Source organism: Momordica charantia, assembly GCF_013281855.1.
Source record: "Momordica charantia cultivar OHB3-1 chromosome 4 unlocalized genomic scaffold, Mcharantia_2.0 BLBB01000004.1, whole genome shotgun sequence".
Lineage (NCBI taxonomy): Eukaryota > Viridiplantae > Streptophyta > Magnoliopsida > Cucurbitales > Cucurbitaceae > Momordica > Momordica charantia.
Genome location: NW_028275162.1, coordinates 2,268,584 through 2,390,479, shown reverse-complemented (window position 1 = coordinate 2,390,479; position 121,896 = coordinate 2,268,584). Strand labels below are relative to the sequence as shown.

The 121,896-nt window shown below is 33.8% G+C and overlaps 16 protein-coding genes across 49 annotated transcripts in view; 11 read left to right on the top strand and 5 right to left on the bottom strand.

The window, feature by feature from the left end:
• Positions 1-15,499: 15,499 nt before the first annotated feature.
• LOC111007941 (3-hydroxy-3-methylglutaryl coenzyme A reductase) lies at positions 15,500-18,647 on the top strand. The gene is made up of 3 exons (XM_022280493.2): positions 15,500-16,812; positions 16,921-17,267; positions 18,006-18,647. The coding sequence occupies exons 1-3, from the start codon at positions 15,654-15,656 to the stop codon at positions 18,252-18,254; spliced, it is 1,755 nt and encodes a 584-aa protein (XP_022136185.1). The 5' UTR covers positions 15,500-15,653; the 3' UTR covers positions 18,255-18,647.
• A 1,616-nt stretch (positions 18,648-20,263) lies between these two features.
• On the top strand, positions 20,264-25,662 carry CSLD4 (cellulose synthase like D4). Its single transcript, XM_022279995.2, has 6 exons — positions 20,264-20,951; positions 21,860-22,252; positions 22,359-23,163; positions 23,237-23,985; positions 24,481-24,989; positions 25,108-25,662. The coding sequence occupies exons 1-6, from the start codon at positions 20,491-20,493 to the stop codon at positions 25,566-25,568; spliced, it is 3,378 nt and encodes a 1,125-aa protein (XP_022135687.1). The 5' UTR covers positions 20,264-20,490; the 3' UTR covers positions 25,569-25,662.
• Positions 25,663-27,108: 1,446 nt separating this feature from the next.
• Positions 27,109-32,168, top strand: FRS5 (FAR1-related sequence 5). Of its 6 annotated transcripts, none has more exons than XR_015790328.1 (4): positions 27,109-30,028; positions 30,710-30,907; positions 31,369-31,483; positions 31,850-32,168. XR_015790328.1 is itself a non-coding variant. In XM_022280167.2 (3 exons), exons 1-2 carry the CDS (start codon positions 27,830-27,832, stop codon positions 30,881-30,883), a joined length of 2,373 nt encoding a protein of 790 aa, XP_022135859.1. In that variant the 5' UTR covers positions 27,109-27,829; the 3' UTR covers positions 30,884-30,907; positions 31,369-31,766. The 6 variants fall into 6 exon arrangements, 1 of the variants encoding a protein (XP_022135859.1); XR_015790327.1 differs by having other exon boundaries at positions 30,710-31,239; XR_015790326.1 differs by lacking the exon at positions 31,850-32,168 and having other exon boundaries at positions 27,109-27,350; positions 27,471-30,028; positions 30,710-31,239; positions 31,369-31,766.
• Positions 31,214-34,408, top strand: LOC111007744 (protein VACUOLELESS GAMETOPHYTES-like). Its single transcript, XM_088123029.1, has 3 exons — positions 31,214-31,239; positions 31,369-31,483; positions 33,540-34,408. The coding sequence occupies exon 3, from the start codon at positions 33,551-33,553 to the stop codon at positions 34,268-34,270; it is 720 nt and encodes a 239-aa protein (XP_087979155.1). The 5' UTR covers positions 31,214-31,239; positions 31,369-31,483; positions 33,540-33,550; the 3' UTR covers positions 34,271-34,408.
• Positions 34,409-39,939: 5,531 nt separating this feature from the next.
• LOC111007658 (transcription termination factor MTERF6, chloroplastic/mitochondrial) lies at positions 39,940-45,658 on the bottom strand. 5 transcript variants are annotated; one of them, XM_088122760.1, is made up of 5 exons: positions 45,428-45,658; positions 43,740-45,226; positions 43,072-43,142; positions 41,401-42,998; positions 39,940-41,317 (listed from the first exon to the last, which is right to left on the bottom strand). In XM_088122760.1, the coding sequence occupies exons 1-2, from the start codon at positions 45,435-45,437 to the stop codon at positions 44,235-44,237; spliced, it is 1,002 nt and encodes a 333-aa protein (XP_087978886.1). In that variant the 5' UTR covers positions 45,438-45,658; the 3' UTR covers positions 39,940-41,317; positions 41,401-42,998; positions 43,072-43,142; positions 43,740-44,234. The 5 variants fall into 5 exon arrangements, with proteins under 5 accessions (XP_087978886.1, XP_087978887.1, XP_087978888.1 ...); XM_088122761.1 differs by having other exon boundaries at positions 39,940-42,998; positions 43,740-43,885; positions 43,961-45,226; XM_088122762.1 differs by having other exon boundaries at positions 39,940-42,998; positions 43,760-43,885; positions 43,961-45,226.
• Positions 40,639-43,327, top strand: LOC111007657 (putative L-type lectin-domain containing receptor kinase S.5). Its single transcript, XM_022280086.2, has 2 exons — positions 40,639-41,923; positions 42,185-43,327. The coding sequence occupies exons 1-2, from the start codon at positions 40,639-40,641 to the stop codon at positions 42,952-42,954; spliced, it is 2,055 nt and encodes a 684-aa protein (XP_022135778.1). The 3' UTR covers positions 42,955-43,327.
• Positions 45,659-46,786: 1,128 nt separating the features above from the next.
• Positions 46,787-52,034, top strand: LOC111007869 (Pentatricopeptide repeat (PPR) superfamily protein). 3 transcript variants are annotated; one of them, XR_015790494.1, is made up of 5 exons: positions 46,787-48,050; positions 49,040-49,346; positions 49,446-49,557; positions 50,128-50,213; positions 51,397-52,034. XR_015790494.1 is itself a non-coding variant. In XM_022280400.2 (2 exons), the coding sequence occupies exon 1, from the start codon at positions 46,930-46,932 to the stop codon at positions 48,022-48,024; it is 1,095 nt and encodes a 364-aa protein (XP_022136092.1). In that variant the 5' UTR covers positions 46,787-46,929; the 3' UTR covers positions 48,025-48,050; positions 49,049-49,462. The 3 variants fall into 3 exon arrangements, 2 of the variants coding, with proteins under 2 accessions (XP_022136092.1, XP_022136091.1); XM_022280400.2 differs by lacking the exons at positions 50,128-50,213; positions 51,397-52,034 and having other exon boundaries at positions 49,049-49,462; XM_022280399.2 differs by lacking the exons at positions 50,128-50,213; positions 51,397-52,034 and having other exon boundaries at positions 49,040-49,462.
• A 1,353-nt stretch (positions 52,035-53,387) lies between these two features.
• Positions 53,388-56,449, top strand: LOC111007622 (AP-1 complex subunit sigma-2). 2 transcript variants are annotated; one of them, XM_022280039.2, is made up of 8 exons: positions 53,388-53,534; positions 54,077-54,163; positions 54,381-54,472; positions 54,575-54,683; positions 54,911-54,946; positions 55,161-55,247; positions 55,326-55,409; positions 56,120-56,449. In XM_022280039.2, the coding sequence occupies exons 1-7, from the start codon at positions 53,532-53,534 to the stop codon at positions 55,395-55,397; spliced, it is 486 nt and encodes a 161-aa protein (XP_022135731.1). In that variant the 5' UTR covers positions 53,388-53,531; the 3' UTR covers positions 55,398-55,409; positions 56,120-56,449. The 2 variants fall into 2 exon arrangements, with proteins under 2 accessions (XP_022135731.1, XP_022135730.1); XM_022280038.2 differs by lacking the exon at positions 56,120-56,449 and having other exon boundaries at positions 55,326-55,548.
• On the bottom strand, positions 55,941-67,910 carry LOC111007620 (phototropin-2). Of its 4 annotated transcripts, none has more exons than XM_088122872.1 (23): positions 67,672-67,910; positions 66,273-66,794; positions 65,848-66,030; positions 65,525-65,556; positions 65,093-65,411; positions 64,704-64,902; positions 63,913-63,983; positions 62,736-62,842; positions 62,556-62,605; positions 62,363-62,452; positions 62,191-62,250; positions 61,851-61,940; positions 61,675-61,751; positions 61,131-61,215; positions 60,628-60,708; positions 59,370-59,473; positions 58,885-58,934; positions 58,205-58,308; positions 57,993-58,112; positions 57,860-57,911; positions 56,839-56,951; positions 56,537-56,677; positions 55,941-56,385 (listed from the first exon to the last, which is right to left on the bottom strand). In XM_088122872.1, exons 2-23 carry the CDS (start codon positions 66,524-66,526, stop codon positions 56,293-56,295), a joined length of 2,475 nt encoding a protein of 824 aa, XP_087978998.1. In that variant the 5' UTR covers positions 66,527-66,794; positions 67,672-67,910; the 3' UTR covers positions 55,941-56,292. The 4 variants fall into 4 exon arrangements, with proteins under 4 accessions (XP_087978998.1, XP_022135729.1, XP_087978999.1 ...); XM_022280037.2 differs by lacking the exon at positions 67,672-67,910 and adding an exon at positions 67,301-67,650; XM_088122873.1 differs by lacking the exon at positions 67,672-67,910 and adding an exon at positions 67,483-67,642.
• Positions 67,911-70,536: 2,626 nt separating this feature from the next.
• LOC111007915 (histone deacetylase 19) lies at positions 70,537-74,853 on the top strand. Of its 14 annotated transcripts, none has more exons than XM_088122880.1 (8): positions 70,537-70,668; positions 70,924-70,987; positions 71,073-71,144; positions 71,419-71,963; positions 72,464-72,904; positions 73,221-73,451; positions 73,706-73,800; positions 73,878-74,315. In XM_088122880.1, the coding sequence occupies exons 4-8, from the start codon at positions 71,436-71,438 to the stop codon at positions 74,044-74,046; spliced, it is 1,464 nt and encodes a 487-aa protein (XP_087979006.1). In that variant the 5' UTR covers positions 70,537-70,668; positions 70,924-70,987; positions 71,073-71,144; positions 71,419-71,435; the 3' UTR covers positions 74,047-74,315. The 14 variants fall into 14 exon arrangements, 13 of the variants coding, with proteins under 13 accessions (XP_087979006.1, XP_087979004.1, XP_087979002.1 ...); XM_088122878.1 differs by having other exon boundaries at positions 71,064-71,144; XM_088122879.1 differs by lacking the exon at positions 70,537-70,668 and adding an exon at positions 70,726-70,839.
• Positions 74,854-76,212: 1,359 nt separating this feature from the next.
• Positions 76,213-80,369, bottom strand: LOC111007791 (ankyrin repeat domain-containing protein 2B). 2 transcript variants are annotated; one of them, XM_022280274.2, is made up of 9 exons: positions 80,224-80,367; positions 79,968-80,009; positions 79,432-79,571; positions 79,057-79,263; positions 78,779-78,927; positions 78,519-78,687; positions 77,591-77,683; positions 76,682-76,821; positions 76,213-76,587 (listed from the first exon to the last, which is right to left on the bottom strand). In XM_022280274.2, exons 2-9 carry the CDS (start codon positions 79,999-80,001, stop codon positions 76,488-76,490), a joined length of 1,032 nt encoding a protein of 343 aa, XP_022135966.1. In that variant the 5' UTR covers positions 80,002-80,009; positions 80,224-80,367; the 3' UTR covers positions 76,213-76,487. The 2 variants fall into 2 exon arrangements, with proteins under 2 accessions (XP_022135966.1, XP_087979012.1); XM_088122886.1 differs by lacking the exon at positions 76,213-76,587 and adding an exon at positions 76,907-76,994 and having other exon boundaries at positions 80,224-80,369.
• Positions 80,370-82,471: 2,102 nt separating this feature from the next.
• On the top strand, positions 82,472-86,530 carry LOC111007617 (uncharacterized). Of its 2 annotated transcripts, XM_022280034.2 has the most exons (5): positions 82,472-82,752; positions 83,025-84,154; positions 84,277-84,349; positions 85,551-85,711; positions 86,373-86,530. In XM_022280034.2, exons 1-4 carry the CDS (start codon positions 82,651-82,653, stop codon positions 85,689-85,691), a joined length of 1,446 nt encoding a protein of 481 aa, XP_022135726.1. In that variant the 5' UTR covers positions 82,472-82,650; the 3' UTR covers positions 85,692-85,711; positions 86,373-86,530. The 2 variants fall into 2 exon arrangements, with proteins under 2 accessions (XP_022135726.1, XP_022135725.1); XM_022280033.2 differs by having other exon boundaries at positions 85,551-86,530.
• Positions 86,531-87,254: 724 nt separating this feature from the next.
• On the bottom strand, positions 87,255-91,868 carry ADG1 (ADP glucose pyrophosphorylase 1). Its single transcript, XM_022280032.2, has 9 exons — positions 91,477-91,868; positions 90,962-91,258; positions 90,528-90,797; positions 90,238-90,417; positions 89,666-89,769; positions 89,460-89,571; positions 89,254-89,352; positions 88,591-88,710; positions 87,255-87,644 (listed from the first exon to the last, which is right to left on the bottom strand). Exons 1-9 carry the CDS (start codon positions 91,750-91,752, stop codon positions 87,528-87,530), a joined length of 1,575 nt encoding a protein of 524 aa, XP_022135724.1. The 5' UTR covers positions 91,753-91,868; the 3' UTR covers positions 87,255-87,527.
• A 4,098-nt stretch (positions 91,869-95,966) lies between these two features.
• On the bottom strand, positions 95,967-104,800 carry AIR3 (Subtilisin-like serine endopeptidase family protein). The gene is made up of 11 exons (XM_088123143.1): positions 104,613-104,800; positions 104,405-104,505; positions 104,005-104,102; positions 103,745-103,909; positions 101,858-101,966; positions 98,599-99,133; positions 97,979-98,076; positions 97,605-97,850; positions 97,337-97,451; positions 97,044-97,257; positions 95,967-96,760 (listed from the first exon to the last, which is right to left on the bottom strand). Exons 1-11 carry the CDS (start codon positions 104,757-104,759, stop codon positions 96,225-96,227), a joined length of 2,364 nt encoding a protein of 787 aa, XP_087979269.1. The 5' UTR covers positions 104,760-104,800; the 3' UTR covers positions 95,967-96,224.
• A 4,424-nt stretch (positions 104,801-109,224) lies between these two features.
• LOC111008014 (period circadian protein) lies at positions 109,225-112,763 on the top strand. Its single transcript, XM_022280593.2, has 4 exons — positions 109,225-109,490; positions 109,571-109,670; positions 111,457-111,855; positions 112,335-112,763. Exons 1-4 carry the CDS (start codon positions 109,384-109,386, stop codon positions 112,461-112,463), a joined length of 735 nt encoding a protein of 244 aa, XP_022136285.1. The 5' UTR covers positions 109,225-109,383; the 3' UTR covers positions 112,464-112,763.
• A 1,503-nt stretch (positions 112,764-114,266) lies between these two features.
• The window catches only part of LOC111007691 (uncharacterized), a 10,171-nt gene continuing 2,541 nt past the window's right edge, over positions 114,267-121,896 (top strand). For 2 of the 4 annotated variants that reach the window (XR_002601014.2, XR_002601015.2), the window contains exons 1-17: positions 114,268-114,796; positions 114,896-115,422; positions 115,899-117,257; positions 117,545-118,069; positions 118,195-118,266; positions 118,402-118,482; positions 118,600-118,634; positions 118,747-118,834; positions 118,908-119,045; positions 119,628-119,819; positions 119,909-119,988; positions 120,052-120,124; positions 120,207-120,308; positions 120,525-120,630; positions 120,879-120,966; positions 121,285-121,540; positions 121,792-121,870. Coding sequence is in view for 1 of the 4 variants with exons in the window: in XM_022280144.2 (XP_022135836.2) it covers positions 114,439-114,796; positions 114,896-115,422; positions 115,899-117,257; positions 117,545-118,069; positions 118,195-118,266; positions 118,402-118,482; positions 118,600-118,634; positions 118,747-118,834; positions 118,908-119,045; positions 119,628-119,819; positions 119,909-119,988; positions 120,052-120,124; positions 120,207-120,308; positions 120,525-120,630; positions 120,879-120,966; positions 121,285-121,471 (4,011 nt within the window). In the remaining 3 variants the exon portion in view is untranslated. Of the gene's footprint in view, positions 114,797-114,895; positions 115,423-115,898; positions 117,258-117,544; positions 118,070-118,194; positions 118,267-118,401; positions 118,483-118,599; positions 118,635-118,746; positions 118,835-118,907; positions 119,046-119,627; positions 119,820-119,908; positions 119,989-120,051; positions 120,125-120,206; positions 120,309-120,524; positions 120,631-120,878; positions 120,967-121,284; positions 121,738-121,791; positions 121,871-121,896 lie in introns of those variants that run through there. The other 2 variants (XM_022280144.2, XR_015790477.1) reach the window with 2 other exon arrangements.

The following is a 121,896-nucleotide window of genomic DNA, read 5'->3' as shown; positions in this document are numbered from 1 at the left end:
GATAGAAAGTTTGAAATTTGATAAAAATAGTATAATTCTAATCAAAATCATACTCATGTAATATGCAACAAATTAAGAAAGTTACACGTGTGGTATGTTGGAAAAAAAAGAAAGGAAAAATTTTGTGATATTTTTTAAAATACATATTAATTTTATGTTATGGAGTAAAATTTCTCTACAAATGATATTTATGATGGCTGAGTATTCTTTGGGACATTTACCTAAAAGGCATATGATAAATATGTGTTTGGGGAAGAGAATACCCTGGACACGTGGAGGACCCCTATTGGGGCTCCAAGATGACTCATGAGTCATGCCCAGCTCGGACGGCCGAGATAACCACTACTAGCGTTGACAGATGCCAAGTATGAGGGCCGAGGTGAACCTGGCCGAGGTCCGACCTACCGGGAAGCTCGGTGGGGGCCGATGCGAACTACTGTCAGCGGCGTGATTATCGGGCATAATTGTCGGTCCCGAGATTACCGGGTGTAACCGACGATCCCGAGATTACCGGGTGTAACCGTTGCGAGATTAGCGGGACCACCACCCATAAGTAGAGGACTTCACTCCACGATCAGGTACGATGATTTCTGGCCTCGAACTAAACTGGGAATCCGACCTATACTGACTTGATCGTCGGAGTGCTCACCTTTTTGTGCACGTCCGCCCAAGTGCTCAGATCGGTCCGGAGGCCGAGTTCGAGCTGCAATCTGAAATACACTGTTGTGCATATCCTTGCATAAACAATATGTATTTTCAATGACTGTAGAGTGTTTAACATTTTAAAAAATCACATAATTCAAATCAATATCAAAATTAACCAGCCAAGAAAAATCACATTTATACCATGTTTTTAGAAAACATTATGACATTTTTTAATTTCATATTAAATTTATTTTAAATAAAATTTCTCTTCAGATATCATTATTAATTTTTTTCAAAGGTAAAAAGAATTATTAACAATGTGTAGTTTTTTTAGTACAATACGTGGAGGTAGTGGTAGTGGATGTAGAGTAGAGGATTGAACTCATAACCTCTCGAAACATATGTCAGTTACTGTTTGAGCTATGCTCGCTTCAGCTTAGTCATGCGTAGTTGATCTTTCTTTTATCGTCATAAACATATTATTTTTAATTAATTATAATACAAAGTGTTATTAAATTACTTCATTTTTCAAATTTAACTTTCATTTTTATTATTAAGGGGGTGTTGATGGTCTGGACTGAGTTTAAGTACTTTTTAGATCTAACTCAATTGTTTGGACAGTAAATTTATTTAACTTAAATAACCCTTATTAAATAGTAAAGTCAACTCAATTTACCATGAAATATTTGGATTGGATTGATTCGAGTTATTCAAGCCACTAATTAAAAGTATTGAGTGGATAAAAACAGTAAATGATAATATGTTAAACATTTATTTATATATTGTCTAACATTAAATCAAGATCTGTAAGTCGATATTTATTTATATGGCGAAAAAAAACACTTCAAAAACTTTAAAAAGTTGTTTATAAAAGACATTGCTATGGTAAATAACAAAAATAGTTTTAAAATTAATAATAGGTTAAAGTTGGTTCAGTTCAACCCAATCTTATTTTAGGTGAATCCTCGAACCAACTTAACGGTATAATTTTCATTTATTTGAACCTAATCCAACTCAAATATGATTATAATCCAGTACATTTACTGTTTGAATTGGGTTTATCGATTTTTTAAGTTATCAGATTTTTTGAACACCGTCCATTTTTTAATATAATTAATTATAATAATTCTATTGTACTAATCCATTACAATGAATTTACGCAAAGGTTGACTTTAATTTTCAAGAGCATGACAATAAAATAAAAAAAAATGGAAAAAAAAATTCTCCTCATTTTATCGCTCCTATGGAACCTACCATATCATTAAATAGATTATAAACTTAATTATAGCTATTTAATGAGAATCATTAATGCATCACGTAGTTGTAAGGTAAATGATTCCTTTCCAATTATATATTTAAAAATGAATCCATTCCATTTAAATAAGGTTTATAGATTACTCTACACATTAATCATCTCCGAGTTGTAAATTAGATTTTTTTTTAATCAACAGTTGTAAATTAGAATCTCTTCCATTATTTGAATTATAATATATTTTTTTGAAGAGAAGAGAGGAAAAAAAAGAAGTGGGTCCATGATCATAATTTTCTAAAAAATGAGGGCATCAAACAAATGGTAAAAATATTACCACAAGTGTCAATACCCATAATATATAATATTTTAATGTTTGTTTTTATTTTCCAAAAAAAAATTAAACACAATACTAATAGAACGCTACGTCCCATGATTGTCTCTTGGAAAAGACGACCATGTATTAACAAAGTATTACTTTCGAAATAAATTTCAAACAGGCATTATTTCAAAAATAAATTAAGAAAAAACATTATTGAAAAAAAGGGTCTCATAGTTTATGAAATTATCTTTATCCAATCTAATAAAATACTTACATCTTAGTTACATAAATTTTAAAAAATGTGAAAGTTTTTCCCCTCTTTTTCAGTTCAACAAAATGTCGGGGACGATTCGAACCTTCACTATTTTTATTGAGAATGTATGCATTAACCAATTGAGATTAAGGTTGATACCGAAAAAAAAAAAATTTGGACGCATTTGTTTTACTAGATTAAGGTTGAATTTAATGAAACTGAAAATTCTATATCAAATTAGATTGATTGACTAAGCCTAGTACAAGTATTAGAAAGAAATTGCCAAACAAGATATTAAAATGAAATGTAACGGCAAACTAAAAACAACTTAGCATTAGATTAGAGTTTGATCCTTTAGTTAACAAAAGTATTAAATGTATTAGAGAAAATTAAACTAACAAACAAACAAAAGTATTAAACAATTTTTGACTTTATTGAGATTACTTAATGAGATTGGTGCATTTCCATTCCAATGTGTAGTTGTAACATAAGTTTCTTTATCATAATCTTCAACTACATGGATGAGAAGGTTTTGAATTCGATTATCAAACCATTGATTAGTTTAAACTCGTCTATATGTTTTGATTAAATTCATCTACATGTTTACTTTTCGAAAAGAAGCGGATTGTCATCGAATTTAAAAGATTAGGACTACGATTTTTTGATAAATCTCTAATAGTTCTTGAAAAGCCTAATGCGATGATCAAGTCATTAGAGCTCGATTTCTTCAAAGTACCATTTTGGACTTTCTTTTACCTACTTTTAGCGTGTTTCAACAAAACAATGGCCATGAGGCTCGGTCAGGATGTTGATTGTGATATCGATGATTACTGTTGGGGTGCTAGCTTACGTGTTCAATTAACCTTTTTTTTTCTCTATTATCAAATCATCAATTTTATTTTTTTTAGTTCAACAATTGTAGAGGTAGATTACCAAATCATCAATCTTTTACCAAAAGCTTTTAGGATGGTAATAAGTGTCTTATTTACTAAATTACTATACTTGGATCGATTCATCCGTAAGATGTAGGAATGAGATCAACTATATGACTTGTTTTTTTAGTTAATTTTAAGAAAGATGAGGCTGTTTTCTGTGATCTTTGACCCTAATGTCGATCTAGAAGCTTAATTATTATTATTATTACTTTTATTCTAAAATATGCAAAAGATTTACCTCAATATGTATTTTTAAATATAAAAGACAATTTAGTGTCTAATATATATATATATATAAAAGATAATTTAAAATAAAAAAATTGTATAATCCAAAGCAAACTCAAGTTTAAATATAATATAAAATAAAACATACGAAAATTCACACTTACGCTGTATTAGAAAAAAAGTTGTGATATTTTTTAAAATACATATCAAACCTATGCTATGCAGTGTGATTTCTCCTATATATTTATGAAATAATAACTTAATATAATCCATGAGTTCAATTTTGTATATATTTTTTAAAATTTTGATCAGTTTTTTTCTATTAAAATATTTTCAATTTAAAAAACATGGAGAAAATTTTCTATTAGGAAAAAAAAAATAAATAAAACCAACGTGGAATCCTCAAACCACCCTTGATGGTATATATGGAGGACCTTCTTTATCTTTTTTTTCTTCTCAAATATTTGTTGAGAATTAAAGTTGGGCCACGTTCTATTTTTTGTTTTCAGATAAATTTCTGTTTTCAGATAAATATCTATTTGAGAATTTTTTTTGTTTTTTTGAAAATTCGAAAAATAATATTTTCACATTTTCATTGTTTTCATATTTTGAATTTTAAACTCTAAAAATGAAAAATTAGGTTAAAAAAGATAATTTTTTTTTATAAATATACTATTTTATCATTTCAATTTTATTAAAATTAAACATGTAAAACGTAGTTAATAATATTTTAGATAGAACTAAATATTTAGTTCATAACTATATTCGTTTACAAATATATCATTAAACACATGTTGAATAATTTTTAAAATTGTGATTCAATTTTCAAATCTTTTACCAATAACATATTCGGAAACACTAAAAACATGAAACAATACATTTTCATTGAATTCATTGTTCTAAAATTTGTGTTTTCAAATCACTAACTAAACGTACCATAAACTTCTAATCTCAATAAAATGGTATAGTTTTATGGAAACACTTTAAACATTTCGCCAAAACGCAATCGTTTCAACCATAAAGAAAAAAAGTATAGTTTCATGGCAACCTAAAAAATGACATCATAATGACATTGTTTTCGTAAAACCATAAACATTTATATTTGTCATTGCAAGTATTTTGCAACATTACCCCTTTTCGTCGCTACTTTTTGAGACGAATGGTATTTTTGTCACATTTCAGCAACGTTTTTTTTACGTCACTAGATTTTTGTCGCAGAAAGTGATTTTTTCTTGTAATGTTGAGTCGTGAGCTGTGCTCATGTGCCGCCCTTTATGTTATGCTTTAGTATAACAATTTTTTTAGTACTATGCTTTATAGCATTTAATATCTCTTGCAATATCATTAGGACACATATGCCAAATTATGTAATTTTTTATTTTTCCCAAAGGCAAGTATGCAATATTCCAAATTCAAATATTATTTACATTTTCGTTGAAATTTTTTACTTAATATGAAGAATATTATAAATTTTAATTTTTGGGAGTGTTTGTTGCTTGAGAACAATCGTGGATGCAATTAAATACGGTCATATCATTTTATTATTAATATTTTATTAAAACGGAGAAAGAACAAGAAATTCAAAATCTCTAGGATTATATGAAATAAATATTTTACTAATTTCAAGAATATTTATTTTTTAATCCATTCCTTTAACGACTAAAAATGGCGGGAAAATAAAAAAGAGAGAGATTTCCTAAATCTTCATGACAGCCAATGCCTTTGAGAAATGGAAGATTAAAAAACTAATCTTATATTATCCTATTTGTTTTAATTATTGCTCCCTTTTCCACGTTTATTATTTTTTATAAAAGAAGAATATATAATAGAAATTAAAAAAAAAAAACTTGAAATCTACGATTGAAAAACCCGTTTAGAATAAAAAAATATTAAATTCAGTTTAAACTTTATAATCTACGAGGATAGTTGACTCGTTGGTTAGAACTTACATGACGTTTGGACTATGTCCCAAGTTATGAATTTGTCAATCTCTCACGAACTATGTAAATTCAAGTGTATGACATCTCACCTTATTTCTTTGTACAAAATCGACACATTTATATCAAAATCAAAATAAAGAAGGAAGGAAAACAAAAACCACACACGATAAAATTATCACACATATATGAAGTAATAAATATGTATGTTACTAATATATCTAAGTAGTTTACGAGAATTTTTATTATTACTTTTGTCATAAAAATAGTATATTAATCCTTCTGGGTTGCCCATTTGTCTTAATTCTAAAGAATTTCAAGGAAGTATGTTTAAATATAGTAGAGTCAACCAATTGTTCGATGAGATTAGTCGAGTGTGTAAGTTGGACGTTGACGAATAAAAAAACAGCTATATATTATACATATATAGACATTTATTTTAATATTAACAAAAAAAAGTTTTTAAATAAGCATACGGCAATATAATATAAATACTTAAATACTCCAATATTGTCAATATTTAAATATTTTAAAAATTAATTCCACGTGATAATGGAGTTAACAGTCACGGGTAGAAGTGCCATTTTTTTGGGAGGCAAAATTAACCAATTAACTAATTATATTTTTAATTTATTAATTTTTTATTTGATAGGAATTATAACCTCCAACTTGATATATCTAAAAAAAAATCCAAATTAAAATCTCCACCTACATGTTAAATTAGAAAAGAAAAAAGGAAAATTTTTTTGTCTGAACCAGAAAGACAATAGGAAATTAATTCTCACGGTCTGAAGTAATTTCCTGCTTAAATATTTTTTATTTATCTTGATCGATCTCGAACAATAAACCATCTGTGATGGTAGTTTTTTCTTTATTTTTTTATCGTCAAATTATGAAACCAAACACATACACAAACTCACAAATTTTTAATAAAGGATAAACCTCGTAGTTCTCCTTCTGTTTCTTCTTTTATGAGGGTTCCAAAACAATATTTGGTTAGTTTAAATATCATTTTGGTATTTGAAATTTTTTTTTCTTGTTTTAGTATCCAAACAACCAAAAGACGATAATTTATTAAACAAACATATATGACAACATGGTCACATGATCACGTGGCCACATCGTCAGTACATTAACATACATATTCACAATTTACCTTTATCTATATATTAAATGTAAGATAAAGTTAAAATTAAAATGGTTGTTCTTTTAAACTATAAATTGGCCATATGAAAGATAACTCCGAGCAACTAAATAAATAAGGCATTTATTCAATTATTGAATTAAAATAAAATTGAGTTTATGAAAGAAAAAAATTTTATTTTTAAACATGAATATAAAGGTTATGAAAGCATATGGGGTTTTTTATTTTTATTTTTAACGAGAGAAATGTGATGTAAGGGTATACCTATCACTATTAAATCCATAATGCTGACCAAACCTGTCAACTTTTACTTTAAAAAAATAGAAAACCAACCAGAAACTCTTTTTTAAAATTTTCTTTAAATTAGAAGTTAATATGTTTGTATTTTTTTCGTCTTTAAATTTTAAAAGATCTCATGTAAGTCTCTAAGTTCTTGATTTTTATTTTATTAAATTTATGTTTGCGAATATTTTTACTTAAATATTAAAAACGTGACAATCTATAATATGTTTCAAGACTCTCAGCCAATTTTTTTCTATAAATCTAATTAAAATTTTGATAGTGACAAGAAAAAGTAGGAAATAATCTTAGAATTGTCATTTTTAAGTCAATCTTGATGTATTATTAAGTTTTTTTTTTTTAACTACAATATATCCGAGATAAAGCAGTTAAACTAAGGTTATTAATAAAAATTTCTTAAAAAAATTGTTAATGTAATACCAAAATATATATATATAAAAATAAAAACACGCACGCCCACCCCTATTCTATTTTACCTATATCTAGGGATGGGGCGAGGACCCCGTCCCATCCCCACCACCCATTTAATTTCCCGTCTCTGTGAAATTCTCCACCGATCCTCGTAAGGAAAATTTTCCCATTTATTTTTTATTTTTAAAATTATTTGTCAATAAATATTCTTTTCTTAAAGATTTTTTTTAATTACTTAATTTCTAAGGTCTAATTCTCTCAGATATGTATATTAGGTGGGTGGATAGGGAAGAATACATTATTTTTTTCAATACATGTATATATATAAAGAAGAAAATATAATTATTTTAGTGTGTATATATATAGATATTAAAAAAATGACGTGGAGTAGGGAATGAAGAATTTAAACGGAGATTGCTCGCTCCATTTTTAGGCAGGTCTCCACGCGAACAGACCCATGAAAAAAATGAACCTCCCTACCTATATTGCTAATTATCGATAGAAAATACTAATTTTATAGTTTACCTTTATCAATGTAAAATAGAGAATTTACTAAAAAAAAAAAAGTAAAATAGAGAAAAATTGATGCAATGTGAAATGAGAAAATAATTGCAACTACTTTGAGACAACACATGAGAAAAATTCATGCGCAAGGGGAAAATTGAAAAGTTTTAAATTTAAAATTTGAAAACCCATTAATTAAGGCATTTTTTTTTAATCATATTTCCACATGCATGTGCATGTGTGTATATATATTTCATAGATTTTGGGTACATATAATTGAACCATGCTAAACCATGATAATTTGGCTAGATAGGACACAGAATAAATAAATAAATTTCAACCGACCAAAAAATTAATGAAATTAGACAAATTAGTTAAAGACATTATACATCTGGTATTATTGAACTTAAAAAAAGAAGTTAATCTATTATTAGCCCAATAAACACTTTAGGTCAATTTGAGTCAATTCAAATCTAAATTCAACTAGAAAAGATATCTATTTATTTCGAAAACTAATCAAATTTTCTATTTTTTTTAGGACAAATGTGAAGATTGTGGATTGAAGTTCCGACCTCTAGATAAGAAGAAAAGTACCTTAACTAGGATGGCAACGGGGCGGGACGGGATCGGGGGCCATCCCATCCTATCCCCGATCCAATCGAATCGGGTCTTGTGGATTTTTTTGTCATCCCTAACTTTAAACTCATATTTGTAATTTTCTAGTCTTATTATTGATGAAGTAAAAAAGAAAATCTAAATCTAAAATTAAAATAAATTAATTTTTTTAATACAATACAAAAGTATAGATATTCAAAATCACGATATTTTAATTCTGAAATTAGTAAAAAAAAAATTGTTAAATGGTCGTCTAATTTAACCAAATGGGCCAAGTGAGATGCTTTAGTTGGCGTTCCCCACATGCGCGGGCCCCACCGTAGCACGAAAAATAGCAGACAGCTTCCACGTTTTTCATGCCATTCTCTTACTCTCTCTCCCATTATTATCGTCGGATCCGTCTCTCTCTCATATGTTTTTTTTAGGTTTTTAAAAATCGATAAATTTCAATTTTATAAATATATCGATAAAAATATCCAAAAATTTTGACGTAGATATATATATTTAGAAATATTATAAAAATAAAAAATCCGTAATAAATATTTAAATTAATAAATCAATATTTAAAGTTAAAATTAATTAATATGATAGTAAATTTTTTTTGAATTTTTTACCATGTTACGAAAGTGTCGATTTATCTCGATGTCGAATTTATCTAGGATATAAATTTAATGCTCTGTTTTTTAGCACAATTATTTTATTTTATGTACTTATTTTAGTTATTTTAGACATGTGAAGCACATTTCCGCAAATCCCCAGGACTACGACCGAACACGTCTGTGAGTGTGGACTCTGAATAAGTACTTATTGTTTTAATTTCACTTTGGTCCCATTTTTTAATTTATTATATTTTGTGATCTACACTTTCAAATTTTTAATTCAATCTTTAAATTTGAAAATGGAAGGGCTATATTGATCCTTGCAAAGAAAGGTATTTACAAGTTTACCGTTGATTTAAAATTTTCTTAAAGAAAATAAGAAAATAAAAACTTGTAGTTGTTCTCTCTATGATGCTTAAGGTGTAACGAATAATTATTTCTCGTAATAGGACGAATTACAAATGCAACACTTTAACTATAAGAATTTGAGAGAAGATTTTTCTTATGAACGGCCTATTTATAGACTATTTGTAATCATTTAAAAAGTCATATTTCGTTCGTATAAAGCTGTGATAAATGACATGTGATTTTTTGCCATTTGAAAAAGATACATCACCTCATGAAAAAGTTGTGTGGTTCTTTATTTATTATTATTTATATTAAAGAAATTTATCCGTGAATTCCAACCATATTTATGTTAGAATCAAACTTCGTTTCGCTTCATACTCGCTTCAATCGATTTATGTAGCTTTACTGTATGTCCATGTCAACATATGTTAATGCCCATATTTGAAAAAGTCTCAGTATCTTTCATCTATAAACATTGATGATAAAATAAAGAAAATAATAAAATATCTACTTTTTAAATTCAAATACTACAATAGATATTCTTAGAAATTTAGAGATAAAAATGAGATTTAAACGATTTCTTTCTTTTAAACACTTTAAATTAAACTAGAAATGTGAAATTTGAATCTTTAATCTTTAATTTTAGAAGAAAATAATATCACTAATGTATTTAGTTGAGATGAAACATATCTACATTTATATAGACTTGATATATAGGTGATAGGATTAGCGAATTTATAACATGAAATAAGTAAATTCACTTCCTAAACATATACTCAACTATCCAATTTTAGTATATGTATACTTCCTAACGTACGAATTACACGTCCCTCGAGAAATTTTAACGTACTTTTTAACTTTTCAATTATTTTCAAATTAGTCCTCACACCAACTTCATTAAACAGAAATATGTAATCTAGGGATCAAAAAGAAAAACTATTATTGGAATCTCATGTATCATTCAAAGGTAAAAATGGTCCATTTTTTTAACAGCACTACTACAAAAGATTAATTTTCATCAAATCTTATGGTTAAATGACAAAATTTATATTTTAATGAAATAAATTAAGCATATGATATGAAAATATATTAGAAAAGTTTCCTCAATATATATATATATATATATTAGAAAAGGACAAAGCATATGCTCCCAAAAGACATTTCTCAAGTTTGCCGTGGGGGAATCTCCCAATGAGATTCTTTTACTATTCTCTTATTTGATTTCTACTTTTTTTTTTCTAATAATTTTTTAACTTAAAAAAGTGTCCGACAAATTTATAATCAAATTAATTTTCCACAGGTTCATTATTAATAATAGATCTATTCATAAATCCGTAAATTTTTTAAAATGTCAAATATATCCATTACCTATTAAATGTAAAATTGAAAGTTAATAAATTTATTATACACAAAATTAAAAGTTTAAAGATTTATTAGATCATTTTTAAAGTTTAAGAACATATTCAACATTTTTTTAAAAGTACGTGTATCTATTAAACTTGATCGGAGAAAATTAAATGCTATTGTACTTTTTAATTATTAACCATTCATTTACCAACATTTAATATCTCTTCTAACTCCAAATAACTCAATTAATAAATACTAATTATCATCCCTAGGGCGGGGCAGTTTACCTTAGAATAAAAATTTATATGAAAAAATAAAGATGCTAACTACAAGATTTTTAGAATCCAAATACTATATATAAGAATAAGATTGGTTAGGAGGTAAAATTTTATACTTAAAAATCTCTGTTTCCACTCTAATTATCCTCTGTATATTCTTTTTTTTTTTTTCAAATTCACTCTCTCTATATATATATTTTAAAATAATTATATCAAAAGGCTGAATTGATCGTACCTCTTGACATAACAAGGAAAAAAAATTAGAGATTTGTTTGGCAATATTTTTTGTCCTTTTTTGTATTGTAAAGAAACAATGTGTTTATTCGTTAATAAAAAAAAGAATTATATAGTTTTTGTGGAAAAATAATTAATTTGTTATTTTTATTGTTTTTGTTTTTTTTACCCAATTGCACATGCAAAATATAAAAAATTAAAATGAATTTTGACTGTTTTTTAAAGTTAATTTTCAAAGATCAACTTCCATTTTTAATTTTTTTAAATGCAATAATCAAACAAACATGTTCATTGTTTTTAAACTAAAAAATAACATAAAATAACTGCTAAACATATTTTTATTTTTTACTTTTAGAAAAACGATGAAATGAAGAGAAAAAAGTCTTAATTCGTTCAAATTTAAATTATTTAGTTTTGATATCAATGTTTATTTCGTTCTTGAAGTTATAAAAAAATTCTTTGAGTCTCAGTAATTTACAGAAAAATAGTTCTGATATGGTCTTTTTATTATTATTATTATTTTTATTTTTGTGATTGAACATGTGAGTTTGGCAATATTCTCTTTTTTTCTCTTTTTCCTTCTCTTGTCCTCTTCTTTCTTCTCCTTCTCCTCGACCTCGGATGATTTTATTGGTATCATTCTTCCCTTCCTCCCTTGTCAATATTCGTTGCATTTGCATCTTCGTTACCGCTCACAGTTGCCTCCGTCACCATTAAACATCCAAATCTAACAGAAAAAAGGGAGTTCACCTTCATTTTGTTTTAGATCTGAAATGAAGGGGAAAAGCTCCACCTTCGTTCTAGATCTAAGGTGGTTTCGTTCTCATTTCTTCGTCACCAATGAACGTTGATGAGAGATGAGGGAGACGACAACATTGTCAAAGGTTACTATAGGAGGATAAGAAGTAAGGAAGGAGAAGAGAGAGGAGAGAAAGCGGAAGAAGAGAGAAAGCGGAAGAAAATTGCCAACTCAAAGATCCAATCACAAAAAAAAAGAAAAACAATAATATAAACGTAATTCAACAAATAAACAAGCCCTATTAGATAATAAATACCACGTAATTTTTTCTGATAGTAAAGTAACGGTCAAATGAACTCAATGACTATTTAAAACAATATTTCATATCTCAAAGAATAAAAGTGTCGAAATAAATACCAAACTTAAATTTTGAGGCAGCAACCTATTTTATTTTTCTTTTTTGGGTCCAAGAATTGTATTCCTTTTTCTCACATGTTTGTCAGTAATACAATAAAGATACATTAATATCTACAATATCATAAATTAATTTAAATTATTATTTGTACAAAAATTACAACAAAAAACACATATAAACCTCTCCCCCTCTCTCCCTATATATATATATATATATATTCTTTTTTTTTATTTTAATTAAACATCTGACATAATCTCGTTTGGCAAGATTCACATGGTTCATACATTATTGATATATAATATTACGGTTGCTTCATGATTGATTCACATTTACAATTTTTTTTTAATTATTTTTAAACACTAATCTTATATATAGATTTTTTAATACATCTTCAGTTCTCTTTATATATAGTAATGTTGATTTCATACATTATACCAATATGGTGGTAGGTTTGTTTAAAATTAAAAACAGCTATAAGCAATACATTTACCAATAATTTGTGAAATTTTAATATATTTGTTTCCAATACCTACGAAGGTAGTTCTAAAACAATAATAAATTTTTAAAAAACTATTTACAAATTGTAGTGCGTAGTTTTTAAGTTGTTTTTTTTTTTGGGGTTAGATTTGAAAGTTTAAATTCAAAATTAAATCTTAATTTTAAGTCATGAAGATAAATGTGTTATATATGTATTTTTTTTCTATAGATTACAATTTAAATAAGGGAGTTTTTATCCAATAGAATTATGCAAACTTCATAATATATAAATATTATTAATATATGCCAAAATATGTTATTATTTATATTTTATTTTATAATTTATAAAAGAATACGAAATTATTAATTACATCACACATTATCTCCACCTAAGTTATTCCCCTATTTATAATGTTAATAGTTGATATTAAATACAAAGCGTGTGTTAATTTTATTTTTATTTTTTTGAACAAAAAGCTTGTGTTAAAACATCAAAGTCCAAACATAAATTAAAAATAATTAATCAACTATATTTTTTCCTTTTTTAAGAAAAACTTTGTTGTCATTTAAGTAAAAATACGGTAGTAAATACCTATAATTATACTCATTCAAGGTCCAAACCAAAATTAAAAATAGTCAATAAATTTTTTTCTTATAGAAAAACGTAGTGATTGTACGTTGAATAGATATAGATTAGTTGGTACGAATATGTATATAGGTACGTGTGTATATATAAATTTTCATTTTTATTTTGTATAATAATTACATTTTTATCGATCTAACACCTATTTTTATACCGACCATCAATAAAAATTTGACAGTTTGTAATTTTTCTGAAAAATAGAAAAATAATCTCCCTTTTTATGTATTTTTTTTTCTTAATCGTCAAAATTTTAGTGGCAGTAAACAAAATATTGTTACTAAATGCATCTAAATATTTTTCTTTTAAGTTGGCTTGGGCCTTTTAGGTAACTTTTGGATTTTTTTTTTCATCATTCATTTTATGTCTATAATTTATTTTGTTATTAACAAGTGCATGTCGTTTGTTGTTATTTTTAAGAAATGTTATCAATTTTTTATGTAACTTTTTGAAACAAAAGGTTCTATTTTTTAAATTGTTTTACAATTTTCATTTATAAAAATACAATAATTTTGGACAGTTTACTTCTTAAAAAAGTACGTTCCAAATTAATTTTCTTCCCTTTTTTTTTGAATAAATACTTCTTAAAAGTTTTTTCAAACAAACAAACAAAAGAAAAACCCCTTTTCTTTAATTCATTTTTCCAAAAAGAAAAAGGGGGAAAATCTCCTTTTTCACTCTACACAATTTTTACTATTTCTTATTTTAAAAAGATGCTTGTATTTTTATTCGATGACTGTGTTGGTTACTCTATAACTAGATAACACAATTATTACCATTCTTAACGTTGATTTCAACTTTGCAATAGTTGAACTATATATATTTATATATTAAAAGAGATTATTATTACTTCATTTCTTCTTCACTCTACCTTTGGATGATATGTTAATTAGATAAATAAATGATAATTTGTTGCGATGTGACACGAAGAAGTAGATCGATTTAATAAAAATAATACAGGATGAGTCAAATAATTCAATATTTTAAATAAATTTTTTCTCTTCGTCTATTATTATTTTATATGTATCCTGATACTTCGTTATTGTTAGATCATATTTAAATATCGACATTAATGTAAAGGCTGGTTATAAACCAATTAAAAAAAATTAAAAGCATAATAAAAATTTGAGAAAATTGAATTAGCAAAAGCTTAGGAGTTGGGACAAAATTTCCAAACATATATGTATAAAAAAATAGTTAATGGTGATGAAGTATCTAAAAAAAGATAAGAACGAAAGCGACAGGTGGAAAGGCCAAAATTACACGTGTTACACGTGTGTTCCCTACAGAGAAAAATTTCTTGATCCTTTTAAAGAATTTTTACTTTAATTATAATTATATATAGAAGTAAATTTGACAATTATGTTTATTTTACCATCACGCATAATTAAATCACTAATGATCCCCTGTTTTATTCTGATTATTTTTTACTAAATAAATTAATATATTTTTAAATGCATTATCACTTTTACTGTTTTTATTATATAATTTAGAAATTACGTGACTACTAATGGTTTGATCAATTTAACTAAAATAAAATATCTCTTAATATAAAACTCAAATTCTAAACAAATAACATTTACCGCTATTTAAAAAAAAAGAAAAAGAAAAATGGAGTTTCATTATATAAAACATTAAAAAAAAATTCCATTTGTTTTAGAAAGAAAGGTAAGAAAAGTTTATAAATTTAAATTAAATATATTTTTTTCTCTAAAATACCGCAATTTTTTTTTAGTATATTTTATATATCGTAAAGTTTTCTTTTTAAAAATACAAATTTACTTTACACAACTTTTGGGAAATTTTTATTAGAAATGGTGGGACCCAGCTTGAAAGGAATTCACACGAAAAAAGAACCCTATAAATACAGCTTAACAATAGCTCCTCCGTTCAAGCTCAGACCGGCCAGTAGTTCCCCTGATCTGGAATCGCGGCGGCCACTGCTCTGCAACTAGCGGCCCATTTCCACTTCCGACCACCGCCGTCTTCCGTCCGATCCGGCGCCGGCGTTTGAACCTTGAACTGCAATATCATAAATGGACGCCCGCCGCCGATCGACGAAGTCGACGACCACGACCAAGGTGAAGGTGAAGGCCGTGGACGGCGATTCTCCCAAGGCGTCGGACGCTCTGGCGCTCCCTCTGTACATCACGAATGCCGTTTTCTTCACGCTCTTCTTCTCCGTTGTGTACTATCTGCTCAGCCGCTGGAGGGAGAAGATCCGCAACTCTACTCCTCTGCATTTCGTTACTCCCTCCGAGATCGTTGCGCTGGTCGCCTTAGTTGCGTCGTTTGTTTACCTCATCGGATTCTTCGGCATCGATTTCGTTCAGTCCTTGTTTCTCCGTCCTTCGGCGGACGTGTGGACGTCGGAGGACGACGATGAGCGTGCCATTGTTAAGGATGACTCACGCAAGCTTCCGTGTGGTGCAGCGCTTGATTGTTCTGTTCCTGCACAAGTTCCGCCTCCCGTCGCCGCAGTACCGAAGGTGGTTGATCCGTTGACGTTGCCAGCTCCGATCAAGTTGAACGAAGAGGATGAGGAGATCGTTAAATCCGTTGTGGCCGGGACGACTCCGTCGTACTCCCTCGAATCGAAGCTCGGGGACTGCGCGAGGGCGGCTGCAATCCGCCGCGAGGCGCTACAGAGGATTACCGGTAAGTCTCTCTCTGGTCTGCCTTTGGACGGCTTCGATTACGATTCGATTCTAGGGCAATGCTGTGAGATGCCGATCGGGTACGTCCAGATTCCGGTGGGGATTGCTGGACCGCTTCTGCTCGATGGGAGAGAATTTTCAGTTCCGATGGCTACGACCGAAGGATGCTTGGTGGCGAGCACCAATAGAGGATGCAAGGCCATCCACCTATCTGGAGGAGCCAACAGCGTGTTGTTGAGGGATGGAATGACCAGAGCTCCGGTGGTGAGATTCGCCACCGCCAAGAGAGCTGCTGAGTTGAAGATGTTCTTGGAGGAACCCGAAAATTTCGACACTCTGTCTATGGTCTTCAACAAATCTAGCCGATTCGCCAGATTACAGAACATCAAGTGCGCCATTGCCGGCAAAAACCTCTATATGAGATTCTTGTGCAGCACCGGCGACGCCATGGGTATGAACATGGTCTCGAAAGGCGTGCAGAACGTACTGGACTTCTTGCAGGAGGATTTCCCCGACATGGATGTAATCGGCATCTCTGGTAACTACAACATTTGATCTGATTTTCTTCCCCCTATACTCGGAATCTCGTTTCAAACTTCAGATTCATAGAACTCATATGAAATTCGTTTGGTTATTAATAATTTAGGAAATTACTGTTCGGACAAAAAGCCCGCCGCTGTGAACTGGATCGAAGGAAGGGGCAAATCGGTGGTTTGTGAAGCCATTATTAGAGGTGACGTGGTGAGGAAGGTGTTGAAAACAAACGTGGGGGCTTTGGTGGAGCTTAACATGCTTAAAAACCTTACTGGGTCCGCCATGGCTGGAGCTCTAGGAGGATTTAACGCCCACGCCAGTAACATTGTTTCTGCCGTTTACATAGCCACTGGCCAAGACCCTGCACAGAACGTGGAGAGTTCTCACTGCATTACAATGATGGAAGCTGTGAATGATGGCCGTGATCTTCACGTATCCGTCACCATGCCTTCCATTGAGGTAATTCTTTTGCTTTTCCCACCTTCTCAATACTGATTCACGTTAAATCAAAGACTCTTCTATATGTGATTTGGTTCTTGCTATGATTTGCTAACCATTTAAACCTTAGAAGTTCTAAAAGAGCTCCATTATAACTTATGCAGAGTCAAGTGTAGATGTGTGTATAGATCCCTATTTGAATCTATAGGTCGGTGGCTCAACGATGGGCTTCAAAATAAGTATAGATCTTTCCAAAAATGATCCATCAAAAACAGTTTCTAATGTTAGAATGGTTTGTTATATGCAAATTTTATAGTCTAAAAGAAAATATTTAATTGAAAGTTCACTCCCATTCTTAAATTATAAGATGAGTCCTCTTTCTGGAAGGTCCAACTTTAAAAAGTGTCCGAATCTTCGAGATCATTCTAAGATCTATTAACACAATGCTGAAACTTTGAGGATGATAGGTAACAAAGGTTCAAGGCTTACTAGAACAATTTTTTACCATTCATTGATCAAACATGTAATTTACCCAGAAATAATTGGTGGGGAGGAACCAAACCGATGAAATCTAATAGTTCAAGGACAAAAGAAACTTTATTTTGTCGTTTTGAGAAGAATAAGTAAAGAACAAGAATGATGGTTATAGAGTCTGTACAAAGACTGAAAAAAAGGGGTCATCTGGCTTGGCCTCGCTGTTCCTGCCCACATGTGGCATATAAAGTGCATTGAAATTTGTTTGTCCTTTGTGCCGTGCAGGTGGGCACCGTTGGTGGGGGCACCCAATTGGCTTCCCAATCCGCTTGTCTGAATCTGCTGGGAGTGAAGGGCGCCAACAGAGACGCACCAGGCTCCAATGCCAGGCAACTGGCCGCCATTGTTGCTGGTTCTGTGCTTGCAGGAGAGCTCTCTCTCATGGCTGCCCTTGCCGCAGGCCAGCTAGTGAAGAGCCACATGAAATACAACAGATCTAGCAGAGACATGGCCAGCGTTGTTCCCTCCTCCTAGTCCCCACCGCCACCGAGCTCGCCGGAGCCAGCCACGCCGGAGGTAGGAAGAATTAAGAAATAATAATGTATAAAGCAGAAAAAGGAGAAGGAAAAAATAACTAGTAAAAACAGTGCTTCTTTTTTTTTTCCCCTTCTAGAAAACACAGTATTGTTCTGTTCTTTTTGGTTCTGTAACTTGTGTACGTTTGTAATTCTTTGTTGTTTTGTGTTTGGTTCTGTGTTTAGAGTTTGTTGGGATTAAAAGTGTGTAGGAATTTGTTGTTCATCCTTGGTGGCTGGAAACAAGTTTTAAGTTTAGTGGTCTGTTTGTTTTGGGGGTCTCTTTTCCGTGGTGGGGATCCTCAAAACTTGTATAATGTTTAAAACAAATATGCAAGCTCTTCTTCACAAATGCTCTCATACTTTTTTTCTTCTTTTTTCTGAATAAATTTTACTGGAAGATTTATTCAATAAAAATACTACCAGATCTGATCATTATTGAAAAATTGACAATTCAGTATTTATTTTTTATTTTTTATGTCAACATGTAATGGTTGGAATAAGATTGACAGGACAAGAGGGCCCTTGACCTCACTTGTACTAAAAGAAATTCATCAATTACCTTTGTAGGGTCAGTGTTCAAGTCAAAAAAAGAGAAAAAAGCTAGAATTATGTTTGGTTAAATAAGTGTCAATTTCTAATTTTTAAAACTGTTTTTTTTTATATTAATAGATATTAAAAGATTGAAGTAGGACAAATTTTCAAATAGTAGTTTATGGATTAGGTCATACAAATTGGATGAGTTTCCAATTCTATGGATGCCCATTTAATTCCTTAATTCGAAATATGAGTTATTTTCAACTAAACTAATGATATGTAATTTAACATCTAATATTATATTTCTACTCTGCTTAATAGACATGTACTTATTTTCTTAACGTCGTTGAACTCGAACATTACAAAAAACTAATATCATATCAAATATCTTACCCCTTTTTTCAACACACCAGCTTGGAATCCATCTAGAGAGGTGGGGTAGAGAAATAAGCGAGGCTTTTTCCAAGGACTTTATTGTGACGGACCTTGAATCCAATAAGGAGTGGGAACACACAATTGATACCTTACCCTTACCTCTAAATTACATATATATAAATATTAATAAAATTGTAAGGTATATATTCAAAATTTTGGTTTTTTTTTAAATTATTGTAATACAACATTTATTTTCAACTTTATTTTTTTTCTATAATAATATTATAATTAAAACAAATGTGATAAGAAATCCCTAGTAAATTGGTAGGCATGCAACTTAGAAAAGAGAATTGAAAAGACGAGTGAGACTTCTAATATACATGGCCTAGACATAAAAACCGTATTAAGGCCCACAATTGGCCAAAACTAAAGACAAAGTATGGCCTAATTCGGCCAACAATGCTATAGACCCAAGTAACCCTACTAAATAAGTGTCGATTTTAGAAGTTGTCGATTTTTTTTAAAGAATTAAATTTTGTTGATACGAAGCGAGTGAAAGAAAGTAGTATAGAAAAATTTTTCCCTTTATAACTGCTAAGCTATATTCTAAAAGTATTGAAAGAAAAAGAAAATTGTTAGAAAAACATTTGGTGTCAGATTCAATCCCTATAATTTAATTTAAGATACGTACTACCAAATATGTTTTTTTTTTCTTTAACAAAGCTAAAAAAATATGTTTTTTCTTCCCTTAATTTTGTTGAAAAATGTCATATTTATGAAAACCCAATCTGATTGGAGGACTTGCTGACCAAAATTAACCGAATTAACCGTCCATTGAAGAGCCCTCAAAACTGTGTAAAATGTTTTCCTCCACGAACACAAGAATCCTTAAAATCCGCAAACGGAAACATCCTAAACTTAGGATTCGATCAATTTGGTCTTTCTCCGACGACACACCCACCGTCCGATCAACCTCTCTGCCTCTCCCTCAATCCTATGCCCCTGTTTCCACCATATGATCTCCTAACTTCTTGGAACATTGCCCCACCAAATCCCCTCCCCATTCTCTCACCAAACTTGTAATTTCAACCACATTTCCCGTCCACTGTTCCCGTCGGAGCTGAAAGCAACTCTTTTTTTCTTTTTTGTTCGTGAAATTTGAGGTTGATTGTGGAGTTTTCTTCTTCTCATCTGATCATGGGTTTTTACGAAGGATGTTTTGATTGAAACCAGAGGAAAATCTTTCGAGGAAATTAAGGGAAGAAGAACATCTAACAATAACAATGGCATCTTTAACCAATCAACCATCAAAGAAGGCCATTCGCAGCCCCGGCGGGTCTAATAATTCTACGAGCAATCGGGGTTCGGTTGGACAAACGGTTAAGTTTGCGCGAAGAACCTCGAGTGGCCGTTATGTTAGTTTGTCGAGAGAAGATCTCGACATGTCAGGAGAGGTTTCAGGAGATTATATTAACTACACTGTGCATATTCCTCCGACACCAGATAATCAACCGATGGACTCGTCAATAGCCACCAAAGCGGAGGAGCAATATGTCTCAAACTCGCTGTTTACTGGCGGATTCAATAGCGTGACGCGAGCGCATCTCATGGATAAGGTGATAGATTCAGAAGTGAGCCATCCCCAGATGGCTGGAGCTAAGGGCTCTTCGTGTGCCATGCCGGCTTGTGATGGCAAGGTCATGAAGGATGAGCGTGGCATCGATATCACCCCTTGTGAATGCAGGTTCAAATTGTCATTTTCAAATTAACTTACATTTTTAAAAGTTACTTAATTCTGAAAAAATTAGGTTAACGCTGATTTTCGTTCCAGTTAAAATGGAAATTTACTTTAGAAATAAAAACTTTAACCAGTTGAAGAAATGGTGATTTGAAATTGAGAAATGATTTTAAATTCTTTATCTTGTTTGGAGCGAGAATGATTTGAAACGAATTAAATTAAATTTCAAATTTGTTTGGATGTTCGCTGGAATTGAAAATAAAATAAAAATGTTTCTGGACTTTTAGTTTAAATTTATTAATTATAATTTAAAATATGACGAGGTTAAATAGGTAATTTATTTCGAAATTCTATGAAATCTTGCAAAATCCGATCATTTTGATCCGGAAATTTTCTTAAGCAAAAATAGTAAGATTTCGAATCATTCAAAATCATGTGGTACCAAACAGTGGAATTCATTTGAAATCCATCACGATTTTGAATTCCTTCAAAATCCAAGGTACTAAACTGAGCATAAAACAAGATCTAGACATAGAACCTCTCGTCCATTTATAAAGGCTGTAATAGACATATATAATAGTTAGTCTAATCTCTGAACATCTAGAAATAAGTTACAATAGGAGTTAAATCTAGTTGCTTGGTACGCAATTGAAGCACCCGGTGCACCTCAAAATTGTGTTTCATTTCATTTTAGGCTGGGAAGAAGTAGAATAGCTGGATCTTTTTATCTTCAAGTTTAATTATATTTTTAAACTAATCACTATTATTTTTATCACCATAAAACCCAATTGCTTCATCCAAACAAGTTATGATTTATTTTAAAAGAAACTAGCTTCGACGAACTTGGAATGTCTTTTACGTACTACTTATGATAGTGTATGCTTGTACTGAGGTGCAACATTATGTGTATCCAGGTTTCGAATATGTCGGGATTGTTATCTTGACGCCCAAAAGGACACAGGGCTATGTCCAGGATGTAAAGAGTTATACAAATCAGCCGATTATGATGATGATCCTAATGAATATTCAGGAGGAGCATTACAATTACAAGGGCCAGACGGGTCTAAAGGCGGGCAAAATATGTCAATGATGAAACTAAACCAAAGCGGAGAATTTGATCACAATAAGTGGTTGTTTGAGACAAAAGGAACTTATGGGGTTGGTAATGCATATTGGACACCAGAAGATGGCTATGCAGATGGTGGAGATGACAAGTTTCGTGATGGGGTGATGGAGTCAATGGATGCTTCTTGGAAACCGTTGAGTCGAACGTTTCCAATCCCAGCAAGCATCATCAGTCCTTATAGGTACTTTAGAACATGAAATGACAATATAGGAGTTCGAACATAGAGCCTCCTGATTTGATACAATCGTAGACAGGATTAAATCAACAATTATGTTATTGTTTTGCAGGTTGTTGATTTTGATTAGACTTGTGGTGTTGGGTTTCTTTTTGCATTGGAGAGTGAAACATCCAAATGAAGATGCAATATGGTTGTGGTTGATGTCAATTGTTTGTGAAATATGGTTCGCTTTTTCTTGGATTCTTGATCAGGTTCCGAAGTTGTGTCCCGTCAATCGTGCAACTGATCTTCAAGTGCTTCACGATAAGTTCGATGCACCGTGCCCATCGAATCCAACAGGTCGTTCCGACCTGCCTGGAGTTGACTTGTTTGTGTCGACTGCTGATCCTGAAAAGGAACCTGTTCTTGTCACTGCCAATACGATCTTATCTATTCTTGCCGTTGATTATCCGGTGGAAAAACTTGCTTGCTACATCTCTGATGATGGAGGTGCCCTGTTGACATTCGAGGCCATGGCAGAGGCAGCGAGCTTTGCAGATTTGTGGGTACCGTTTTGTCGTAAGCACGATATTGAGCCGAGAAATCCAGAGAGTTATTTTAGTTTAAAAGTGGATCCAACTAAGAACAAGAGTAGGTCAGATTTTGTGAAGGATAGAAGGAAGATCAAGCGAGAGTACGATGAGTTTAAGGTACGAACGAATGGGCTTCCTGACTCGATTAGGAGGCGATCAGATGCTTTCAATGCGAGAGAGGAGATGAAGATGTGGAAGCACATGAGAGAAACAGGGGCCGATGCCATGGAGCCGATTAAGGTTCAAAAAGCGACATGGATGGCTGATGGCACCCATTGGCCTGGAACTTGGGGTGTCTCTGCTAGTGACCATTCTAAGGGTGATCATGCTGGAATTCTTCAGGTATAAACAAATCTCTATTTGATTTAAGTATGACCAAAATTACTTTTGTCGTTATCAATATCTTTTTCAATAGGTGATGTTGAAGCCTCCGAGCCCCGATCCATTAATAGGGAGCACGGACGAGAAGATCATAGACTTCAGTGATGTAGACACTCGTCTTCCGATGTTCGTGTATGTGTCTCGAGAGAAACGACCCGGATATGATCATAACAAGAAGGCAGGTGCCATGAATGCACTTGTACGAGCTTCAGCCGTTTTGTCAAATGGTCCTTTCATTCTCAACCTTGATTGTGACCATTACATCTACAATTGCAAAGCCATTCGCGAAGGAATGTGCTTCATGATGGACCGTGGGGGAGAAGATATATGTTACATTCAATTCCCTCAAAGATTTGAAGGTATTGATCCTTCTGATCGATATGCCAATCATAATACTGTCTTCTTTGATGGCAACATGCGAGCACTTGATGGCATACAAGGTCCGGTTTACGTTGGGACTGGTTGTATGTTTAGGCGGTTCGCGCTCTATGGTTTCGACCCGCCGCAACCCGATAAGATTAAGCATAAAAATAATGATCAAGCAGAAACACAACCTTTGCAAGCCACTGATTTTGATCCTGATCTTGATGTGAATCTACTTCCCAAACGTTTTGGCAATTCTAACATGTTGGCTGAGTCAATACTGGTTGCAGAATTCCAAGGTCGCCCTCTTGCTGATCATTCTGCAGTCAAGTATGGACGACCGCCTGGCGCCCTTCGAGTTCCACGTGAACCGCTCGATGCTGCAACGGTTGCTGAAGCCGTCTCGGTCATTTCCTGCTGGTATCATCAACTCGACTCAACTAAAAAATATAACTTAATCATACATTTTAGTATATTATGTTTAAAAATTTTCTATTTAGTCCCTTATTTTAACCTACTTCAATTATACCCTTTCTATTATGTTTCAATTATCATATTTGAGTTTGATATAAATTTAGAGAAACAAATATGCCACCTAGGTGATAAAGTAATTTTCTAATTCAGGCTTAAAATTTCTAAAAAGTTAGTAGACATTTGGATTTTTTTCTTTCTTAGGTGGCTTAATTGTTCTTTCAAATTTCTAAAACTTGCCTAGTATCATGTCACATAAGTTTAACATAGAGTCACATTTGACATCTACGAATGAAAATAGTACAATTTAAAAATAGGTTAAGATAAAATTATGTAAACTTTTTAAACACTATGGACTAAATTTAAAAAGAAAAAAAAAAATACACATGCATGCATACACAAATTAACACGCTGCTTATTGTCGTCTTTGACTTTATTTAATAGGTATGAGGATAAAACCGAATGGGGGGAACGAGTGGGATGGATTTATGGCTCGGTGACAGAAGATGTCGTTACCGGATACCGTATGCACAACCGTGGATGGCACTCAGTGTACTGCATTACCAAACGTGATGCTTTCCGTGGATCAGCTCCAATCAATCTCACTGATCGACTCCATCAAGTGCTCCGATGGGCGACAGGTTCGGTCGAGATTTTCTTCTCAAGAAACAATGCATTGCTCGCTTCTCGACGCCTTAAGCTTCTACAACGTCTCGCATATCTCAACGTTGGCATTTATCCCTTCACTTCGATCTTCCTCATCGTATATTGCTTCCTCCCCGCACTCTCCCTCTTCTCTGGCAACTTCATCGTTCAAACACTCAACGTCACATTCTTGGTCTACTTGTTGATCATAACAATCTGTCTAATCTCCCTAGCCATCCTGGAGGTGAAATGGTCAGGCATTGGGTTGGAAGAGTGGTGGAGAAACGAACAATTCTGGCTCATCTCAGGTAAGAAATAAAACATCCATCAACACATCCTAATATTCATAACATATTTTAAAGTCTTTTCATAAATTTGAGAACTTAACATTTCTATTGACATGAACCTTCTCATCTTTAATTCCAGGCACGTCTGCTCACTTAGCAGCTGTGGTACAGGGCCTGTTGAAGGTCATAGCCGGGATTGAAATCTCATTCACGCTTACATCAAAGTCTGCCGGGGACGAGAACGAGGACATATACGCGGATTTGTACTTGGTGAAATGGACTTCCTTGATGGTTCCTCCCATAGTGATTGCCATGATGAACATAATAGCCATGGGAGTGGCATTCTCAAGGACAATTTACAGCACAGTGCCCCAATGGAGCAAGTTCATAGGAGGGGCCTTCTTTAGCTTTTGGGTTCTGGCCCATTTGTACCCTTTTGCAAAAGGGTTGATGGGGAGGAGAGGGAAGACACCAACAATTGTCATAGTTTGGTCAGGTTTGATAGCCATTACACTTTCTTTGCTTTGGATAGCCATTAGCCCACCAAAATCAACTACTCCTGAAGCAGCTGTGGGAGGAGGAGGGTTTGAATTCCCATGAACACACACAAAAATTCAAAAATAATAAAACAAAAAAAAATACATATAATTGTGGAGGGTATTTTAGGGATTTGGAGCTTGGTGTGAATTATGGTTTTTTTAGTCTTTTTTTTTTTGGGGGGGGGGGGGGGGGGGGGGGGGGAAGATTTGTGTGTAAAATGAAGAATATAAATGTAATTGTTTTCATGTAATTGCAGCTTCACCAAAGGATAATTAACCCTAGGCTTTATGAATAAGCTTTACTGCTACTGATTTTCTTTCTTGTATTTTTTTTGTTCATTGTAATTTTTGTTTCAATATCCTATGGAATAATAAGGTAAATAATGAAAAGGTTGTGAGTTTGGTAATGGGTTTTGTTTTTGCTTTCTATGTTCTTATAATCATGTTTATGTTAAGGGTAAAGACTTCTTTTTAAGTGGAATGAGAATATAAAACTTAAAAAATAGTACTCTATTATCATTGGAAGTGAAAAAATCCGATATTGATCATAGAATTCATTCAAAATTTCACACATACGTTATGCTGGTTATGTTGTTGAGGTTCAGTCACTTGTTAGGAGACGTTCTCTATTTATATTTTAAAAATAGTATGGTATTGTCAATTTTATGTCTAACAACCGTATGTTTCTTCCACGGATAAAGATTTGGTCTTTATGTAGGTACTATATTCATGTCTCCTTTCAAGAAAAAAAAACCTAATAAATATTTTCCAAACCATTAAGTAGGCTAAGCTTTTCAAGGAAGGAAGAAAGAAATTTGTTTGACTCCGCCCATGATTACGGTCTATATAAAGTTAAATCAACAGTAACAAGACGTGGGTGAGAATGAACGGTAGTAATGTCGTTGAGATGCAAGCATAGTTATATAGGTGGTCTACATAATTTAAACTCATCCCTTATAAATTTTGATTCTTTTGGACCAATGGACCAATCCATGATGGTTGAAGATTCACATTCATTTTATTTTTATTCAACTCCCAACTTTTAAAACATCTACTCTAATCTCTAAATTTTAAGAACAATCTTTATAATTAAAGTTTGAACGTCGATGTTGATGAAAATGTGAAGATATCACTTTTATAGAAATGTCAATGTTTTGTCATGAATATTTATTTAAAAAAAATTAATAATAAATATTTAATATTAATATTAATGTTATTTTTGTGCAATACTATGAAAATATTGATTTGTCTCTCATGTTAGAAATTCACGAGAATATCTACATGGATGAAAATTTGAACCACATGAATTATATAATTTCAACTTTCATGAATTCAAGTACGATAAAACAATCTTTTTATTTATACTTTGGGAATTGAAATACATTGAAAATGGAACAAAAATGAAAATCTTATTTCGATCCCTAAAAAAAAAAAAAGATAAATAAGAAACATGAAATACCAAATCCCTCGTGAAAATGATTATTCTTGAAACAATTCAAAAAATGAGTTTTAAATGAAAATAAAACAAATTTGAAAAATCAAATAATAATCGCAAGAGAAATAAACAGAAACTGAAATTAAAATTGATGGAATATCAATTCTCAATGTAATCCTATTGCGTCCACTAATTCGGAATTTCAATCTCGCGTTTTCTGATGGCATGCGAGCATTTGAGAAACTAAATCGGCGAACCAGTGGAACAAAACCTCGCAATTTTTGATTTTTGATTTTTGATATTTTTTGGAGCCTTCGGAGCTGCGCTTCCATGCGAAGAATCCATCGCCAACCTCTGAACTCTCACCGTTTCTTCGCGATCATCGTCCAATCTTCCACTTCATCCACGGTATTCCAATCTTTTCCCTCTTTTTTCATTTTTGCAACCCTCTTCCCTCTCCGCTCCTAATCAAACCCCCAATCCCCCCGCCTCTTCTGAATTCCCGGCAAAATTCAATTTCATTGTTAGGGTTTTTCTCCCCCCAAACCCCACCAGCCGGAGCCCCGCACTGGGTTACCCTTCGTTTTCGCTTTTCGTGGTTGTTGATTGGGTCATTTCTGTGAATACTTGGAGTGTTGATGGTCTGAATTGATTTTTGGTTTGTGGGTTTTGGTTGTTCTTGCGGTTGATTTAATGGGTACTGTGGCTCGCTCTCGGATATGAGATGAGATGGCTGGGTTCAGTTGCGAGGTGTTTCTATAACACAATGCAATAATGGTTTTGAGAAGGTAGTTGTCGATGCTGAGTGACTGAGTTTGTGAAATAAGTTCTAATTGGACGGTGCAGAGTTTGTGAAATAAGTTCTAATTGGACATTTTCTGCTTCACATGGATAATGAGGTGATTGAATTTGATATTGGATTGGGAGGAGGCAGTGGGAGAGAGGGGGATGACTATTCTATAGCTATTGTACACCATTCCATGGAGGATGAGGAAATGGTTGACAGTCCACCTTTGAGCAGTCTTGGTGGTGGCGCTGGCAGTGGTGAGATATATCTTCCTGAGGGTGATCTTTTGGATCTAGAACCTTATGAAGGAATGGAATTTGAGTCTGAAGAGGCTGCCAAGGCCTTCTATAATTCTTATGCCCGTCGTGTTGGGTTTAGTACTCGTGTCAGTTCCTCCCGTCGGTCTAGGCGTGATGGAGCAATTATACAAAGGCAGTTTGTTTGTGCCAAAGAGGGCTTTAGGAATATGAATGAGAAGCGAACTAAAGACAGAGAAATCAAGCGTCCTCGAACCATCACCAGAGTGGGTTGCAAAGCATCCTTGTCTGTAAAGATGCATGATTCTGGGAAATGGGTTGTCTCTGGATTTGTTAGAGAGCATAATCATGAGTTAGTTCCTCCTGACCAGGTGCACTGCTTGCGGTCACATAGGCAAATATCAGGTCCAGCAAAGACCTTGATTGATACTTTACAGGCTGCTGGGATGGGTCCTCGTAGGATTATGTCAGCACTAATAAAAGAGTATGGTGGAATCAGTAAAGTTGGATTTACAGAGGTGGATTGTCGAAATTATATGAGGAATAATCGCCAAAGGAGCTTGGAAGGGGACATTCAACTGCTTCTGGATTATTTAAGGCAAATGCTATCTGAAAATCCTAACTTCTTCTATGCTGTTCAGGGAGAGGAGGATCAGTATGTGGGCAATGTCTTTTGGGCTGATCCAAAGTCTCGGATGAACTATACTTACTTTGGTGATACTGTTACATTTGACACTACCTACAGATCAAACAGATATCGTCTGCCCTTTGCTCCCTTCACTGGGGTGAATCATCATGGGCAGCCTGTGTTGTTTGGTTGTGCTTTTCTAATAAATGAATCTGAAGCATCATTTAATTGGCTGTTTAGAACGTGGCTTTTGGCAATGTCTGGTCGCCCACCTGTGTCAATTACTACGGATCATGATGCAGTAATACAGTCAGCCATTACACAAGTTTTCCCTGAGACCCGTCACCGTTTCTGCAAATGGCATATTTTCAAAAAATGCCAGGAGATGTTGTCTCATGTGTTCCTCAAACATCCAAGCTTTGAAGCTGACTTCCATAAATGTGTAAACTTGACTGACTCCATTGAGGAATTTGAGTCCTGCTGGCTGTCACTTGTTGACAGATATGATCTCAGGGATCATGAGTGGCTTCAGACAATTTACTCTGCTCGGAGGCAATGGGTTCCGGTGTATTTGCGGGACACTTTTTTTGCTGAAATGTCTATCACCCAACGAAGTGATAGCATGAATTCATATTTTGATGGATATGTGAATGCTTCAACCAATTTGAGTCAGTTCTTCAAACTATATGAAAAAGCTCTGGAGAGTCGGAATGAGAAAGAAGTGAAAGCAGATTACGATACAATGAACACCTCTCCTTTTCTGAAGACTCCATCTCCAATGGAAAAACAGGTTTCTGAGCTCTACACCAGGAAGCTGTTCTCAAGGTTTCAAGAGGAGTTAGTTGGCACGTTAACTTTTATGGCATCGAAGGCTGATGATGATGGGGAAATTATAACTTACCAAGTCGCTAAATTTGGAGAGGATCATAAAGCTCACTATGTGAAATTTAATGTTTTGGAGATGAGAGCAAGTTGTAGTTGCCAAATGTTTGAGTTCTCAGGTCTTCTGTGCAGACATATCTTGGCTGTCTTCAGAGTGACCAATGTGCTTACGCTCCCCTCTCATTATATATTGAAACGATGGACAAGAAATGCCAAGAGTAATGTGATACTAGAGGACCATGTTAATGACATCTATAATAACTATCTTGAATCTCATACTGTGAGATACAATACCCTACGCCATGAGGTTTTTAGATTCATAGAGGAAGGAGCAAAGACTGTCGATACATATACTGTGGCAAAGGATACCCTTCAGGAGGCTGCAAAAAGGGTTGCTCATACAACACGGAATGATGGCAAAATTTCTACAATAAATGGGCGAATTAAAGTGGACCCTGTAAATGATAGAAGCTATACAAATCATATTAGTAGCAGGGATCACGACGGGAGCTTGGGTAAAAACATGTCTGAGGTAGGAGCTTGCTTTCTATTGTATCTCCTGGTTCTATTCTTTTATTTGATTGGAATTTGTTATTAGTGATTTCTAGTATCGAAGAAAAGAGGAATTTCTAGTCCCTTTAAAATCTTAAAAATTTAGTATTGGAGTTTGTGACCGCGTTCTTTTCAATCTCGGTTTTTACACTTATTGCAACCTATCAATTTTTTTTAACAATATTGTTGGTTGGATTTTACGATACACATAAAAGCTTGATATGATAGAATCTGCATCTTTTAAGTTCCAGCTCTCTCTGCATTTCAGTAGATTTTGAGTTTCAGATTACTTCACAGTCCTCTGTATGATTTCTTTTTTTAAATCTTGGGACTATGTTAACCATGTTTGGTTATTGTTTTCTCTTAATCTTGGATTTATCTTCCTGTAATGAACTTGCAGATAACTCCAATATTATTTCATTAATTTTGTTAAGGTTGATCGCACGTGTGCCCATAAAACAATGCATCTGTGTGGTTTTCTTTTCCAACTTTTTGTTTTTCCTCCTTTCACCTCTCCTTCAGATTATTTTACTTCATATTTCTAATTTCTGGATGCATTTCTATAATGGACCTTTATTTAAAATTTCATGGTGAACAATGGGGACATGCATGATTGTATTCTACGATCTTTTTTTGTTCATCTCTTGAAATTTTCTGGCAGGATGACTTGGACAAGAAAATCAATGAACTTACCAATGAGTTGGAGTGTACAAATCGGAAGTGTGAAGTTTATCGGTCTAACCTTTTTTCGGTGCTGAAAGATATTGAGGACCATAAGTTGCAATTATCTATCAAAGTGCAGAACATAAAAATTAGTATGAAAGACAGCATTTGAAGGTGTGACAGAAGTACATATATAGTGAGTCTTTGCCTCATCTGAATACCAAATGTTGTGTATTTTTAACCTTGGTCTCATTGAGAAGTATGTTAGTTCTGGAAATGTAAATTTGCTTCGCATCGAGTAATCGGTGCTCCTACATCTGTATGTTACGATTAAGAGGTGATAGTTTCTTGGTTTACTGTCTCTGGAGATGGATGACCACATTTTCATTTTCATTGCAAGATTTTTCTGGCCATCCAATGGATCTTCTTAGAAGTATGATACTCTCTCAGTGATGCCAGAAACATGCAGATCTTGTTAATCTTCTTGTTCACCGATTTGAGTCTCCAAAGTGTAATCGGAAACTACACGTAATTGTTGCTTCCCGATTTCATTCATATCCTTACTTTAGTTTGTTATGATTCTAATTTTATCTCATTCAAGTTTTTCTCCGTTTCTAAATAAACGTTGATCTTGGATTCCTAATTTTGATCTTGTAGGGGGAGAAAATAACTGGTTTTGAAGATAGTGGCAATGTTCACCTTATTGATGGCTAACCTTTTCAGATCAGAATCCATGTTCAGACCAGCATCTTTTTCCACATCAATTTTTGAGGTGAAAAATACTGAGGTGTATATTTTTTCCCTCCCCCCCACCAAGGAAAAAGAAAATTATAAAAATAAAAAAAAAGAACTCTTATTTCTGTCATGATTTGGCTAGAAAATAAGGAATGCCAATTGCTGCCCTTCATCTGAATGTACAGGAAATTCTTTGTAGATTTGGTGGTATTTTTACCATTTTTAGTTTGTTTAGAAGATGTAATTGGCCAGCTGCTTAGTGGTAGCAAACAAAGTAGTTGTAGTTTTATACCATGCCCTTGATCTTCTTTTACATTTCACTTGGATTCTTCTCTTGGGTTTTTTTTTTTTCTTTTTTTTTTTTTTCGGTTAGAGACCCAATTATGAGTTGAAATTGAAACAGGGAACTGAACTGCCAAGTAAAAGGAAACAGAAGAGTTAGTTCTTGGTAGGGACAAGATTGTTGATTTGATTGGAGAGAAGTGGACTGTGTCTTGTTTCACTGGGCCACTGTCCTTAAAACCATCAGACAAATTCTGGTTTTCATTGAATCTTGAAATAGGGACATCCTTATATTCCCCAAAATTTTCCCAAGTCCAAAGTGTTTTACACTATAGTTGTATCCAGATATGTCATTTTTGGTATTGATACATTTTATATTGTGTGTTGATTTTTGTAAATCAGACATGGTTAGCCACATTAACTCGATCTCTCTTATTCTAGTCGTGTAGTGCATCCAGCTTTAGTCGGTTAAAAATAGGTGCGTGGCTAGACTATTTTCTTCGTTGTGCTGCCTGCTTAGGCCCGATTAGGAATATGTGGAAACTTAGCTCTTTCTTATTAGTAGGGGAAGAGAATCCAATCTTTGAAATAAAGCTTAATCTCTCGATAGTATTAGTATTAGATTTCTATAATCTTTTTTTTTATTCGAATTTAAGCTATATATTCTCAAACTTATGCTTTTCGGTCTCAAGTTTATTAAAATTGTGAGGTAAGGTGAGATTCAGTGAATTAAACAATAATGATATGGTCAAAATAATCAAACTAAGGAATTATTTTGTTTTGATGATTATTTTGTATACTACAAAGTCTATTGTAAGCCATGGAATTCTTTTTCTTGCAAATTATTAGTTCTTATCGATTCTAATGTTTCCAAAGAAGGCAATTTCTTCATCTATTCTAAGGAAAAACCATGTTGTGGTCAAAAGAGAAAGTGAAAACAAGAAAGAGAGGAAGATTCTTTTTCAGGGAATCAGTTATGGTCAAAAGAAAAAGAAATAAACAAGAGAAAGTAGTAGACACCATAAAAAATATTTATTACAAATTATTGACTAAAAATATTTATTACAAATTATTGACTATATTTAAGAAATTTAGTGAGTGAAGTGTTATGCTAAAAATTTTATCGAAATAAATAAAAATGAGGGGATCAAAATGGTCACTTTTTAAAATATAAAGACTAAAATGAACGTTTTAAAAGTACATGGATCAAAATGAACCAAAGTCGAAGGCAGAGAACCAACCAAAACAATGAACTTGATCCAAAGCTAGCCAACTTCTTCTGAAGGAAGCTTCTGTTTTCCCTTTTGTCCATTTCAGGTACAGGATAAGCCAAACTTATGCTTTCTCTAAGATGAGAATAAAATCCAAACAAACTTGAAAAAAAAAAGTTCCTCACAAAGAAACCACTACAAATCTCTACAAACAATCACAAGAAACCAAAAAGATCACCAAAATTTCTGATCTGCTGCCCTTTGATTGAGCACAGAAGGGCATATCAGTCCATTTTTAGCCAACTTTAATTAACCAAAATCATTTGGTCAAAAGTTACAGTTTTAGGAGTAATCAGTATCATCATTTCAAAGTAATGAAGTAAACCAACACATTCTTCCATGGAATCAGATTCTAACCAATTTTATCTTCTTAATTTCATCTACTTGTAAATTCTAAGCAAAGTATCTACTTGTGAAGATCAGTGCAAAGAAAAAAACCATTCTTTTTGGTATTCAAAAACAAATTAAACTGAGCTTCTACCTTCCATTCAGCCCTTTATAAATCTATAATTCTTCTTGTTCTTCCCCATTTTCAAACAGATCAAAAAGAGATGAAGATTGAAAAAGAGATCTCTCACCCAATCCATCCATGGCACAGGCTGAAGCTCAACCACAGTGATATCCCTTTTAACTGTGGTGGATGCAATGAAGCTGGGATTGGCTTCAACTACCAATGCCTAAAATGTGATTTCACTTTGCACAAGCTCTGTGCCATGGCATCTCCAAGGATCACTCACCCTTTCTACCCAAAATGCGCTTTCGAGTTCTTCATTTCCCCGCCTAGTGCGGCCGCGAGGTTCTGCGACGCCTGCCGAAACGACGTCTCAGGGTTCGTTTACCATTGTAGAGGTTGCGGTTTCGATCTCCACCCGTGTTGCGGGAACCTTCCCCAAGTGCTTGATGACGGCGAGCGCAACCTCTACCTTAGTATGAAGCTCTCCGGGCCGTGCCACCGGTGCGGAGGTAGGGGACCGGGGTGGTCCTATAAGTCTCAATGCAGGACTTATAACCTTCACTTGTCATGTGTGAAGGAGCTGCTGGTAGAGAGCTGGCAAGCCATGTACCTAAATGTGGACAAGAACAAGGTCAATGAGGCTCAGACAAGGATTCCAAGTCTCAAGGGGACACTGCAGAGCCATAACAGGGGAAGAGGGAAGGTTGAGCAGGGCTTTCAGATGGCCGGGCGTGCTGTTCGGTGTATCGTCTCCGCTATGCTCGGCGACCCGACAGCGATTATAGCTACAGTTGTTGGTAGCCTCCTACCCAAGTAGAAAGGAGGTAGAAAAACAAAACAAAACAAGCAATCATTGTTGTTGCTTGTCTGTGTATTGTAATAAGAATGTCACTAACAAGAGTTGTGGCTTGTTTGATGAAAGTGTTTGATATGTTTCAGCTGAAAAGTTCTTTTCTCCTCTTTTGGCTAATTAGATTATACAAAGTCATTAAGAAGAGGGTGTTTTTTCTGCTTGGTGTAGTTGATGAACTTGAGATTTTATTCAAAATTTTGGAAGATTGGGAGTCACATGAGGCTATAGGCAATGAACACAAGATTTGGCAAACTTGTACTTTTAACTTGGCAAAGAAGAGTTTACAAATCTCAAGGTGATGGGTAGTGTAGACAAGTTAGCTTCGGCTCCAAGGATTTACTAGTCACGAGCAACTGTTTAGAACGATCAACTCGCATCTCGTAGGCAACATGCAGTGTAACAAGAAATTAGTTATTTACGTTACTTAAAGTGATATCGGATTACAAACTTGGAGTTGCTATTCGCTTGTCGATTAATTGGTTGTCAACCAACGTTGTCTATCCCTTAATCAACGGGGGCAAGACAAGACATATCTTCTTTTTCGCAAGCTAGAAAAAGTTAGCTCTCTTGCACATCGTGAGAAAAGTTGAAACTCAAATCCTTGACTTTATCTCCAAGAAGGTCGTAGATATGGATTATAGATTCCATTTATCAAAGGATAATTGCATCAAGGTAAGCCCTGATACGTAAATTATTGAATAAGTCATCTTACTATCAAAGCCACAAAAATCTATATCCAAAGTAAGAAGTAACGAAGAAAAATGTTAGACCCATTCAAACATATCGTTCCTACAAAAGATCAAGTGATAAATATGTGAAAAGAACCTTCTCGCATAGTTCGAAGAGCACTTAATTCAAATAAGAGATGAAATTTCAAGAGTTGCAATATTTTTCGAAACCAATGAAAGATCCAATTTTGAAATTGTAAAAGAATTTGAACATTACACTAGGTAGCATAAATTCAATATGCAAAAACAACTTTTTATTATTTTTTTTAAATATAGCATGAATGAGATTTTTACTTGTGTATTTTATATTGCATTTGAGTTTGAGTTACATGATGTTTAAAAAAAAAAAAAACGAACTGTATTTATTTGTTTTTTTATTTCAATAATTATAAAAGTTGAAAAACCAAATCATCTATCTTTAAAATAGTAATAAATATTTTATTTTAGGTTATTTATATATCTGCAAATACATTTTAAAGACGTGGACGGGTGGCGTTAGCGTAAATATCATGAGCTGCGCTGATTTATTTAGTTTGTCGTGTTGTGGTGGATTAGATGGATTTTCTAAACAAAAATATATTACGTATATGTTTGTTATCTTTTAAGGTTTAAGTTTAATTACTGTACTAAAAAAAGTTTAATTACTATTATTTGTTTTCTTTTAAGGTTTAAGTTTAATTACTGTACTAAAAGAAGTTTAATTACTATTTTTATATTTTTAATTTTTGTCTATTTTAACCTTTATTATTTCAAAACGTCTATTTTAGTTTCTTTACTTTAAAATAAACTATTTTGATTCATTCATTTTCATTTTTAGAAACCAAAATGATCACAAAGTATATAAATCAAAATAGATATTTTAAAAATATAATAATTAAAATGAATAAAAGGTAAAAGTAAAACAAAAGTCGAAAATAGGGACCAATATAATATTTAAACATAAATTTTATTATATGGCTTTAACAACTACATACATTTATTTGTTTTTTTTTTTAATTTTAGATCTTAGGTATAAGAAAATAAAATCCTTCAAGATACTTAATGTCTCCCAACATGTCTGAAGTTTTACAGATAAAAAAATGGAAAGAAATTAACACTACACTTCATAATCACATGCACAAAATATAAATGTTGAATTTTGTTCATACCTGGTGCACGTGTGAGATAGACACTAGGCCGATTCGGAACGTGCTAGGTAAGGAAATATCTACAAATAAAGAGTAGATCCTCGGATACTCAAGTTAGTAAGAATTTGATAGATGCTCTCCAGATAGAATAACGAGGTAAGTATACATTGGCACATAAATGAATCCCTATTTATAGAAGTATGTTGGTGGATCCCACATAGTCGATATTAGACTGTCTGTTCCAAAAGTTAGTTACACAGCTACAGACTGTTGTGAAGGAAACCTCAGCTTCTAACCTTTTCAAGACCATTAATGATTTAACCGAACTATTTAAAGGAAAGGTCACCGAGATGATCTTTTCTCATGCTCCATATGTAGGTCCTATTTTGCTCTCCAATAATTTTAAATTTTTCTTCCAAAATATTTAAAAATTTTAATTCTCTCTTCAATCTTCAAACTTTTGTTAAACATTTTAATTGGAATTGAATGAATAATATCTTTAAAACAAATTAGAAGTTTATAATAAAATGGAAATTTTTAAGATTTTAAGAGCAAATTGAAATCAAAACATTTGGTATAATTTAGCACATATAAGGAGTTTTTTTCTTTTCTTTTTTTTTCTTGGTTTCTACATTAAATTCTAATATTTTCATATTCTCAATTTCCTCTTCTCAAATGCTTCTTTTTAATCAATTTATGTTCTTTTAATCAATTTATGTTCGATTAATTTTCTTAAATTGTTCTTTTTCTTTTATTTTTGGGAAAAATTAAAGTAAATGCATCTTATAAATGTTGCTTTTTTCCTTCTTTTTTTCTCTCTTTTTGGCTACCCTTTGTGTTTCTTCATCTCAATTATTTCAAAGCAAATTCCTTTTAGTTAAGAGATATAAAATTGTTTAATATTATTAGGTAATTTACAACTTAGGATATTTAATATAAAATTATGAACCAAATGTGGAAATAAATAACAATTTTCTTATGATCTTATAAAATAAGATGTAAAATTATAATTAAAAAAAATAGAAGAGAAAAAGGGAGAGTATTACAAAATCAAGTCTAAAGTACAAATTAAATAATAAAGTAACATGAAGAAGAATTTAAAGTAATCAAAAGTTTCCTTCCTTTTTTTTCTTTTTATAACTTTATTTTCTATATTACTTAGATTATTTATAGTTGTATTATTAATTATAAACTTTACACTTTTGAGTTGGCTAAGTGAGCAAAAAGCCAAAAGTAAAAGAAAATTAAAATCATAAAGAAGCTCTATTAATCATTCATGCTTCAACTTTAAGCAATGTATTGGTTGGTCCCAAAAGATTCTTTTCCTAAAAAAATTTAAAAATTGTTTTCTTTCATATATTTTTATATCCATTTTATTTTAGTATTTATATTTTGAATTTTTTTGGTTTAGCTCATAAATATTGCATAGAAATCTATTTTTATGATTGTCGCTAAACTTTTGTATTACATTTAATATAAATCTTTCGTGATATCCCATAAATTTTTAATTCAAGTACATATATCATCTGTTCGTTTTAAGTTTATAGTCAAGTTTGATCCATCTACTTTCAACTTTAGTTTATTTGTGTCTCTATACTTTGAAAACGTTAATTTTGGTCCCTATAGGAGATTGTTGTGATCACTTTTCTGGTGTGAATCTTTCTTTCATACCACCAGGAAGCCTAGCTTTCACAAATAAACAAAGGGAAGAAAGCAAAAAAGACGAAGACATATGAATCCACCAATTACGACAAAGTTGACTTGCGTCAACCTCGAGCAACAACATTGGGATAGGATTGGGTTCCCCACTCTCTGAAGCCGAATTAGGAGCGGGCAAGTTCAATGGGACGGGCACTTCCGCACTAGGAGATCTCCGTCTTATATCGTCGGCCTCCCAGAATGGACGAAGCAGATTCGGGAGACTTTGGATAACGTTGGCATTTATGGTACTGTCCGAGTCGCGCAAACTTTGGTTTATTTGTTTTGGTCCCTGTACTTTTAAAAAGGGGTCATTTTGATCCCTATTTTCAAAACTTTAACATAAATTATACCCATAATGAGAACTTTTTAATATAAAGTCGTGGTTATATTTCAATAAATAGATTGAATGAAGTGTCATGTTAAAATTGTGATAAAAAAATAGATTAAAAATGAAATTAAGGGACCAAAATAATTACTTTAGGACTAAAACAATATTTTGAAAATACATGAACCAAAATGAACATTTTAAAAGTAGAAGACCAAAATGAAGCAAAAGTGAAAGTATATGACAAAACTAATATTTTAACTGTGAATAAAATTTCAAAAACATCCTTCAAAGCAAAAAGGGGAATGAAACAAAAATTTACGGAGCATTCCTATTTTTTGAAAGCAAAAAAACTATAATAAAAAAATTTATTATCAACTAAAGACTTTAATGAAAAATATTTGTATCCTTACACAATCACAAAGTAAGAAGATTTTCGCCAAAAACAATAATTGGCATATACCTCCAACTAAGAGGCTGTGAGTTCGAGTCTCCTCTCCAATCTATTATACTACTTTTAATGTACTAAAAAAAAGATTTTATTTTATTAATATTTATAAAAAAATTAGTTTTCACTAACGGACAATATAAGTTGTTTATGAGTGAGAATCTTCTCTTTTTTCTTCCCAACTCGTGGTATAAAAACTCAAATTTGAACTTTTCGTTGAAAATAAATTGGCTAGAACCTTACAATTAAACTATATATAGATATAAATATCATTGTAGAACACATCGAGATTAATTAAATAAAACCACGGTTTCACACATGAAAAGAAACTACTACCAATTTTTACAAAGGCTTCAAAATTATCATTTTCATTATTAATAGTTTCAAAATTATTATATTTTTACAAATTTTTTTTTATAACTACAATATTTCTATCCTTTCCACCAAAATAATAAGAAACCAATTCCTAGAAATGTTCTTTGAAATATCAAACTTCCCATTTTGTCACCATCCATGAAAATGACTTTGATATATTCAAGTAATAAAGTCCACAATTTCACAATTGATAATATAATCTATGTTATGTTTTTGTTTACTTTTTTTCCCTTTATAACTTAAAAAGGAAGACTATAATTCTATTGGGTTGAAAACTTTTTCTTTTAACCTTTTTTTACCCTTGCTTTTGTTTTTTGAATTCTTACTTTATTAGGATATTGTACTTTTTAATGTTCTATATATTAATGGTTGGACTATAAAAAAAAAACTATTTTTGTTCTTATAAAGACAAAAAAGGTTGCCTAATATTTCTATTACATAAAGATACAAAAATTTAATAGTTATGATCAAAATGCTGAATATATGCTATTAATAACTATCGGATTAATAATAATAACAATCGGATTGGAATCTAGATGATTCATAACATAACATTTTTATTTTAGTACAGCAATTGTGGGGATGAGGGATGGAACTTCCGACCTCGAGAAAAATAGTTAGGCGCTTAGCCACTTAACCGCGGGCTAAGCTCATGTTGGCCCTAACAAAACATTGTAAACAACGAATAAACTGTCAAATCAAATATATTGAAACAACGAATATCAAAATATAGTTTGAAATTTGGACCATTGTATTTATCAATGCTAAACAATGACACTTCAATTATTTATATCAATTCATCTCATTCTTATTTAAAGAAATTAACAACAAGGACCAAGATCCTATATTTCATGACATTCTCAAGAAAAAAAAACAAAAAAATGCCATATTTCATTAAAGATAATAGACCAAATCAAAAGCTAAAATAATATATGAAATCTAAATATTTTGAACAAAATATGATCACATAATCTGAAACCCCATCTAAATAAACAATTTGTTCAAATTCCATTCGACCACCAACCTGTACAAAAATTATTAAATAATAAATTTAAAAAAAAAAAGGAAAAAAAAAGGGGGCCTAAGCAAGTGGATATATACAATATTATTTTAAAGTTGGAAAGATTCCGCAGCCCAATTCAACTTGTTAGACTTTTTATATTCTAAACGTGGGGAATATGTACACTGTTACCTCTAGGAAGCTGCTCAGTGTTCGTCAAAATGGAGATCTTATCAATGGCTTCTCCTCCATTTTCAGCATGAAAACTTTGACCCTTATTCTTCCTCTTCTTCCTCTCTCAGTTTTGACCTTGGACCCTGTCCAAGCTTTTCAAAACTCGGTTTCTTGCAGATTAAACTAATGCGTCCAAGAATTACAGATCACCAATGGGGTGCTTTTCATTTGGTATCAAGGCGATAATCATGGAGGAAAGCTTTGAATTAAAGTAAAAGGGGCTTTTTGTTACCTCTAGCTTTTCTCTGATCAGTTCACAAAGGAAAAAACCTGGATCCGGATTCGGGATTCAAACTTCATCTGTGCATCTTCTGCTCTTTCTGTTCATTTTGATCTGTTTTTCTTCTTCCTTGGGAGGTTTCTGGGTTAGTTGTATAATAATTTGACAAGGAAAATGAATCTGTGGAGAGATTTGAGTACCTTGGTTGTTGTTGTTGCTTCTGTGGTGTTGCTCTTTGGAGCTGTGGGCAGCCAAACAATCCTTGAGCCACGTTTTTCCTATGTTAGATTCAATGAAAGCCTGTACAACCAATTCTCGTTCACCGGAAGTTCTTCGATCGACGGGGGTGCCCTGCAGTTAACTCCTGACTCGCTCAATGATGATGTTAAGCTTCTAAATGCATCAGGCCGTATTATGTACTACCAGCCATTTAGGTTATGGCTCGAAGATATCGATAGGAAGGAGGAAGATGACATTGTTGCTTCATTCAATTCATACTTCTACATCAATATTTTCAGAAAAGAAAATTGGAATGCCGGGGAGGGGCTTGCTTTTCTTATAGCTCCGACTGCTGATCAGATACCTGATCAGAGCTGGGGGCAGTGGATGGGCCTCACCAATGCAACCACCGATGGTGATAGCGGAAACCAATTTGTGGCCATCGAATTCGATACCGAGAAGCAGGACTTTGACCCCGACGACAACCATATCGGTCTGAACATCAACTCCATTCTCTCAAAGAAGACTGTTCCCCTGAATACATCTGGCATAGTTTTATCCCCACAGAATGGAACCAATCACAGTGTCTGGGTCGAATACAACGGCAAAGAAAAACTTCTGCAGGTTTACATGTCTAAAGACAAAGACCCAAAACCTGATAAACCTCTCCTCAATGAAACGATTAACCTGAAACAGTATGTAAAACAAGAATCATACCTTGGATTTGCTGCTTCTACAGGCAGCCCAGAAATTCAGCTGAACTGTGTCTTGGAATGGACGCTTCAATTAGAACATCTTCCGGAGAAAAAAGATTTTACGTGGTTGAAGATCGTAGCTGGGGTTGGAATCCCGGTACTTACGATCGCAATTCTGGTTGGGGTTTGGTTATATGTTGGTTATATGAGGAAGAGGAAAGCGAGAAGGGATGCAGAATCGAATGTTCAGGGTACACTGAAGAGGTTGCCTGGAATGCCCAGAGAATTCAAGTACAAGGAACTAAAGAGGGCAACTCATAACTTCCATGAAAGCATGGTTCTGGGAAATGGAGGATTTGGGGTTGTTTACAAAGGGGTTCTGCAGGAAAAGGATAGGGAGAAGACTGCATCTTCAACTTCCATTGGCAGGCTCGAAGTCGCCGTCAAGAAATTCTCCAGGGACAGCATCAAGAGCAAAGGCGATTTTCTGGACGAGCTCACCATCATTCACCGTCTTCGCCACAGGCACCTCGTCCGTTTAGAAGGTAAAACTTCCATTCTCTGTTCTTCCAAACAAACAAGGAGAAAGAGAAGACGTTCCCGACAAAATATATAGTTTACTGAGGAAAAGATAATTCTACCATGGCTGGTAGATATCATAAACATATTGTAGTAATTGAGAAGTTTCACTAAAATTCTAGCTCAAAGAGAGTGACAGAGCAAAATATTTGTGTCGTTAATAGGAGCATATATAGAATATGATCTCAGACCAGTGTACTAAAACAACCATTGTAATTTTTGTTCAGGGTGGTGCTACGAGAAAGGGAAGCTATTATTAGTATATGATTTCATGCCTAATGGAAGCCTCGAGAATCACCTATATGACGTTGCTGACCAGAATGTTCTCAACTGGAGACACCGCTACAAAGTCCTTGTAGGAGTTGCATCTGCATTGCATTACCTGCATAATGAGTATGACCAAAAGGTACTGCACCGAGACATAAAATCAAGCAATATCTTGCTAGATTCCGACTTCAATGCTCGTCTAGGAGACTTTGGCCTTGCTAGAGCCTTGGATCATGAAAGAAACTCTTATGCAGACCTGCAGTTTGGTGGAGTTCCAGGCACAATGGGTTATGTTGCTCCTGAATGCTTCCATGAAGGGAGGGCTACTCCTGAATCTGACGTATATGGTTTCGGGGCGGTGGTGCTTGAGATTGTTTGTGGCAGGAGACCAGGCGCAAGTGTCGAAGACGAGCAAAATCAGTACACCCTAATTGATTGGGTGTGGAAGATGCACCGCGAAGGACACATTGAAAAAGCTGTCGATAAGCGGCTGGATAACGATGTTGTAGTTGATGAAGCTAGGAGGCTTCTACTACTTGGGTTGGCATGTTCAAATCCCGTGGCAAGTGAACGGCCACAAACTCAGGCTATACTCCAAATTTTAAATGGAGCTTTGCCTGCACCTCATGTACCTCCATTCAAGCCAGTCTTCATGTGGCCTCCTATGAGTACTACTTCCACCAGTTCCACCCTCGCTTCACTCTCGACCACGAATAACTCTCTACCATGAAGCTTCACCACAGCTGATCCCATGCTTCAGTCTCTGCAACTTACCTGAAAATCATGTTGCATTTCATTTGTTTATTGTTTCTTTTCATTCTGACATATGCAAGGTAGAGATGCATACCCGGGGCTAAAACTCCCAACGTCCCAAGTAACCAGTGGCTGTAGATTTCAGCAGAATTCATCAGGTTGCTTCTGCACAACGCACGAGCACTTGAATGTATGAGACTACACCTTTTTTCCTTCTTTGACTACATAGTGTCATCATCTAATCACCCTATTCTCCCTGTTGCTAGACAGACTACTGAATGTACCATCATTTTGCTTTACATATACAGCATTTGACATGTTTTCTATACAAATCGAAGACCGTTTAACAACTTCCTAAATTGCAGATTATACCAAAATTCAAGTCCCAAGTGTTAAGTTATTATAATCTTCTATCTACTCCCAATACTTGCACATCTGTTTCAATAATGTTCAATCAATTTTTTTTTTCTTTTTGTGAGAGACAGAGAATAATGTTCAATCTTGAAACAACAAAAGACCTCAAAAGAATATGTAAGAGTTGGAATTAGGAATGACGTGATATAATATCGTAAAAGATGATCTAATATCACAATGAGATCAGCAGGTCTTGAAAATAATGAAGCAACATCATGAATAGTGCCATATCCTTGGGCGTAGAGTACAATCTCAGGCTCAGGTTCAAGGAATTTCTTGTCTAAGAGGTGTAAATTATAGAGAGAAGTAAATATCAAATAAACTGCACATAGGAAACAAGAGTCATACTTATAAATCCAAGTAAACACCTTAATGTAGGAGTTTAAGGTAGTCACAGGAGAGATGACTTTCATCCAAGTATTCAAGTTATCAACATCTTTTGAATTTGAAATAGATGCTCCCTCCGAAGCAAAACCCAAAGAATTCCATTGTAACTGTTAAGAATAATGGATCGAAGAATAAGAGTAATACCAAAAATACAAGAGAGGATCAGGGGTCCAAATCCCTACCTTTACAAAATAGAGAAAGGAGTTACAAAGGGTACTCTGTACTCCACTCCACTCGAATTGTTAAAAATTAAGGAACACCATTAAAAGCTTAAAGCATGAAGCATGAATTAAGGAGAAGAATAATCCAGGCCTAAAGACTATAGCCCAGCAGGATGAATGCTCTTCACTTTAACTAGAAGTTTGGAAAATGAATAATTAGGCAACAAAACTTGTAAAGTTGGTGAGAGAACAACATTCTTTCAGGATATGAGAACCTAAAACTCCAGGAATAGCCTCATAATAAACCCATTTTCATCATAAACTTCTTTTGATTGCATTCCAGCAATTCACTCAAGGTAAAGTCCACTTTCTTCTCTATCAACAATTTCTGCCGCAACTCGAGCCTTTTCTTAAAACCATGCTTAAAGAAGTCGGGATATTTGGCAACTTCTTCAAGTTTTCTTCCCATAATTTCGACTAAAAATCTGATCCGAGGTTCTAATGAATGTTTAATGCTCTTGATCAGAATAGGAGGATAACCAGTCACCAAAGACACTACTTCTCCATCTTTAAACCCACATCTCCTTAGATAAACCAAATTGGGTCTCAAAACTTTGTCCACATCCCTACACAAAATGTCTGGAAATTTCAATGCAACTGCCTGAAGATCCATCTCCTTTAGGCCAATTGATTTCAGAAACTCCGATGTAGGGCGGAGCCTTTTATCAATGCTATAACCCATGAGAAATGGATTTTTTGCTATAACTTTTCCAAGCATCCCCTCCTTCGTAAGGCCAAGCCCAGCAAGAAAATCAACAGTTTCGATGAGCTTCGATTCAATGCTGTAGCTAATAAGCCTAGGGTTGAGTAGAATCATTTTTCCAAGCTGCTTTTCAGGGACCCCCAATGCTTGAAAGAAAGCCAAAAGCGGACAAAGCTTCTCTTCAACGCTATAGGAGAGTATGCCAGGAAATTTGGCAATAGCTGAAGCAATTTCATGAGGCTTGGTGCTGAGTGTCCCAAGGCACTCAACCATGGGGACAAGTTTCTCGTGGAGTCCAAGAGCTAGAATCTTAGGGCACTTAGAAACAACAAAAGGGAGCTTCCTCTTTTGAATCCCGATTCTTTCCAAATATTCCCAGTTTTCAGAAGCTCTTTCTTTGTGCACAGCTTCTAAACGCCTGCACTTTTTAAACATCTTATCGATGCTTCTGTCATCAAACCCTTTATCCCTGAAGAACCACAGCATATTCGTACCATTTCGACTGGCGCTAGTTTCCATAAACCCTGAAAGATACAGCATACGAACAGATTTTTCATAACCCAACGAAGTGGTTGCAGAAAAGATCGTCACCAGTACAAACGAATAATGCAAAATTATGAGATGAATTTGAAATTAAACTCTGAACTCGAAAACCTTGGCCCTAGAGTGTGAAATGCAATGCAGAATGGCGTTGATTAATACAGTAGAAACAGGGTTCACTTCACCTTCTTCCATCAGATGCTATGAACTTCTGCGCTCGATCAAAACTCCAATTGTGTGGGAAATTTGAGAAAATTTCAGTTACAGAAGCAGGAATTCTGGGTCCTAGACGAGAATCATTTAGCAAGAAGCATGAGAGCTGAGATTCGGCAAGAAGACGAAGCAGCTTTGGCTATTTGTACGGAATGGATAAGTTGAGACTTTGAGAGACTGAACCAAATGAAGAATTCTCTTGCCGCCGTTTAATTCATAAAATTTCATCAAGTTTTTTTTCTCTTTCTTTTTTTGGACGAAAAAAATTTCTTCAAAGTTTTTTTTTTTTTTTTATAAAAAATTCTTCAAAGTTTATTGAAGGAAAAAGTGTTTTATTGACAATTGAATAATTTCACTAAAATTCACACATTTTAATGAGAAAAAATCAATCCCAAATTCTATCAATTTCATGTCATGCTTGATTGAATCAGAAGCAAAGGTTAGAAAAATATCCTTTGCATTGAAAGAGGGGTTGGATTTACTCGTAGTTAAATTATTTAGAATTAAATAGAATTTGTTTTATCTAGCTTTAAATCTTACATATATCTAATATGTGTAATTTTTCATTTCTACGATTCTATCGAATTATTTTTTAACGTTTTTTCTAATGAAATTCAATTGTCAAAACAAGTATATAATTCAACAGTAATTGACATATACCTAAGAAGTTGTGAGTTTGAATCTCGTCCCCAACATGTTTTACTAAAAGAAAGAAATATGAAATTCAATTATTTTTTCAATTCTAAGACAAACATTTTAATAAAATTGCAACAATAGTGATAAGTTTATGGTACACTTTGTCGCAGCCTGAGGTTTATGGTCAAATTTTGTCATTTTTCTATATATATATACATATATATTTATTTATTGGTCGAGAATATCTGTTTTAATTGATTCGCTTATATTCAATTTGACTTTTTAGTTTAAGTTAAATTAGAAGTTTATTTCATAAAGTTTTAACGTTTGTTCAATTGTCTGGGTGTTTCTTAAAAAAAAATTGTTTGATGTTTTTGAAACTTATAGGTTTCTTCTTAAAAATAATACATAATGTCAACTTTTTAATTTTTTTTAGTTAACCTAGCCTTCTTCATCCCTCAAAATAGATGTCTAATAAATCTCTAATCAATTATTTTTTAAAACTTAGTGAGACGTCCAAAATTAAAAGTTTTAGATATTTTTAAAATTTAGATACTAATTAAATATTCTTATTAAAATTTTCATTAAAAATTTAGGAAATTAGTTAAAAAAAAAAAAGAAAAGATTTATTCAACCAAACTTATAATTAATTTAACATTTATTTTACGATTATTAACTTTTTTTTTTGGTCCCTTGCTGGAACTTTTCACAGTCCCCTTGCTGGAACTTTTCACAGTCCCCTTGCTAAAACCCTACACTGTTATCAACCTCCATCGTTATCGATCATTTTCCGACTGCTACCAATCTCTGTTCGTTGATTTCTTGGCTCGAGATTCCCATGGCGGCGTTGCAGTTGCAATTGCAATCTCGCCTTCGAATGTCGAAGATTGTGTCTTCATCAATTTGGAAGTGCGAAAGGCAGCTTCCTCTGCTCCACGATTCACTGCGAACGCAGGATTTCTCGCTCTTGCCGACGCAATCTCGCTGTTTCAGCTCCAATTCCATGGACGACGATTGGGCCATCTCAAATTCCGAGCCGAGGAGCAACCCGCCGCACCGGCGTTCTCCTCCGGATTCCCGCGAACCTCGTCGAGTTCCTAAATTCTCCGATGGAGTATCTGCTTCTTACCCTGGGGATGATCGGAACCGACGGATTAATAAACGTTCGGAAGGTTCCTCGTTTCGATTTGATAATGAAGGCGGCATTTCGCGGCAAAGGAGTGAGTTTCTGTCTCAGAAGGATTTTAGCTTTCTTGAAAAGTTCAAGCTGAATACTGATAATCAGAGTAGTAGCAAAGAGAAGACCGAGCAGAGCTCTGCTCCTCGGTTTTCTGAATCTGTCCAGGAGAAGCAGTCGCAACCGCAGCGTCCTCCTGAAGCCGATGAGATATTCAAGAAAATGAAGGAGACGGGTCTCATTCCTAATGCTGTCGCCATGCTTGATGGGCTGTGCAAAGATGGGCTTATCCAAGAAGCAATGAAACTCTTTGGTTTGATTCGTGAGAAGGGTACAATTCCAGAAGTTGTGATTTACACCGCTGTAGTTGATGGGTTTTGCAAGGCCGAGAAGCTTGATGAAGCCATCAGGATTTTCAGAAAAATGCAGAAAAATGGCATTTCTCCTAATGCTTTCAGTTTTGGCGTCTTGATACAGGGACTGTACAAATGCAATAAATTAGAGGAAGCCATAGGATTTTGCATTGAGATGTTAGAATCTGGGCATTCTCCAAATGTAACCACTCTTGTTGGCCTAGTTGACGAGTTATGCAAAGAAAGGGGAACGGAAGAAGCTCGGAGTGTCATAGAAACCTTAAAACAAAAAGGGTTCTTGCTGAATGAGAAAGCTTTAAGAGAATTTCTGAACAAAAGAGCCCCCTTTTCACCAAATATCTGGGAAGCAATCTTTGGGAAAAAAACGAAAGAATTTTTCTGAGATTATTGTCGTGGTCATTAAAAGTTGTAAGTCTTCTTTCTTTTCCCTTTAATGTAATTCCTTCGCTACTTAAAGATATTTTTTCATAATATATGGAGTAATTGGAGTAAATGGACATGTTACCCTGGAAACCCTCTTCAATATTTTGATTGCATCTACAAGCTTGCACAAATTGTAGGAATTGTTGGGTACATAAATGATAAGGTAAGGAACAAGGAAAAAAAAAAAAGAACAGCCCGTGTGTTATCTTAATCTCGTTAGAACTTATAGTATGTCGCTTAATCAGAATTTATCTTATTCTGTTAAAATTGATAAAAAAAAATCTATTTTAATTTAGCATTATAGGATGGTTATGTCACTAAACAAATTTTTATTTCCTTCGTTCCACCTCAAGCTTACTGCACAAGTTTATAAAGCAGGTGCACACACGTTAGCAGCTTCTAAAAACGCTCAACACAATGCAGACCTTCAGCATGCAACTAAGGATAAGAATATAAAAACTCAAGTGAAAATCTTACTTAGTGTTGCTGTTCTACTTCCCTCTCTTCCTCTTTTCTTCTCCTTCTTCTTATCATCATCAGCCAGCAAGTCCAAAGGTTTACATGGAAAAAATTCAGTTAAGAGTTCACCTGAGTGAAGAGGTTCAAATTGCCTTCGAATGATACTAAAAATTTCATTGTCTGCATCAGCATATTCATGGTGGGTTTTTTACAACATGACATGATGGCATGTCAAACTAAGAATTATTTGTGCTTTTCTCACTACATCATTAAATACGTTTCAAAGTCTAGAAGAATAATTTATTGGGTAGATTTCGGCTTATGATGTTCAATGAGGGAACACAGATCAAGGTTTTTTCTTTCATGTGAAGTATGTCATTTCATTTTGGGAACTGATGAGAGGAAGTTCGTACACAATATTATGTTCACATTATTTGGTTATTATTATGATGGATCAAATAAGAGCTGTCATTTAAAAGGGTTGCCTAATGCGTATTCTGTTAATTGTGGCAAAGGATATGCAGCTCCCAAGTGTTCATGCTCATCTGCATGGTTATGTGGGTGAAGATACCAATCATATCACTGAGAAGAAACCACAAGTTGAGATCATTGAAACTCAGTAGCCAGAATATAAGGATTGTGTTGAAGAACAAGAATCTGATTGAAGTTGAAGACTGAAGAGTGAACTATCTACAATTATTGAAAACTTTAAAAGTAGGGTAAGTTTGGGGAACATAATACTTGTGCAATCAAGTCAATTGAATCCTACCCTAGCTTGAAGACTGATGGACATCTGTTGCAAGATTGAACATCAAAAAATGTGTAATATACCATTTGCCTTTTAGAAATTTGTTTCAAACAATTATTGTTAGCTATGAAATTTGAATACTTCCTTGCTTTCTGCCATTAATTGCTATACAGAGATGGATTTGTTATCAGGATTAGCTTCCCTTATTTTACTATGTATAGAGCTGCCTATATGTCTAAAAGCAAGAGTGGAAGTGCCCTCTTCTCCAATTGCTGATTCTCTACGGTGAGTTCTGTTCATGGCTGTACTCCTACTCCCTGATATATTTGATATATTTATTTAAGGCTAAATTACAAAAAAATAGCCTTTAACTTTGCCCTTTGTTTAAAAAATACCTCTATCATTTCAAAAGTTTCAATATTGTCTTTTGACCTTTCATAAACGTTTCAAAAATACCCTTTGAGAAAATATCCGCAAGTTGACGTGGCAGCATTTGAATCGAGTGACAATTAACATAGAAGGCTTTCCTGGATTAAGTGTGAAAAGAGAGGAATTGCTCAAGAAACTATCATATTTAAAGATGTGGACAATAGAGGAAGAAGATTTTTAGAGAAAATTGGATAGACAATCTAGACAAACTTCCACGCTAATTGTCACGTCGTTCCAGATTCTGCCACATTGACTTTCTGTTCAAAATAGTTGAAAATACTAACGGATGTTTGCTCAAAGGGTATTTTTGAAACATTTATGAAAGGTCAAGGGTAGTATTGAAACTTTTAAAAGAATAGAGGTATCTTTTAAACAAATGGCAAACTTCAAAGTTATTTTTTATAATTTAGTGTTTATTTAATTTAGGTGAGAAGAATGACGAATATGGAGCAGATACACCATCTGCTCCCGACTCTGGGGAGGAGAATGAGGAAGAAAGCCCATGTTACAAGGTAACATTTTATTTTTTAAGCTAAGCACAACTCATCATATATGTACGTATTTTCCCTAGAAGAGCATAGGTGATTGTCGGTATTATATTATGTTGAAGTCCAAGTTTATTTAGTCAAAACCTGGGAAGGGAGGTGGATGCTGTTTGTTTTCTTATTGTTATTATAAGTGAAGAAAATGAAAATGTGGTGTTGAGATATGGATTGAATATGATTGGGTTATTGAATATGATTGGGTTGTTGGGTATCATGTGATGTTTTATTTAGTTTAGATACTTTTAAGGCATTGACTAACTTATGAAGTATTGAGTGTAATGTGGGGTCGGTGCCGGCCCTCCTTTCCTGCCGGAACCATGGTCATTGATTAATATATATGTATGGAAAAAATGATAAATTATAAAGCGTACCTCGAACTTCTCCCTTTTGTTTAAAAAATATCTCTATCCTTTCAAAAGTTTCAATACTACTTTGACTTTTCATGAACGTTTCAAAAATACTTATTGAAAAAATATCTGCTAATATTTTGGATGAAAAGTTAGACGTGGCGTAATCTGGAACGACTGACAATTAATGTCTCAATTTTTTCTTAAAAGTCTTCTTCCTCTCTTGTCAACAAAGTTTGTTTCTCCATTGTCTACCCAATTATGCTCTCATCCAAGTTTCTTCTACATTTCTATCTTTTCAGATTTGATCCAAACAAGCTTTCATGTTAATTGTCACGTCCTTCCAGATTATACAATGTCAACTTTCTCGTTCCAAATATTGGTAGATGTTTTGAAACCTCTATGAAAGGTCCAATGATATGATAGTATTAAAATTTTTAAAAGAATAGGAACATTTTTGAAGTAAAAGGCAAAGTTCTTGCTCCTTTTTTTTTTCTTTGTGATTTAGCCTAGAAAATAAAAACTCGTGGGATGTATGAATATTTGGCCTACGAATGTAGTAAATAGAGTTGGAAGTCTGTTTCTTTGCACAAGAGTTTGATTGGTGGGGTAGAATTTAAATGGTATAAATAAGGATGAAAATGCTACAGTATTAAAATTGGTTTTAATAAATGTTTGTATTTTCAACACAAAACTAGGCTTCTCAATTTCAAATTTTTATATTATCTCTCCCAAAAAAGAAAAAACAAATATTTATATTCTCTCAAGTCAAATATCCCTAATTGGTTATATTCCTCCAAAAGTCAAGGCTTGAAGTCAACCCCACCTGATTTTGAGAAGCCAAGCCTTCTACTATATAAAGGCCTCTGGTTCTTCTCTGGTTATAATAACCAGCAACAGGGAGGAAGAAGAAGAAGGCAGGATGATAAGCTTGGCGCTCGGTCGGGGTCCGGTGAGCATGGCTGTCATTGTCTTCTTCACTTGTGTATTAATCCCTCTGCGTCGACTGCAGACAGCGATCGGGAACATGATTGGCATTCTGTTGGGCAGGACGTATCAACCGCTTACAATGGATGTGCCACCGTGCGAGGCAAAGCTCCCCGTTTTCAGGTTCGAAGAGCTGCAGCACAGGGGCGAAATGGAGGAGGAGATTTGCTCGGTTTGCCTGGTCGAGTTCGTCGGAGAAGATTCTGTGAGCCAGTTGCATAAATGTGGCCATCGTTTCCATCTTGAATGTATTGAAAATTGGCTCCATAGAGATCACTTCACCTGCCCTCTCTGCAGATCCTTCCTCTTCACTTCACTGTAAATCTTTTCGGAGCTTTATTTTCACTCTTGTTTCATAGCTCAACTTAAAATTTAATTTGTTTCTTTTTTTTTAATGAAAATCTGAACTTTCATTAAGACAAATGAAAGGAAACAATAAAATTTTTATTCATAATTTAAATTTTTGTACTTTTATTTTATCTCATTTTAAAAAATTATGGAGAGAGGATTAGGAGAGATGTTTTTTAGTACAACAAGTGGAGTGGGATATGCAAACTTATGACCTTCTGATCAGAGATGGATATCAATTATAGTTTGTTTTAGTTTTAAACTATGATGTTAGAAAATCTACTAGAGGTGGTGATGGTTTTAAATTTTTTATATTCAGAAAAAAAATTTGTCCATTGGCAATTACTTTTACTTTGTCTTGTAAAAGCATTTTTTAGTTTCAGCCAAAAGTTTTTGAATTAAAAATGAGGTTTATATAAAATAAAAAAAAATTACCTTCTAGTTTTCCAATTTTAAATGTATACGGAAAAAACATAATATTATGAATTAGAAGTTGTTTAAGGTTGTTCTATAGAATAATTTTATGCTTTTTAGAAAAAATTCAACGAAAACATATTTGGTATTTTTCTTCTAAACTCATAGAATTATGAATAGTGTTCGAATACCTTAAGAATTATTATTGAGACCTCTAGTACTTAAGTTTCATTTTCAAAAATTAAAAGTTAAAAATAAATTGTTGTCAAATTAACTGCTGATTGTCAATTCATAAACTCTGGTCTAATCTAAAGATGATATCTCTCTCAACCCACTCGTTGGAATGATTCACCATTATGAGGTCCCAATTAACTTTTGACCTTATGTAGAATTATTGATCAGCTCAACTATAGAACCTATTATTGATAACAGTACTGTCTCCAAAAACCCAATTTTGGACATCACATATGTCGTCTTCAAAGGTGAAGGCTTGTGTCAGTGAGTTGAAAGCCTCGACCTCCATGAGAGTGGTGAGGAAGTCTTTTTGGGTCATCAGATTAGACTTTTTGTACGAACTATCCCTTTTAAGCACCAAATTTCACTCCTACTCAGAGGAAGTAATTGTGAGAAATAACCATTTTAAAACCATCATTTTGTTTTGTTTATTAAACTCCAAAGAAAAGGGAGACTTGTTCTTGCTCTCCCAAGAAGACGGAAATAGCGGGTTGAAAAAATATAGCAAATACAAAAGACAATAGTAACAAATTAGATCTATAACAAATCCTAATGGCCGGTTTGAAAAAATACTTTTTTTTTCCCTTAATAATTTAATCCCACGCGCTCACGTACGTTGGGAACATGGTCAACGCTAAAGATGAAAATAAATGTCAACGACTGGAAAATTTTATTTCAACGTCAACGATTCTCCAGGAAAGACGATTAATTCGATCCGTAAACTTTGGAGATTGGGCTTGTAATTTTTTATATAAAGCCCAAAGGCCCAATCGTATTAAATGGGCCTGGATGAACCCGGCCCATTTCAAGCCCGAGTCCTTTGGCGGGTAGGAATTCTGAACAAAATATATTTACAGCTGAACGACGGAGGAGAAACTGTACTCTGATCGGAGAGATCGAATTTTGGCGGAGGATTTGGATCGGAAAGTTTTGATTCGTGAAAGTTCAAAGCAAAATGGTAAATGACATCTTTTTCTTTGATTCGTTTCTGGATTTTGGTTTGTTTCTAGGTTGAAATTGCTATGTTCAATGCGTTATAGTCTACCTCTACCTCTTTGCGGATCTGCTTTGCTCTTTCTTCTTCGATTTTCCTTTTGGGATGGTTTAATTGGTTTGTCTTTTACTTCTGGATTTTTGTTTCGTTCTGAAATCGATTAATTTTGTAGAGATTCAGATCTTTGCTCAACTGTCGTCCGAATTCCACAACTTTTGTTTCTATTTGTTCTTCGATTCGTGCGCTCGTTCCTCAATTCTGGGATTTAAATTTAGTCTTGCTAGTGGTCTGGGACTGTAATCGTGGTCCGTCCTGACTCCCTCCTTCGATTGTGCCCCTCCATTTGTTCCTGAACCATCAAATTTTATTTTCTCTTCACAATCCCGGTGCAACCTTAAGCTCAGTGTTTATATCTTCAACTTTTTGGCGCCCCACAGAAAGAAATTGACAGCTCAATCTAAATCTGGCGTGGTCTTCTAACTAATGTTGTTGGTGTAAATTTCCAGATTCACTTCGTGCTTCTTATTAGCAGACAAGGAAAAGTTAGGCTGACAAAATGGTATTCTCCTTATTCTCAGAAGGAGAGATCTAAGGTAGGTCACCTATTCGCCTGATTCTATAGTTTAATTTTAATTACTTCTTTTAATCTTCAATCCAAATAGACTATTTCCAAAAGCTTGTTGGCCTTCCATGTCACAACTATAAAGCTTATTGCTTAATTAGCGCTACTAAGTCTTAGTTCCCCTTGTTGGACTTACCAAATTATGGCATGTGCTTGTGTATGCTGATATGCTCATATTCTTTAAAAAGGTTATCCGTGAGCTTAGTGGAATGATTCTGAATCGGGGGCCTAAGCTTTGTAATTTTGTGGAGTGGAGGGGACTTAAAGCTGTCTATAAAAGGTACGTCATAGTGTATTAATGTGTTCTGCAATCCGAATCACTATTTTCCCCATGTTGCCCATTCTAAAGATGATTAATGATTCTATTGTATATGTAATGCAGATATGCTAGTCTTTACTTTTGCATGTGCATTGATCAGGAGGACAATGAACTAGAGATCCTTGAAATTATTCATCATTATGTTGAGATTTTGGATCGTTACTTTGGCAGTGTAAGTGATATAATTTTTAGTTCAAAGGTGTTTGAGGAGCTATTCTTTCTTTTTGCAGGTCGAAAAGATTGAGAAAAATCAGTCATTCACAACCACTGATGAAGGATTCCTCGAAAAGTGTCCCCTCCAGTCAAGAATTGGGGCCTCACACCCACTAATTATTTGACTGTCTAAACTAACATTTGTTTTCTTTATTATTATTACTAATTTTTTCAACATGTTTGTAGGTTTGTGAGTTGGATTTGATTTTCAACTTTCACAAGGTACTATTCATTTTCTTATGTTAAAGGGCAGCTTCTCTTTAATTTGCATTTCATTGGCTCTTGCCTTCCAGACATTGGTACTTTGTGTCAGCCCGATGCATCTGAACTACTTGCGTTTAGCTTCTCACCAGTATACTTGCTTTGTTCTAGTGGATACTCACCATCTTGATATGAAATTTTGATGCATTGTTTCCTTTTTTTTTTAACATTGAAGGCCTATTATATATTGGATGAGCTTCTAATAGCTGGTGAGCTCCAAGAATCAAGCAAGAAAACAGTTGCAAGATTGATAGCCGCACAGGTACTTTCTCCTTTATCTTTGCAGTACCTTCGTTATAATTTCAGTTCAGCTGATATGGTAATTGATATTACACTGTAGGATTCGTTGGTGGAGACTGCAAAGGAGCAAGCTAGTTCAATAAGTAATATAATTGCACAGGCCACCAAGTAGGAATATTTTAGTGTACGTTTCCAGCTTAGTGGGAAATTGATTTGTTCTGAAGTGTTGTAATTATATTTTGTTCGGATTATATCCAACAAGTGAATCCCGTATTGCTGAATGCTTTTGTAGTATTACACAGATTGCTTTTCTGGTTTTTTAATGATTCCATCTATCTGGCTAATGTTAATAGAATTATACTTTGTTAATCACAAATATAAAGGTTATAGCTGGTTAGAAAGATTTGAATTCGAACTCAATTTCTTGCCAGGGATCTACCACAGCTGCAAAGCTGTAGAAATGGTAATCCACAACTCCTGGCTTTCACGTGATCCTTCTATGCTTCATCTATTGCTTTGTGTTGCCCAATCACCCCATGAATTTTGACATCTCTCAGTTTCATTATCTTTTCGAGTGAGTTTAGTAACTTGGCTTGAGAAAAATAATAGAAATTTTAGGGGTGGAGAGTATTGTCAGGATTTTTTGTTTGCCTTTGTACATTTTTTCATTTCTCTCCATGAAAGCTCTTTTTTTATCCAGAAAAAATAAAGTAAGTTCTAAGAGGGAAAAAATATTTTCTTCAACAAGAGAGTATCAACGAATTATTGTTGATGTACATATATATTTAGGTAGAATGCTTATGAATAGTCTCTTATTACTGCATATATGAACGCAATGCTGAATTTCTCCTTGCTCTATGAGGTGGTCAAGATAACCTGTTTCTTTTTTTCCAGCCCAGGGCCACCAGACTGGAACAACCAACAGGCCCCCAACCCCATGCTTTAGAATCTTTGTTCTGTGGAGCTGAGATTGCACATCCATTAAGGTGCAAACATGCATGCCTCATAAGTGTGGTAATTTCATTGTAATCCTGACTCAATATTTGCCTTTCTGAGAATGAGATCCTTCAGAAAATATCATTGCCTGTTGAATGACTGAGCCCTCCATCTTTTGTATCTCTCTCAATTAACTGAAGAGCTACATCTGGTGATGGTGGGGTCTGCACCCAAAGAGAAACAAAATGCTTTTTAAGTTGAATCTTTGCCTTTCCAAGGGATTTCTCACATCATAATATAGATTTTGTTGCTGTGCTGAAATTTGAAACTTGCTTGCTGTGAATGTTTGATAGAAATAGAATAGTATTACGTTACCATGGTTCGGATTTTAGGCCAATCTATTTGATGGAAAAAAGGGTGTCGCTTGATTTCATCTGCACCGGTACTTGATCCTAGACGACGGGTAGGGTCTCGCTGTAGTAGTGCATCAATCAGTTGCTTTGCTGCAAAACTTGCCTGCCACATTAAGCATGAGCCAGCAGTTGCATTAAAAGAACTCATTCAAGATTTATGCCTTGCCACAGAATTCAAGGAAGAGCTGGAAATTGGACAGGATCTCAGAAAGTGAAAAAAAATGATCTCTTTGATAACAAAGGTAAAAAAATGTAGCTACTTACCTGAATGCTAAAGGGGAAGGTTAAATCCTTGAATAAAATATTGGCAAATGTCTTCCTCCTGTTCTTTCCTTTGAAGGGAGTGCGACCGTACAGCATCTCATACAACAAAATACCTAAAATCCATACATCAAAGGAGAAGCTTCATGGAAGAAAAGAATTAATATTCGGGCTTAAACCAAAACCTTGATCTCTAAACTTTACGAATACTTCATTTTAGTTCCTCAAAGTTTAGAACCCATTTGATAGCATTTTCGAGTCCATCTGGTAATATTAATGTTTCTTATTTCTTGTTTCTAAAATTTATTAAAAAACCTAAACACTTTGCAACTAATTATGTTTCTTGTTTCACATTTTTTTAGGAACAAGTTTATTGTTTCCGAATTTTCAGTTTGTTACAAAATATACATATAAATTCTTATAAAAATATATATATATTTACACATTTGTTTAATTATCTTTATCTTTGAATTCATGGATATTGGAGCCATGCAATTCTATTTTTCTTTATTAGAAATGAAGAAATAGAAACAAGAAATGAGAACATTATCAAGCGGGCCTTTTTGTTTCTTGTTTCTCATTTTCTCGTTTTTAATTTTCGAGAAACATAAGCATTTGGTAATTATTTTGTTTATCGTTTCTCATTTTTATGACAATTTTGGAAAACAAAATAAAGTTTCTTGGTTCTTATTTTCAATTTTCTCCAAAATAGAGATAAAAGCATTATTTTATTACCTTGACTTGTAAAATGCACAGTAAATATTAAAAAAATAAATATAACATAAAAATTTTGAATATTTAATTTGAAATTTTGATTTCCATGTAAAGCTTTTATCGAACGCCACCAAAAGGGCTCTTAATATTTTGTTTGTTCTTTGACCCTTAAATTTTTATTAATCATTAAACAAAAAAATTTAATTTAATTTGAAATCGAGACCTTATCTACTATATGCAGTTCAAATACTTGTTAATGTAAATATCTACTTATTAGGTAAACGAATAAAAGATGAATCAATGTTCTTACCAAGAGTCCACCAGTCAACAGAGCTACTGTGGCCATCTCCCATTATAATCTCCTACAATAAACAAACAGTAACTTAGAAGAAAAGGTAAATGCTTTGGGAATAGCTAAAGTTTCCTATATAGATTGATCGTACAGGAGCAATGTACTCTTCAGTTCCAACGAATGAATTCAATTTTGCAACAGGTTCGACAAAGAACACGGGCGGTTGTCCATGCCAATATCTCGTCTTTTTCGGCGGTGGAGACTCTATGTTCTGCAAGAATGGCGTAAAAGTTCCTGCATCATATGTCTTAACAAAGAAACAAAGGAAATACAAACATGTATCAGCAAAAGATGGTACTGTACTTGCACGTCGGATGTCTTAAACGATAAATCAAAATCAGTGAGGACGATATGTCCATCCTTCTGGAGTAGAATGTTTTCGGGTTTTAGGTCCCTGTAGATAATGCCTGTATCGTGTATGGAATTGAGAACAAGGATCACAAACGTGATATGCTGTTCATATCATGAACAAAACTTGAAACAATCAGCAGAAAATAATAGATTGCAATAGTTAACATAGTATTGGCATTCTGACAATAATATCATCGATCGAAAAACTTATCGATAATCAACATATGCATTCAGTAGCAGAAGACAAACCTACATGTTGGGATCTTGGTTATTAAAACTACCCTTGAATGTAAACATACAACTTTCCTGTATTAGAAGATGACAATTCATTAGAGAAACGTGCTTCTCTAAACCTCGTACTTGATTTCGTTAGAGTTTTCAACTTCCAAGCCTTAAAAAATTACTTTTTACAAAGATGGCATAACACCACCATTGATATGTGACGTGACAACCTCCTAACCTTATAACAAAATCTATGTGACATTTGATGTCCTAAATAGATCTAGACGAATTCAAGATATGGTAGATTCAGCTATTCTAATACTCCTGGAGGATACTTGTATGAATTTGATATACTTCAAAAAATAGAAGCAGAAACTAAGATATCGATAAATTCTCGACGATTAAATTACCTAAACAGTGAAGGTATTCTAAAGCAATGACAACTTCTGCAGCATAGAACCTGAAACATAATGCTAAGAGGCTGAAAAAGGAAGATGATATATAAAAAGGGAAAGTCATGAAATCAAGTGGTGCTTTTAAGAATATTTTCTTCAAGTGCTTTGGGTGAAAAACATCGATTAGGAGCTTCTTGATTCTTCCAAAAGTTAAAGTATTTTAAGAATATACCTTTTGATATGCTACTAAAGTTTACTAAACATTACGTGAGTTTGACGGTACTTCTTCCTCAACTCTGGATAGTTATCTATTATTCACGTTTTCTAGTTGCTTCTCCTCATCATATTTGGTAATTTTTTATGGATAAAGAGTACTTTAGGATATTGAAAAAGAAGAAGAAGAGAAGAAGGGAAGGTAAAAAATATATATATATATATATATAAAAATAAAAATAAATAAAAACTCTCAAGTACTTCTTTAGGATATTGCTTAAGGGTACCTTGCAACTTCCTCTTTAAACATTTTCATGGGCTGCTTGTCAAGAAAGGCAAATAACTCTCCACCAGGGCAGAAGTCTATAATCAGAAAAATGTGTGTAGGCGTCTGACAAGACATATAAACAATGGTATCAATATAATAAACAATAAACGAAACCGCTCTTGAACTCTAATATAAACAAAGAATTAGGCATGTAATGTAGAATATGAGCTGCTTCTTGAGATAGTACAAAGAAGTAGACTAAAGATTAAAACTATGGAGAAGTGTAGTTCATGGGTGCAGATATGGGGATTACAATCACTAATATAGTTCACAAGCTTTCTTTTTCATAACCACAAGTGTCCATGGACCTCGACTAATCTCACAGAATAACAATCTAACCTTAGTTGCTACGAACCTTGCATGATATTAAATCCTAGGTAAGGTGGGTAATGGGTATCATGGTTTGAATTGTTAAGAATGGAGCCAAAACAAATTGAAGAAATAATGGTTCATTGGGCCTAATCATGCCAAAGCCCAAAACATCACCAAATTGCTTCCTCGTTAAGTTTGATAATATTTTTATGTAAAAATCATTATCTTGCCGCCCACCATTTTTCAACAACCCCTAGAGAGAGAATTAAGTGTGAGAAAAATTTACAAAGAGAGTTCTTTGGCGAGAGGTTCTTCGAGAGGCTTCACAGAGAAGAAAAAAAACGTGAGTTCTGTAAGTTTTGTTTCTATTGAAGAGTTTTAGAAGCTTGTAAGAGTGATTCGTGAGCATTTTTCTTTGAGAGAAAAGTGAGAGAAATCATTGTAGAGCGTTTGTAAACTCTTGAAGATTTTCCTGGCATTTAGTGGAACCTGCAACGGTAGCAGAGAACTGGACGTAGCCCACATTGGGTGAACCAGTATAAATCCGGTGTCGATTTCTATTCCCTATATTTTATTGTTCTTGTTGCTTGAGGTTTAAGTTGGTTTATCTACTCTTTGAGCATAGTTCCGATTTGATTTATTTATGTTATAATTGGAACCAGAACCTGATCTGGGATTAGTTAGCATATATTGTCTGGAATTGTGATTGAGATAATATTTGTTAGCTTGTTTTATTCCTAACATGAACTCATTTTTCATCGACCCCAACGACCACTAGGTCAATCCATGGTGATTGGTTCATAAACTCTTGATGATCGAAATGCTCAAAATTAAAGAAATTTACCAGCTATATAAGTGCAGGAAGTAGTATGATCGTGTACATGGGTATTTTCATTTTTCAATACCTGAAATGAAGAGTATAGTGTTGGCATAAAAGGATGATCCAGAAGTGCTATGATTTCCCTTTCGATGCATGCTCGGTGAACCTGTTAAACAAACAAGAAAAACACGTAATTTTAACCCCCAAGTAAAGAACATAAAATAACTTAATCTTATGCACAATTACTCCTTTCTTTTCCTTTGAAATCATAAATCTTTCTACTTTAAAAATTGCATGTTTTCTCTCCCAAATTGACCTTTCTGTTCATATGTCAGATAAAAAAAATTGAACAATTAATTGCAAATAATGCCCCATGACGACTCCTAATGAGTTAGCTTTTCGCTAATCGCTAGACACTAGTAACAACAGAAAAGTTGATTCTTGCAAAGAGTATTATTTATAATCCACCAAAAAAAGCATATATATTATGCAATTGACTAGCACAACTGGGATTAACTAAATGAAAGTATAACATGGGAAGAAAATGAAAATTAAGAACCAGAATGTAGATTTTTGTTACACTCGAACCTTGTTACGATTTAAAATCACCGACTTCTCTATTGCTTTCATAGCAAAGAATTCACCTGTCCCTTTCAGTTCTACCAAATGAACGCTGCAACAACCATCACTTTTGATTAGACCAATAATAAGTGATAAGTTTTGGAATCTCGAAATCAAGAGAGAGGAGCTCTAGAACGTATTAAATTATTAAATCTGTTCGAATTTAGCCGCTCAAATTTTTTAGTTTAGCAATGATCAGAGCCTCTTTAATCAATATAATATTCAAGTAACTAAATTTACCATAACCGAAGAGCTTAAGATTTTAGGATTGTGGTAGGTTTAACTCTTCCTGTATTAGTTATTTCGATCGCGAAAAAATGATCTCTCATGACTCTAGATCTATGTAGGTTTTCTCTTCGAATTGACAATATTCTAAACATGCTAAAAGAGTTTAGATTACCCTTGACACATCTAATGGATACATTACGTGCGGACCATGATAAGAACTATGCCAAGTAAGGGCATCCCAATGACTTGGACATAATTTTGGATAATGAAATGATGGATTCACCTGCCAATGTCTCCAAAACCCAGTGGTTTGATTGGCTTAAAATGATGGAGTCCAACCTTTTCACCATGACTTGTAATCTACGAAACAATATACAAAAAACATCAAATTTAATATAAACTATGGGTCAGTAGTATGTCATCTTACTCCATCGTTGCAAAAAAAAATTTTAAATCTACCTTTTGAATTGCTAGCCAGGAAGAACTGTACTTCTTGTGAGGCCTTGGCAAGACTGGCTGACAGTAGATTGCCCACAGATTATTTGGTTTCTGATATTCATACAGTATAAACTTGCATAAGCTGTAGCCAAAGAACTGAACTTCCAAAAGGAAAATTTTCGGCATATCCAAAAGTGTCACGGTCCATCTTCCATAAGTTGAAGAAGTGATATAACGACGTATACTCACAAGCATGACAATGAAACCAAACCATAACATAAAAAAAATGAAGTCAATCAAAATTGCTACAAGAAAAAACATTAACAAATCGAGTCGTAAGGAAAGTAACTAAGCACCCTACCAAGTTGGCATCGGGAAGTTCGCGGACAGCCTTGTCAACATTTTCTGCTATAGCTTTGACCTGAAAGAGATGTATGGTTAATGAAGCATCATAGTAACATAAAGCAAAGTCAAGATCCATAGTAGTGCTATGGTAGAAATACAAGAGTGAATGGGGGGAAAGAAAGAACCACCTTAGCACTTTGATGTTCCGTTATTTCTGAAAGTCGGTCGCTCAAAGGTTTTACATCAAGTTGTACACTAATGAAGTATTGAAGCTCGCCCTATCAATATCAGGAGTCCAGAGAAGATCCTTTCGTACATAACTTGAAATGGATAGAAAGTATGAGAACTTAGTAATTATTTGAAAGAATATCCATATCATACCTTCTGACCACACACAGGTTGCAGGTGGAATAAATTTGGAAACTTCTTTCCTACGTACCATAAGATCAAAATTGGCATCAACACAATAGAAGTGTACTATATATTGAGGTTCTTCCAAGTTGTAAGACACAAAAGTATTAATAGCCAGCGAAAATCATGGATCAAAAGCATTCCATTTACCACTCCTTGTATAGTTGATTATCTGAACAGTAATTTCTTTCTGCTCTTCAATTGCATCCTTTATCCTTGAGATAGTTGCTTGATCTGTTTTGGGTCCTTCAAGAAACCTGTGCAATGAAACAAATTAAAATAGTCATAAATACTAATTATAAAGCTAATAATTTTTCTCACTGATGTACGATACTGATGTTGGATAGTAGAAGATAGAATGATTATTCAGTGAAAGCTAGGGAGCCATCAAAGGTGACTGTGACACTAGAAATGATGACCATCCAAGCTAATGATGGCAAGAAGACTTTCCAGCAAAAGCCATTTAATTGATTGTACCGATATCGTGGAAATGTTGCATGGACACATATATATAAAAACAGAAAGATAATCACTTGAATTGATTCTAAACCAAATCAAGCATGAGATTTGAAAATGAGAATATCTAGGATATACGGCCAACTACTTCGAGAGATCGATTTAGACAGACTGTGAATATGGATGCAGCTCCATGGACTGCTCATCGAGCCTAATAGGTGGTGGTCTCAATGCATAGGAAAGAAGATTTGACCATACTTAAACAGAAAGGCATTGGGGAAGCAACTAATTGCTTCTAGCCAAGCTTCTAAAAGTCCAACCCCACCCAAATAAAGAAATCCATATACCAGTCATGAGCCTATAGTGAAGCCTAGAGAGGCCAAAACTATAGCTTTGGGTTCTATTAAAGCTATAAGGAGATAATATTGCTTTCCATTTTCTCATGTTAGAGCGAGGGGCTTCACCGTCCACCAAAGAAGCCAACTTTTAGTGAAGGTATCTGCCTGAAGGGAATTTTTGCCATAAGTTTACCTACCACATGGGCATGCGATGGATTCCAATTTTAAGCCCGTAGTAGCAAAGAAACCAAAAAAAGTATATAGAAAAGGTAGTTCTGTATTCTTTCAATTTATCTCAATGAAAGGAAGTTTTCTGATAAAAAAATAATAATAATAAACATCTGTAACATGAAAGTGCATAAAATAGGCACCATAAATCTTAAGCGGGTTATGATAACATATATTCCAAAATGGATAAGTTCCAAGCTTCGAACAGACAATGTGACAAAATAAGAGCACAACATAGATGGACGAGGAAAAGATAGAACAACTTCAAGTATATAAGCAAAAGAAAGCATGTAGTGAAATTTTACCCAATGTTTCTTCCTATCACTTCTTCACGTGTATACTCCGTGGAGTCGAGAAATATATCAGATGCAAATATCTGCACAAAAATGTCGAGTAAAACCACCTTTAAGATCTAACCCAAAACAAGTTCAATTTCATATTGTATCATTTCATCCACATCAAGAAATTACTGAAACCAAGTGTCTACTACACTTGCAACTAAATGAAGAAGACACCTTCATAAAAGTCATATTGACTCGGGAGAAATTGGAATGGATCTTTCCTATTCTTGGGAACAGAATAATAGAATAGGCCTATTTAAAATTTGAAGAATCGTTCACCCATTTTTTAAGGATTGTCATTCATTCATAAAATGTGATCAATCTCATCCTCATTCCTTATTTTATGGGTCCCACTATTATTCATTTTCACTATACAATCTCATGTCAATTTCAATTTGATTTCTCTACTATGTTTAGTAATAATATCGACAATAATTTTATTCATTTCAGTTCTTATTCCAAAATAACATAAGTAAACACAAATCTAGAATTTTTTCTCATTTCATACTTTTTCTTTATGATCCATTTTCATTCATATTCTCTCTAATCCCGTTCCCATTAAGTAAATAGGACCATAATGGAATCTCGAAAAATAGAACAGATTAGTAATTCTGTGTCTTCCCGTCCTCTTTTCCAATTCTTTTACAGTATTCTTTAAGCTTCCTTTGTAATTATTTACAAGTAAACATATGTTAGACAAATATTTCATCAGCTACCCAAGGACAATGGAAATAACCAAAAACTCTCTAACTTACAATAGGATTATCAGGTAGTCTTGGGTTAGTGATAAAAAAGGATTTCTCTATCCGTTCCAGTGAGGTTGCTAAATCAATTCCTTGACGTATGTCCCTTTCTCTTTTAGCAACACGACCACCGTCCTTAGGCTTCAAAACCGATGTCTCAATAATTCTCCTTCCTTCATGTTCTACTGAGCCTATAGGCCTTTCTTTGAACCTGCATAAGAAAAAGGATTCTGAAATGTGATTCTAATGAAGGAACGGGTGAAAAGAGACCAACAAAGTCAGCCTTGAGTAGAATATCCAGCCATTAAATAATATACATGTATATATACTGAAAATTTTATTTGACAGTTGGAATCATTCTTCCCTCATTCATGTAATTAGATCAAAGACAGAAAACTAACCTCATTGAGGAAACAAGACCTGATAATCCTGATTTCGGTCTCAAATCCTCATATGAATTGAAGTAGGACAGAGCATTTATTAGGTCTGACTGAGCCTTTTGGTTATCAGGTATGCTAATATTCTCATTATCCACGGTCTCGGGCAGCGCATAACCAATTTCGGTTGTTTCCAGCTCTTTGTGCTTTCTATCAGTATCATGCCTTTTTGACCGAATGTAAGACCTTAGACTTCTCGCAGTTGGGACATCTACAATGGACTTAATTGCCTTCTCAGTTTGGACCTCTGTAATGGACATGGACCTCATTCTCTTCTCTTTCTCTGAAATATCAAAGATGAGTGAAGTTAAGCAATAAATCACTTTAAATCCAAATTTGAAGAAACAAGCGAACCATCAAGTATTGTTTTGTTTGAATATGATGAATTCTTAATACCTTCCGTGTTTTTTCCAATCTCAACCTGCATTCTGAGAAAAGCACCTCAGGAATTTCAGTCAGTGTCACCAACTTGCTTAGTTGTAACATTTAACCATAATAAAATTTAGCAAAATAACTAGTTGGTGAAGAGTGCAGATTAAAACAACCAATGTAGTGTGCATTATGTAAAAAAGTCACCATCAATAAAGGAAGACCCCATAATTTAAGTGGAGAACCTTTTCACCACAAAAAAAAAAAGGTTCAGACGTTTTTGTTAACAACAAGAAGAAAATATTTATTTTGAAGACCTGAAAGTGAAAGGAAAAGGTAGAAAGACAGACCCAACAAATTTGATGGTGTTGCCATGTGAATCTTTGACAGGACCAATAGTGAGAAGATTCCAGAATGGGGTGCCATTTTTTTTGTAGTTCAAGAGCTTGCCACAATAGCTGTTCCCCTTTCTGATCGCATCTCGTATTTTTGCTACTTCATTCTTGTCTGACTCTGGTCCTTGAAGAAACCGGCTATAGCCCAATATCAACATGAGAATGAGGAAAATAAAAACTTCTTTAAGCTATCAGAATTCAGGAAAATACCTCTGTTCAATACAAGTTCATCTTCATTTATTTTAACTAAATGGAGCATCAAAGTTCAACAGTTATAGTAACACACTTGAATCTGTTGTGAGATGGAATGCGTCTTTACGACAACATTTTCAACAAAAGTGCAGTATTTATCACATAACAACATTTGATTCGTTCCTTACCAGTTCCTTCCAATGACCTCCTCTGACGTATATCCAGTCATGACCAAGAATCCATTACTGGCAAACATGATGGGGCAATCTGGTTTCGTTGCATCCGATACAACAAAAGTCAATTGCAGCGACGACAAAACATCATTCTTAATCTCCTCTGCAATTCTCTCTGTCATGTTTGCTTCCAAGAGTTCAGCAAAAGATGACCCGATTCGATCAAATTTCTTTGCATATGTCTTTGTGATATCACTTTCAAATGCCATCCACTTTCTGGATGCTTCAATGCTGACAGCAGGAGGAGAGGAAGTGAGGGATGCTTTAGCCTCATCCTGTACATGAGTGGCACCACTCTCGTCTTTGGAATGCCCATCTCTTGAGCTTACAGGCAGTTGAAAGACTTCAGTTGGTGTCCTCTTCTCTGTAGGGCTGATTTGATAAGCAGAAGATGAGAGATTATAGCTTGATGGGTCTTTGGTTTCGCTCTCCTCATCAACTTTCCGATCTCTTTCTCTTACACGCGTACGGAACGTACTGCCATCCCAACAAGTCAAAGTGTAAAACTGAAGAAATTATACTCAAAGGAAAAGCAGAAAGAGAATGGGAAAGAGAAATATGGAGCTCAAATTCATTGTATTCAGTTCAATACCGAATTGCACAGAGAGCAGTAGTATTTATAACATCACTAGCTACCATATAACAGAATGTACAACCTCTCTCAACTATATGTAACTTACAATTGGCTTATAATAAATAATATCAGAATTTAACAGACTTATAATTAATCTGGGACTTCTTCCAATGAGCAGTCTCGACAAAAACGAACTTGTGAACACAAAACAAAGAAGGCATCTATCAGAATGAAAATGAAGAACATGTCAGAAACTGAACCTTTACACCCAAATGGAACTGCAGCTAGCACAAAAAAATAGGACACCCATTTGCAGTGGAGGAAGAATGAGATGTAAATGTCTTGGTTCCAAGGAGGAAGATGGAAAAAAAACACCAACAAAAAATTATGAATTAGAACAGGAACTGACCTGCAGGGAAGAAGTTCCAGTGGAAATATTTTGCACAACAGTGAACTTTTTTTATTGTTGAAAATCATTTTGCTCGATTTACCATCAACAAACGCTCTTACAATCAAAGATGGAATGAGAAGAAGAAGTTTCAGGGAAAATCTAAACAGGAAACAGCCTATGAATTTAAGAGATAACATTACATTCTTGTGGCTTTTTTCTTTTTTGGGTGTGTCTAAACGGCAGCTGCCAAGTTGGTAAACCTATGTTTTTAGTGATTTCGGCGTACATTCCATCACTATCAACGAACCCCATATGAAAAAAATGGATAATACAAGCACATTAGTTGAAAAATAAGAAGGTGATGAAGGAGCAGCTAGATATTTTCTCACTGTCTGAACTGAAATTTGTCGGGTTCATCTTTTTGATTTGTAAGCAGAAATATCTACTCCAGAGAAAACCACGTGAAAGTGAAACAGGACCATAGAATCCAGACCTCACTGAGCTTTAGAAGGCCTATCGACATCTTACGACGAGCATGAAAAGGTACAATTCTCGATTTTCTCATTTTCCGGGAAATTTTGGAGCCATCTTTCTCAGTTGCCAAACAACAGTGATCGATGGTAGGCCCCACTCATGCTGCTTTTTCCTTTCTCCGTTTCTTTCAATGGAATTCCCCTTTTTCTTTCTCTCTCTTTTCCGTGAGAAACAAAATGGAAAAATATCTTTTTTGCTCCCACTTTTTTCTAACTTTTCTGTTGGAGATATCTCTCTCTCCATTTTTTTTTTACAACAGAGGTACAAACAACCACCATAGATTTCTTAAGCAATTGTATCATGTCGTTGGTATTATTTTTTTATTTTTATTTTTTTTTTGTTAATATACTATTTTTGTCCATTTATTTTCAACTTTGGTTCATGGGAGCGGGGATTTCAAACTCTTGATCTTTTAGTTAGAGATAGGTATCTTAACCACTCGAACTATGATCGATTTAGTAGGTAATGTAGTATTTGAAAAAACATGAATTACAAATTTTTAATTATTTAGTATAAAATGCCTAACGTTGTTAACAAAACAACGATGTAAATGTAACCTATTTACTAGATAAACATTATACGATTTAGTATGACATGACAAGATTGGATGAAACTATGGAGACAACTTCAAACTAAAAAGTGTCGCTCTACCCTAATTTTTGACCGTGCCGTCATGAATCTAAGGACAAAAATTTCATCTTATTGCAAATGTTTAAATACTGAATAAAACGTCCTTGGGCATGTTGATTTCATTGTTTATCCACGCTTAATAATCACAATCTCAACCATTAGAGATTGGCCCAGCGGTACAAATGAGTCAAGCTAAATTTTGAACTATTTAGAGGAAAATTATGATGATCACCTAACTTACTTAAGCTCAAACATGTACTCGTCTTGGGGCTAACGTGGGATCTGCTCAAGGACCTACCTACCGGTTTGGGCAAATACACGGAGTATTTTCAATCTAACTTCATATTAGAATTAAAATTGTTAAAAATATCTTTAAATTATATTATTGTAAAAGGAAAAGACAAAAAAATTATATATTCAAACTTTTTAGATTTCATACCAATTATGGTTGATAATTAATTTATTAATTTTCTATTTACAATTAATTAAATACTTTTGATATCTTTACACGATTTTTTTTCCAACAACATCAACATGATTTCGTAAGGGATCAATACATGATTATTATTTTCTAAAAAGAACATTCTAAATACATGGAACACTAATTATAAAAGAACAATAGTAACAAAAAAAATGCAAACTTTAGAAACACTAATCTAAAATATACCGATGCTTGATAATCACTATTATTTAACCTCATAAATTATGGAAGAATAACGTTGCAAACCTTGGATTCAGTACATAGATTCGATACAGGAATTCTCCGCAACTTGATGAATATGCCACCAAACGTGATTTTGAGATGTTTTTTAGATTGAATAATATTTGAGAGTAATGTTTTGAGATAATTAAGTATTGTGAAATAATAGTGAAATAAAGTATGTTTCTATAGTAGTAGAAGATCAAATGTTACAAAACTTTTGAAATTCTAATATGAATTGTAATTAAAGAAAAAAAAATTAATTTTATGGTGTGAAAACCTTTTGTATTCTAACCTTGTGGATTCTAACTTTATTTAGATCTTATACATTTATTATTATTGATAATTAATAATTAATAACTAATTTAATATTTGTAATAAATTATTAATGACATAATTTTAAATTAATAAATTAAGGAATTGACAAAAATGTCAAAAAAAAATGTTTTTTCACATCCTCATATTTTAATATAGTGCGGGTTACTACTACATTGTTCTAGATTGGGCCCGTGGGTCCATCATTTTCTCTCGGAAATTTGTGGACTGAGACTCGGTGATGAAAAGTGAGCCCATGGGCTCTATTTTTCTTTTTCTTTTTTTTTTTTAATTTGCAAAGGTTCTCTAAATTTATCTTGATAATATACTGAAAGCCAATATATAATATTTAAGAAACTTTGTAAGTTATCCTACGTCTAATCATGTTCCAAAAAAGTAAAAGTAAAAATAAAAGTTTTGTCAGGCTGAATCTATTTATCACTGTATTTAAATAAATTTACCATAAGTTTATAAACTTTAAGTTTTGTACTTAATAGGCATATTTCCATAAACCTCATTTACTCGAACATGTGCCCTAAAATATATAAATATTGTAAAAATGTTAAAATACTATTGTGATTGCTTCATTTTGAATATTATACTGTCAATATGGGTTCCGTATTTTCAAATTTAACTCATTTTAATTTTTATATTTTTAAAAATTTTTAATAATTGTACTGTTTAAAAGTTTGCCTCTATTTACAAAAGTTTTAACACAAATTATACACATAATAGAATCCTTTAATATAAAGTCATGGTTAGATTTCAAGAAATACGTTGAGTGCAATATCGTGTTGAAATTGTGATAAAAATATATATAAAAAATAAAATAATCACTTCTTAGAAGTATAAAAATTAAAACGAAAAAAATAGAACCAAAGTTAGATAAATGAAAACTGAAAGTACATACACCAAAATAATATTTTGACCTAAAAAAAATCTACCTCGTAATTCTTAAATAATAGAGTCACAGAGGTTAAACTTATATTAAAATACAAACTTAAAAATTCATGAACTATTATAAATATTTTAAAATATAAAGGGACATAGAGAATACTACCCACGATTGATGGCACAATGGATTTGTGGTCAAATAGGGATACCTCCCCTGGTTCGAGCCCAGCAGAGTGCATAGCCGGAGCTTCCCTCCATGCCGAGATGAATTGTTATCTAAATTGACTTATCCTAGAAGTTAGGGGCAAAACTGGTAATTCAACCCACTATATATATTGTGGTAGAACCATTGTAATTTTGAAAACTATATGGTCTATTACTACTTCTTGAGGTACAACAAGACAACCTTCCGCATTCTTCTAGTTTTCTTTTCATTGCTGCTTCTGCTTACTAATTGCTCTACCAGAGTCTCCTTCTCCTTCTGGTTCTGGGTTTTCGTTTTTTCATTATTTGTTGATGTTCTATAGAATCTGAACTGATTAATTCCATATTTTTCATTGTTTTCCAGGATATTCGACATCAATTTTCCGGCCAGTTGCTTCATCGGAAATATTTCAGGCAGGCGACAGCAAGTACGACATGCTTCTATTTGATTGAGTTTGCTATTCATGTCTCAATCTTTGATTTTGTTCTTGTTTTGCTTTGAAGCTTGTACAGGTATTGTTCAGTAAATGTATAAGCCCCTGTTCTGTCTGTTGGTATGATTTGATCGAAGAAACTATCATTTAGGTAGATAATCCGAATTGATTTCTTGTTGTTTTTTTCTTTCCCGGCTGTTTTTCGAGGGTTGTCAACGATTATTAGGAGGAGATGATGAGATGAGAGGATAAACTTGAGTTGTTTGAAATTTTGTTCATGCTTGGATCATTGGATGTTTGAATCCGAGAGTTTCGTTGCTGTTTTAATTCCTTTTTCTCTAGGGATGCTTTGTATGCATGCTTGTTGAATGCTGAAATTACGATGGGGAATTTTTGATAAGATTATTGGAACAATCTCATGACAGACTATAGGGCAAATACTATGGACACTGGGGGAAATTCTTTACCTTCTGGGGCTGATGGGGTGAAGAGGAAGGTGTCTTATTTCTATGATCCAGAAATCGGGAATTACTATTACGGTCAGGGTCACGCGATGAAGCCGCACCGGATCCGAATGACCCATGCCCTTCTTGCTCACTATGGATTACTTCAGCACATGCAGGTCTTTAAACCTACTCCTGCCAAGGATAAGGATCTTTGCCGTTTCCATGCTGATGACTATGTTGCATTCTTGAGAAGTATTACACCCGAAACGCAGCAGGATCAGCTGAGGCAGCTCAAGCGCTTTAATGTCGGTGAAGATTGTCCTGTGTTTGATGGTCTTTACTCGTTCTGTCAAACATCTGCTGGTGGCTCGGTTGGTGGCGCTGTGAAGTTAAATCACAACCAATGTGACATTGCTGTTAATTGGGCTGGTGGCCTACATCATGCTAAGAAGTGTGAGGCTTCCGGATTTTGCTATGTCAATGATATTGTCTTGGCTATTTTAGAGCTTCTTAAACAGCATGAGGTTTGTTCGAATTCCAATCACGACTTTGATTTCTTTATTTATAACTGTTATTCACGATTTATGAGGTTTGTTCAAGGTTCATACAAACCCTTTCTTGTTTCATTATGTTAGCTCATTTTTTTGGGCTACTGTTTTTGTAGGCTCGTATTTTGTTTGTCCTTTTGTATTCTTTTATTTTTCTTAGAGAGCTCGATTTAGTGATTAAAAAATGTTGGCATTTCATGGGTTTGTGCAAGTGAGTACTTGAACAAGCATTTCTTCATCCAGTGTTCTGTGTGATAGCTTTGTTATTTATTTTTTTTATTTATCATATCATTAAGCATTAGGAGAGACAAATGTTGAATGAATGGGGTTGTTATTTATCAACAGTCCGTGGTTTATAATAGCTGTGTATGTTGTTGTTGTGAGTCCTTGATTTCTTTTGGAACTGATATTGCTCAGGCATAGTTTTCATGTTTAAGTGTTCAACAAGCTTTAACCTAAATGTTTTTACTGTGCAGCGTGTTTTATATGTCGATATTGATATTCATCACGGAGATGGTGTAGAAGAGGCATTTTATACCACTGACAGGGTGATGACTGTTTCATTCCACAAATTTGGTGATTACTTTCCTGGCACTGGGGATATTCGCGATATTGGTTATGGGAAAGGGAAGTACTATTCCCTAAATGTTCCATTGGATGACGGGATTGACGATGAAAGTTATCAATTTTTGTTTAAACCTATAATTGGGAAGGTTATGGAAGTGTTTAAGCCCGGTGCCGTCGTCCTTCAATGTGGTGCTGACTCTTTATCCGGAGATAGGCTAGGATGTTTCAATCTTTCAATCAAAGGTCATGCTGAATGTGTCAAATATATGAGATCATTCAATGTACCTCTTTTACTGCTCGGTGGCGGTGGCTATACTATTCGAAATGTTGCTCGATGTTGGTGTTATGAGGTAAATTATTTTTTATTTGATATTTTCACTGGGTATGATTATAAATTGGCACTAGTAAGGTTTTTTGTGAATATACCTAATTTGCTTCAAGGTCAAGGGAAAAACAAACTCATTCACATTCCGGACCCTTTTAGATGTTTTATGCTGGAAAATGTTTATTTACCATGTTGTACTGCTATTTCTCATTTGATTGCTTCAATAATTTACTTTCATTGCCAAGACAGCCCATTAGACATTTTAGGCCCGGCCTATTTTTCTTTATTGGTAATTAGTTGTAACCATAGTTGGTTTTTTATATTAATCACATGGAAAACAGACCGGAGTTGCACTTGGAATGGAAATTGACAACATAATGCCGCAGCACGAGTACTATGAGTATTTCGGACCTGAGTATACCCTGCATGTTGCTCCTAGTAATATGGAAAACAAAAATTCACGAGTAATATTAGAAGATATAAGAGCAAATCTTCTTGGTTATCTTTCAAAGCTTCAACATGCTCCCAGTGTTCAGTTTCAAGAAAGACCTCCTGATACTGAACTACCAGAGGTAATTTCTGATACCCTTTCACCAATTTTCAGTTTCATGGAGTTGGCCTTTGTCTGACTAGATTTGTGATTTATTTTTCAACTCCTCCATGAACTAATCAAGTGCTGGACAAAAATGAATCTTCCAAGTTTATTTGCAGTGCCAGTGCATGCATAAAATTTTCTTGTTTGCTTGTTATTTCACTTATTTGCCACTCTGTGGCAAAAGTGAATGTCAACTTTTGCCTTTCAAATACATTTTGTGGAATTTTAAAGGTGTTTGTGGTTGAATTCTATGAAGCTCAGGCAGATGAGGATATCGAAGATGAGAGATGCGATCGAGATTCCGACATGGAAATTGATTGTGAGGGGTATTTTCTCAAACTTTCCAAGTCTTTTGGAAGCGATTGTTTAAGTATTTGCAACTTATGTGATTCTCTTTATGCAGAAAGCCGTTGACAAGCCGGGTGAAATGTGAAATTTATGGTTTTAAATTATGTTCTGTTGAGAACCACTTCTTTTTTCTTTTTTCTTTTAAATTAAGGTTAACCTGCATGAAAGTTGCATATGGTGGTAAAAGAAGACCGCATTCAGATCTTTTGATTACTGTTAGTTAGGACGTCATCGGACCGATTAAAAAAGTAAAACAATGGTTTCAAACCTAGTGACCACCTATCTAAGATTTAATAGCCTACAAATTTCCTTAGATATTGAATATAGTAAAGTTAAACAATCGTCCTATAAGATTAGTCGAAGTTTGCACAAGTTAAATTAGTAAGGTAGATCATATGCAATGATGAAAGGGAGGCAGCAAAATTGCATAGTTCGCTCTCGGGTATACTTTTTCACTCTTTTGTGTGAACATACACTTTTTTTTTTTTTTATAAACCAGGAAGATGTTGCTGAAACTAAAGGTCTTGAAAGAGCAGCAGCTGAAGCCTCATGCAAACAGGTGAAGGTCAAGCTTGTACTGATCACATCTCTTACACGTGGCAAGTTCGAAACAATTTGTTTGACAATGATAATTGCAGGCTCTTGATATGAGTTCGATGATGGATGAACACGGTCTGAAGGTTGAATGAGGAACAATGATCGAGGCCAAGAATCTAATGTATTCCTAGCAATGGATGAGCCAGAAATTGGTCATTTTTGGGGTGTGCCAGAATTTTGGAGCTGTGACATGGATGAGTGAGAATGTATAGATGATGAAGCTGTGGATACCGTAGGCCATTGAGGATGAAAGAGCTATGTTGATAATTGTCCTCCGAGAAAACAAACACATTGGACTCATCTTTTGATTTTTTCTCTGAGGAAAACTACAAAATAGGAATAGGAAGGGATAGAAAAGGAAAAGGGATAGACAGAACTCATCACAAACTTTGTCAAAACCTAATTTCAGTGATATCATAACCTAATTTCAGTGATATCATTTGCCCTTGCTAGTGAGCCATGTTCATGTTTTTTTTTTCTTGATAAGAAACAGAGAATATATTTCAATTCAAAAAAAAAAAAAACAAAGATAGCCCAAAGGCAGAGGGTTGAGAAAACTCTCCCCACGAAACTAAACAATAGCAACTCGTATAATCATTTAAAGACTAATTACAAAAAACCTTCTTGTGGGTAGTAGCCTGCCAAGAAGCCTTATGCTGAATATTCACACAAAAAGAATCCACTGAGGACTTCTTATTATCTTCAAAAAGTCTACTATTTCTTTCCTTCTAAAGAAGTCAAAGTAAGGCTCTAGCAGCACAGTTCCAAAGGATACTGCTAGATTTTCCTTTGAGAGCATAGCCCCCGAACCCTTCTATAACAAAATCGTCTATCGTTTTAGGGAGGCAAAAAGCCAAATCCAGCAGCGAAGCAAAAAAAAAAACCACACTCTCAAAACGAATTGGCAATGGAAAAACATATGATCTATCGATTCCGAATCCCTCAAACATAGCAAGCAAACTGAAGGAGAGATGGTCCAAGTTGGTCCAAGTGGGTGTTAATGCTTCTGTAGAAGACGGACCATAGAAAAAACTTCACTTTTTTAGGGACCCTGAAATTCCAAATCTGCGGTGGAGGTTGACATTTTTGGTGAAGGGGGCTGATTTTGTTGATAAAAGGGCTTTATTTCTCTGCAATCACCCCTTCTCCACAGGCTTTTACCTTCCAAAACAAACCTCCACAGTCACTTCATTAAAAGGGCTTTATTTCGAAGATCCAACGACCCACCCCAAGACCTCCCTTCTTAGGAGGAAGAGCTGTCCAAGACCATTTAACTAGATTTCCCACCGACCTAGAGGAGCCCCATTTCCCACCGGCCATGTTCATGTTTGCATATAGAGAACGCTTTTCTTATATTGAGCAATATTTTATTATGGTCATAAAAGTGTAAAAGTACTTAATTACCCTCAGACTCGCCATAAATTTTGATCAAGACTGAGGTACATAAATACTTTTCAGATCTCAGGTAGTAACATCCAAGTCTAAATTCCCAAGTTTTCTACCAAGATCTGTAGAGGTATACAGAATTGATAGCCTAAAAGAATAATGATATGCCTTCTAAAAATTCATTAAAAATGTTTTTTACATAAAAAAAGTTTCATATTAAATGAACTTTGGAAAACACTAGAAAATATGAAAATAAATCTGTGTCTAATAAAGCATCTACTACCATTCCAAAAGTAGTCGATGCTACAATTTTCATTGTTTTAACTTATTTGGTAGAAATTGCGCTGAGAAATCGCAGTATAAGCATAGTTCATATCCCTGGAGTTTCTATTCTAAGAGAGATGGAATTCTCAGCAATACCCATTCTTGACATAATTTACAACACAAATAAACCACATGTAGTAAAGGGCGAAACCAAATGTACAAATAGGGCTGTATATGTAATCAGTTGAAACTACAAAATTATTGTGACAAAGCCATGGACACCAAAAACGAAGACAACACCAGTCCTAAAAATATACTTGAACTTGAACCAAATGGAAAGGAAACTGTTCTTACATATCAAGTCACTGCGTACCAAGAAGATGCAATAACTTGCACATAAGTGTCGCCGAGTTCATAGTTACAGGAAAGCGTCCTTTTCGAGCAACTTCAGCACCTCGTTCTGGTTGTTTAGCTTGGCGACGTCGATTGGTGTCTTTCCATCCATGTTTGTGAGAGTACTGCAAAGAGATAAGGGGTGGGGGAACAGATGAGTGTATTGAGAGCAATTGAAGTTGGGACATTACTGAACAATGAGAAGTTTAGCTAGCTTACACAGCAGCGCCATTTTCCAGGAGTAGGGCCACACAGTCCTTTCTGCCGTAACCGGCTGCATAGTGAAGGGCAGTGTTTTTATTCTTGTCCAAAGCATCCACTTTTGCTCCAGCCTCGAGGAGGATTTGAGCACATTCAACCTGAGGAAAAAAATTTGGGCTCATCTTAGCTTCAAAAGGAATACCCAACAACTAGACTGATTCCAAATAAAAACTTGTACAGTACTTTCTCTGTGAAGGTCAGCCTAGGTCCCAGTGATTCTCACTTAAAAGTTTGAACTAAACTGTGACAAGCATTCAGATACTGCAGCTGCCTACAAAATATTTTGAATACAGTAATCTGGTTCTGAGACTGGCTTCTTTAACCTTATTTTGTATATGTAACGAAATAATGAACAGAGCACAAATAAATTATACAATACTTTACGTGTTTTTTTTAACAAGATACGAACGTGTTCTATATCACCTAGCTCATAACACCTTAAATCAATGAGGAAAAACCAGCACCAAGGAACTATAAGTATCCTCTATAATAGCATAGCACGCGTTCTCATTCTAACTACAAGGAACAAAAAAGGATAGTCCAAAGCTATGATTATAGACAATCATTTGAATTCAACTTTATGAGCACCCTGTTAAAGTCCCTCACAATATATAATTGCGGGTATGAAATCCAATTTTTAGTAGTCAACGACTCTTAATTTCTGATAAATTTTTTTCCTATTTCTAGAAATCGTAAATTATTTGCCAGTTTTCCCAGAGAGAATGGATCTCTTCTGTGGGACTTTTCTTTAGTAATACATGGAAGAAATGCCTCGTGTTATTCACATATATCAGCAATTGAACGAAAAATGGGATCCTAACAAAAATTACACAAAGTCAGCTTAAAGCTAAGATACATTATTCATACCTCACCATATCCGCTAGCAAAATGCAACGCGGTCCTCCCTTCTGAATCTACTTCATCCTTGTCAGCACCAGATGAAAGTGCCTTTTTTAAACCCTAGTTAACAAGGCGACGAAGATTAGGTTGTTCCTCAGACTAACAAGTTTCTTTACATGAGAATAAACAAATGAAGGGTTGTGAGCTTTTCCAATCATAAGGTGCAGATTAGCTGATGCCCAAGTTACATGACTCAATTTTATGGGGGGAAAACGAACATGATGACATGAAGTAATAAGAGATACTTCAAAAAATGAAAGATGCAAAGCATAGATTATGCTACTACAAATGAAAGCACATATAGAAGATATTTCGATATACAAAGTACATTATTAACTATCGATCAGAGAAGAAATCCCAAAAGCCTTGTAATAGGAAAGAGAGGGAAGCCTTTGTGATGAGTATATGAAGTAAAATATGTCCATAGTATACAAGGAAGGATCCTATTATACACTAAAAGATGCTATTCTTTTAATGAAAATATCATTTGTTCATGGGTAAAACATGAACAAGTAGATTAAATAAAAATTTTACAGAAGACAATACAGTGAAACAATGAAATGTTCTCACGTTACAAAACAAAATCTTATCTCAAAAGAATAAGTAAACCTGGGACGACCATAAATTGAATGGTCCAGGTCCAGCAAAGAGGTCAATACAACTGAGAGATAGATATATGACAATAAGCAATTGGGAACAACTGAACTTATATTGATCTTGAAAATTTCCTCATCTTATTCACTAAAATGTAAAACAAATGACTTGAGTATAGCATCACATAAACGTTCTCACCTACACAACTACACAAGAATTGGAAAATATATATAATAGCAACTGGCATGAGCTATAACGGCCATGCAGCATGTGCAAAACAAAAAAAACAATTGTAGTGTACCTCGACATCACCAGTACTAGCAGTATGATGAACAACCGACTCATCCTCATTATCCACTTCTTCAGAATCATCTACCCCAGCGTTGTCCGTAGATGAAGCTGCCTCAGCTGGAAGTGGAAGACCCATTGCTTTCCCTAACTTTTGTAAGACTTCTTTATCATTCCAGTACCTAAGGACAAGGAAATTTTTGTTTCAGCAAGAACATAATTAGGTGAATTGAATAAGATGAAGAAAATCCAGTGCTTCGGAATTTTCCCAACTTCATCATGGAAGGTAGACCACCGGTCTCTATCTCTTCCAATATAGGCTTCAACGAAGGATCCTCTTTAATCTGTGCCATTCGCTCCTCAAGCTGATCACTGTCCGATGGATTAGAAAAACTCTCAAACATGCGAGACATAGATGGATCCTGTGAACAAAATCGAGCAATTTGCAGTTAACTTTTATCTCTACAACAAAAGTATAATCAGAATAAATAGTCAATCAATCAACAAGCAGTAGTTTCAAACTTTCAATCAACTAAAAAGAGATTAAATACCTGCATTAATGTGCTACCAAGACGCTCTGCCATAGACATAAATTGAGGATTCTGCATGACTTGTTGCATGGTGGAAAAGTATTGCTCAGGATTGAACTGGATTCCTTCTTGAGCTGGTGGACTCTGAAATTGTTGAAGCTGCTCAGCCATCTGGTTAAATGAAGGATCTTTTGCTATCTGTTCAGCTAATTCTTTGATGCTAGGATCCTACATGTATCATAAATTAAACTTCAGTGTGCAACAAACAAGGTTTAATAATAATAAAATAAAAGTTCAATCCGAAGATTAAGCCCAAAAAATAAAGCTTGAAAGAGCAAATCTACTGCTTAAAAAAGAAAAAAAAAACTAAAAAATAGTTCAAGAGTAATCATCTACATTAAGAATGTCAGTCATGGATGAGAAATCAAACGGATTGTCCTGAGGTATGTCTTCAAATATAGAGCTGACTCTTTGGCGTGCTGCCTGTTGCTCCGAGGAGGATGTTTCGGGTTTAGCGTTTTTGCTGTCTGAAGAACCTGTAAAAAGACGAAGTTACATTGGAGAGAGTAACGCATATTCCAACTTCAAATCATTCAGAAAGATGAAACTAGGAGAAGAAATGGAGATGGGGATATTATCGATGGAAAAAGAAATCCTTCTCTAGAATTTTGCTCTTACATCGCCATGTTATCCTCGAAATACCGAAGAAAAACGTAAATTCGAGTGTAATTTATGAATCAAGTTGAACCTAACAAGCTTTTCAAAGCAGTAGGATTATAGTAGGCAAGCCCATAAACTTCAATATATATATATATGGATTATACTGTAAACACGACCCAATTTCTAATTGCTTTAATTGCACACTACTACCAACGTATAGACACGGAGTATATGGCTATGACACACTGCGGCCCCATAATTTAGCTGCTTACCAGAAAGAAGATCCTTGTTACTATTCGAAGCCATGAGAACAACTGCATGCAAATCAGGAAAAACGAACATCAAATTCACTTCTGAACCCACGTTCCACAATGTAATATAAAACGATCAAACGCAGTATCCGATAATCAACGTCCCACCGCCGGAAGGAAGTGAGGACCCAAATACATAAATCCGATAATCAACTCCAAATACAATATAATCAAACAAATTAAAGACCGATTAGAAGTCGAGATTGAGAATTGAGACCTGATCGTGGCGCGCGAAGATTCGAGCGAAGAACAAGAGCGAGAGAGCAAGCTTCGTACGACCTGATTCTCTGACAACTTTCAATTGTTTTTGCTAATTCATTTCTATGTGTTATAAACCCTAATTTCTGTTTTTTTTTTTTTTGTATTTTGTGTGCTGCGGTGCGGCCACCGTGGCACCGCCACTGGAGAGGGGCAAATTTGGAATTTCGTTACTAAATAATTATCAAATATTAATAAGAAATTTTAATAACTATTTATGTTTAATCTCATTAATTTAGAAAAAATGTCCAATAAATTTTGTAATTTATTTGATATTCATACGATGTCAACTTTTTAAGAACCTGTTGATGCGTGTTCTCTAGACGAGGTGACCTGTTATCCAGTTATTTTACGTGGATTATAACGTATGATTTGTTGGTACCTGTAATTCGTACTGGTATAATACTCGATCACATATACTACGAAAATTAAGTTATAACTTAGTGTGATCTTATCTGAAGCCGACTTAGTTTGAATGCAAAAGATTGCATACCTTTTTTATGGGGAATTACAAATTTTATATGAGGAGAGCACTAGAAATCGAAGTTATGTTAGTACCTTTTATTTATTGGAAGATCATTTGACATAATAAGCGTCCTAATGGATGTTGTCCTATTTCACACCCGTCATTATCATCCCAATAAATAATTGATGTGATGTATCTATTAAATAAAATATGAGTTGAATTGATGTAATCACCAACTACATAAGTCACACATGCAATTTATCCCAATGTCAGTGTTAAAAACTAAATAAAAAACACCATTCGAATTTTGGTTACACAGTTGACGTTTGATGGTTGATAAATGATATATACTATAGTTCTAAATCTAAACACTCCACATTTGTTTATTTAGTTATTATTATATACATATTTTAAACTATAGTTATTATTATATACATATTTTAAACTACAACAAATATGAACACATTGGATCGAACTTCCGACCTCAAGATAAATAGTAAGGTGCCTTAACCACTGAACTATGTCGTGTTGGCCAATACCTCACATTTATCGTACTAAAAAGGTCAAAGTCGTAATTTCATACAACTACCTTTTTTTTAATTTGGATTTAATCTCATTGTTCATCTACATTGTGTCAGCTTGTCATTTGCTCTAAAACATGTAATAGAACCACTCGGTTTAACCCCCTTTTTTAGTACAACCTTTTTTTTTCTTATTAGAATTTTGTCTAAATTAATAAATTTCGAGAGATTTATTTATTTATTTTTACTTAAATTTCGAGAGATTTATTGAAGAGTTGAAACCGTGTATTTTAATCGGTTTAATTTTGATTTTCGTTTGAATTAGTAAATGTCGTAAACTTTACTTTTTTTGTTTGTTTGTTGTAATAATTCGGGTATTTATTGATTATATATTTTTTGAATATTATTTGGATGCTTGTATTTGTAACTTGTTTATTTTGGTTAATGTATATTTGATTTTACTTTATTTTGATTCATATTCTTTAAAAATATTTATTCTAATAGTTGTAATTTTAAAAAATTCATTTAGGTTTCCATACTTGTAAAGAGCGATCAATTTGGTTTCTTATTGCAAAATTTTAGCACGATTTTTATAAACAATAGAAATCATTTCCATCAAATTTATAGTTATATTTCAAAAAATTTAGTGAAGAAAGTATAATATGTTAATATTTTTTTTTTTTTCGTAAGTTTAGCCATTTTACCATCTGTTTGGCATCAAAAAGTTGAAATAATTTTAAATTTCGTGATTTGAAGTCGGAGCAATAATTTTAAATTCTTTATCTTATTTGAAACGATAATGATCTGAAACAAATTAAATTAGATTTATTTGTTTGAATGTTCACTGAAAATAAAATAGAATATTCTAAATTTACTAATTAGAAATTAAAATATGACGAGGTTAAATAGATAATTTATTTCGAAAGACTATCAAATCCTTCCAAATTAGACCATTTTGATCTGGAATTTTTTTAAAATAAAAATAGGATTTGAAATATATTATTCAAAATCATGTGCTATCAATTGAAATCCGTTGTGATTTTGAATTCCTTCAAAATCCGAGACCAAAGAGAGCATCAATGAAGAGATAAATATATAGAGAACAGGTGAAAAAAAGATTGCAACATTTATTTGTATGTTTTGATTAATTAAAATTCGAGAATGAAAATGACCTCACCACAAGAATTGAAAGAAAAAAAAAAGGAAAAAAAAATCACAATTTGATCTAAAAAATTTGTATTTGAATCTCGAGATTTCACCTATTTTTTTTTCCCTCTGGAGAACAAAAATTTCGAGGGAAAACGAAATCGTTCTTCTTCTTCTTGGAAGTGAAAATCAAAGAAAGAAAGGAAAAAAAGGTCTGAGATTTTTCTGTAAGGTTAGGGTTCGCGGGAAGAAGATGAGGACGAAGAATCGCCGCGGCGGAAGGTCGAAGCCTTCCCGGCGTTCCTCCGCCGCTTCTACTCCGTCGTCTACGGCGTCTCCCTCCGTCACCGACCGGGTTCGTATTCACTTCACTTTCTTTACACAGCAACGGAGCTCTTTTCCCTTTTGTTTCTCTCTCAAACAAGTCAGTCGTCTCATTGTTCTCTCGTTCTTCGCGGCTCAAACTGCTCTCTGTTTTTACTTGCGTGGGTTTTGCTGAGAAAATGTTGATTGACCTAATATTTAGTATGAATTCGAAATGCGATTTTTGAATAATTCGAAGAAAGATAAGAGACTGTTTGCTCATAGTTTATTTGCTGTGAAAATGATGAATCTGTATCTGGTCAGGACGCGCCCAATGCAGAAGATAACATTCTGAATGAGGCATCAGCGAATGAGACGCAGGATGTGTCAAACGAGGTAGATTGCTTTCGGAAGGACACTTGTATTAGATGTGATGAGAGCGGAGGCTTATTGGTGTGTACTGAAATTGGCTGTCCAATTGCTCTTCATGAGTACTGTATGTCGTGTGAACCGACGTTCGACGAAGAGGGGCGCTTCTACTGTCCTTATTGTTCCTATAAGAAAGCTCTGGTACGGGCGAATGAGTTGAGGAGAAAGGCTATGGTGGCAAAGAAAGCTTTGTCTGATTTTATTGACACCAGGATGGTTAGTGGTGGCAATTCGCCGCAGATAGGAGAGGCAGCTAAGAAGAAAGCATCTACTTGTGGAGTGGATGTGAATCTGCCGGATCATGAGAGTCATCTGGGCAGTGAGAGTCTGGGAGATCAGGCTGTGCAGGTGGAGCGAAATCAAAGTAATGAAGGGGAGGACCATGAGAAAACAGCAGGAGATGCTCGATCGACGGTGGGGGTTAACGCTGAAAATCACGACAATCCTATTGTGTCTAATGTTAGCAACAGCATAAATTCAACTCCTGAAATTCAGCCTCTTGAGGATTCTATGAACGAAGAGGAAACTCGTGAGGCTGATGCATCTGGAACTCATCTGGTTGAAAGTTTGGAAGATAAAGACGATGGGAAAATGATGGAAGAAGAAACCTTAAGGTTGACAGATGACATTCAGAATGAAGGGATTGTGAAGGATCGAGGTCAACCAGAGACTTCAAATGCACATAATGACGAGGAAGAGACTGCTGTAGATGTCGTTGATCATGGGGTTGAACGAGAACCTCAAGACAATGGTGATGGTGGAGAACAAATCCAGCTTGACAAAGAAGGGATGCTTGAAAATATCAATGTTGGGTCTGGAAATGGTGATTTGAAGAATGAAACAATTGTGAAGAAAAAGCGCTTTAAAACTAAAGCAAATAGGAGAATAGACCTACAGAATTTTAGTTCTCCTAGAAAGTCAACTCGGATTCGAACTCCAGAACCTGGGAAAAATCATGTAACCAAAATTGAGAAAGTTTCTGTGCCCAGAAATTTAAAGCTGCAACCAGTATCTCCCAACCAGTTGTAAGTCCCACTGTAGGCGATCATTCAATTTCTATATTACTGGATTGCAGTACCTTGTCAATTTTCAGCAATGTCTGATCAAGAAGAGTAATTGCAAATAACAATTGTTTCCTGCTTTGCAGTAAAAAGTTGGATTCTAATGGCGGCAAGCGGAAGAGATTGTTTTGGTCTACTGAAGAGGAGGAAATGTTGAAGGTACAAATTGATCAATTAAGATATTTTGGCCTTTAGCATCTTTGGTTATCACCAGATTTCTTCTTCCACAATAGAATCAACTGATCTCTATTCCTTTCTGTGATCAAATTGTTTCCTTTTTATCTCACTCTAGACATCCCAAACAATTAGTTCATGCCTAACGGGAAAAAATGAAACTATGGAAGAAACACAGCAGTCTTTAGTAACTACCACAATTTGCTTAATATTGAAATCTCAATAAAACATACGAGTCTTGCACGTCATAGGTGCGTGTGTAAACTAGTTAAAGTTGTGTGTATATATATTTAAAAATTTAGGAAATAGATATTTCAGTGATGGTGTGAATTATTACGAAAAGGGAGATTATAAAAAACTCTATCACTTGGCCAAAAGATAATTGAGGCTTCACTGTCTAAATTTGTATAGGTTCCAGATAATGCCTTCATGAATCATAATGGATATGGTTATATTTGAATGCACCGGCATGGTTATTAGGATGGAATACTAAGTTCTCCTTTGAGTGTGTTAGGCCTAGGCCTCAATTTTATTTATCAGACAAGTCAAGGGAGATTAGAGAGCTCCCTTCCTCTCCCAAGTTCTCAACAGAGAATACAAACCACAGTAAAAACCAGAGATCCCCACACTAGCTACCCCTCCCTCCAGATATACCTTACCGGGCCACACATAACTAACAAATATTCCCTAGGCCCACCTGTAAATGTGTAATGAATCGTTCACGCTGACTCCCTTTTTTTGACCCGCTTACGTTGATATACTTTAGTAATCTGGGGCCTATCAGAGTGTTAGCAAAGCTGGTTGAAATTATATACTATGTGGAAAAGTTTTCTTGAGATCTCTCTTACATTTTTTTAAAATTGAACAATCCGTTGTGTTGCATCAACTTAAAGAATACTCTGGTTCACGATGCTTCATTTTTAGTTGGCATTCAAAGCATGTGTTATATTTACTGACATCTGTGAACTCTTTTCCAAATTTCCCTTCAAGATACAATCGTTTATGCATTTTGTCCCATTTCATACCTTGCTAAGTCCTAAGGAATGTATGTTGTGTGCAATCGGTTTGTCCTGTGTGATGGAGCTGAATGATACCATATATTGTTCATGACAAGAAATGAACCAATACTACTTTTTTTGAAAATTATTGTCTGATTCTTCCTGTGCTAAGTAAAATTATCTTTCAGGAAGGAGTTCAGAAATTCTCTACTACAGCAAATAAAAATCTTCCTTGGAGGAAGATTTTGGAATTCGGTCGTCATGTATTTGATGATACTCGTACTCCAGTTGATCTGAAAGATAAATGGAGAAATATTATAGCCAAATAGTCTTGATAGATTACAAAAAGGTAACTTCCATTATGTCAATAGACGAGTTAATTTATGTTTTGCTAATCTCTTGTAGGTTCGTAATTGGTGGGTCTCTATTATTTTGCGTGCTTAAAGTTCAGTATGAACACATGCCTCAATGTAGGGGTCCTAGTTAAAACCAAAAACCGAACCAAACCAATGTCAGACAGCCAGTTCAGTTTGGGCTCAGAGTTGGTGGCAGTTTTTTTTCCCTTGTAGAAACATCAATTATTGTCGGTTGGCTCGGTCTGGCCTGGACAAAATCAAACCATAAATCGAGTTGATCGATTATATAACTAAAAGAAGCCCAAGACTTCTGTCCAGTGTCCCTCTCCCACCTCCAATCGCGCGCTCTGCGTACGCGCTGCACCCTGCCCTCGCTTTACATCGTGGTTTTCTCTCCCTCTTCCTAGCCCTAGACTTCTCTCCCTCCCATTTTCCGCAGTTTTCCTTCATCTTTGCCTCTGCCTCCACCAAAGAGTTCTCTTCCCCTTCCTTTGCCCTTTACAGATCTCCATTAGTTCAGCCTTAGTTTTTTTGGGAGATCTTGATGGAAGAACTCTGGGGAATGCCAAAATTTGTCCACGTTCATGCAGTTCCTGTAAAATTGGTTGGTGAAGTTCTCCATTTTGGCCTGCTAACGAAGGTTGGTTTTGACAGTGCAAAGCCATTGTTGGCAGCCCTTTCATGGAGGAAAAGCACGTCGGAGTAGAGGCTTGTTCGATGGCGGTAGTTTTTTTTGTAAGTAATGTTGTAACAAATTGCATTGATGTAAATGTAGATTTCTTAATTCATGCTGTTTCCAAATTTGTCGAATAGTTTTGTTTCATTTTATTTTATTTATAAGAAACCGCACTTTCATTGAGAGGAAAATGAAAGAATATACAAAGCCCATATAAATAAGACGATTACAAAAATCTTACAAAATCAACACCCATCAGGAGGAGTTAGATAACAATGCTAATTCCTCAAATAGTTGAAGAAATTGTTGTTCATTAAACTTTTGATTTCACATTGCAGAGAGCCAATATCATAATATTATGTAATCGTAAAGTATATTTTCTTGTAAAGTACATATTTTCTTGTGAAAGTATATTTGTTTTATTGGAATTTTTTTTTTTACAATATTTAGTTTAGTTAGAAATTTCAGAAAATTAGTGTATAAAATTTTTGGAAACGAAACACTTGGCTACATTTGGCATCAATTTTATTTATAGTTCTCTTCTTAAAATCCATGTTCATTTGCTGTCCGAAAAAACAAAAAGTCATGTTTATTTACTGATAATTTATCTATTTAATTTATACTTCATAAAACAAATTTTAAGTTTCAGTCAAATTTAAAAGAATAATACTTCCCGATTCTTGTTGACCTCGCTGATATGCTTCATTTTTCATGATTTAGGAATATTAGTGGTCTACTCATCTATTCAATTTCATTTTTTCTTCTAAATTGTTACGTCACATATAAAGTAGAGAGTCAAACCTACAACACTTTTATTTTTTGAAAAATAGAGTTTAATTAATCGGTGATTATTAGAAAAGTAGAAAAAAAGGCAATAAAATCATTGAGTGCAGGAGGAGGGGGACATTTACAGCAAAAGTTATAACTTATAACTAGTGTGTAGCAGTAGCTAGTGGAGTGTGGAGTGTGGAGTGATTTCTCTTCCTAAACTTTGCATTTACTACCAAAGGGAATGTTAAATAGAGACATAATATGAAATCAATATGTGGGCAAGGCAGAATCAAAATTGAGGAAGAGAGAGAGAGGATGGCACCAGTTGAGTGGAAAATATGTGTGCTTTGTTGGGAAGTGCTTTAGATGACAGTGCTACTGGGAATCAAAGCATCCTTAATTACAGTCACGATCCCACTCTTTATGAAGTACCCATCTGTCTCCCTTGCTGCTTCTTGAACGTTGTCTCCATTTATGATCTGACACCCATATCAACCGCCACTCAGAAAATTCATTCAATATCACACAAAATCCTCGATCGAAATATTGGAAGTTCGAATCCTTATCTACATTATATATATAGTAGAACTAAAAAAAAAATTCTTTTTTTAGTACAACATGTGAGGGTGGAAGATCGAACTCACAATATCTTGATTTGAGATATATGTCAATTACCGCAACATTTATCTACTTCAGTAATTAGGAAAATTTCTAATACTATGTCAGTATATGAAAAATCTAAGAGCTATGGGGTGAGGATGAAACCATCAATATCAAAGATAATTAGTGTCTTTATCTATTCATATGTTTGATTCTTGCCCTTCTAAAATATCTACTTTAATGTTTGAAGTTTCATATTTATTTCATTCTTATCTTAAAAATTAGTAATTCTGATGTGTTTCTCCACACCAAATATTGTAGGGTCAGACGGAGGTGCGCGTAAACAGGCCCGGACACTCATGGATATAAAAAAAAAATTATTTCATTCTTTATTTTTTTTATTACAACATATGAGAGTGGAAATATAAATCCACGACCTTTTAGTCGAAAATACATGTTTTAACAAGTAGAACTATACTCATCTTGGTGCCTGAACTTTTAACAGAGTACTCATTTTGGTCTCGACTTATCATTATATTTAATGTACGTTTTTCTAACTGATCTAAAATTGAAATAGGAATTCAATGTGGCAGCAAGAGGGCGGCCATGTGAAGCAGATTTATTCCCACCATCAAAACTAGTTTTAAGAGAAAAAGGAAGCTCTACTGAACTCATTTCTTGTCTACTTGTCCGTGTTCTTTTATGTTCTTTCTCAATGGGAGCAACGGATAATGGAAAATCAAGACGAGACCAAGATGCCAATTGGTCTATGGACCAAGATATGATGCAAATGAAATTAAAAGCGAGCAAGTTAATATGACAAACCTTGACATCTTCCCCGATGCGAGCATTTTTGTCGATGATGGCTCTCTTGATGTGAGAGTTTCTGCCAATGCCAATTGGAACACCGCCCTTTGCTGCTAGTGATCTACGGTCAGCGTCCGTCTGGCGAACACCACAACAAAACGAATCACTAAGGATATTATAGTAATTAGTCAGGAAAGTTGCTGGGATTTATTATAAATAGAGTGAGGAGGAAGGATGACGGTTAGTGTGGTTTAGGTTTGAGTGATCCCAAGAGGGGAGGGTTCAAAGTACCTCGAATGACTTGAGGTCCCATTCGAGGTCCTGGGCATTATTGGAATCCTTATATATTTTTATCTTCCAATCTATTTCAACTATTTAGTTTTAATCCGTCTACAAACTAAGTGCAACACAAGCAACGGCAAGTCGCTTGGAATAACACTCTATACCAAGATATAGCTTTAGCTGAGTTTGGCAAGACTTTTGGAACGGTAGAAAATGTTTTTAATCAACGAACAGCCATTTTCAAAATTTTCTTCCAGTCTAGTTATAAGGCAGATAATTTTGAAAATCTATAAGTACTTTTTAAGAGGGCCCTTAATTACTGATGATTCAAAAAATGAAGCACAAGTCTCAAAATTATCTCAAACCTTTGGCAAATTGAGGTTATTGTAAGCCACATACCTCATAATAATCTGCACCCATCAACAACGTGTCTTCTATGATTGCACCTTCCGATATGCAAGATCGGAGGCCAACGACAGAGTGGTGAATCTTACAGTTCTGAGGAGAGAATAAAAGGGGTTATTCCAACTGATGGAAGGGGAAGGAATAACACAGCGGAGACAATTTAGCATAGCAGCGAGCCACCCTGCTCGTAAAGAAGTTACCTTGATGACACAGCCCTCGCCAATGACACTGTCTGTGATATCAGCATCAAGCATTTTCGACGGCGGCAAATACCGAGGCTGGGTGTAGATTGGAGATGAACGATCATAGAAGCTGCAATTGGGTGTTTTGGAATCAAATAAACGAATGTTGTGATAACTTAAACATTTTAAAAATGGGTAAACCGAATCAATCTTGACTAAATTACCTAAAGTCTGGTACTGGCTTCTTGGTGATCCCCAGATTCGCATTGTAAAAGGCCTCTATGGTACCAATATCTTCCCAATAGCCATCATACAAGTAAGCTTGCACCTACAAAGATCAAAGCAACATCTTTATTATAGAGATCGCAACCGTAAATGAAACCCTGAAGTTATCTGAACCAAGAATAGTCAAAAGTGACACGAGTTCAACATCAAATTCTAATTCATCTAGAACTCTAACTTTTTTCATTTTTTGAATCATTCATGAAGATACATGAAATGTTGCAGTTTGCACTAGACAGTTGGATGGTCAAGGCTCTCATTTTTTGGTACTTTCCACAAAAGAAACCAATGGTATATATCATCAAGACCATTACAAAAACAGACCTAACCTATATTATTTTTTTTTTATTTCCTAGAATCGATTGGCTTATGCTGCTGGATCTCTATAACCGGGACTCATTGCCTGGGCTGGTGACCAGCGCAAGGCTTGAACACAAACTTCATGGTAGGTGATACCACAAGCCAAGGCCTCATGTCCTTGCTGCTCTAGTGTATAAAAGTGTTATATGCTTACCCTCATTCCAAGGGAAGTTGCACCAGGAATAACTTCACTCCCAAAATCATTTGCTCCGGGAAATTTTTCTCTAAGAAGGTTCAGCATAACATCCTTACTGATAACGTAAATACCCATGCTGGCTATGAAAGGCATCTCTTTGGCTCTCTCATCATCAAGGCCCAAAATAGTAGTATCAACCTGTAAGAAAGAAAACAGGACAATTATAAAGGTGGTTCACTTAGGCTAACCAGCCTTGTAATTACAAGGACAGAACAGTTTATGAATCAGCCTTGTAATTTCGAATTCACCTTCATTGCTTTCAATTGCTCTCCCTTCGGTTTCTCTGCAAATTCAATTATGCGTCCTTCTTCATCAATCTTCATCAGACCAAATGCAGTAGCACGCTTTTCATCCATGGGTAATGCAGCTACAGTTATATCAGCATCAGTCTCCCTGTGTGCTTGAATAAATCTCTCGTAATCCATTCGGTACAAATGATCACCAGCAAGAACCAGATATTCCAAAACATTGTGTTCTTCAAATAGCCACAAGTATTGCCTAACAGCATCAGCTGTGCCCTGCAGGTTATGAAGTCAAACTTTTATGAGATAAGGTAGGGTAAGCCACTTCTCTTCTCAACAAACTTAAAGAATATCCATTTGGAAGTGTTAAGCCAGCGTTCACAGAAATCAATATTCTGAACAAAATAGCCACAAATATTGCCTAAGCTTGATTTCATTACCTGAAACCAATTTGGATTCTCTGGACTCTGCTGAGCGGCAAGAACTTCAACAAATCCTTCATTCTTGTAACCACCCATGTTACTCGCATAAGCTCGGGAAAGGTGACGATTAAGAGAAGCAGAATTGAATTGCGTAAGGACATAAATATTGGAAATGTTGCTATTGAGACAATTGCTAACAGGAATGTCAATCAGCCTGTAGTTCGCTCCAAGAGGAACAGCAGGCTTCGCCCGCTTCTTAGTGAGCGGATAGAGCCGCGTTCCAGCACCACCTCCCAAAATTATTCCAAGCACACTCTAAACACAACAAAACAGATACAAAAACCATTCCATCACAAATTCACAATCCAGTCCAAAAACAATTCGCGGCGGTTCCAAACAGAAAGTCGGACGAAGCAAAATTAGGCGAAAGCATCAAGTATTCGGAATCAAGTAGAGTGCAAGAGGTATCGAATCCATCCAATTCAATCAATTAGGGCATTCATGGAGGAGCACAGAGAAATAAGAAAACCTACCCGGCTAGCATCGGGATCGAGGCAAGTCTGAGAGTTCTTAGAATCAGAAACCGCTTTAGGAGAGACGATCAGAGGAGCGGCTCCACCACCGGAAACGCGTCGTGAGCCCAAACCAGTCGCTCTAAACTCGATCTTGTCGCCGGAAAGGTGAGACGCAGCGAATGAGAGGCTCCGAAGGCCGCTTCTCCTTCCACGGTTAGAACCACCGTTCGCCGACGAAGACGACGACGACGCCGGAAGTCTCAGAGCTCCAACTGCGGCCATGGAAGACGCCATTAGACGATGAATTCAAATCGGAAAACGAACTCCGGATTCTCCTCCGATCAGGCAATGGCCGGAGATTGAAAGCAGAGATCAGCTCAGAGGTAGCTGCACAGTCTACTGCCGAATAAGAGACTTGGTGCCACTGATATTTGAGGCGGTCTTGTTGACGAATTTGCCCTTGTACTTTCCACTATATTACGTCGTTTGCCCTCCGTTTCTGTGCTTCAGAACGTGGTGCTTGGAGGGGTAGTATGGGAAGCAACAAAGTTCCAGCGGTTCCGCAATAAAATTTAACGAAAATAAATATAATAATTTATTAGATTGAGTGGACGTGGATTCACGGATCTATTCATGGGTCACATGGACTTTCTTTATTAGATTTTTTGGGAATAGTTCATTCTTTAACTAATTTTTAATGTTTATTCTCTCTCTCATATATATATATATATATTTTCATTCATTTTGGTTTTAAAACTTTTAACATTTTTTTTATAGTTTTTGTATTTTAAACTTTTGTCCAATCAATTATTATAATTTTTAAATGACTATCTTGATAATTTTATTTCTATTTTTATATAATTTCTTTCTCTAATCATTTTAGCATAACACTTTAAAATGATTGAAATGCAATCATAAATGTGTATTAAAGTAGATATTAAAATAGTCACTCGTTAAAAGTCTAATTTCACGCAACAAATTATAGGTTGCTTACAAAAAGAGCAAAAAAATCAATAGTTAATTTCAAATATAGCAACTGCTTTTCTCATTGGTGTATATAACAAAAAATAGAAGCCTTCTAAGTTCTACCCAATGAAAAAATAGGAAAGTTGATTATACTTATCGCATAGGTATACCTAATATTAAGTATATCAATGATACACTTTATATTGAGTATATCAATTATATTAATGATACGCATAAATTGAAATATATCACTAATATATTTATGATATATGTATAATAAGAAACTCATAATGTTATTTAAACTCGAATCTTCAACTTGAAGAAGATTTATAAATGTATATTATTATATATTTAGTTATCGATATACTTCATATTAGCTATATATAATTATATAAGTGATGTACCTAAAATATAATAAAAATTTTAACATATTATTTAAATCATAATTTTCAACTCAAACAATATTTATCTTTAATGTATCTAATATGAAGTACACCATTCATATATTCCGTGTGACTAACATCATCCATGATATACTTTATATTTGTTATATCAATCATCTAAAAGGATAAAATCAAAATAACAAAAATCTGATTAATTTATTTTTACCATATTTTAAAAACTTAAATTTTTACTATATTCGTAAATATGACAAATTAAATAATTCCAAATGTAGAACGCACCTCCCAAATGAATAAACATTTATATTTTAAAAGAGGGATTAAATTAGCACCGTCCATTTTCTTTTGTATGCATTTAATAATAAGTTATTTTTGAAAGTTAAGAGAATGAGTAAAGAGGAAAAAAAGGTACGGACATGAAGATGAAGGGATGAAGCATAGATCTGGTATCCTATCCTAGTTTAGGTGGGCCCAAGGATAAAGAGCGCCGTTGAAATCGCGAACGGTTCCTTCGATATTCATTTTATTTTTAATATTTGATTTTTGCTCGGTAACCTAGTTTTTGATTTTTAATTTTAGTTTTTAAAAAATTTGATAACCAATTCAATTTTATGTTTTTTATTTTTTTAAAATCATTTTGAAATTCGGTGTAAATAAAAAAAATTTAGTTTTCAATTTATTTTTTTCTGATTTATATTTATCTATAAAAAATTTATTTCTCACTTATTTTTTTTCTTTCTAAATTTCTCTCCACACAATTTATTTTCGTTCATATTTGGAATATTTATTATTATTTGTTTCTTCTTTTAAATATTTAATCTCTGTATATTTTTATTTTTTAATTTTTTTCTAACACATCAGTTTCATTTCTCTCTCTAAAATTTAAAATTTTTTCGAATCTTTTTTCGGTCTAAAATTTCATCTTTTATTTTTTCTCTTCCTAATCTATTTTTCATCTGAAATTTATATTTTCTTTTCTCGTTCACTTTTCTTTTGTAATTTTTATTTATCTCTGTATTTATTTATTTTATCTGAAAACTATATTTTGAATATAATTTTTATCTCTAAATTTGTTTCCATTGGTAATTTTTCTCTTTAATTCTATTTTTTAGCACATATTTTTCCTCTCTCTTTATTTCTATTTTTTTTAACATATATTTTCGTCTCAGACTTTATTTTTTTCTCTAAAATTTTGTTCTTTTTGTCTTTAACTTTTCTTTTACTAATTTTTTTCTAAATATTTTTGTTTATCTCTCTAAAATTTATCTTCCAAATGTTTATTTACATCTCTAAACTTACTTTCATGTCTCTACATCAGGGATGACAAAAATTTTCACAAGGTAAAACCCTAAAAATAGAAAATGTATGTCCTGACGGTCCCCGATTCCATTTTTAAACAATTAATATATATTTATTACACTTTTTTTTATTTTTTAAATTCTAAAAATAATTAAAAACAATTATAAAATCGATAATTTTCTTCGATAACCTCTCTCGAACCGAAAAACAAGGTGGAGACGGGGATTAAAATTTTTTCGCAAGTATGAGAATGAGGGAGAGCGTCCTCACTCGTATCCATCATCTCTACTCTACATAGAATTTTCTCTCTCTATTTTTAATTTTCTAACTCTTTAAAAATAGAAAACTAAAAATGGTTCGCAAACATGTTTGGTTTTTTGTTTTTTAAAAAACGAAAGAATAGTTATCAAAGGTATATAGTTTTGTTTTTTAAAATCAGGAAACCAAGAACCAAAGACTAAAAAATTCAAAAAATTCAAAAATAAAAAACATAAATGATTATTAAACAGTCCGAAAGGGATAGCAATCTCGTTTCTGTAGGCTGACCCACACCCTAACATTTCCTGCTACCCTCCAACTAATTTGGTTTGTTATTTTACGACAATCGAGGAGACTTTGCATTAACATTTACATGCCTCCAAAAATTAGAGTTTACGCATTTCCACGGCCAACTTTTAATTTAATTGAATGTTAAATTACTAATTTGGTCACTCTAAATAGAACTTGGTTGTAATTTGATTTTAAAAGTTTTAATTTTATATTCAATATTACTATATTGAACCTCTAGTATATTCCTTATTTGTGTGGTATTGACTAATTTTTTCTATTTAGTTGAATGATATTTACATATGTTCAATACAGAAATGAGGAATGAATCCTAAAATAATAATAATAATAATAATAACAACAACAAATATTAAAAATATAAATAAAGTATCTCACTAGTGTGGATATAGTATTAGTTTTAAGAATAATTTATTCGGAAATGATGAAATTTCCAAAATAATAATAATAATAATAACAACAACAAATATTAAAAATATAAATAAAGTATCTCGCTAATGTGGATATAGTATTAGTTTTAAGAATAATTTATTCAGAAATGATGAAATTTCCAATCGTTCATTTTTAATTAAATGAGGAGGAAGAAGCAAATAAAGAAAAGACATATTTATTAATTTAAATATTAGTTATGAAATTTTTGTTTCTTATCGACATATACATTTCATCGATATTTTTATAAAATTGAGTCTTCGACATTTACATCTACATTAACAGGATTTAAGACTAAATAAAAAATAGAGTATAAAATAAGGGCATGCGTAGACGAGAGGCAATGAGTGACTTCAACTCAGATAAAAGAGACAATAAAAAGATCAAATTGATATTTAAATTTATAGACCAAATTGAAACCAAGCGGTGTTCATTTAAAAACTATGTATAGGAACTAAATGATATTACCCAAATTACAGGGATCATAGTGATAATTTAAACTTAACTTTAAATTATTATAAATATTTTCACATTTGTTATAATTCTGAAAATTTGAATCACATCTATATATTTTGAACAAGTTTTGAACTTCCAAAATTTTCAATTGTCTATAAAGTTTGAACTATAAAACTACTCATCTCCTTCCTGCATTTCTGGACATCTCAAGAGAGAAGTTGAGAATAGCCTGTACATTTAGCATAAACAAAACCATATAATAAAATCATACATGCCATACACATCAAAGACGACAAGAAGTCGTAGAAGGCTTGGAGCTCGGCACCGCTCGTGAAACTTCTTCATGGCCCGAGAAGCTCTACCGCAAACAGTTAACAAATTATACGTCGTAGATACGAAAAATATAAATGTTTGGATCTGAATAACTTTTCCAAAAGGATTAGAAGAACAATAATGTTAATGTAACCAAAATACCAATTGTCGTTACCTATAGTTTTTCCCTCACCTTACCAATCATTATTGTAAAAGACTAAGGTAGAGTGTGAGCCAAACAACCCCCGAAGAGCGTGTAGAGGACTCGAACTAGAGTCGAGTCGAACTAATATGTAGAAACTAGCCCAACCAACCGAATCGAATTTCTTTAGCTTTCTACTAGACTGCCTTTACCACAATAGGACTTCTTACATGGTGCTTACCATCTGACCATATTAAATCACCATATACATAGTTCTTTGCTACATTCTGTTTCTCGACTTTCATGAAAACTTTGAAGCTCTGCTCTTCACCTACCCTTGTGAAGTTCAACTTCTTTGGCTTAACCCATACTGATATCCCCAATGGTTTTCTTATCTGGGCTTTGTAGGTTCCAGGAGAACCGACATTCTTTAGTCTTCGAGTTACCGTGATTGATCTAGAGAGCTTAGGGACAGTAATTGAAGGATAGTTTAGATTGGTTAGACTAATAGGCTCTGCGCAATTGAAGGGGCCATCCGCGAACTGCGATATTTGAGTTTGGTTGTATCCTAAGGCACATAGAAACAACAGATATTCTTTAACCTCTATGTCATAGACCAAGCCAGGATCAATAGCACCATTTGGATGAACGTGTCCTGCTCCGTAGTTGAATGGCGTGGCCTCGGAGTAGGAAGCATTGAGGATCGGCTCTAAGTTGTTGTCTAGCGTGGTTGCTGTGAAAATAGAAGAAAATGAGAGTTGCTGTGAAAATGGAAGAAAATGAGAGACTAAACGGAATTATTGCACAACCAAACAGAACCCCTGTTATGTGCAAAAAACTAGAAATCGGTGTGGTGTCTCATTTGTCGAAAATGATAACAAGATGCAATGCAGGAGGGATAAGAAAATTAGCTCGTAATTTCTACAAAAGTTAGTAGTTTTCAATGAAATGGTAGATTTCATTTCTAAAAAAGATTAATGCTGAATAAAATACTGAGGGGGTTAATTTTTTTTTACCAGTGGTCATGATTGCAGATCTAATAGCTGCAGGACTCCAATGAGGGTAAAGGGTTCTTAGAAGACCAGCAATACCAGAAACATGAGGGCACGACATGGAAGTTCCTGATACTGAGTTAAAAAGAACCCGACGAGTATCGTATTCTTGATTCGTTGGTCCTTCTGCTTCAGTATAAGCAGCTATAACACTCACCCCAGGAGCTGTAACATCAGGCTGCAGACACAACATTTACCTAACAATTAGTTCAGATTAACACAAACTGCCAAACTACTAGAAATGGCTAAAAGACAACCTTTAGGATCTCTGGAGTAATAGTGTTTGGTCCCACTGATGAAAAGGCTGCCATAAATGGAGCTGGCCTTATACCTAATTGAGTTGTCGCTCGTGTAATATAAGCCGTGGGCGACCTATATTCACAGTTTAAATTTTTCAATAATTGAATGGTGCTATACAATATACATAGGCCACATGCAGGGAAGCCAATCAGCCCAAATAACCCAAATATGAATATCATTTACTGCTGTGATTAACTTAACTTGGTATTTTCTAAAACAACTTACTTGGTCGAATTGATGTACGCAAAGACTGCAACACCATCGGTGAAGTTGATGTGTGAGGCTGGAAGGACATGAGGGTCGGCAAGGATTTCATTCCCGCTGGCCTCGCTATTGGCGAGAATCATGCCCGCAGCACCGGCCAACATTGCTTGCTCGCCCTTGTCCACTCTTGCATTATCGCCACGAAGGCAGACCAGGATCTTTCCCTTTGCCTTCATAGGATCAAGTGTACCGGCTTTGCACAGTTGACTGAATGGTCCAAGAATCCAGCAGTCAATTAAGCATGATAGTTTTAATGGCACATGTTGAATTCAAGAAGACAATCTCAATAGCCAAATTCAAATACAGAACGTAAAACCATTGTTCGATTCCCTTACGCTTCATGAACTGATGCATTGGCCAATTTAACATCTGCAGCACTGGTGAGCGGATAAAAGTTCCTGCTTGGCAAAGCTTCAGGGGACAGGCTTTCGCCCTGCAAGAGATTATATATTTTAGAAACATGACGACATGAATGAAATTTAAAATGTTTCCAACTTCTCCTTTAGTAGTCCTTATCCATGAAGATATATATTACCATGCTAATCTTGTTTCAACTAAAAAGAGAATAAATATTAATTTCTCCATAGAGATACTAAAGAAAAGTTAATTCCATTTTTCACTAAAGAAATCCCTGCATTATACTCTAAATGATGAAGTTTTCTACCTGACTTTGATATCTACAAACATCTAAATCTTCTTAGTTTAGTATTTCTCCAAACAATAGAAGCCATTAATAAATGAATTATACATTCAGTGCTATAGGTTTCAAATAATACCAATATGGATTGGCTTTAAGTATTTTATTCAAGATTACAAGTTTATCCCATGAAACTCATAACTTCACTTCAATGGTTTGAGTGTCAAATTCAGGGAAATTCAGCAAACATGTGGAGTGCAGTGATAACACAATGCGATCAGATTGTCTAAATTTGATTCAAGAATAAGTTTCACTAACCTCAATCTGCTTATTGCTCCCAAGAACGACGCGACTAGGGAACTTCCTATCCATGCTGCTCGCCCCGACGGTGATCTCCCACGGCGCAATATTGCTCACCGAACCAGCAGTCGGTCCCGAATTTCCAGCAGAGCAAATCACCACAATCCCATGCTTCACGGCGTGGAAGGAGCCAATCGCAACACTATCGTTAAAAAGCGGATTCGGATCTCCTCCCAACGAAATGGACAGCACGTCCACGCCGTCGTGAATCGCCAAATCAAACGCCGCCAAGATATCGGCGTCGAAGCACTCATTTCCAGCCGCCGGAGGCCAGCAGACCTTGTAAGCGGCCACCCGAGCCCTCGGCGACCCGCCCTTGGCGGTGCCATTTCCCAAGCCAAACACGCTAGCTCCGGCGACAAAGTTACCGCCGGCCGTCGACAAGGTGTGGGAACCGTGGCCTTCGTTGTCCCGCGGCGAATTGAAGGAAGAATTGAGATGACCGACGACGGATTCATAACCTTTGTTGAAGTATCTTGCTCCGATTAGCTTCCTTCGAGTTCAAATTACCGGAAATTTACACAAATTTCATGGTCACCGATCCAAGGAGATTAATTTTGCATAATTCAGACAAGCAAGTACGACGATGGAAGATTAAACTCACCGCCTTGATATGAGATATATGCCTGACGTATCTCTAGGATTTATTAACATACAGTCATATTGTAAATTAATGTGGATTATTATCGAGTAATATGTAATAAATTATAATAAATATTTTTCGTAAAAACGAACCTAATTCAAGAGTAATTAGCATATATTTGAGATTGTAGGTAAGATTTCCCGTACTAAAAAAATCTGTATTTTACTTCCTTACAAAATATGCATTTTGCAAATTTAATCATATCTATTTAAGTAAACAAATAAATTAGATAAATATTAAAATTGCGATGGACCTAACAATCAAATAGTCTTCTGTTCAAACTACGGACGGGGATTCTAGCATACATAAAGATCCACTCAACCATAACTAAAGATTTAAAAATTGACAAAAAAAAAAAAAATCAATTTTCAAGTACTTATAATGAATTATAGTATCTTTTTGTAGATAGAAAGTGAAAAGGAATGAATGGTTTGTACTACGTGAAGAAAGAAAATTATTCCCAAAAGCATTATAAGAGAAAATCCAAATGGGAAAAAGGGGTTGTGGGTCCCATTCCCTCCATCTAAAATTGGTTATATCTCCCCAATTGAATATTCCAAACTTTTTTGGCCATCAATATTCATTCTATGTAACTTGGTAGGGCCTATCTTGGGGTATGGATTCGATATATCGGATCATCGACCTTCGTGATAGTAATTATTATTCATAGAACTGTGTTCGAATTTACAAATGTAGGTGTGTTTTAAAATGCTATGAAATTTGGGTAAGTTGACAAAACTGGCCCATGCGCTATGATATGTTGAAGGTATTATCCATCGATATGTAGATATTTTCATGTCAATAGATTCGACGTTAACATGAGAAGTAAATCGACATTTCCATAATATATTATAAAAAAGTTGACCAAAATGAGAAATATTAATAAAATATCACTAGTATAGATAAAATATTAATACTAATCGTTTTAAACTTATTTAGAAAGTATATTTAAATATTTTTTACGAATACTTTTAACATTTTCAGAAATATCAATCCATATGATATTTTCGTCAATATTTATATGAAATTGAGACATCGACATTTCTATTGATAAATTATCGTATTTTTACTGTGTATTAATTTTTAAAAAATAGATTAAGAAAAAAGGATATGATGTACTGTTTCATAAACTGCTTTGATGTTCGAAATGATATTTAAAACGTCGATGTAATTTACTGTAATCTCATACGTAAAAATTTATATTTACAATTATTATGATTGGCTTAGTAAAGTACGTTAGGTTTCAGCAAAATGAGTTTAAACTCTATAACAATCCTCGAGAGTTTATTTTAAAATTCTAGCAGAAGTATCATTAAGCTAGCCAGTCAACCCATATATTAAAAAAATATTTTAATGTCTTAAAGAAATAAAATAATTACAAATGTGAACTAAATCTTCTGGGGAGTGTTGTGAATATTTTATTCTTAAGATCCTCAAAATCTGCCAAGAAATCCTTTTAAATAAATGCTTCAAAAGTTCAAGTTGCTAACCAGTAACCGGCCAAGATATTAAAATAAATAATAATCAAATATTATATATTGGATTTTTTTTTAATAACAATCTTATAGACTGGATTCTTCCAAATCACAAGATAATCAATTTTGTAAATTTTATTTACAGATAACAATAAATATTTTTATGAAACCCCGTTAATAAAATATGTTTCCTTCAAATAAAATGTTGACTGTACACTAAGAAATAGGAGCTTGTCCCATTTATATTATTTTTTTGATGACAACATTTATATTAAATTTAAAAGCATGGTAGATCCACAATTTATTATTTGTAATATTTTTAAGTTTTGTGCGTGCGCTTTTTTTAAATAAAAAAATTGAAAAAAAATGTGAACAACAAAAAATTTGTTCTTAAAAATGACGTGGGTTTTATTAAATGACATAATAAATTAAATAATGAGGTGAATAATTGTATAATGACAACAACATAATGTTGTTGTCTAAATATCATAAAATAAATAATATAGGTTTCCAAATGTAGCAAAAAATTATAAATTTTACAAAATTATAATTCAAAAATTAAAATGTAATATAAAATATAATAAAAATTTCTGTATTTGAAAAAAAATGTGGTAACATTTTTCTTTAAGAATATGAAATTTAAGTTATATACTTTAAATATCATTTTAGTCTATGTACTTCAATTTTTATTTATTTTAGTCAATGTGGTCCTTGTGCTTTTAAAATGTGACTTTTTTGGTCATTCATTTTCATTTTAATCTCATTTATTTCGATCATAATTTTAACACGACACTTCACTTACTAAGTTTACTGAAATGTAGTCATAAATTTACATTAAAATGATTTCTATAATGTATAAAATTTTGCAAATAGAAACTCAAACGGATATTTTGAATGTAGAAAGTCTAAAATGAAAAAAATTGTAAATACAATGACCAAAACGAACATTTTATAAGTACATGAACTAAAATAGTAACGAATAAATATCTACTTAAAGATCATATCAGTAATCTTCCGTAAATATTACTCTATTATTATTATTTTTTTTTTTTTTGAAAAAAGAGTAATGGGATAGGAGAGAGGATAGATAAGAAAGTACCTATTGCAATGGAAAGAAGGATCACTTTGGTTTTGGCATATTCCTCTCCACCTCGAAGGAATTGGTCCCAAATTATCATCACTAAAGCTCTTTGATTCCGGCCACGCACCTGTTCGATAACAACTTGAATTTAGCTCAACGATTAAAATACTTTATCTTTTTTTTTTTTTTTTATCAAAGGTCAGAGATTGAATTCCGTATTTCTACACTTATATTAAGAAAAAAATATCAAACCAGACACCTTTAATTAATCTATCATTTCAATTTCATTTAATTTTACGGTGTCTATTTCTTGTTGACTATTATTAAAAAATTTTATCAATAAGAAAGAGGAAGGTAGAAGATGAGATACTTTTTTCTTTAATAAACAGCCGTCAAATTTTAACGGTGGTTAGCAGGAAGATGGAGGGTGACTTCTTACTAATGTACCTTAGTATATTATTCATATATTTATTCTCTCTTATTTTTACTTTTTTCGTTTCCTTTTAATTCGATATCTAAACTTTTTATGCAATTATAGCACCAAATGTGTCGATAGTGGGTTGGTTTTGACAATGTTATTATTATTATTATTATTATTAATGAAATTAGATAGTAATAGGAAAGAGTATACCAAACTACATGATTTATTTCCTTGAAGCTTTTTGACCATGGTTTTGCTTATAGTTATTTGTAGCAAGTTTTCATGGACAAGATTTTTGTTGTTGAAATTTGAATAAAATTTCAATTATTTTTCTAAAACACAAAGTATAGTTACAAGTTTTTGTTGATTTAATTTTTCAAAAATACAAAACTTAACAAGATCAAATCTCTTGCCCAATAACGTATGTGTAAGATTTAAATTTCAAATTTATTATATATTACACTACTAACGATATCGATTATTCAACTAGTGTGAAGTCACTTTCTTGGAAAGAGAAAAAATTTGTGTAAAGTCTTAATTCATACCCGATGTCAAATTTCAGATTCAAATCTCTCCCGTCCATTGAAAAAATATACCAAAATAAATAAATAAACATAAATATCTTTTCTATTCCATTTAGCCCAAAATATATACAAATTCTAATGGGTTTTCACATTATTCCTAGTTTTATTAAAGGAAAAATAAGTTTATTTCACTAATATTTTAAAAACTTATGGTGTGAAAAAAAATATTTTTCCAAACAAACCCATATTATAGATATCTTTATTCATCAATTTTATTTGAAACAAACGACAAAAAAAAAAATTAAAAAATTTACCATGAAAAAGTGAGCACCAATTTCTTTGAGCTCTCTATTTTTAGTTCTTTTCATTTTGATTATTGTATTTATGTTCATATTTTGGTTGATGTAATTTTAATTTGGTTCAATTTTAGTCATTATACCCCTAAAATATTTATTTTGATTTACACTCTTAAAAAATGATCATTTTGATCCCCTAGTTTTATTTATAATTTCATTTTTTTATCACAATTTCAACCCAACATTATGTTCATTAAATTTCTTAAAATGTAACGACAACTTTATATTAATTTTAAAATTTTGTAAATAGAGACTAATATAATCATTTTTCAAAACTACACATATCAAAATAAAAATATTTTAAAAGTAGATAAATAAATAAAAATAAAAAATACATGGATTGAAATAAACCAAATCTGAAACCAAAATTTCATCTTTCTTTAAGAGAAAAATCAAAAAATTATTTATTAGTTTAGTGGTCGTAGAAGAGTCGACACAGAACCATTAAAATATTCTTTTAGTTTTTCAAAAAATAAAAAATAAAAAAAAATCATTAAACAGATCAAAAAGTCAAGTTTTCATTTTCTTTTATTTAATCAAAACTATTATCCAAATAAAAAAAAAAGGAAGAGAGAGAAAGTTAGAGTTAGAGAGAGAAACTGACCAGTGTCAAGATTTCCAATAATGGTGTCTTCTCCAAATCTGGCCTTCTTCCAAATTGACTCTGAAATTATAACACCATTTTTCTCCAACCCCATGAACTCCCATGATCTTGTTGTGTGTAATTTTCTTCCTCTGTTCAAAAAAACCGACACCACGCTCCGGTGTTCTTGTTTTTTCGTTTGACATTTGGAGACGTTAAATTACCACTAAATTCAAAAGTTTCAGGAATAAAGATACATAGAAAAGAGAAAGATTAATTACTAGCTAACTTGGTGGCTACGTCGTCTTCCAACATTGCCGCAAAGCCATTGATGTATCTTGTGTACGAGTAGAGGATGACGTCTTCTACAAACTCATCACTACTCAAGACAGACTGAGTCAATTACTGAACTATCACTAAATTTAAAAGCTTAATCGGATAGATTATTGAATAATTAAAATGTAAAAAATCTTTATTTTAAAACTATACTAATTTTTAGTTATTTTAAAAGCTTACAATGATAAGTTACTGTATTTACGATTTAAACTCTAGCTTTCGTAACTATGTGAAATTATTATCTAACCCAACACGTTATGATAAATCTAATTATTTCATTCATATTCTTAACACCAACGACAGAAAAAACCCGTCATGGAGATGGAGGTTAAGTTCGATATGTACCTTGCGAGAAATGGTTGGAGGAATTCATGGTGAGAATTGGCGACGATATCGGCCGGTTCTCGACCGCCATGGGAGTGAGCTCCCATGTAGACGACATACGACTGTAAATGGGAGGTGGATGCATAAGTGAGAAAAGATACCCGAATCTAGGGAGCGTGTTTAGGAGCTAAGAAGATGAGAGAAAAAGAAAAGAAGACGAAGAACTGACCCTTTTAATGGCGGACGTGGGACTGAGCAGTAAAGAAGAGAGGAGAAGAAATAATGGAAGAAGAAGAAGATGATGAAAGGCAGAAGAAGAATAAGTTTTTTTCATGGTTTCTGCAATTTCTCTCTCTCTCTCCTCCTTTGATCTCATTCCTCTTCTTTGGCTTTCTCCTCCAATGGAACAGAAGATACACACAATTATATATATAAATATATATATTCTAGGTTATATATTATAAATTTAGCCTGGATATCTAACGAGTTACGTCAACTTAGTCTCTAAAATTTAAAAAGTTTCGATTATATATATAAATTATTTATACTCTGTTTAATAAGTTCATTTTCCTACATTATTAATCTTGTCAATTTTGGGTCTAATATTAATTAGGAATTATGAGGTGATGTGACAATTGAGATGTGTCAGGTGAACTAATTTCAAGTAAACGGATTAGTGGATGTGAAAATTTTCAAAAGAATTTGCTCAATTTCTTTGAACTTTAACCCCACAAACATGTGTCGTGTTAGTTTAAAAACATGAATTTAAGTTAAGGTATTTGAGAGGTATAGTTTTGGTACGTGTTGAAAAGTGAGAGTGGACGATTGGACTAATAGACCAAAATAATATTGTAAATTAGGAGCATATATTTTATCAAATGATAGAAATGATCGATTAGCATCAGAACTAAAAAGCATAGTTGATTTATTTTATTTTGATCCTTATATAATGTTTAGTTTTTGAAAATTTTGCAAACATATCAACATGATTGTGGATATTAATTAATTATTGGATCAAACTGCATAATTTCATTTGAAATTAGTTGTTAATATTTGTCTTTTTATTATTTTTATTTTTTTGTCCTATAATTATTTTTCTTATGAATGTGTGCACATGACCAAGTTGAAGTTTATAAAGTTGAATGTGTGAGAGAGAAAAATGAAATTAATTTGTCATTCATTTTGGAAAAATTATGGTTGGGTTGAGTAATTGACTTTTCTATAATAAAAAAAATTATTTATATTTCAACTTGACCCATCATATATAGTCTTCTTTTTAGTACCATATGTTAATCTATTTAGCTAATAACAACATTTGTTTGAAATGGATGAATTGTGAACAAAAAATTAAAAATTAAGAAATCCAACTACCCAATATAGATTATACACCTTTTTAGAGAACTTAACTGCTGAAAAATAATATAATTTACATCATAATTTATGTTATTTTATGCTTACATATATAGTCTTGAAATCATTATAATATGACCGCCGTTCGTCTGTATCGTCTCCTTTCACACAGAATGTTGCATCAAATATATCATTTTTTAATTGGAAACTCAACAAACAAATAGAAGATTAGTTAGTAAAGAATATTAATATGTAACGAAATATGATGTCTAAATTGCAAGAACTATATCTTTTTTTTGCAACTAGTAAAATTAACCAAAAAAATGAAAAATATATATATATAAGTAGGAAAGCAAAATTTTTATTTTATTTTATTTTTTTTTTGTATTAAAAAAAAAGGAATTTGGTGGGTGTGGAGAGGTTGAGGGTTTTTGAGTAAATACATAGAACAAGTGGAGGAGGAGGATGATGGCCACTCCCCACCCCCACATTCTATCCTCATTGGGATCTATTCCAAGAAACTTTCTTGCTTCATTTCTTATTTAAAAAAAAAAAAGATTCTATTTAATCATGGTCGATAATACCCTTTGAAGAAATTTAATTAAATATGATTACTGGATAATATTATTGGTTCGTTTGATGAGAGTTCTCACGTGGAGTGAAATTTAATAGGTTGAGAGGACAAGCAAAACGAGTCAACAAGTACATGTAAGATGTAGGAATGTCAATTCATATCAAATCTCTGAATTATTTTTATTTTTTTTGTCGTCCTTGACAAAATTCTCAAATTTTAACGAAACACCAAATCAAAGGTTATATTTTCATCCAAATTTTGATTTATATGATTTGACAATTAGATCTGACATATTCATCTCAAACTTAATTAGGAAAAACTTAATTTATTCCTAATTGTATATGACTTTTCATTTCTAATTCCATCTAACTAGCTATCAGATCTTACCACCTCAACGAAATTTAATCTAATGAAGTGTCATTTGACATTCCATTAATCGAAAGTTAAAAAAAGAAAGTGTTATAGGAATAAATGGTCTCACACCCTTTTTTCTTTATTTCCCTTTCTATTCCAATTAAGCCCACTTTAAAATTTTAACCATTCATTGTAACCCGAATTTTTTGTTTGATTTAGAAGAAGAAAAACATGGCGATATGATTTTTGAAATTATAAAAAAATTTCAAACAATATGTGGGTGTATAAGACTATTCATTTATAATCTGCTTAGCTAGCTATCAAATAAGGTCATGTCAGAGAAATTTTATCTAATCAAATGTCATATCGGCATTCTGTCAATCGATAATTTAACAATGGTCCATATGGGATGTCACGTTAGTTGACTAATAGGAGAAAGTGTGGAGTAGAACATTATTTCTTATGCTTCTCTCAACTAAACCTTCTTTTATCCCATCATTCCACACCCTTCTCCCATTTCTATTTTTCTTGTCTATCCTAATCAAGCAAAATTTTAACTTTCAACTGTGGATATTGACCTTTTCTTTCTCTATATAACTTTTCGTATACGAAAGTTTGTTTTTGAAATTATTAAAAATCTCACACATATAATGTTGCTGGAGAGAAAATTAAAGTTTTGGCAATGGTGGTCCATGGGCATTATAGTACAACATTGATAGGGCACCATTCAAAAGTTTGTCTTGTGTTTAGAGTTTTAGCACCGATTTAGAATCTCGTTGCTGTGTGGCGAGAGATAGTGTGTTAAAAAGTGACCATTATAACGAATGATTCTAAATTATTCTCATTATCTCGAAAACAATCATATAATAATATGTAGTTCGGGTTAAGAATTGAACCATGTCTAAATATTGATGATTTGTATATAGTTAGATTCAATAAAATAATGTTCGTAGAAATATGAAATTCAGATAAATCAACGGTTCAAATAAAATTAGTGTGGTATTTACGCTAAAAATAAAAAATAAAAATTAGAGTGGTATTTTACAGCCATGGCCCATCATGTTTCTAAAATTCGGCCCATTTGAACCCAAGTGGGCAATTCGCAGCCCAAGTGGCTGAGAAAAGTGGGCCGATATGATCCAGCATTGAGTTATCATTTTGTTACTGGACTTGGTAATTTTCTAAAAAAAAATGTCATGAGTTCTAGATTTTTCAAAAATATCTACTTCCCAAATTAGCCATATTATATATGATTAAATTTTGGGTAATTTTAAGAATAATGTAGTTTTTAAAACAATTACAAAATGTAGATTTCAAAGTAATAACAAAATATATACAATCTAAATAAAAATTTTCAAAATTAAAGTGGATATTTAAACTATTTAAACGTGTACATTAATTAAATTATATATTTGAGGTTAGGTAATTTAGAAATAATCGTTCTATTTATATAATTAACATATTATATTTTATGTATACACTTAGAAAACTAAAAAAGCACAATACCAGAAAGAAAAAATAATCTAATATATGAAAACATAAAACAAAATAAACTCAAAACATTCATGAAAAAGTAACAATATTCCTAAAAGGAAAAAAAAAATTTGGACATTATTCAACCAAATCATTTAAAAATAACACAAATTATATTTCATATGTGAAAAGGCAATATTAAAAATAAAGATATAACATATTAAATACAAAGAAATATAAAAATTATATGCATAGTAATTAAATACTAAAAACGTAAGCCAAAGCGATGCTCACGGTAATTGGTATATACCTCCAATCACAAGGTTGTGAGTTCGACTCGCCCAGTTTGTACCTAAAAAATGAAAAAAAATAAAAATGTAAAATATAATTTAAATTTAAGTTAAAGATTCTATTTCCAAGCGACAAACAACAATTTTATTTTGGGGGCTATTTATAACTATTTTCAAAATCTTATTGTCTGAATTGTCGAATATTGAAATTTAGAGACCACATAGAACCCAAACTTAAATTATAGGGATTAAAAGTGTAGTTTGTCCCTATTAAAATAATGTCAAGAAAAAATATATATGAAATATTTAAAAAAATATAACATCGCTAAAGCGAGGAGTAATTGACGTATATTTTCAATCCAATCAAGAGGATGTGAGTTCGATCTCCACCTCCACATGTTGCATATCAGATTGTTAGATTATATCATATTAGTAGACTACAGTATTTGAATCATTAGCGAGTGTTTGGATGCACATGTTTTGTTCATATTTGTGTGCAGTTAAGAGAAAAATTGTCCCTTATTATTATATTATTCATTATATATCTTCGACTAAAAAATGGGAGGTTGAAATATTTATGTTAAATATTGTTATACTAACAAAAATTAGCATGTTACAACATTTAACAACATCAACAGTATTTTAAATGAAGTAAAAAAAAACAGTATTTTTAAATGGTTTAAATCAAATTGAATAAATGGGCTCAATTGAAACAAAAAGAAAAAAGGAAAAAGGGCAGGGGGGTAGAGTAGTAATTTAACATTTTAGATAACAATTGCAATGTAGAACGACGTCGTTGCATCGGCATCATCCTCGAAGAAGAAAAAGAACCCAAGAAGCAGAGAAGCTCCAATGGCAGAAAGAGCAATCGAAGGTATACCAAATCACAAGGTCCTCTGAAATCGATCTCCTCCGCCGGCGTTTCACCATTATCGGAGTTGCACCTCAGAGAGAACAGAATGAAATTAGCTCCGAAAGTAATATTCCTCATCAGAGATTCCGAGGGTTTCGCCTCAGCCATTTCCGGAGCTCTCCGCCCCAACCCTCCAATATCGGTTACCACGCGGTTAGCTCCATCTATTTTGTTTTTCGTCGAGTTCAAAATTAGCTGACTAACAGATCATTTTTGGTTTGATTTTGCTACAGAGATGAATGCTTCGAGTTCTCCCTGGAGCAGTATGAAATCAAAGACCACAAAGCCTCTGGGAACATCGTTCACTATCTCGACGGCAAGGGAACCTATCAGGTACTTTTGGAGCGATTATGAGTTGCGTTCCAGTTTCTATATTGGAAAATTGGGAGCTGAAGTTGTTGAAAAATGGTTAGAAGTTTTCTTGGAGAATGTCAGTGTTGAACATGTCGCAAACAAGCTATGGAACTTCATATTTCTAGTTAGAAATATCCCAGTACTTGTGCAGTATGGAACTCTTGTATTAGACAAACATGCCAATAAATTTTATCATGTCATTAGGAGGTTTATTAAAGAAAACAATAAAATAGAAAGTGATCTGTTTGTATACGAATGAAAGTAGGATATGTCACCCCGACTATTGTGATGCTAAACGTTTTATTGGGTGAATATTTTTGCCATTTGACAAAGCAATGTGGATCCATTGGAATCATCTATCAAAAAATCCACAATGCAAGGATAGGTGCTCCTCTTCAGGAAGGGGCAAAGATAGAATGAACATATAGAAGGTAGGACGAACAAGCCCCAAAGGACAGCCCATTTGGCAAGGACTTGGGGCCTCTTGGTCATGTTAGCTTAGAGGTCTCAAGTTCAAATATTATGATGAGCTTAATATAAAAAATTCTTGATGTCCCTCGGGTCCGAATCTAAAATGTTATTGTTACTTCCCTTCTATAAATAGAGGGATCTAGATCATTGTTGAGGTACATTGTACTTTTCCTTGCCCTTGCTCAATACTGCTTGACACCCTGCACAATGGTTTGAGTCTTAGGCATCAAAGAGGGTTTGGTGAGCACCACACCAATGCGTAGTTATTATTTGGTGTACGTATCATGTGATATTCCTTTTCTCTACTGTATTTCCATTCGCAAAAACCGAGCAGTACTGATATGGAGTAGGTTAATTTGGATAGCTGGTTAGTAATTTGTTTGGAGATGAAATTCGCACTTTCCTATTCTGGTATGAAGGCTATATAAGTACTCAGAAAGGTTGATAAGAAGAAGTACTAGGATTTTATCATTTTGGTGATCAAGATTACAACATCATAGCTTTATCCTCAAGGGAATGGCTGCACTTACTGGTCTACAATTCCAGCCCAAAAAAAAAAAAAAATAAGAGAGAGAGATAGAGAGATCCAGGTGAAGCAGTAGGTCAGGAATAGTTGGTTGACATTTCTTCTACTTGTCTACACTACACGCACCAGTTAGGGCTCAGGCAGATGATCATTGGTTAGGATAGGAAACGTGTGATAAAGTGCAGCTCTGTTTGGGATCTATTGCGGATTGGATGTAGCCATTAGCTTATCTTGGCCCACTGGAATGACATGAAGCTTGGAGTGGACTCTCTGAAAATTTTAGCTGCTTACAAAGGATTTACATTATAACGGCCAGTTCAGGTCTCTCCTATGAGGGTATAAAAAATACTTTTTGTTACTTCATTGTCATGGTGTAGCATTTAGATTGTAATAAAGCATGTGAGGAAGTTGATATAGGTATTAATAGATTGATTCTCAGTTGGAAATTCAATAGAACTGAACCATCCCATTCAATATTGCAACCGATTATGTTAGATGTGTTGTGAATGTGTGAAAATGGTACTGCTGTTTTCTACCACTATTTTTAGTGCTTTTATCTTGAGCATGTATCTGCCATGTTTTAGAAGACTGTATCAAACATTTTCCATATATCAAGGTTGAATGTGCTCTTCTGCATCTGCCCGTGGGATAGCATTTTACTTGTTTCTGTCAGCCGATCTGAGTTAATGCGGGGACTTAACTACAAAAGTTAATTGGTGGATGATGTTTTTTACCCTTGCCACATATTGTTTTTGCTTGAATTTTCAGGTTTCAGTCTTAATTTTACAAAGTTATGAACCTCCAGTGTTGGCATGTGCTGTGAATGAAGTTCTTTCACACATAGCAGGAGATAGTTTACCCTCTTCTTCGATGCCTACTCTTGTGGTCCCATCTGTTATTACGTACTCAAAGATCAAGTGGGAGAGCAAAACTGTCACAAAAAATGATCCGACTGTTCTTCTGTATGGTACCGAGATTGGTCCAGAAACGGACATTTCACGAACGATGGTTGCCAAAGTGCAGAAACTGCCACCAATGTCGCAGATTTATCATGAACAGTTGGCCTGTTTATTACACTTGATTCGCGTCTCAAACATTCCTGCTTTTTTCGTTTTTGGACGAACAGGTCGTAGTCTTTCCAATCAAGCTGCAGGAGAAGAGATTCAGGTACTTATTCAACCAATCATTTTATATTGTTGGGATTTCCATGCCCAGAAGTCTGATACATAAAGTTGGCCATGTTATAATCCGAATTTGGGCATGCAAAACAACTAACTGAATCAAACGGGAAAGTATTTCTAGTTAATTCGATATTTAGATGTGCTTTTAAAAAACTATAGTAGTTTCGAGAAAATCTTTGACACTTGAAAGTACTTCGGGTGAGTTTGGAATAGCGTACTTTTAAACAAAGACACTTCTCCATAACTTTTGGAAGAAAAACTAATTAGTCGCCCCCTCTAAAAACACTTCTGTTGTGAATTTTTAAAAATCACTTTGAATTATCTAACTGCACTTTCTAAAACGTCATCCTGAACTTACGTTTAAAGTGAGTTTAGATCAGGAGTTGATTATTGCTGCTTGTAGAAGTAGTTATAAAATGTGTTTCTGTTTCTTATCAGATTCTCTCTGTGTGGTTTATTATCCAGATACTGAATGAAATGGGTGAGCTTTTTGCAAGCTGCTTGGCCCTCAGCTTTTCAAGAGAAGGAATCGTGTGGAATCCAAAAGAAACATCAAAAGATGTTAAGGAGCCATGGCGTGCTTTATACGGCTGATGATGGATCATTCAAATCAATCAATTGGTTCATATGGTAACAACAAGGGTAGTCGCAATGCTTAAATGTTTAAATCCAGTTCAAGAATTTTGTTTTTGATTTTCTGTTGTTCATATAGCAACAATTTTCTCTGTCTTTTCATTTTGTTTACAAGAATCTTTTTATTGGCTAACACAAGTACAAAGCGAAGGAGAAAGAGAGGTAATTGATCCTCTTAATTTGTCTTTATTATAAAAAATCGGTTTAATTGTTTAAATACTATTTATATTTATTTTTATTTTGGTTAATTTAGTCTATGTACTCTCAAAACGTCTATTTTAGTTATCGTACTCTCAATTTTTTTTGTATGTTTTAGTCATTGTATTCTTTAAATGTTCGTTTTTGTCTTTTTACTTTTAAAATGTGACCATTTTGGTCCTGTCAATTTCATTTTTTATCTTGTTTCTTTCAATTGCAATTTTATTATTACATTTCACCTACTAAATTTCTTGAAATGTAGCTATTAATTTATATTAAAAAGTTTACATCGTATATATAAATTTTGTGTTAATTTTGTAAATAATAATTAAAATTGTCACGTTTTAAAAGTACATGAATCAAAATAGACATTTCGAAATTATAAAGATTAAATGAATAAAAGGGAAAGTACACGACCTAAATGAATGTTTTGGTATTTACAAATATTTTGGATGAATATGATACATCATAATAAATCATCATTTTATTCACGAGTAATTTAGAGTAATAGGTTCTCTCGATTCATATTTAATTTGATGAGTTGAAAAATGAAATATTATAGAAAAAGATATCAATTATATGTTTTATTTGACAAAAACAAATATGTATATTTTACTTTATGATTAGCATTATCTTTTAAAAGAAAACCTTAGGATTATAATTATTAGACTATAAACCAACTTCAAAACCTTTCTGTTTCTCCAGGAAAAATATCTTTTTTTTTTTGTCAATTATTAATTTTAAGAAAACAAATTGCCATGTTTGACTCAATTTACTGGTATTTGTCTACCATCTTCGAGCTCTAGTGATTGGTTCGGCTTATTTTCAATTTTCTTTATAAGTTACAACACACATATATCGGTATAACAATAGGTCTTTCTATGGTATTTTCAATTGTTAATTTAGCGTTGGTCTAAGAAAATGTGATAATCTAAAACTCTGACTTACCTATATCAATTTAATTGAGTTGGTCTAAGTTCAACTGTAATAAAATATATCGATGAATATTTTAAAAAAATTAAATAAAATATTTAATTAATAGAGTATTATCATTTTTAAATTATTGCTATTAATTGTATTAAAATAATTGTTATTAATATATTAAAGAGAATTACAAAGATAGCAACAATAAAAAAGTTAATGTGTACATATATATAACATTGCGGTTTAAAATCATAAAAAATGCACAAATTTCCAACTTATACAATCTAATCAAAAATAATTTTTGTGACATTTAAAAAAATAAATAAAAAGTGCATTATTGTCTATATAAATATATTTTTTATTTATGATATTTAGTATAATTTCTCAATAGTTATTATTATTATGTATTTATTTATGATTTATATTTATATTTTTTAACATTTTGCAAGAAATATAAATTTACGCCTTATGTTCATATCAAACAATATCGGAAAAAAAATTAATACTCGAAGTCGGACTCAAATCAAACCCTTATTAAGTCTAAACTTAAAATTCTAATGGAAAGTCTAAAATAAAATAAAAAATAAAAACAAAAAAGCAAAAAACAAAACAGTCGATTTATTCGAATTTTTATATTTTGAAATATTTATGCATTTTCCCGCACAAACAATGCCTCCCCTCTCTTCCCTCCACTCATCTCCGCCGGGCTAAAATTCCGACCAGAGTCCGTTCGGTGATCGGAATCTCATGAAGTCTCATCTCTGAACTCCGAAACCTTTCGAAATCACTGCGCTCTGTAGTTCATCTGCCTCCAATGGCTTCCAAGGACCCTGAAGAGGCCGCCAACACTGCCACTGAGGAAGAAACCCTGGCCTTCAACAAGAAGCGGGCTCGCCGAGTGAGCTTTGCCGACGTCGAGATCACTTCCGTGCACATCTTCAAGCGCGACGAGGACTACGAGACGCCTCCCGAGCCCCTTGCTACTCCCGAGGTTGCTCCTCCGGACAACGAGGTTCTAGGGTTCTTCAGGGATTTGGTTGATAGCGATGATTCCCGTGAATCTTCGCCTAATGTGGATGATGACGTTATTGGGCAGAGGAAATCGTTTCTGAGGCCGCTTGGGTCGCCGTCGCCGGGGAGTAGTACTGTTGGCTCCGCAGCCTCCAACGATGGCACGTTTTCTGTTTCTTTCCCTCTTCGTTTTCACTATATTTTGCGAATTTTTGGAGAAGTAGTTTTGAAGATGTTTTTTTTTCAATTCATTATTGCAGAGGACAATTTTTTCGGACCTGTATCAGCGAATTTCATTCGACCCGGGCGGTTGTCTGATTCTGCTGCCTCTGATGAGAACCATGATGTTACAATGGATTCAACAGCATTTTCGATGCATTTTCGTAGCCTTGCCGGGTCAGATTCTGGGAGAGATCTTAAGACTCCTACGGCCACTCGGCTTAACTTTGGAGAGAGAACACCGACCCAGAATACCACCCCATCTAACACTGACAGTTTTATGGCACTGACGAAAGCTAAAAAGCTGATTTCTCCATCTTTGCAATCTGGTGACGTGGTGAGAAGTAAAGATTCTAATGCAATGAGTATCGTGGGAGAGATCTCTCATAAATTTGATTATGGGAGATTATCTCCCGCGTTAGATGCACTTTTGACTGAAGGAAGCAGGGATCTCTATGCTATTTCGGTTGATGAAAGACTGCCCAAACACAATGAGACTCGCGAAGTTGATCATATTGTACATCACAACTATGATGAGGAAATCTCTGGGAGAACTGAAATGGAAAATGTTAGTACAAAATTTTGTTTTTCTTTGATGTTTTTGCTCTGCAGACTACTCTGCAGACTTACCTTAGTATTATCCGAGGATGGGTTTCAATATTTTTACTTTAGTTTTTGTTGGGTCTAGTCTGCATGATCCTAATTTCTAGTAAAGCTTTTCCAAATTGTCCAAATGATGGGGCAGTTTTAACTTACGCAGTTGAAAAATATATATATTTTATCTCAATTTTACTTGAATATGTTATCTTGTTAGTTGTTACAGTGAAGAGACTTCTCTAGTGCCATTATTATCAGAGCTTATGTGGTTGCACATGATTCATAGCTGCCTCTTGTGTGACATTTTGTTGGTGATGCAATTTTCTGCATCTATCACAAGACTCAAACATTTAAATTTCTTACTGTGGTTGAAAATTTTCCAAGTGTTTTGCTGGTGATGCACAAGTACGGATGAATATATTTGTCGATTTGTTTTACTTTTCTCAGGGAATCAAAGAATACGCTAAACATGCAGTTGAGAAAAGTATACTCAATAATGGCACACCCCATAAAGTTTTTCAATCCAATGGTTTGTTAGAAGGAAATTTGTCAGATGGGTGGGCTAAGGAGGACTTTCTGATGGATAGAAGGCATGAAACAATGAAAGGCATTGACTATAAACTCAAAGATATATCTCCACTAAATAATAGATCTTTATCTGCTGAACGCAAAACATCTTTTGCTACTTTTAGTTCACCTGCCCTTGCTGCTCTTGTGACTCCTAACTCAAAGCTGCCAGATTATAGAATGAGCACAGGAAGCATGAAGTTTGGCAAGGAACTGTCGTCCAAGCAGAAAAGTATTTCCAAGTTCAGACTTCCTGAACCGTCTCCATGTATTTCGAGTATTAAAGAAGGGATTGACAGATTGAAATCCAGACTATCAAGTTACTCTTCTATGGCTAACTTGAGTGGTCAACCTGATCGTTGCAAGGATCTCGAATGCAAATACACAGATATTCCTGTTGTGCGTTTGGAAGAACAACTTTTCAGTTCCAATGGGAACAATGGTGAATTTGAAAGTTCATTTAGCATTGATGGTAGCCGAGTCAAGACTTCAAAAGACTTGCCTAGGTTGAGCCAAAGTGAAGAGCCAAAAGGTTCTACTGAGGCTGGAGAAACTCCAGGCTATATGACTATGGCAAATCTTTCCAATGTGCAACCTAGTAAGCTAGCTATAGAAGCAAAGTCACCCGCTCAAGTTACTTGGTCTGAGAAAAAAGATGTTATGCCGCATATCTTGATGCCAGAAAATCGTTTGTTGGGGTCTTGTACTAGTATTGAAATTGATGCCTTGTCATTGGACATTATACCTGATGACAGAGAACAGAATAACTCTACTAGTATACATGATACGCTTGTTTCATCTCCTTTGGATGGTTTAGACGTGAGGTTTTTAGGAGCCACTGAATGTTCGACTAGTTGCTTTGGTGAACTGAAGCAGGGTGACCAACAAGTGAAGCATGTCAGTGCCTGTCTAATGCAAGGAGGAGATGCAGCTGCACATACTAGCAATACCAGTCCTCTGATTTTCGAAGTTGACAAATCAAGTTCACTGCAACCCAAAAGTGAACCTGTGTCAACTTCACCGTTACTTAAAGCTCCATCTTTGGTTGATGGGGCTGATAATGGAGGACACCTTTCAAATTTGCAGCATAGTTCTGAAGCCTTTAGCAATTTGCTACTATCTTCAAGGGATGGGAGCATCCTGAAGTCTCGATTGGCAAGTGATGCTAAGAACTCCATGGTTAATGCTTTTCCACTGCAGTTTCAGAAGGCTCAGACAGGTGGACCATCCATTCTGCAGGTTGTATTCTATTTGCTTTTCCTTAGCAATAGCTAATATAAGATATAAATTATGTCAATAGTGACTGCTTTGGCCCCAAGGTTGAGTGAGGCTCTCTTTTGAAAGTTATCGTATCAGCTGTAAACTTTCAAGTTTCAACCCTATGGTTAAAATCTTCTCAATAGTAGTCTTTCCTAACCATTTTTTTAATAGATGCAAATAATTTACTGCCGTATTTTATGATATTATTGGCTGTTTTCTCAAGGTTTCCAAATTTTATATTGACTTTGGTGGAATTTTTATCTTAGAGTCCTTTCAGTGGAATGCCAAACTACAGTCCCAGAAGGTTAATTTCATTTCAGACCTCGTCTGGCAAGAAAAAGACTGAGAATCCCATCTCTGGTAAGTCAATTCTGAGTCCCTTGAAGAACGAACAATCTCAGAGTTCTGCAAGGAAAAAGCCATTTCAAAGTCCCTTGAGAAATGAGAATTTTAGTGAAACGAAAGATGATGTGACCTCTATGAGGGAAGGAATGGGTTCTCCAACATCCAGTTTTAGTGGACATGTTACTTATGATTTTGATCAAGCAAGCCACATATCGGAGAGTTCTTCAAGGAATCACAGCCTTTCTGGGAGCAAGAGAAGAAACATTGACATGATTCCTCTTGAAGGAGATCATGATGACATAATACTAAGGAATCAGGAGAGCCCAAAAGTTAAGCGTGGTGGAAGTTGTGATGTGGACTCTCCAGTGGAAGGGTTCAACGAAATGAGCAACGGAAGCAAAAAGATAGAGGGTAGTAGAAATAGAGCATTTACGGATTGGACAGATGTAAGTTGACTGCCTTTTTGGTTGATAAGGACACTTGTCTGCTAACCACATTTGGTGGTAGAGTCATAGAGACTTCTTTGTTCTCGTGTTGGGTTCATGAATTGTTTACTTGTATCATCTTGCAGATGTCAAGAAAATTTTCAGCAGATATAAAAGATTTGCTACCCCCATTGATCAATGGTTTGAACTCAAAAACGGTATATTTTCTCTGATTTCTTCCCATCATCTTCTTTATGTTTTTTTCTCTTCATTTATTTTTTAAATTATATTAAATAATAATGTGTTTTTCATTACCCCCACTTCTACTGTTATTTTTTTACTTTATTATGCAGCTTGAGAAGCTTGAAGATACTTTGGTTCACCTTTTGAAGATTAAAGAATATGAACTTCTTTGTTCTGAAATCCAGTCTCAGGTCGTGAATATTGAATGAGCTCATATTTCGATATGCTATTATATAACTAATTGTCGTGTTAGGTTTATTAATGTTAGAAGCTTTGACATATTAATGTTAGTTTTGTTTCACCTGCAGAAAGTAACTGAGAATCTCGGAGCAATGCGTAAAAGGTGATTTGAGAAAGCATCTGCTTGTATAAACAAGTTTTTATGTGGATTCTTTATATTCTCAAGAATTGGTCAAATAACTGTTTTTGACACTCATACGCTGATGCTATCACAGGGTAGTGGAAGCTAGATCGATGATGTATAAAGTAGCATATAATAAGGCAAAGCTTCAGTTGGTGTGTGCAAAGCGTGATGGATATCAGGTATTGTATTTTCTGGTAATTTAAATATCCAGATTATGAATAATTTTAAACCTCCGTGCACACTTTCATGCAGAATAGAGCACAGTCATTGAGCTTTCATGTTGAGGATTTTAAAACGTTGAAATTGAAATATGAAAAAATCACAGAACGTGGTTCAAAGAGCAGTCAAGTTGATGACAGAAATGGCCTTTCATGCCCAAATGATTCTGAGGTTAGACATGAGATTTGTGAATCATAATTCCTTCTATATGGCTGAATATCCTATTAATGGAATCACTGCGAAAAGACATTATGCAGACGTGTCAAATTTATGTTACATTGTGGATACACTAGTTCTGAACTGGTGTCCGAGGTTATGGTATATGTGTGAAATTTTCAAGGATGCTGGTTGATTTTCACTGGGTTCTCAGTGACCTTGACTTCATAATATTGCAATATTCCAGTCAAGAGCATTTGTATAACTTGACTTTTGAATAAGAAATGGTCAACCATCCTGCTTACTTTTCTGCAAAATATGGGAGCATATTATTGACAACTTATACTAGAGCATACATTAGTTTTCTATGTTCAGTAATTTTATCTATTCTTCTTCTAATTGATTATTGAAAAAAAGCTAATTATGTAATTATATTAGAATTATGTTCTAAATGATCGTCACTAGATATTTGTTTTTGTGTGTGTACATGCTTGTGTATGTATGCATGTGTATAGATTGACATTAATATCTGTTCAGTAAATTGGTATGCCAAATTAATTTCTTGGTGAATGATACAAGTCAATTTGTTTGGTGCAGGCGTCCTGTGATAGAGTCAGCATGATGAAGCAAGCATTTGAATCCTTGGATGGGAAAATAAAGGTATTAAGCAGATATTTTTCAACATACTGTAAGTTGAAGGGAGAAACAAGTTCGACCAACATCCTTGCCTCAGTTATTGATCATCTCGGGAATAGGAGGCTCTGCAGGTCTATTTACCAGGATTTGCAGGTTTGCCACATTTACCAAGATTCTTTTTGATTCAAAGACATAATTTATTAAATTTATGTAACACTGTTTTTTTAAAAATATTTTTTCAGATGTGGAGAGTAGATGATTTTGAGAAAAAGAATGATCATTACACCGTTCTTCTCAACTACCTTAGTTACGCCTGCCAAAGGTTGGTTATGTTTTATAATCTCAGTTTAGCGCTGCATTGTTCGCTAAGTTTTTTAACTTACAGGATTACAGTTAAAGCCAATCCATTGACGAGTGTAACCATCGTAAATACAATTAATGATACTCACATAGAGAAGGTACATAATGAAATTATTTATTTTCTCAACAGCTTTCTACCCATTCTCTTCAATTCTGTTTTACTTTATTTCTTTCTACCAGAACTTTCCAGAAATGAATGCTTGCAGTGCATTTGCTTTCGTGTTAAATGTTAAGAGGACAAGGAAGTGTATTGCCTCCAGGCATTTGTCCGAGGAAACTCAAGTGAGTTAATTTATCTTGCTTGGCTTACCCATCGCTTCATGACGAACTCCAAAGTCCAACCATTTTCACTTGCCTTTTCTTTTGATTCTCCGTGGCTATTGTTTTTACTTCCAGTGTTTCTATACCAATTTCACTTAAATAACGCAGCTTCTTTTGTAGTATCTATCTGGAGTACATAAACGCTATTTTTTTTAATTATTTTTAATTCTTTGTCAGACCACGAGTTCTTTTCTCCACAACCTGCTGGATGTGATTGAGGAAATGCAGATGGCCCAGATAGAGATTTCAAGTCTAACTCTAACAAGATTTCACTCTCTATCAGGTCACAAATATCTTCACTACGATTTACATGTATAATCTTGGGTTGCTCGTTTGTTTCAACCCACATGGACGATCTTTCACTAATTAGTTTTTTTTTCTCAAATGTAATTCATCTTAAACCACTACTCTAAGAAACTTTTCCAAAAATAGGTAGTTTCATGACCAAAATTTTTAAAAATTGTTTGCAATTGGTTGCCCCTACGAGAAGTTGAAAATTAAACTTCTGTTTGGTGATTTCAATATTTGCAGACGAGCATCTTGATCTGAAACTTAGTTTTATTGACTTCCCAAGTGGCCGGACGGTAAACCTGATTCTGAATGTATCAGATTTGAATCGGTAAGCTACAATTTTTTCTTTCTATGTTCTATACGTCTTGCTTGTCTGAATTGCCTTATTATTTGGCCTAATATTTAACCCATGAATTCTGTTAACCGATTATTTTTATAGAACTTGTATTATTGATGGACATTGGACTAATATTTATACGTACTAGTTGCTAATAGTAATTCTCCAGGGCAATATTGTATGTAACCCCGAGCTTATGATGTCCATGCAACATATAAATTTCATCTTTGGATGGAGCATGAATGTCATTTATATTACTATAGCAATGTTGAAATTATCGCATTGATTAATTTCATGATCTCTTGGCAGAGGAATTTATCCTTCAGAAGTTCTTCCGCATAAGATTGAGTCTCCTGCTTCTACTCAGTACACACTCTCAGAGTCACTGTTAAATGACATTAGAACTGCAGTTGGAAATTTAGATGCTGGATATTCAAGGATTTTAAGAATTTGTAGATGTGTTTCAGAGGTTGTGCAAAGTTCATCAAGCCAATAATAATGGTTTCTCGGTAGTTTTGAAAGCTACTTGTAGTTGCAACATGATTGTACAATTTAATCTCGTCAGGTATTGTTCCCTCGAAAATACACAGAGGAATTGTACTTTTGACTAACACGTTGGATGAGTTTCCTCATGATCTGTATGTAGCTGAAGCTTGCTATTTGAACAAATACATCTAAACTTGAGCAAGATCAATGATGATAAAGACTGAGATAATCAGTCTTAGTTTCATGACTTGATCTCTCTAGTTTCTGTTAAGAGTATCTCATCTAAAAGTTTGATTGCCACCTATGGATGTTGGAATACTGAAATTGCAGGAGGATCAGGTTGGAGCAACACCACAAGGTTAAAGCTACAAGTGCATGGGCTTCATCACGCATGATCATTCAAAATTAGGTACTATCTCAAAGACTACTATATTA

Excerpts from the sequence above, each read along its gene's own strand:
- LOC111007941 (XM_022280493.2), top strand. The coding sequence starts at position 15,654 with ATGGACGCCCGCCGCCGATCGACGAAGTCGACGACCACGACCAAGGTG. Across the intron at positions 16,813-16,920 it reads GGATGTAATCGGCATCTCTG|GAAATTACTGTTCGGACAAA; the intron begins GTAACTACAACA and ends TTAATAATTTAG. Across the intron at positions 17,268-18,005 it reads TCACCATGCCTTCCATTGAG|GTGGGCACCGTTGGTGGGGG; the intron begins GTAATTCTTTTG and ends TGTGCCGTGCAG.
- CSLD4 (XM_022279995.2), top strand. The coding sequence starts at position 20,491 with ATGGCATCTTTAACCAATCAACCATCAAAGAAGGCCATTCGCAGCCCC. Across the intron at positions 20,952-21,859 it reads ATCACCCCTTGTGAATGCAG|GTTTCGAATATGTCGGGATT; the intron begins GTTCAAATTGTC and ends ATGTGTATCCAG. Across the intron at positions 23,164-23,236 it reads ATCATGCTGGAATTCTTCAG|GTGATGTTGAAGCCTCCGAG; the intron begins GTATAAACAAAT and ends CTTTTTCAATAG.
- FRS5 (XM_022280167.2), top strand. The coding sequence starts at position 27,830 with ATGGATAATGAGGTGATTGAATTTGATATTGGATTGGGAGGAGGCAGT. Across the intron at positions 30,029-30,709 it reads TGGGTAAAAACATGTCTGAG|GATGACTTGGACAAGAAAAT; the intron begins GTAGGAGCTTGC and ends ATTTTCTGGCAG.
- LOC111007744 (XM_088123029.1), top strand. The coding sequence starts at position 33,551 with ATGAAGATTGAAAAAGAGATCTCTCACCCAATCCATCCATGGCACAGG.
- LOC111007657 (XM_022280086.2), top strand. The coding sequence starts at position 40,639 with ATGAATCTGTGGAGAGATTTGAGTACCTTGGTTGTTGTTGTTGCTTCT. Across the intron at positions 41,924-42,184 it reads GCACCTCGTCCGTTTAGAAG|GGTGGTGCTACGAGAAAGGG; the intron begins GTAAAACTTCCA and ends ATTTTTGTTCAG.
- LOC111007869 (XM_022280400.2), top strand. The coding sequence starts at position 46,930 with ATGGCGGCGTTGCAGTTGCAATTGCAATCTCGCCTTCGAATGTCGAAG.
- LOC111007622 (XM_022280039.2), top strand. Across the intron at positions 54,684-54,910 it reads TGGATCGTTACTTTGGCAGT|GTTTGTGAGTTGGATTTGAT; the intron begins GTAAGTGATATA and ends ACATGTTTGTAG. Across the intron at positions 55,248-55,325 it reads CAAGATTGATAGCCGCACAG|GATTCGTTGGTGGAGACTGC; the intron begins GTACTTTCTCCT and ends ATTACACTGTAG.
- LOC111007620 (XM_022280037.2), bottom strand. The coding sequence starts at position 67,479 with ATGTTATCTCTTAAATTCATAGGCTGTTTCCTGTTTAGATTTTCCCTG. Across the intron at positions 65,557-65,847 it reads AACACCATCAAATTTGTTGG|AATGCAGGTTGAGATTGGAA; the intron begins GTCTGTCTTTCT and ends TGCTTTTCTCAG. Across the intron at positions 56,678-56,838 it reads CCTTCCCCTTTAGCATTCAG|GCAAGTTTTGCAGCAAAGCA; the intron begins GTAAGTAGCTAC and ends TTAATGTGGCAG.
- LOC111007915 (XM_088122880.1), top strand. The coding sequence starts at position 71,436 with ATGGACACTGGGGGAAATTCTTTACCTTCTGGGGCTGATGGGGTGAAG. Across the intron at positions 71,964-72,463 it reads AGCTTCTTAAACAGCATGAG|CGTGTTTTATATGTCGATAT; the intron begins GTTTGTTCGAAT and ends TTTACTGTGCAG. Across the intron at positions 73,801-73,877 it reads ATGGAAATTGATTGTGAGGG|AAAGCCGTTGACAAGCCGGG; the intron begins GTATTTTCTCAA and ends CTCTTTATGCAG.
- LOC111007791 (XM_022280274.2), bottom strand. The coding sequence starts at position 80,001 with ATGGCTTCGAATAGTAACAAGGATCTTCTTTCTG. Across the intron at positions 78,928-79,056 it reads TTGGTAGCACATTAATGCAG|GATCCATCTATGTCTCGCAT; the intron begins GTATTTAATCTC and ends TTTTGTTCACAG. Across the intron at positions 78,688-78,778 it reads GGTCTACCTTCCATGATGAA|GTACTGGAATGATAAAGAAG; the intron begins GTTGGGAAAATT and ends CCTTGTCCTTAG.
- LOC111007617 (XM_022280034.2), top strand. The coding sequence starts at position 82,651 with ATGAGGACGAAGAATCGCCGCGGCGGAAGGTCGAAGCCTTCCCGGCGT. Across the intron at positions 82,753-83,024 it reads CTCCCTCCGTCACCGACCGG|GACGCGCCCAATGCAGAAGA; the intron begins GTTCGTATTCAC and ends GTATCTGGTCAG. Across the intron at positions 84,350-85,550 it reads AAGAGGAGGAAATGTTGAAG|GAAGGAGTTCAGAAATTCTC; the intron begins GTACAAATTGAT and ends ATTATCTTTCAG.
- ADG1 (XM_022280032.2), bottom strand. The coding sequence starts at position 91,752 with ATGGCGTCTTCCATGGCCGCAGTTGGAGCTCTGAGACTTCCGGCGTCG. Across the intron at positions 89,770-90,237 it reads CAACTTCCCTTGGAATGAGG|GTGCAAGCTTACTTGTATGA; the intron begins GTAAGCATATAA and ends TGATCTTTGTAG. Across the intron at positions 89,572-89,665 it reads AAGCCAGTACCAGACTTTAG|CTTCTATGATCGTTCATCTC; the intron begins GTAATTTAGTCA and ends ACCCAATTGCAG.
- AIR3 (XM_088123143.1), bottom strand. The coding sequence starts at position 104,759 with ATGAGATCAAAGGAGGAGAGAGAGAGAGAAATTGCAGAAACCATGAAA. Across the intron at positions 98,077-98,598 it reads GGAGCAATAAGCAGATTGAG|GGCGAAAGCCTGTCCCCTGA; the intron begins GTTAGTGAAACT and ends AATCTCTTGCAG. Across the intron at positions 97,258-97,336 it reads TTACTCCAGAGATCCTAAAG|CCTGATGTTACAGCTCCTGG; the intron begins GTTGTCTTTTAG and ends TTGTGTCTGCAG.
- LOC111008014 (XM_022280593.2), top strand. The coding sequence starts at position 109,384 with ATGAAATTAGCTCCGAAAGTAATATTCCTCATCAGAGATTCCGAGGGT. Across the intron at positions 109,671-111,456 it reads ACGGCAAGGGAACCTATCAG|GTTTCAGTCTTAATTTTACA; the intron begins GTACTTTTGGAG and ends TTGAATTTTCAG. Across the intron at positions 111,856-112,334 it reads CTGCAGGAGAAGAGATTCAG|ATACTGAATGAAATGGGTGA; the intron begins GTACTTATTCAA and ends TTTATTATCCAG.